This window comes from Cornus florida, unplaced genomic scaffold (genome assembly GCF_030987335.1).
Source record: "Cornus florida cultivar Cherokee Brave unplaced genomic scaffold, ASM3098733v1 CherokeeBrave_3.0.0_Hap2_Chr05, whole genome shotgun sequence".
In the NCBI taxonomy this organism is placed as follows: domain Eukaryota; kingdom Viridiplantae; phylum Streptophyta; class Magnoliopsida; order Cornales; family Cornaceae; genus Cornus; species Cornus florida.
Genome location: NW_026775575.1, coordinates 28,761,588 through 28,905,766, shown reverse-complemented (window position 1 = coordinate 28,905,766; position 144,179 = coordinate 28,761,588). Strand labels below are relative to the sequence as shown.

At 36.4% G+C, this 144,179-nt stretch overlaps 1 protein-coding gene and 1 pseudogene across 1 annotated transcript; one reads left to right on the top strand and one right to left on the bottom strand.

Annotated features, from left to right (window-relative positions):
- Nucleotides 1–43,242: 43,242 nt before the first annotated feature.
- LOC132309112 (zinc finger protein GAI-ASSOCIATED FACTOR 1-like) lies at nt 43,243–118,963 on the bottom strand. The gene is made up of 5 exons (XM_059807462.1): nt 118,853–118,963; nt 118,666–118,768; nt 46,353–46,535; nt 45,165–45,561; nt 43,243–44,728 (listed from the first exon to the last, which is right to left on the bottom strand). The coding sequence occupies exons 1-5, from the start codon at nt 118,961–118,963 to the stop codon at nt 43,612–43,614; spliced, it is 1,911 nt and encodes a 636-aa protein (XP_059663445.1). The 3' UTR covers nt 43,243–43,611.
- Nucleotides 118,964–138,012: 19,049 nt separating this feature from the next.
- Nucleotides 138,013–138,111, top strand: LOC132310586 (small nucleolar RNA R71; annotated as a pseudogene).
- The last annotated feature ends 6,068 nt before the right edge of the window (nt 138,112–144,179 follow it).

Here is a 144,179-nt window from a genome sequence, read left to right as displayed (position 1 = left end):
GTGATTTGGTAAATCTTAGTTTAATGTGGTTAGTGTACTTGCTTATGTATACTTGGATAATATGTGTTTACCGTTTCAACATTTGTATAGGTTGAGATGATCCCTTAGAGCACCATGGGAACATAGACGTTAGGTGGAATGGACCTTTGTGATGTCTATGTTTGGTTCACATTATACTTAAAACTATAGGGTATGCGCATGCACCACATCCTACGAGTAACTTGATTACTCACCCTAGTGGTTTGGGTTGTTTTTTAGGTAAAGAGACTATGTTCTTGGAGGCTCATCATCCTTAGAAGCTTTTGAGCTAAATGAAGCATTTTTGTATATTGACATGCAAGTGTTTAGCATGCCTTTCTTTTGATATCATATTTTGAATGCCATGGGTGTATGGTACTTTTGGAGCTTTAATAACTTTCTTGATATGTAATGACACTCAAACATTTACTTTCGACATTATAAACATGTATGTAAAGAGGCCAAGGGCCAAACATGTATACTTTTGTACTTAGACACTTTTGATATCAACCTTTGCATCAAAAGTGTATTTAAACCAAAGTTTGAGGTTTAACATATGAAAATCTTGTAAATGATGTGTATGAGGCAATGGGCCATTGTTTTATGTTTATTTATTCATATCAAAGTTGTTAACATGTTCAAATTCTCAAAACTCATGAAAAATCAGTTTTATATATTCATTGTGAACCAAAACATCATGGGATTCAAAGTTGAGGTTGAACCTTAACACCTTGTACTCATAGCATCCTTTTTAGCAGCTTTTCGTGGTGTTTCGGTCGACTGAATCCATTTCGGTCGACCGATGGAAAATGGAATTGCCAATGCACAGTATAATCACATTCCAGTAGCCAAATGCACTGTTCATGAGTCATTTCGGTCGACCGAACCTTTATTTCGGTCTACCGAAGCAACACAAACCTTTTCTTCATGATTTTAGGTCTCAGTACTTTCATTTTGGTTGTTCGAAAGTCCATTTCAGTCGACCAAAATAGCTTGATCCCGAGCCTAGTCTCTGTGGAGTTCCAGCATTGATCATCCGACTTCAACGGGTCATAACTTCTTCGTTTCTAATCCAAATGGGGTGATTCTTGAGCCTAAACTTAAGGATTTTGAGTTAGATTTCCAATGATACCAATACCAATTTCAGATTCCAAACACAGTGGGAGTGATGTATATTTTAGTGAAGTTGTGTTAGTTTTCACTTCAACCGGGACGGGGCATTTTGTGGGATTCTTAGCCAATGTTCATGGAACCTCTTGGAATGTTTCAAAATGATTAGATTAGGTTTTATTAACCTTTTTTGACTTGTTTAGAGTCAAGTTTCTCTCTTCGATTGTGAATTGACCTTTTTACCCCTTGGATAGCAAATTTTGTCCCTTTTGACCTTTGTTTCCGTTTTTGTCCTCTTTAAGTTCCGTGACCTTATGGAGGGTCACATTTATGTCTTAGGAGTGACTCATATCTCTAGAGACCTTGGTTTACATTTAGCTTCCGCATTTTAGATCCGTTATCGGATCACTTTCGGTTCATCACTAACGCACCGGGTTGAAAAACTTGGGCCGTCACAAGTGGTATCATAGCTCCTAGGTTTGAATACCTTAGGACGACGGGTTTTGGGTGCATATCATTCTTTTGTTGATGTACCTTGATGCATTCACATGCTTTTAATTACTTGTTTTGGCATTATAACATGTTTAGGTGTTTCTTGATAACATGCTTATTAGTATGACATGTCTTTATGCTTATATGCCTATGTGGTTTAGAGCATCCTTGGTTGACATGTATGCTTAATTGCTTAAGTGCTTAATTGTTTAAAAGCTTTTGTTAATTGCTTTAGCATGACAGTATGTTGCATATCTCGTCTTGCTTCATGTCTTGTGCATTCATAGTGTGAATTGCACTTGGTCATAATAACTTGTGTTATTGTTGAACTCATTTCTTTCGTGCGTTTAGCGTCATGGTTGTCACGCGTGGAGAGTCTTCGCGTCAGGGCACTGAGGAGCAGGTGGCTGACACCAAGTTCACACGGGGTTCGGGGAAGCCCAGGATTCCAGTTCGTGGCGTTGATGCTTATCCGCCGCGGGCACCGACTTACGAGGAGCGGGTTACTCAGGGAATTAATCAGGGGATTGCTGAATCCCTATAGGAGTTGATACGCAGACAGGTGGCAGGGATACAGATTTCGGCACCGGCACCGGCACCAGTAGTCAATGAAGCACTAGGGTACTTTATGCGACTACAGAGGGTCAAGATTGATCCATTTACGGGAAATTCAGATCTGCTAGTCTCGGAAGCTTGGTTGGACTTTATGGTTCGCAAGTTAGACAGTATGGTGGTACCCACGGATAGGTTGAGGATTTCCTTGACTGCTTCTTTGTTCATTGGGGATGCAGATATCTGGTGGAAGTCTATGACCAATGTCCACAATGTTGAGTTGATCACTTGGAATGAGTTCAAGGGTTTGTTCTTCAAGCGCTTCTTTCCTAGGGCTATGAGGCGGGAGATGAGGACACAGTTCACAGGTTTTTATCAATGCACTATGAGTGTCATTGAGTATGAGACACGGTTTACTTCTCTCTCTCGTTATGCCGAGGATATGGTAGCGACAGACGAGGCCAGGGCAATAAAGTTTCAGGATGGGCTACATCTTGACATCAGGTCACGGGTCTCCATTCTTGACTTGAGGACCTACAAGGAAGTAGTCTAGAGGGCTATGTTAGCTAAAGCAGAGGAACGGGATCAGTTACGGATCAGGGGTTCATATAAGCAGCCTCACAGCGACACTCCGTCATCTTCTGGGGGCCAGCGGAAGAAGGCTAAGGCCAGGGACAGTTTACGCACTCAGGGACAGTTACAGCAAGCCTGGTCTGTATCTGCAGTTCCAGTATCTTCGGGGTCGTCCCGAGGAGTGATTTGTCACTATTGTTAGCAGCCAGGGCATATCAAGCCTCACTGCCCACAGCTTCAGCCACAGACCAGTCAGTCATAGGCTAGTAAGCTTACAGCTTCAATGAAGGGGGTTCGCAGAGCTTGTCATTATTGTAAACAACCAGGTCACTTCAGGAGAGAGTGTCCGAAATTACAAGGCGGGACTCAAAGTGGCATAGGTTCACAGGTTGCACCGGCACAGTCAGCAGTTGTGCAGTCAGGTTTTAGGGTGCCTCAGGCACCACAGTCGGTGGCACCACCAGTTGGTTCTTATCTGGTCAAAGGTTCTACACCTACTGCTTCCGAACATCAGTCTGGCCACCAGGGCAGTTCTCAGCAGTCGGGGGCTCAAGGATGGGCTTACGCATTGCTATAGGCCGATGCCTCCGCAGGGACTTCTATAGTTCGAGGTATCTTTCTAGTTTTCAGTTCTTGGGCTAGAGTTCTTATTGACACAGGTGCATCGCATTCTTTCATTTCTGCATCATTTGCACATTCATTGGGTCTGGAGGTCACACTTCGGAACAGCCTTCTTTGTGTTGACACACCAGTTGGGGGTCTAGTGTCTTTAGATCATGTTTATCAGGGTTATGCTATTGAGATAGCTGGGTAGACCTTAGAGTTCAATTTTGTTGTTCTCGACATGACGGGCTTTGACGTCATTCTCAAGATGGATTTAGTTGTCATTCTTTCAGGCTACGATTCATTGCTTCCGCAGGAGGGTGTCCGTTTGCACTCCCAAGGGAGATTGTTTCCATTTTGTGGGAGATTGGAGTGATTCCCACCCGGCTATGGTTTTCAGTATTGGTGACTGGAGTCGCCACAGATTTTACTTGGCTAGTTTGCTAGTTGATGAAGATAGCAATTTGGGCCGTATTCTTCCGGCAGTTGTTGAGGATTTTGTTGATGTCTTTCCAGAGGAGCTAATGGAGTTACCTCCTTTAAGGGAAGTGGTTTTTGCCATTGATGTCATTCCCGGCACGGTACCCATCTCTATGGCACCGTATCGTATGGCACCGGCAGAGCTTGATGAGTTGAAAAGTCAATTGGATGATTTGAAAGCTAAGGGCTTTATTTGTCGTAGTGCTTCACCATGGGGAGCACCAGTTCTTTTTGTAAAGAAGAATGATGGGTCTTTAAGACTTTGCATCGATTATCGCAAGTTGAATCAAGCTACGATCAAGAACATGTATCCTTTGCCTAGGATTGATGACTTGTTTGATTAGTTGAAGGGAGCGACATGCTTTTCGAAGATTGATTTGAGATCAGGTTACTATCAGTTAAGGGTTAAGGATGAGGATATATCCAAGACCGTTTTTCGTACACGGTATGGCCATTATGAGTTTCTGGTGATGCCATTTGGTTAAACCAATGCTCCAGCAGCTTTCATGGACTTGATGATCCGTGTATTCAGTAACTATCTTGACAAGTTTGTGGTGGTGTTCATTGATGACATTCTCATGTACTCAACTTCGAGGGAGGAGCATGAGTGTCACTTGAGAGCAATTATACAGACCTTAGGGATAACTAATTGTATGCCAAATTCGAGAAATGCAAATTTTGGCTACCAAAGGTGAAGTTCCTTGGACACGTCGTGTCAGGGGGCGGTGTTGCAGTGGATCCGTCGAAGATTGAGTCTGTAATGGATTGGGAGCGTCCGAAGATAGTGTTTGAGATTCGGAGCTTTCTTGGCCTAGCTGGCTATTACAGGAGATTTGTTCGGGATTTCTCTCATCTAGCGGCACCTATGACTCGACTAACTCGTAAGGGAGTCAAGTCTATATGGAATGAGGTTGTGATTTTGCTTTTTAGGAGTTGAAGGTCAGGTTGACATCAGCTCCAGTATTGATCATACCTGAATGTGGTTTGGGTTACGTGGTCTATTGTGATGCTTCGTGAGAAGGTTTGGGCTGTGTTCTAATGCAGACTAAACGGGTGGTAGCTTATGGGTCTCAACAGTTGAAGACTCATGAGTTGAACTATCCGACACATGATTTGGAGTTGGCAGCAGTTATCTTTGCCCTTAAAGGGTGGAGACACTATTTGTATGGGGAGAAGTTCGAAGTTTTCTCCGATCACAAGAGTCTCAAATATCTTTTCTCACAGAAGAATTTGAATTTGAAACAGTGTAGATGGGTTGAGTTCATGGAGGACTATGACTTTGTGCTGCAGTATCATCCGGGGAAGGCCAATGTGGTGGCCGACGCATTGAGTAGGAAATCACGGGGTACTCTTGCTAGCATTTCCATTTACAGATGGAAGATGCTAGAAGAGCTTGCAGATCTTGGTTTGCAGTTGTATGAGGATGTTTTACCGACTATTTTGTTTAGCCTTGTGGCTCAACCAGCTCTTGTTAACATAGTTATTGAGGCACAGTAGGAGGATGGGGAGATAAAGTCCATCCACAATCGAATTTCAAGTGGGGAGAATATAGAGGGTTGGACCTTGCATTCGGACGGTGGTCTCAGGTACAGAGGGAAGATGGTTGTTCCTTTATCTTGTCGTGACGTTGTTCTTCGGGATTTTCACCATTCTCGACTTGCAGTTCATCCTGGTGGTACAAAGATTTATCACAATTTGTAAAGACAGTTTTGGTAGAAAGGTATGAAACGGGATGTTTCCCAGTTCATGGCTAAGTGCCTTACTTATCAACAAGTGAAGGCAGAGCATCAGAGACCGGCTGGTTTGTTGCAACCACTACCAGTGGTAGAGTGGAAGTGGGAACACATCACTATGGATTTCGTGACGGGACTTCCGAGATCCAAGGTAGGGAATGATGCCATTTGGGTCATTGTTGACAGATTGACTAAGACGGCTCACTTTTTGCCTATGGCAGTGACAGATGACACAGAGAGGCTTAGTGGATTGTATGTGGGGCAGATTGTCAGGCTTCACGAGGTTCTGGTGTCCATTGTGTCGGATAGGGATCCCAGGTTCACGTCTCACTTTTGGTAGAGTTTTCAGGAGGCTCTTGACACGGGGCTTCATTTTAGCACAGCATTCCATCCTCAGACTGATGGTCAGTCGAAGCATACCATTCAAATATTCGAGGATATGCTACGGGCTTGCATTTTGAATTTTGGGGGTAGTTGGGAAGACTACTTACCTTTGGTTGAGTTTGCCTACAACTACAGTTACCAGACCAGTATTGGCATGGCACCTTTTGAGGCGTTATATGGCAGACCTTGCAGATCTCCAGTTTGTTGGACCGAGGTAGGTGATACAGTCACCTTAGGTCCTGATATTGTCTTTAAGACTACAGAGAAGATCAAGTTGATTTGGCAGCGGTTGGCTACAGCTCAGAGCAGGCAGAAAAGTTACGCTGACAAGAGGAGGAGATCCTTGTCCTTTAAGGTAGGGGACCACATCTTTCTCAAGATTTCTCCATGGAAGGGGATTCTAAGATTTCGGCAAACGGGCAAGTTATCTCCTAGGTTCATTGGACCATTTCAGATTTTGGAGCGTGTTGTGAAGTTGCTTATCGTTTGGCATTACCGCCAGACCTGGATAGGGTTCACGACATTTTCCATATATCTATGTTGAGGAAGTACGAGCCGGATCCATCGCATGTTTTACGGTGGACAGATGTTGTTATTGATAAGGACGTGACCTACGAGGAAGGTCTGATCCAGATTCTTGATTCAAGGGAACAGGTTTTGCGGACCAAGACCATTCCATTGGTTAAGGTCTTGTGGAGACATCATGGCGTTGAGGAGGCTACCTGGGAGCTCGAATTGGAGGTTCACTCTCGGTATCCCAATTTGTTCTCTCTTTCAGGTACGACACAATTTCAGGAACGAAATCCTTTTAAGGAGGGTATGTTGTAATGACCCGGTCTTTTTTCCTCTTTTTCCATTTTCGGCGATTTGCTTTTTTCATCTTTTTCCCGTTTTTTATTTTTCCTTGCATAACCTCACTTGTTGTGCTCGGATTTGATTCTAGTTTTGCATGCATTCATGGTATTTGATTTCCATGACATTGGTATTTTTAATTTTCTTGAAAAGCATGCTAGATTAGTACTTTTCTTGTAAAGGGCATGAATGTGTAATTATTTATAACTTTTGAGATTTTAGTGTAATTATGTAAAATAATTATTTTTCATTTTAGGGACCTTTTTGCAATTTATTTTAGAAGATATTTTTAAAAAGGACCATTTTGTAATTTTTGGAAAGTGTGACAAGTGTCACACTCCCATGGAGCCATTTGTTGGCATTTAAGTGAAAAGACTTGGCACCATGACTTCTTGGCATTTGGTGGGTGGAGATTCATCCATGTGTTGACTTTAAATTAGTGCACATGCAGCCTTTGATTTGTGGCAAGTGTGGGCTTGGGATTTAGTCTTGGAAGAGGCATTGGATTAGTGATAAGTGTTGGATCAAGGTTTAGTCTTGCATTGTGTGTGTGGGAGAGATAGTGCAAAGAGCACATAGTGAGTGGAGGATTTCTAGCCCTTCCACTCATCATTTTACACTTTACCTTCTTCATTTCATTATCTCTCTTGAACCCTAGCAAATCCACCATTGGAGGAAAGCTTAGTTCATAGCTTCTCCCTTCAATTTGGCTCACTTCCTTACACCTTAGAGTAAAAACCTTGGGAGAGAAAAGATTCCTCCCACTCTCCTCTTCAATAACCCTAAACTTGTTTTACATTTAGGGCTTGGTTGCTTGGATTATAGAGATTCAATTCTTTATTGAGGTAGGGGTGGTTGTATGTTTATCCTCTTTGGGTTTTGTATATATTGGAGCTTGATATATATTGATTACATACTTTAAAATTCTTGTATTTGAATATAAATAAAGATTTTGTATGCTTGACTTAGGATTTGTGGATTAAAGCATGTATATGACTATTAAATTGTATAGATAGGTTATTGTTTAATGATTTGCCTAATACCTGTGATTTCATTGAGGGTTTATGATGAACATCTCGAAATTACTCTTGTGTTGTTAAGTAATATAGATTTCATTGAAAGTCTTGTAAGTATTACTTGAAATTACTTGTAGGTAAATTGCTATATTGCATAATTAGTAATTGTGGCCTACATTAACATTAAATCCATGTGGCATAATGTGTAATATCATTAGGTTGCCACTTTAGATATGAAACCTTAGGGCATGGTTTGTGTGGTTTTACCCTACTTGTGCTTGGTAGGTAGTTCATGCATTGAGATTGTATAAATGTCATGAACTTGTTGATTTTTGGAAGCTTGTAAGGATATGAAATGTTTGATGGCTAAAGTTTGGCTCTAATACAGAGGATAGGAATTCTCCTAAGTTATAGTGCGCACTAGGTAGTACCTTGTGGGTCATAATTACCCAAAATAACTTGTATGGTCTCGTGGCCACATATCCTAGTCTTTCCATTACTTGCTTTCACATTACATTCCAAGTTGTAAATCATGGATTTCTTGTAGCTTGTGATTGGGTAAATCTTAGTTTAATGTGGTTAGTGTACTTGCTTATATATACTTGGATGTTATGTGTTTACCGTTTCAACATTTGTATAGGTTGAGATGATCCCTTAGAGCACCATGGGAACATAGACGTTAGGTGGAATGCACCTTTGTGATGGTCTATGTTTGGTTCACATTATACCTAAAACTATAGGGTATGCGCATGCACCACATCCTATGAGTAACTTGATTACTCAATGATAAGCGCCGAATATTGTATATTCAAGCACCCTAAATTACATTAGTTAAGTCCATCGTTTGATTATTTAAGTAGATTATCTTCATTTGTGTGTATGTATATATTTTCAGGTCCATTTGCCAAAAAAGGAGCAAAATCAAGGCTTTGTGGAGTTTTGGCCATCAAAAGGCACAAGGCTGAATTTCTGGCAGCAGTGGATCCTGAACTTTGCTCGCCATTTTGACCTTGAAAACTTGAGAATTGGACTTCCATCATAACATGGAATATTTAGAGATCTGAATCAGCTTTCCAAATCTTCAAGTGGTTTGTCATTCGGAGTTCGTAGCAGAGAGTTATGATCTTCTTATCATAGGTGCTCAGAACTGCCTGGCAGCAATGAATTTCTGTCTTGCTCTTCAATTTCGACCAACCAGCCTTGAGAATTGGATCTCCACCAAAACATAAAGTTTTTATAGCTCTAAATTAGCTTTCCAAATCTTCAAACGGTTCATCATTCGGAGTTCAGAACGCAAAGTTATGGCCATTTTACCAAAGTAGGTCTGGGCTGAGCAAGGCAAGAATGGAGCATTCTGCTCCAATTTCGAGTGCTCGAGCCCTTATTTTGAGTGCTCGAAATTAGGGCAGAATTGCATCCGGAAATGGCCCATTTTCAGCCACTTGCATCTTGGGTTCCTCAATTCTAATTTCCCTCTTTAATGGTTGGTTGCAGATGTTGGTTGGTGGGGGGTTTTTAAAGGCTTATCTCTAGAAGATAAGAAGAGGGAGGCCACTCATTTTGGCATTAAGCTTCATTTTGGGAAGATAGAGGAGAGAGAAGAGAGCAAGAAAGGTGTGTTCTTGAAGCAAAGGAAGGAACACGAAAATGGAGTCTTTCTTCAAGCTTCCTCCTTCCTCTAGTGCATCAATGGGTAACTAAACTCTATCTAGGGAGGTGATGAAGCCTCCCCTTGTTATTCATGTTCTAGATTAGGTTCTATTTTGGGGATTTTAATGTATAGATTTTGGTCTTTTCATAGTTTAGAGCATATTACTTCTTGTAATGAACTCTATTATGTTTAAATGATTGATGTAAGTTATTTAGCTTGACTTAATGATTCTTACATTAATCTTATTGCTTGTATTCTCATGGTGACAATGGGGAGAAAACTATGAAATGTTTTCAAGGCATGTTGATAGAAAAATGGATAGTCCATTGCTTAGGAACTTCCTTTGATAGGTTATGCTAGTTTCCTACTTCATGTGCTTTGTCATTTGCTTGAATGCTTGATGGTCTTTAGCTTAAGATAATATATTTGACTCTACATCCTAGTTTAGGTAGTTCAATGTGTTAGCTTTTGAAGCATTATTCTTGTGCCAATTTAATGGATCTCTTAACAAATATATGGTAACTAAGTGTTGTCATGTATTTCTTGACCATTGCATATATTGTCCATCCCCAATTTAGACTTAATCTAGCATGTACTTAGGGTGTAGTGTGAATTCATCTCCTTAGTCTTCTCTACCTAGATCTCTCTTTCTAAATTTCTTACAATTTTATTGTTAATGTATCTTTTAATTTCCTAGCTTAAGTGACATCCAACAAAACCTCTATAAACCCTTCATCATTCTAAGAATGATTCTAGACATTTAGGTTGTATTAGACTTACAGTGGTTCGACTTACCCGACCAATAGCCCTATTTTACAATGATTCATGCTATTGCGAAGGTTGATGTATAGTTGATCAACCGATCACTCAACCTAGTGGTTTGGGTTGTTTTTCAGGTAAAGAGACTATGTTCTTGGAGGCTCATCATCCTTAGAAGCTTTTGAGCTAAATGAAGCATTTTTGTATATTGACATGCAAGTGTTTAGCATGCCTTTCTTTTGATATCATATTTTGAATGCCATGGGTGTATGGTACTTTTGGAGCTTTAGTAACTTTCTTGATATGTAATGACACTCAAACATTTACTTTTGACATTATAAACATGTATGTAAAGAGGCTAAAGCCAAACATGTATACTTTTGTACTTAGACACTTTTGGTATCAACCTTTGCATCAAAAGTGTATTTAAACTAAAGTTTGAGGTTTAACATATGAAAATCTTGTAAATGATGTGTATGAGGCCATGGGCCATTGTTTTATGTTTATTTATTCATATCAAAGTTGTTGGCATGTTCACATTCTCAAAACTTATGAAAAATCAGTTTTATATATTCATTGTGAACCAAAACATCATGGAATTCAAAGTTGAGGTTGAACCTTAACACCTTGGACTCATAGCAGCCTTTTTAGCAGCTTTTCGTGGTGTTTCAGTCGACTGAAACTCCATTTCGGTCGACCGATGGCAAATGGAATTGCCAATGCACTGTATAATCACATTCCAGTAGCCAAATGCACTGTTCATGAGTCATTTCGGTCGACTGAACCTTTATTTCGGTCTACCGAAGCAACATGAACCTTTTCTTCATGATTTTAGGTCTTAGAACTTTCATTTTGGTCATCTGAAAGCCCATTTTAGTCGAATGAAATAGCTTGATCCAGAGCCTAGTCTCTGTGGAGTTCCAGCACTGATCATCCGACTTCAACGGATCATAACTTCTTCGTTTCTAATCCAAATGGGGTGATTCTTGAGCCTAAACTCAAGGATTTTGAGTCAGATTTCCAATGGTACCAATCACATTTTCAAATTCCAAATACAGTGGGAGTTATATATATTTTAGTGAAGCAGTGTTAGTTTTCACTTCAACCGGGACGGGGCATTTTGTGCGATTCTTAGCCAATGTTCATGGAACCTCTTGGAATGTTTCAAAATGATTAGATTAGGTTGTATTAATCTTTTTTGACTTTTTTAGAGTCAAGTTTCTCTCTTTGATTGTGAATTGACCTTTTTACCCCTTGGATAGCAAATTTTGTCCTTTTTGACCTTTGTTTCCGTTTTTGTCCTCTTTAAGTTCTGTGACCTCATGGAGGGTATCATTTATGTCTTAGGAGTGACTCCTATCTCTAGAGACCTTGGTTTACCTTTAGCTTCCGCATTTTAGATCCGTTATCGGATCACTTTCGGTTCATCACTCACGCACCGGGTTGAAAAACTTGGGCTGTCATACGTAGGAAAAATCTCGTGGACTGTGCAGTCCAAAGTAAACCGATCCACTATGTTTGAAACAAAATACACTGAACTTTGACTCATACTCACACCCTATCATTCCACCAAACATCAATCGCTGACAATCCTCTACCTTTGCTACTCCCCATGTAATGACCCGGTCATTTTCTTTCCTTTCCTTTTCTTAGATTTTCAAGGATATTTTTTTTTCGTTGATCTTTTCCTTTCTGAGTTCGGTTTCTCATCACTTAGTGTCATCTTGAGTACTCGGGGATGGTTTCTGAGACTCTTTTCCTTGGATTGATGACTTCCTTTGAGTACCGAGTCATTTTCACTTTTGTGACACTATTTACTTTCATCTTTCTCGGTTATCACTTGTTGGCATAACCTCACTTTTCATGTTCGGATTTGATTTCAATTTTGCATGCATCCACGATATTTAAATTCCATGCTATGTGTATTTTCACTTTTGTAGAAAAACATACTAAGTGTTTACTTTTTTTGTAAAGGGCATAGATGCATAACCTTTTTGTAATATTCTAAACTTTTTGGGTTTTTGTGTAATTACTGTAAAGTAATTATTTTTCGTCTTAGGGACCATTTTACAATTTAATTCGGAAGATATTTTCAAAAAGGACCTTTTTTCAATTTTCGAAAAGTGTGACAAGTGTCACATTCTCATTGGTCCACTTGTTAGCATTTGTGTGGAAACACTTTGATGCTTTGGATGATGACATGTGGGGTGGAGATTCACCCATTTGTTGGCCTAGGATTGGTGCACTTATTGGCTTGTATGGTTGACAAGTGTAGGCTTGAGATTAAGCCTAGGATGGAACCTTGGATTTGTGATAAGTGTATACTCCAAATTAAGTCTTGCAATTATTTTTGGACCACTTTGGGATTATGGTTTTAAAGAAGGGTTTTTGTGCAATTAACCATAGATGTGTGTGTTGACCATGGTGTAAGAGCACATAGTGAGTGGAGGATTTCTATTTCCTCCACTCACACATTTTCGCATTATCTCATTCCTTCCTCACCAAAAACCCTAGCCTCCATGGATAGAGCTTGAAACCTTAGGCCTTGACCTTGATTTTTGATGGCCTTCCACTCAACTTAGACCATGAAGCTTGGAACACTTTTTGTTCCCCTCATCCTCCTCTACATAACCCTTGAAGGGTTTACCATTTTGTGTTGATTTGTCTTAGATTCTAGAGAGACACTTCTCTAGTGAGGTAGGGGACGTTATAGGGTTATATTTTTGTTTCTTGCATGCTATTGATGCTTATATAAGTTGTATGCATGTCTTTTGTTAATTTGAGAAATTAGTGATTTATCATATCTTGCATATAACCCATTTTAGACTTGGTAAATGGCATGGCCATGAGTTGATCTTTGATATATATTAATTTGGGATGATTTAGATGAGTTTTCAAATCTAGAGATTAAATGGATTTAATTTGATTTAAATTCTAGTAAATTGTATTTTACTTGTATTCCATTTTAGACTTGAGATATGGTATGACCATGATTTGGTGCTTGATATATATTAATTTGGGATCATTTGAATAATTTTTGAAATCTAGAGACTTGATTAATTTAAATTAATTAAATTCTATATGATGCTATCTTGCTTATTTGACACTTTTGATTTGATATATGTAATGAGCATGCTATGTTGTTTAACATATATTAATTTGAGATTATTCGAATTTGATTTGAAATATACAGAATTTGATTATCTTGTTTAATTAAATTCTATCTAATGGCTCCATGGATCTATTGGTATTTTAGAAGTTGTTTCTATATTCAAATCATGGACTTAAACTTGTTATGTATTCACTTTGTTGTGTTTTGAGCATTGGACAACATTGTTATTATATTTATATTCATGAGAACATGTTTTCTTTATGGAATATATTGATGCCATGTGTAATGAATTGCACACTTTGTAATTGACATTATATATGCCATTTTAGAATTTAAACTATAAGGCATGGATTGTGTGGTTTCGACCTACTTGTGCATGGAAGGTGATTTCGTGCATTATATAATTTATGTATAAGTTGTGAACTTATTTGGTTTATTTTGGAGTCTTGAGACATTGTTACTATAATATGGCTAAAGTTTGGCTTTAGTACGGGAGGTATGAGTTCTCCCCAATTGAGATAGTGCGCACTAGGGTGGTCTTCCCAGTGGGTTAATGCCCAGAATAGCCATTTAGTTCTCGGCGGAAATCCGAGACGTGATGTCCAAGTCTTCCACTATTTGATTTCGCATTCAATTCCAAGTTGACAATCATGTTTAATTGTGACTTGTGGTTTTGGCTATTGGCGATTGATGTTGTTAAGTACATCCATACTAAATTGTTATATTTAGTTGCTTTCACACTTTTAGATTTCAAGTTGATAACTTAGAGAATCTAAGTCTTGATGTGTGGTATTAGAAATTCTAATTGTACTAAATTATTATATTTAGTTGTTATTGCATTTTAGATTTCAAGATGGTAACCTTGAGAATCTATATCTTGATACTTATGTAGCATGCTTCTATGTTGGTTAATTGCATAGATATTGTGATTTGTGCTTTGTTGTTCAAATGTGACTTTGGAATGATCCTATGGATTCATTTGGAACATAGACTTTAGGTGGCATGATCCACTATAGTTGTTTTAGCATTTTAGATTTCAAGTTAGTGACCTTGAAAATATACATCTTATAGCTTTGTATAGCATGCTCCCATGTTACTTGAATTGCATGAATGATATGATTTGTGCTAGAAATGATCTTAGGTAGCTTAGGATGTTCCCTGGGTCACACTTTGACATAGACATTAGGTGGCATGAGCCCCTTTAACATGTTTCACCTTAAGGTGATAAAATTGTAAAAAATTAGGTCGATGTATGCTCATCTCCTACGAGTAGCTTTATGTTACTCACCCACGTTATGGGGACATTTTTCAGGTACGAAGACTTAGTTCGTGATGCTCATCATTCCTTAGATGGCTTGTAGTTCTTAAGTTTCCATTTCATGCAAATGTTAGCATAAGATGCCTTTTGTAGCTTTATTTGACAAAATGTGTATATTTGATTTCATATATGTAATGTGTACATGAGTGCACTCCTTACAATGTATTTGACAATGACATGTATTTTATCCTATGTAGTTTTGATTTCATGAAATATTATGAAAATATTAAAAAATGTTAAGTTATTGTCTCACTATGTTTGCATCGGGTGTGGAAATTCCATTTTGATTCTCTTGTAGAATCTCATTAACTATGCATGAAGTGTGGCCAAGGGGCAAATGGTAATTTCCAATCATTTATTAATTTTGGTTTTCAAAATTTTCATTTCAAGTTCATTTTCGCCTTCTTGGCCGTCGGGGGGTCAGATTTTGTATCGGCCATTTCTGGGAGCCGCGGATCATTCCCGCGTGCTCAAAAACACTTATTACATTTGCGTGCATATTCGTTTTAGCCTAGAAGTGCATTTGGGGTCAAATGTATGTTTGGTGCAAATTCACATTTTTGTCGTTTTGAGCCTAAACTGAGCATAAGGGCATTTTGGGGTTTTCACATAAAAAATAAAATTTTCTTTTGGCATGGTTGGCTAGAAATCATGATTTTAAGGGGGGTTACTTTATAACTTTTTTCCAAAAGGGCCCAGAAAGTCCTCAAAATCACATTTCAAACTCAGTTTTCTATTAAGCCTTCAGCAGAACGAGCGCTCGAAGATGTCGCGCGAGTGCTCGAAGTTGGGGCAGAGAGTTTTCACCCTTGGGCATGTGCTGTATGAGCGCTTGAAGCCCTTGCACGAGCGCTCGTGGTACTGTTCATGTGTGTGTGTGTGTGTTTGTTTCTTGGTTCGACACTACACCTCCGACTTCAAACTGTCATATCTTTTTTGTTTTAACCCCGAATTGGTCCATTCTTGAGTCTAAATTGACCGTGTCGAAATAAGCTTTCCAATGGTACTAATTATAGCTTTAGATTCTTCTTTTAGCTCAATATATTCAAGTTTTAGTAAGATAGTGTCTATTTTTGGTTCGAACGGGGATAGGGTTTCCCTTCCTTCGACTTCGAAACTTGATATCTTTATCGTTCGGACTCTGAATCATACGATTCTTGAGTCTATTCTTGTTGATTTTTCATTGTATTTCTAATGGTATGCTTGGTAGCATCTATTTCTCTATTAAATGACCATTTTACCCCTTGGTTCATTTCTCTTCGGATTTGGCATTCTTGCTTCATTGCTTGGCTCATTTGAGTTCCATAGCTTCATATGGAGTCATTTTGGTGCCTTAAGGATGATGTACATCTCTAGAGGTCACCTTCCTTCTTTTGCTTCCGCATTTTGGATCCGTTTCGGGTCATCACAGGGCACACTAGGTTGAAAAATCCAGGGTCATCACACCCCATCCAACAACACTTGACCTCAGGCTTACTCTTGATCTCTGTAGAAGGATTGTTGGTAGATCAAACAACACTCCTTGAATACTTTGACCCTTTCAAAGTGTGATCGTTTTTATTTTTGTTTTTTAATAATTGATTTCGATGTAGAAGTAGAACTGTTTTTCTCTGATCGTTATAGATGCAAGACTTTGATCACTATCAGGATTTGAAAAACACTCTAAACTCACTCTTGTGTTTATGTGTGTGCTCTAGAAAGAATGACAGAAAAATCAACTTCGATTTTTTGCAAAAAAATATCTCTCTAAGGCTTTTATGAAATATGAAGTTGTAATGCAAAAGCTATATAAACCTAGATGAATATTAAGGTTTATATAGAATATTTAAAAATCTAATCATGCATAAGAAAAGGCTATGACACCATGCGGTTATCTGACAGAACGGTCAGCAAGCTGTGGAACAACTGGCGTTGGTTTTAGATCTCACAAGCCCAAGTTCTCATATACCGAGTAAGGAATGAAATTCACACTTGCTCCAAAATCAAGAAGTGCCCGCTCTATCACATGGTTTCCAATGATGCAAGAAATGGTAGGAGCACCAAGATCTTTAACCTTAGGAGGAGTGTTGTGTTGAAATATAGCACTAACTTGCTTGGTGAGACAAATTTTGTTAGAAACTTGGCTTTTTGATTTTCTCTTTTGAGTGCACAAGTCTTTTAGAAGTTTGGAATAAGCTGGGATTTGCTTTACAGCATCAATGAGAGGTAGATTGATTTTAACTTGTTTAAAGACCTCTATCATGTCTTGAATTTTCTCCATTTGTTTGCCAAAGTGGGAGGTTTCCTTGAGACGTTCAGGAAAGACGTTCTTGGCTCATAAGCTGTCTCCAGGTTTGGAGCAGATAAAGAAGTGATTTCACCTTCAACTCCTTTGGAGCTCGATGGAGCAGTATTTGAGGGAACATCCTTAAGATGTGGAATTGGAATGATAGGGTTTAATGGGAATCATACGCCTTTCTTTTTCTTCTCATTGTTTCTCAACTTGGTTATCAACCACTTTACCACTCCTCAATGCAGTGATAGCCTGAACTTGCTCATGATGACCACTTAAAAGATTAGGGTCATCAATTATATAAGTCTGCCCTTTCGGGTTGGCCACTGGCTGACTAGGCAGTTTTCTATCATCTCTTCGAGATAGAGTACTCACTATTTGCCCAACTTGTGCCTCTTGCTTTGCTATGGCTTATGAATGAGAATGAAGAAGTTGGGTATTAGCTTTAAGATCTGTAAGAGCATTGAGTACTTGATCCTCGAAAGTAGAATTTCTAGAAGGGGGTGGAAGATTAAGAGCTTAAGTAGATTGATTCATAACTGAGGTGGACGATATATGGAAGATTGATTAAAAGAATTATTTTATGATTAAGGATTAGATGGATTTTGGTACTGTCCCTGAGATTGTGGAACAATAGTACTTTGGCTCTGATTCTGCCATGATAGATTGGGATGATCTCTCTAGCCTAGATTATAAGTAGCAGAATATGGATTATACCCTGGTTTGGAAAATGCAGCATTTACTTGCTCTTAAGGGATCTCGGATGATTCTCCCATCATAGGGCAAGTATCAACAAGATGCGATGGATTAGCACAAATCAAGCACACCTCCTTTGGTAAAGAAGCATGCTGAGAAGTAACAGGAACATAGCCTTATGATAAGACCTGGTTAAACCTTCAGTTCAATGCTTCTATTTGAGTGGTTAGCTCTCTAGATTTCTCGACTTCATATATATTTTTGACCTTGTGGATACCAAGAGTGGACCTAGACCTAGAGGAAGAAACACGTTGTATAGAGTTTTTACTTAGGGCCTCAAATAGTTCTCAAGCGTCAGCTGCACTCTTATGAGGGAAAACTCCATTACTGGAGGCATCAACCATGTTTCTATATAGATTAGATAATCCATCATAGAAGATCTGCACCAAATGCCATTTAGCAATATCATGGTGTGGACACTTTCTTAGAAGATCATTATATCTTTCCCATGAATTATGGAGTTGTTCACCCAGGATTTAAGAAAGTACCATTATCTCTCTTCTCATTTGTGTGGTTTTACCCATAGTATAGTACTTTCAAGAACTCCTATTGCAACTGGTCCTATGTAGTAATGGAATTAGTTGGTAGGGCATGCAACCAGGTTCTTGCTTTGTCCTTGAGAGAGAATTAGAAAAGTCACATCCTAAATGCATCATCCGAAAGTGTGGACAACTTGGTAGTTGAACACAATTCCATAAGCATATCTAAGTGCTTATAAGGATCCTCAATTGCAAGCCCATGGAATGAAGGAAACATTTGGATCATAGCAGGCTTCATCTCAAAATGGGTTTCATTAAAGTCTGGGAATTAGAAGTATGAAGGGGATGTCTATAAAGTGGGAATTTAATGATCCCTCAGTGGTGTGGGACCAGCTGCAGGTAGTACAGGTTCTCTCGCGGTATTATCACCATTAGTAGCCATATCTGTCGTAGAGGATTCTTCGCCTAAGAGTTTTCTCTAGTTTAGGGTCGTATTCAAGTGTTGGTTCTGACAAGGAACAATGACCTAACATACACTATGTCCAATGGCAAAAGCAGTAACAAAAAGAAAATTTTCATGTAAAGAAAGAAACCAGCAAGAACTCACAGAAGGACCTGAAACCGAAGCCTCTATTCTTTAAGCATCTCATATAGTGTACTTGAACTTGTATGCTTGCTCTGTGAGTTTAGATTTCATTTAGTATGTTTGTGCCGTGTATATTTGTTTTAGGTGTATCTCTCTTAGCTTAGTATAATTGTGTCGGTATACTTGATTTACAAGATTTTCATATAAAATGCATACTTATGTAAATATGCTTAGACATTGCATGACTTGTCTTAATGTAGTTTAGTATACTTGGAAATGTATGCTTGTATATTGTATAACATGTTTAACATTGTTTAGTATACTTGAGCATGTATACATGTATGCCGTTGTTCACTTTAAATTGCATGAGTAGCTTAGGATGCTCCCTGAGTCTCATTTTGATATAGACGTTAGGTGGCATGAGCCCCTTTGACATGTTTCACCTTAAGGTGATATAATTGTAAAATGCTAGGTCGATGCATGCTCATCTCCTATGAGTAGCTTTATGTTACTCACCCATATAATGGGGACATTTTTCAAGTACCGGGATCAAGATTCGGGATTCACATCATACTTGGATGATTTGTAGACATGAAGTTCTCATTTCTTGTAAATGTTGGCTTGAAATGCCATTTATAGCTTTATATGTCAAAATGTGTAAATTTGATTCTATTTTTGTAATGTGTATATAAGTACACTCTTTACAATGTTTTTGACATGTATGAGATGAAGCCATAGGCCAATAACATCTAATTTGTATCCTATGTAACTTTAACTTTATGAAAATATTGAAAAATGCTACGTCATTGCTTCATAACTTTTGCATCGGGTGTGGGAATTCCATTTTTATTCTTTTATAGGGTCTTATAAATCATGTTTGAAGTGTGGCCAAGGTTCAAACGGTAATTTGAAATCATTTGATAATTTTGGTTTTGCAAATTTCTCTTTTCTTGTTCATTTTTGCCTTTTTGCCCGTGGGGGGGTCGGATTTTGTATCGGTGGTATTTTTAAGCCATGGACCATTGTAGCACATCCAAATAGGTAAGTTACGTTTGTGTGCATGGTCGTTTCCGGGCAAACCTTCTTCTTTGGTGAAATGAGCCTCCTATGGACTCATTTTGAAATTTTGTTGCATAATCTGATCTAGGGGCATTCTAGACCTTTCACATCAGTTTTAATTTCTTCTTTCAATATGGTTGAATAGAAAATGTGATTTTAGGGGGGGTTTCTTCTTCGTGTTTTTCCAGAAAATGTCATCTTGGTACCGGAAATCCCTCGTGAAGTTTCAGCTTCCAGTTTGCATTTTAGCAGCTTTTTGGCCTTCATGACCAGATTTCATGGAGGGGCATTTTGGGTATTTTACAATGAGATGTTTTTGAATTCTCTCGAGAGTCACGTAGAAAACTCGATTTTAAGGGGGGTTTCTTCTTCGTGTTTTTCCAGAAAAACTTGTCTTGACCTCCGTTTCAAGCCTCAGTTCTGGAAAACCTGCTTTGGACCCTTGGTGTCAGCATGGGCAAGCCATTGGGCGCTGGCGCGCGTGCCGGCATGGGCGTCGGGCGCACATGGGGCATGTCATGGACTTCATCGGGCCGCCGCGACGTCAAAACTTCAAATACTCGTTTCTCCCTCGTCCGAACACCAAATTGAGTGAAATTTTTTTTGAACTTGATTAATTTTTCGGTGTCTTTCCAATAGTGTGCTCGGTTGCACCTGGATCTTCCTGAATAATTACCAGTTTACCCTTTTAGCCTTAAGTGCTCGTTTTTCTTCGTCATGCCATTTCTCCTTCATCCGGACTCCGAATTATGGGATTCTTGAGTCCATCTTGATTAGTTTTTCGTTGTCCTTCCAGCAGTGTGCTTGGTGGCACCCAAGTCCATAATTTTCATAAATGACTATTTTGCCCCTGAGGGCTTATTTGTCATATTTTTGATCTTTTGCTTCCGCATCAGTTCTTGTTGAGCTCCACGACCTCATGGAAGGTCACTTTGACTTGTTAGAGTCTTGTTTTCTGTTTTTGCTTCCGTAATTCGGATCCGTTATCGGGTCAATCTTCGATTCATCATAGGACGCACTGGCTTGAAAAACCAAGGCCGTCACAAAATGTGCTTGGCTATAAATGTGGGAGTATGTGATACCCCTCGGATCCGAGACACAGTTTGATCAGGCCCAGGCCCAAACCCGAGGGAAATATCGAACAATTAAAATGTAAAACGAACACAGAATACAAGGTGATAAAAAATATATATATAATGAGCTGAAAGATATCTAAAATATAAAATCCTTTAAAATTAAATACTTAAAATCCTAGATAATAATAATCCAACTCCAAAACCTCCAAGGGTACAACTCGGGAATCCATCTTGTGGACCCCTAATAATAAAACCAAACTAAATTGAAAAACTAAAAGAAAACCATATAAATGGAGCTCCTACGTTGTCGAAAGAATGAGTAGTCACCTCTGCTCAGCACGAACAAGCTCAAGCCTGGAACTGACGTACACCTAAAAAATAGGAGTAGGTCAGGCCTACGAATAAGTTCTATCCTACTACAATCCAGGCAGAGACTCGATACGTATATACACTCTAACCAACTCAACAATAACTATATAATCTGTGTCTATATATATATATATATATATATATATATATATATATATCCACACTATGGACTCTCACGGGACTATGAGTGGGCATGACTGCCTAAGCCTAACAGGGTACACCTCAACCAGCATAGCCAGTTACGCATCCTATTGCATTTACGCTCCCTAACCGTTGACTCTGAGACTCAAGCTTAAGTCACGGTACCATAATAATATATTTAAAATCCATTCACATTCATCCATAAGAAATCCAGTAAGTCATTCAGCTTATTCAACCGCACAGACTTAAGTCATTCAGCTTATTCAACTGCACAGACTTATACATAAGGCGGATTCTATTTTTGTGATCCATACCCTTATTCCAAAGTAGGTAGGACTTACCAATTTGAGCTAATCCAAACCTAGTATGTCACCATCCCATACCGGTACATACAATCCAATCCATCCAACAGTTAATAGAATGCATAATCAATGTACATAGCAACTGAACCATAATAAGTATAAATAGAGATATAGACTAACATGCTTACTCCAGTAACTGATAGATCAAAATAATAAGACATATCAATTAATTCCATGATGAACACAAATTAAATAGATAAGCATCATGTTCATCCCATAACTCCATCACAAATTATCTTACTTGAGCATGCAAATAATTTATCCCTCTCGTCCATAAAACCATGACAAGTCTAATAAAAACCATATTTATTATCATGCTTGTCCATTATTAATAATATCATATTAATAAAATTTCCACTCACAGAGAATAAATAAATTAAGGTTCAGTAATTTAAAATTCCTCTGTACTGAAATAAAACAACTTCCGTCGAGACTTACCAATGTTCAAGCTATAAACACCTACTGGTTTATTAAGCATTAATCCACTCTCATAAGTGTTAATTAGACTTAGAACATCTCAAAACAACCAAGTATAGCTTCCTACAGAATCTGAAAATCCCAAAATCCGAGTTCCATAGCCAAACAAGTCGCAGAAAAACAAAAAACTGATAACCGGTTGAAAGAGCCTGCTCTTTCTTGCTTGGAGCCGGCTCTCTTAGTCTTTAAGCTGGCTCCAAGCCCCTTAGAGCCGACTCTTTGGTTTCCAAGAGCCTGCTCTTTGCTTCAATGAGCCAGCTCTTTGAAATCTTGAGCCGTCTCTTCTCTATGCTTCATCTCTTCTCCGCCCGGCGATTTTTCGACGAACTATTCTTCATCCCTAGGGTTCCTAAGTGTTCTAATTAGATTCTAATAAGATTAAAAGCCATGTAAATTCCTTATTCAACCAACGGTACTAATTAATCATGAATTATACCACCAAGAATTTAAACTGGAATATTTTTCCCCTCCATGCATATACTGTTCAGATGAACACCCACACGAACCATAACCAGTTTAATGATGTCCCTAGGGTATTCCAAAGTTGATTAAATCCCATTATTCATTAGTTAACACGAATAGAATTTTATAGTTTACAGGAAAAACATCAAATAACAGTATATAATTTACAAACATCGATAGTTTTAACACAACAGAGCATTGAAAGTTTCAGTTTAAATTTCAATCCTTATATTCCCTGGAGTTATATTAGATGTGCAAAGAAAACGATGCAAAGGGAAAGAGGTAGGATTAGAACTTGCCTATGAGACTCGGTTCAGAAATCTCAGCGTCTTTCTCCTAAGCTGTACCGGTGATCCTTTGGTTTTCCCTCTCTGTTCTATCCCAGACTCCTCCAGACTTCTCTCTGTTCTCTTTATGTCATGAAAAGGGTTCTCAAACCCTAAACTGAACGTAATACTTATATATATAGGTTTACACCAAAACCCTAGTTTAACTAAACCCTAAACTATTTCTTCGTCGGTCCATAGAAAACTTAATTAATATATGCGTCGGCTACATACGTGACTTCTAAAAACAAAAACCCTAATTATAATTTCATAACAAGTAATTAATTAAAATACTTCTTAAATTAAGATATTTAATAATCAATTCAATTAAAGGCAAACAACAAATTCCAATTTAACGTAATACAGAAAATAAAAACAAGTGTATAATTAATACAGAAATAAAATACAATTTAATAATTAATTAAGTCACAAAATCACCATTAAATAACAAGCCATCAATTATTGCAAATAAACACGCCAATCAACAATTTAAACAAATTTAAAATTCAATTAAAACAATAAATTAAATACCAAGACTATCCTTTTGAAATTAGGGGTATTACATTCTTCCCCCCTAACAAAAGGAATTCCGTCCTCGGAATTCGCTCTTACCTTCTTCCCATAATTCAAGAAACTGCGAGCGAATGACATCCTCCCGTTCCCAAGTAGACTCAGCCTCATTGTGATGACTCCACTGAACACGAACCAAAGGGATAACCTTATTACGAAGGATTTAATCCCGCCGGTTGACAATACGACATGGTGGCTCCAAATAAGTCGCATCCGGTTGCAACTCTATCTCCCCAATATCGATATGCTAATACCGATCCTCATCCCGCAGAAATTTCCGCAACATGGAAACATGGAACACACTGTGAACGCGATCCAAAGTATCCGGAAGTGCTAATCTATAAGCAACAGCTCCAACGCGATCCGTGATCATGAATGGATCGACAAACCGCGGTGATAACTTCCTGTTCTTCCCAAAGCGCATAACACCTTTCATAGGCGACACTTTGAGTAAAACCTGATCTCCAACCCTAAATTCCAAAGCACGAGTACGTCGATCAGTATAACTCTTTTGCCTACTTTGAGCAGTACGCATGCGATCCCGAATAAGAGCAACCTTCTAAGAAGTATCCTTAATAAACTCAGGACCTAAGAATCTGCTCTCTCCAACCTCTATCCAACAAAAAGGCAATCGACACGGTCGATCATATAATGCCTCAAATGGTGCCATACCAATAGTCTTCTGGAAACTATTGTTGTAAGCAAACTCCACAAGTGGCAAATAATCCTCCTAGTGGCCCTTGAAATCAAGCACACACGACCGAAACATATCTTCCATAATTTGATTCACCCTCTCAGTCTGTCCATCAGTCTGAGGATGATAAGCAGTGCTAAGATGCAATTCTGTACCCAAAGCCTGCTGAAAGCTCTTCCAAAATCCAGACACAAAGTTCAAATCTCTGTCCGATATAATAGACAACGGAATACCATGTAGCTTTACAATCTCTAAAATGTAAAGCCCCGCCAACTGCTCCGAAGTAAAGTCAGTACGAATAGGTAGAAAATGAGCTGATTTAGTTAACCTATCCATGATGACCCAAATGGAATTGTGACCCTTGAAAGAAGTAGGCAATCCCTCTACAAAGTCCATAGAAATGCTCTCCCATTTCCACTCCGGTATCGGTAGTGGTTGTAGAGCTCCTGGCGGCCTCTAATGATTAATCTTAACCATCTGACAAGTACTATACTGAGAAACAAATAGAGCAATGTCCCTCTTCATACCTGCCCACCAAAACTACCACTTCATATCCTAATACATCTTGTCTCCGCCTGGATGAACAGAGAACTCAGAGTGATGAGTCTCCATCATCACGTCCTTCCTCAAATCATCAGCAGAAGGTATCACTAAGCGTCCCTTGTACCTCAAGACTCTGTTAGCCCCAACATGGTAAAATGGAACCACCCCAAAAGCTATCTCTGCAACTTTGTCGATACACTGTTGATCGGTGAGTTGTGCTTGCAAAACCTTACGAATGATGGAAGGTGTAACCTCCATGCAAGCCATAAAAGCGTCCGATAACTCATCTACATTCTTCAAAGCATTCCACTCAGTGGTGAATAAGGCAGAAAGACTACCAACAGGTCAACGACTGAGTGCATCCACCACCACATTCGCTTTCCCTGGATGGTACTATATAAAAAAGTGATATTCTTTCATAAACTCCAACCACCTGCGCTGTCTCATATTCAGCTCCCATTGAGTGAACAAATACTACAAACTCTTGTGATTGCTGAATAATCTGAAAGACTCACCCAACAGATAATGCCTCCAAATACGTAAGGCAAAGACCACAGTTGCCAACTCCAAATCATGTGTTAGATAATTAAGCTCGTGAGGCTTAAGCTTCCGAGATCCATACGAAATCGGTCACTCCTCCTACATCAAAACACATCTAAGACCCTGCAATAAAGCATCCGTGTAAACCAGATACTCTATCCTGCTCTGTGGGGTAGAAAAAACTGGTACAGAAGTCAACTTAGTCTTCAGCTCATCAAAAGCTTTCTGACAATGTTCATCCCACACTAACCGTACACCCTTCTTAGTCAGATGAATGAGTGGTCCCGCTATCTTAGAGAATCCCTAGATGAACCTCCTGTAATATCCTGCTAAACCGAGAAAACTCTAAATCTCGGTAGGTGAAGTAGGCTGTCCCCACTCAACAACCGCTGAAACCTTGGCTGAATCCACCGCTATTCCCCTTTCTGACACCACGTGACCCAAAAATTTCACTTCCCACTGCCAAAATTCACATTTCTGGAACTTGGCATACAACTGGTGTTTACGAAGCGTCTGTAATACTATATGAAGATGTCTCGCATGATCGTCCTCTGACCGAGAATAGATCAAGATATCATCAATAAAGACAATAACAAACTGATCCAAATAAGCCCTAAAGACTCTGTTCATTAAGTCTATGAACACTACTGGGGCGTTAGTTGTCCCAAACGGCATGACACGGAACTCATAAGACCCATATCTTATGAGAAACGCTGTCTTAGGAATATCCTGCTCCCTAACCCTCAGTTGATGATACCCAGAATGCAGATCAATCTTAGAGAAATATGTGGCTCCCCTTAACTGATCAAATAAATCATCGATCCTGGGTAGCGGATACTTGTTACGAATAGTAACCTTGTTCAACTCCTTGTAATCAATACACAGGCGAAGCGAACAATCCTTCTTTTTCACAAACAAAACTGGTGTTCCCCAGGGTGAAGAACTCCTACGAATGAAACCCTGGCTAAGTAATTGCTGAATCTGATCCCTCAGCTCTCTCATCTCTACTGGTGCCATCCTATACGATGCCCTAGCAATAGGCGTAGTGCCTGGAGCTAAGTCAATCACAAAGTCAATCTCGCAACTAGGTGGTAACCCTGGAATCTCCTGAAATATATCTGGAAAGTCCTGTACAATTGGTATACGATCCAATGATACAGTAACCTCCTCCTCTGTTTCCTCCTCCACATGGAACAAATGCGTGTTACCGCCCCCATTAGAACGTGGAATAACTACAACATACATATCTTGACCAGGTATGGTGAACACAATAGACCTATCAAAATAATTAACTTGGGCATAGTAGTGAGATAACCAATCCATCCCAAGTATCACGTCATAAGTGTGCCTGTCCAGGACCAGTAGATTGGCTAGAAACCTGAGTCTGCCAATATCTAGTGTCACAGGCCCATCACTCTCATGTAAAATGGCTGTATCCCCCAATGGTATAGAAATACCCTGAGGTCTAGTGCATACCCTCATTCTCATCCCAGATAAAACAACAAAAGTCCTAACTACAAATGAGTGTGTATCACCCGTACCAAATAAAACACATCCATGCAAACCATGAATAGGAAACTTACCCTCAACAGTCTGAGGTGCCTGAACATCCTGCGGCATGGGGTTATACACCCTGCCATAGTGCAACTGCTGTTGTGCCTGTCCTTGAGTCTATAGCGATGCCGGTAAAGCCAGATGTGTTTGTCCCTGAATCCGTGGAACCTGTGGAGCTGGTAGAGGCACTGGTGCCCTCTGCCCCTGCTGCACATGTTATCCCTATCCTACTTTAGGACACTACCTGGTAGTATGACCATACTCTCCACAAGTGTAACAACTACCCTGGAAAGTACCAAATGGCCTCCTCTATCAGTTAGCCGGTGGCTGACCCTGTCCTGTCCGTGGTCCCCTATTCGGCTGCTTCTGAATAGGTGCCCCATTCCCGTGAGCATCTAAACCACCCTTATGCTTCTTCCAAGGCTGTTATCCCCAGAACTTGCCCTTGTCATCTATTGGTGACCATTGCTGTTCCCCTTCTCAGCTGACTAATTAACAGAGTCTCTATCACCCTGCTTCTCACCCTTGGCCTGTTTGATATCCACGGTCAACTGATACTACTGTAGCACGATGTCTACCACCTGAGCATATATAGTATAAGCTGGACTACCTGTAATAGCTCTCTTGATAGACCACATCAGTCCCTTAATGAAACTGTTACGCTTCTTCTCCTCTGTATCCACCTCCTCTAGTGCAAAAAGAGATAAGCTCGTGAACTGCTACTCATACTCCGCCACTGTCATGTTCCCTTACTGCAGATTAAGAAACTCAGTCTTCATAGCTGCCCTGACTACATAAGGGAAGTACTTCTCATCAAAGCGTGCACTGAACTAATCATAAGTCAATGACATCCTCTCCTTTGCGGTGGTAACTGACTCCCACCACTGTAGTGTATCTCCAACTAGCTTGAAGGTAGCAAGCATCTGCTTCTGAACCTCCGTACACTGAACCAAACGAAGATATCGCTTAATGTCCTGTTTCCACTGGTGAGCTGCTCTCGCATCGGTGGAGCCTGAGAACACAGGTGGACTCCCTTTTGTGAAAGAACTCCTAGCCTTTTCCCATGAGTCATTCTGAACAACCGGTGCTAGTACAGGTGCCTGCTGAACCGGTGGTTGATTCTGAAGTGCAGCTATTACCCCAGCTTCTATAGCCCGAGCAACAAAGTCATTGAGGTGAGGAGGAAACTTTGGATCTCTAACCTGACCCGGAGTCTGCTGAACTTCCTCCTGCTCATTACAAAACTGACCATTGTCATCCTCAAATCCAGGCAATTGCTATTCCTCTTCCATTAGCTGACATTGTAGGCGTTCTTGTTACATATGTGCCGCTCTCCTCTACCTCTTATTTCCTTGCATGTTTTGTCCTCTTCTCCTACCGTTAACCATCTATTAACACGGAAAAACAGACATCAGTACGTTCTAAGCGAACCATAAAAGAATTCAACGAATCCTACACTTAAGCTCTAATCAAGAGAAAACGTTACGCGGAAGACTTAATACTAAACACCCTAGAGACACTTGAACCTGGAGTGATCTGATACCAACTGTGATAACCCTCAGATCTATGACACGGGTTGATCAGGCCCAGGCCCAAACCCAAGGGAAATATCAAACAATTAATATGTAAAACGAACACGGAATATAAGGTGATAAAAAAAAAAATTAATGAGCTGAAAGATATCTAAAATATAAAATCCTTTAAAATTAAATACTTAAAATCCCAAATAATAATAATCCAACTCCAAAACCTCCAAGGGTACAACTCGGGAATCCATCCTGTGAACCCCTAATAAGAAAACCAAACTGAACTGAAAAACTAAAAGAAAACCATATAAATGGAGCTCCTACGTTGTCGGAAGAATGAGTGGTCGCCTCTGCTCTGCACGAACAAGCTCAAGCCTAGAACTGACGTACACCTAAAAAATAGGAGTGGGTTAGGCCCACGAACAATTTCTATCCTACTACAATCCAAGCAAAGACTCGATACGCATATACACTCTAACCAACTCAACAATAACTATATAATCCGTGTCTATATATATATATATATTTCCACACTATGGACTCTCACTGGACTATGATACAGGTCTCAACCTGAGTAGAAGGTAACATACAAAATGCACCTAAGTGGGCATGACTACCTAAGCCTAACAGGGTACACCTCAACTAGCATAGCCAGTTACGCGTCCTATTGCATATACGCTCCCTAACCGTTGACTCTGAGACTCAATCTCAAGTCATGGTACCACAATAATATATTTAAAATCCGTTCACATTCATCCATAAGAAATCCAGTAAGTCGTTCAGCTTATTCAACCGTATAGACTTAAGTCGTTCAGCTTATTCAACCGCACAGACTTATACATAAGGAGGATTCTATTTTTGTGATCCATACCCTTATTCCAAAGTAGGTAGGACTTAGTAATTTGAGCTAATCCAAACCTAGTATGTCACCGTCCCATACCGATACATACAATACAATCCATCCAACAGTTGATAGAATACATAATCAATGTACATAGCAACTGAACCATAATAAGCATAAATAGAGATATCGACTAACATGCTTACTCCAGTAACTGATAGATCAAAATAATAAGACATATCAATTAATTCCATGATGAACACAAATTAAATAGATAAGCATCATGTTCATCCCATAACTCCGTTACAAATTATCTTACTTGAGCATGTAGATAATTTGTTCCTCTCGTCCATAAAACCATGACAAGTATAATAAAAACCATATTTATTATTATGCTTGTCCATTATTAATAATATTATATTAATAAAATTTCCACTCGCAGAGAATAAATAAATTAAGGTTCAGTAATTTAAAATTCCTCTGTACTGAAATAAAACAACTTCCGTCGAGACTTACCAATGTTCAAGCTATAAACACCTACTGGTTTATTAAGCATTAATCCACTCTCACAAGTGTTAATTAGACTTAGAACATCTCAAAACACCCAAGTATAGCTTCCTACAGAATCTGAAAATTCCAAAATCCGAGTTCCGTAGCCAAATAGGTCGCAGAAAAACCAAAAATTGATAACCGGTTGAAAAAGCCTGCTCTTGCAAAGAAAGAGCCTGCTCTTTCTTGGTTCGATCTGGCTCTCCTACTCTTGGAGCCAGATCCAAGTCCCCTAAAGGCGGCTCTTTGGTTTCCAAGAGCCTGCTCTTTAATTCAATGAGTCGGCTCTTTGAAATCTTGAGCCGTCTCTTCGCTGTGCTTCATCTCTTCTACATCTGGTGATTTTCCGATGAACTATTCTTCATCCCTAGGGTTCCTAAGTTTTTCAATTAGATTCCAATAAGATCAAAAGCCATGTAAATTCCTTATTCGACCAACGATACTAATTAATCATGAATTATACCACCAAGAATTTAAACTAGAATGTTTTTCCCCTCCATGCATATACTATTCAGATGTATACCCACACAAACCATAACCAGTTTAATGATGTCCCCAGGGTATTCCAAAGTTGATTAAATCCCATTATTCATTAGTTAACATGAATGAAATTTTATAGTTTACAGGAAAAACATCAAACAATAGTATATAATTTACAAACATCGACAGTTTTAACACACCAGAGCATGGAAAGTTTTAGTTTAAATTTCAATCCTTATATTCCCTGGAGTTGTATTAGATGTGCAAAGAACACGACGCAAAGGGAAAGAGTTAGGATTAGAACTTGCTTGTGAGACTCGGTTCAGAAATCTCAGCGTCTTTCTCTTAAACTGTCCCCGTGATCCTTTAGTTTTCCCTCTCTGTTCTCTCCCAGACTCCTCCAGACTTCTCTCTATTCTCTTTATGTCGTGAATAAGGTTCTCAAACCCTAAACTGAACGTAAAACTTATATTTATAGGTTTACACCAAAACCCTAGTTTAACTAAACCCTAAACTATCTTAGTCGGTCTATAGAAAACCTAATTAATACCTGCGTCGGCTACATACGTGACTTCTAAAAACAAAAACCCTAATTATAATTTCATAATGAATAATTAATTAAAATACTTCTTAAATTAAAACATTTAATAATCAATTCAATTAAAGGCAAACAATAAATTCCAATTTAATGTAATACAGAAAATAAAAACAAGTGTATAATTAATACAGAAATAAAATACAATTTAATAATTAATTAAGTCACAAAATCACCATTAAATAACAAGCCATCAATTATTGCAAATAAACACGCCAATCAACAATTTAAACAAATTTAAAATTCAATTAAAACAATAAATTAAAGACCAGGACTATCCTTTTGAAATTAGGGGTACAGAGTATTTCAGAAGATGGTAATGTGTTTTGTTGGTGCATTAAGGGATGTGTGTTGACACTCTAAGGGATGCGTGCTAACACATCGTCGTATTAGGATGCGTGTTGACACCTCGTATTGATTGGCGGTATGCGTGTTGACGTATCAAAGTATCATGATGCTTCTTGACGTATCATAATGGTTGTTGGAGTAATCAAAGCATTAGGATGCATGTTGACGCATTGTATCATTGTTGGAGTATATGGAGTATCATGTTAACGCATCGTATCATATGCATGTTGTTGCATATGGGTGTTACTGTTATTGGCGCAATAGTGCTGGTAGAGGTGTGTGTTATTGGCATATGCAGGGACGAACCCAATGTACACTCGGTGGGGGCAATTGCTTCCATTGATTTTTTCTTTTACTATTATTTACCACTAAGTTTTTATTTTTTCAATTTTACCCTTTTTGGGTTCTATTTTATTAATTAACCACGTAAAATGACTATTATACCCTTATAAACAATAGGAGCATTAGAATGACATGGGACGACCATGAGGGCCCCAGATCTCATTTAAATAATTGGATGACTTTAATAAATGATAGTTTTACCCTTAGTGAACCTTAAAGTATTAAATTAATGTGAAATGACCATAGTACCCTTGTGTGACCTCGGGTTCGAGTAAAGACTCGAATCCCCGGGTTTGGGTCATTATAAACTCCTTGCTAAGTTTGGGTATGATTTTTCAAATCTTACATGTCTAAAAAAACTTAACGCTGAAGTTACTGGCGATAAAATGTATGGTCTCAACGAGACAAAGAAAGTTGAAAGAACAAAGGCATACAATCAGTCCACCTAAGATTGGTCATGGCTTCATATCAACCAAGACCATTTGAATCCAAATTGTTATCCAATAATTAAGTCTAATTAGAAGGGGGGGTTTATAGAGTCTTTGGCAAACAATAATTGATTTTTTTATTAAAATATTTATGCAAGTCTAAGTAAATATCTCTCAAGTGTAGTGTATATTCTTTATAAACGCATAACCCATATATATATAGAGAAATTTTCAAAAAATGGTTGTTCAAGGTTGTTAGGAGAGCATTAAATGTTAAACTAGCTGTTTGAATTCAAACTCATCAGGTTTAAGTCAGCTGATAGAAGTATCGACTGGCTAACACGACTGAAACGGTCGGTTGAGACTAAGTTTCAGCTTAGCAAGCATACTGTCAAAAAATGATGCAATACAAGTCTGGTGCTTGACTTTTTCAGTTGATCGGAAGCCCTCAGATATGCATATAGACCCCTCTTTAAGGTGTCTATGGCCTTATACTTCATTTAGGTTAATTGTGAATATATCAATGATGTTCATGACTTACTTCTAGGTTGTTTAAAAATTAAAGATAAAGATATAAGTGATTTTTGCATGATCAATAGAGATGAGCTTCAAATTCATAAATACATTAACAAATGAATTCTAAGCACTCACCAACTTATTTACGCCGTTCTTCAAGCTTTGGCATTATTCATTGAGCTTTAGGGTTTCTTCCTTGATTTTTGAGTTGTATTCTTGACCTTTACGATCCAAGTCAACTTTAAATGCTCATTTCTTTGACTTTTTGGATCTTTAATTCATTTCCATGTCCATAAATTCACCATTGATGTCTTTATGTGTAATGGAATGCTTGAAATTAATGTAACTTTGATCTTCTTTACTTCATTGAGGTCAATCTTGAAAATATGAAAAATCTAGCACAACACTTAATGTAAATATTAGTGCCTAAACACTATTAATGGATAGTAATCATCAAAATTACTAGATTGCCCTTACGTCAAAACCTTTTAGTCAACATAAATCTCAAAGAAGGATAAAAAGTTAAATGCTTCATACATTGGTATTAACGAGAATGATGATAATCAAGGCCAACAGTCTGTTTATCGAAATTCATTTTTTGATCACATAGGGGCTCCATGCACTCGATGTCAATATTCGATAGGTTGTGTTCGTTAAGTCAAACACTAAATATGTTGGATCATCATGTCATCAGTCCGCCATGTACTTCTATTTTTAGTAAAATAAACTAATCATCCTAAGGGAGAAAATCATTGCAGCATCAACCTCAAAGTTTTTCTTTTCTTGAATTGAGGCTACCAATAAGGTATTAATAAGAAGTAATAAGTGAAAAGAATGATGACAATGTACTGAATGATAATGAAGTTCAGAGTTCGATCCCCTTATGAATGAAGCGTTAGACGGAGGTGGATATTGCAAATAACATTGCACTAAAAGTTAAAAGACGAACCATTTTGTTCAACAATTAATTTGAAGAATGTAATAGAAAAGAAGGTAAGGAATAATTTTTTTATGCGTATAGCAACGAAAATGAGTTTGGTTCGACAGAGAATGTGTTTGGGTGGTCTATTGGATGTGGCATTCAAGTTGATGTTTCTTCTGGGTCACGTGATTTGACTGAATGTGTTTGGCTATAAATGTGGGTGTATTTCAAAAAACGGTATGTGTTTTGTTGGTGTATTAAGGGATGTGTGTTGACACTTTAAGGGATACGGATTAACCTCGTACTATCATGATGCGTGTTGACGCATTGTATCGATTGGCGGTATGCATGTCGACGTATCAAAGTATCAGGATGCTTCTTGATGCGTCATATCGGTTGTTGGAGTAATCAAGAGTATTAGGATGCATGTTGATGCATCGTATCGATGTTGAAGTATAGGGAGTATCTGTTGGGCTATGTGTGCCCTAGCATAGCAAATTCTTACTTTGGATTGTAAAAGTCATGGTTCCTTATCGGAAGATTATTATTAAAGCATTATACAATTGGTAAATGGAATGTATTATTTTTTGATTCATTATGGAATTGATTGTGTCCACTTAATTACAAGATATATTTATATATGTATGTAATGGCAATTAATACTAAGTTGTAAATTAGTAATCATAAATGGTTCAAAGTCGATAATTATGGATGGACATTTAATTAGTCAAGACTTGAACTGAGCCCATGATAGATTGAGATATATTGCGAGAGCTGTTGTATGCAATTGTTCTCTATCACAGTCATGGCTTTTGACTCTCAAGCATGAGAGAAGTATAGACTCTTTTATTAATTAATAATTACTTTGATTTGTTCGACGGATACCTCGGGATCCTTAAATCGGCACTTTAGGTAGTTATGTAATTAATAGTTAGAGGTTTATATTCTCAATATTTGCATCAGTGCTATTTGTATTTATTTTGTTTTGATTATGGTTGATCACAAATTAAATTCGAAGGCCTTCGTATGTTTTAGACAAATGTTTTATATATATATTTATTTAGTAAATTATTATTTTTGTGAAATAAATATGTTATTGTGATCGAGCCAGAAATAATCAAAGGTAACAAAATAATTATATTAATTATGTTATCAGATTGATGGCTTTAATTATCCAATAAATAATTATGCATAGAGGGGTCAAAGTGCAACATTGACTTAGAGGTTATTAACTATTTAATTGGAGTGCAATTAATTTCTTTTAGTGGAGTAGAAATTAATTTATAAATTAATTGAATTGGGTCCATGGTTTAATGGACCAGACCAATTATTAATTTATAGAAGCCAAGAAAATAGTAAGCCCAAAGGATTCTCACCAATAGCCCAAGTTGATATTGGAGTCTTATTCGAATTGAGAAATTTGATTTAGAGTTGGAGAATGATTTCTTGTTTCCTTTTTCTTATTTTTATTTTGCCTATATATACATGGGTCCATGTATATTTTAGGTGTGACTTTTAGAACAAGAAAAAGGAATATACTTTCTCTCTCTAGTTTTTAGGGTTTGTTTTCTCTTCTAAAGAAGGCTACCACAAGCCTTGATTCCAAGGTCATTCATCAAGGCATATTGATGATTCCTAAAGGGAAGATCATAATCAAGAAGAAGGAGAAATGATCTTGCTAAGGGATCTATAATAAGTGAGAACATTCACTTTAGAGGAAAGATTAAAAGGTTTACTCAGACCTTTGATGTAAGTATTCAATCTGTTTATTGAATGATACATCATCTTTTATTTATTTTTGCATAAAACTTATCTCTATGTGATGAATCAAGATCTATGTTTGCAAATCCCTCAAAAAAATTTAAAAACTTGCACGTTTCCCAATAGTGGTATCAGAGCATGGTTTGATTCATTACTAGAGATATACATATATATATTGATTGATGTATGTTGATGTATGATTTATTATATTGATAGATATTGATACATGATGATGTATGTATAATTCTGAATGGATGATGATATGTGTTTGGGCCATGGATGAAGCTTATAGGTATATTGAATGTAATTTTATCTTTGGATGAATGTAATTAAGGCTTTAATTTAGCCGTTTGAAAATTCAATGATGTAATTTAATTTTTTCCATTGTATTTCAAATTATAAATATTTATTAAAGCCATGTAATCTTCATCAACGGATACTATGAAGTTGTAAAAAGGTTTGAAAGGGTTAAATTAGGCTTCAGTAATTTTCTAGAATTTTTTCGAAATTTTTCAGAATTTTTCTAGAATTTTTTTAGGCTTAATTTAATTTTCTGGGAATTTTTCCTATTTTTCTGGAATTTTTTGGCCTTTTTCCAGTGGCCGGAGCATCGTCGGCGGTGAGAAGAGGCGTCGAAGGAGGTTGGGATTAGGTGCTATGCACCAAGGGTGTGCCTGGCTCGTGAGGAGCACGTGCTAGGAGAAAGAACATTGAAGACATGCTGGCGCGTGAGATGCACGCGCTAGCCAAAGCTAAATTCCTTCCACGCACGTGCAGGCGCGTCCCACGCGCCCCAAGCGCGTGCCAGCACGTGGGGGTGCATGCCCTGTCCTGCTGCATGCCCCAGGCATTTGCGAGCGCGTGTGGGGCCCTCCAGGCACATTCTAAGTGGCGTTTTGCTTCTCCGAACTCGTACCAGCTTCCTATAAGTGTTTACAAACTGTTGAAGGACGCCCGTACAATAAGAATAGTATTTAAATGTTAAAATCTAAATCCATTGGCCATTTAATTTGCTTCTGTCTGTAGTTTAATTATTTATGTGATGCATTGAATAATTTAATTTGCATTATTATTATTCATGCATTACATCCATAATTTTTTATCTAAATGGCTTGATTTATATTAATTAAATTATGAACATAAATTGGATTTGATTGCTAATTAATTTGAGGGCATTTATTGGGAAACGAAAAATTATTTTTGTAAATTTATTTTGAAAGAATGCCTCAAATTAAATATTAGTGAATCAATTAAAATCCATATATTTTCTAAATTTAATTGGATTAAAATCAAGGCGTTTTGCATGCATTAAATCATGAATAGAAAACCCTAGTTATATATAATTAAAAATTGAGTGGGAGCCGGGATTTTTATACATTACCCCATGACCTTCGTAATTATAACCATTGTGATTAGATCTTTAAAAATAAGGCCCTACGCATGATTTAAAGAGTCAAGATTACAAGAATGGTTGTCTCACGAAAATATATTTATTAAATGACCATTATAGTTAGATCTTTAAAAATAAGACCCTACACATGATTTAAAGAGTCTAACCTAATAATGGCAATATATTTAATATTTGATTTTTCATTAGAGCATTAATTACGTTATACACTCAATCTAAAATCAATAGTATTAGCTCCCCAACGGAGTGGTCTATACTAGGTGATTTTAGAAAGGCTAAACTTAATCGGGAATTATTTCATATATAGATAAGGTATTATCTAAAGATATATGGAAATAATGAGTCATTCTCGTCAATAAGCAATAACGAATTCCGCCAACCAGATAAGTTATTGGCATATTGATTATCCGATTTTTCATGCAATGCGGTTAAGGGACCCATAATTAATTAATTATTTTATTCTTGCATGATTATTTTTATTCACTTTATTTATTGTATGAATGCTTTTATTTTTCAGATTTATCATGACTAGTCTATTCAGTCCACTTGCAAACATACTAAAAGAAAATCGATTAATTTGACCTAATTATATCGATTAGAAAAGGCAACTAGATATTGTACTCACATATGAGGGGTTCAGTTATGTACTTACTACTCCCCGACCTTCTCCACCTTTGCCTGAGGATCCTCCTGAGGAGCATGGAGTTTTTAAGAAATGGAATAAAGCAGATGAGATGACTAGGTGCTACATTCTTGCTTCACTCTCGAATGTACTCCAAAGTCAACATCTTCATTATCTCACTTCTGCAGACATCATGCTCAACCTCAAGGAAATGTTTAGGCAAGTTGGTAAGAGTGCACGCCAAACTGCTATGACAAACTTGATGACCACTAAGATGGTCCAAGGTACTCCAGTTCAGGAACATGCTTTAAAAATGATTGGTTTTCTAAATGAACTTGAGATCCTTGGATGCAACTTGGATGGTGAACTTCAGGTTGACATAATTATAGATTCATTGCTAGACTCATTTAAATCTTTTAGGGTTAATTATTCTATAAATAAGCTTGGGTACTCACTCGCTAAACTTCTGAATGAGTTGGTAACCTTTGAAGGGATAATCAAAAGTAAGGGTGCATCTATCAACTACACTCAATCTGCTGGACCATCCACTTCTAGGCCCAAGAGGAGGGGTAAGAAAAAGAAGAAAGATGGTGCCCAAACTGTGCTTGTGCCAAACAAAGTGATCCAAAAGGATAAGGGGAAGAAGAAAGTACGGGTTGAAGGCAAAGGAAACTGTTTCCATTGCGGTCAACCGGGTCACTGAAAACCTAACTGCCCAACACTTCACATGCAAAGCAAAGGAAAAGGCATATTCATTGTTGAGGAATGTAATGTGGTTGAATCTATAGATTCCTGGTGCATAGATTCTGGAGCCACTAATCATGTTTGCAATTCATTGCAGGGATTCCAGCAGTCCAGAAGCCTCAATGAATGAGAGATATACTTGCATATGGGATCTAATGCCAAGGTGGAAGCTAAAGCAGTGGGAGTGGTTCATATGCAGTTTGATAGTGGGAGGAGTCTTATTTTAAAAGATTGTCTTTATGTGCCAAATGTTAGGCACAATTTAATTTCAGTTTCTTCGTTGGTTTGTAAAAACTATATTTTTACTTTTGGAAAAAATGTTTTAATTAAATTAAATGGTTGTGTTATAACTTCTGGTGCATTGAAAGATAGTCTATATATTTTAACTCCTAACTCATATCAAATGCAAAATTATGAATTAAATGCAACTTCATCTAGATTGAATGTTAAAAGAGAAGCAGTTTCTCCAAACTCATTGTATCATTGGCATCTACGATTGGGTCACATCAATCAAAATATGATTCAAAGGTTGGTTAAAGAAGGTTTATTACCATGTGAGGCAGAGGAGCCTATGCCAACTTGTGAATCCTGTATTGAAGGAAATATGACTCGAAGGGCTTACTCAGTCAAAGGATATAAAGCCAAAGACCAATTAGAGTTGGTGCACACAGACGTGTGTGGTCCCATGAACACCCAAGCGAGATGAGGGTTTAAGTACTTCATCACTTTCATTGATGATTATTCACGTTTTGGATATATTTACCTAATGCGACGTAAGTCAGAAGCTTATAGAAAATTTCGTGAGTTTCAAGTGGAAGTGGAGCGTAGATTAGGTAAACTTATCAAAACACTTCGATCTGATCAAGGAGATGAATACCTCTTGGGGGAGTTCAAGGATTATATGGTCAATAAGGGTATTGTGCGCCAGTTATCCGCACCTGACTGCCCCCAACAGAATGGAGTGGCAGAAAGGAGAAATAAAACTTTGCTTAGCATGGTTAGATCTATGATGAGTTTTGCGTCATTACCTCTATCATTTTGGGGATTAGCCTTAGAATCAGCGATATACATCTTAAATTGTGTTCCATCTAAGTCTGTTTTGGGAATGCCATATGAGCTGTGGTTTGGACATAAACCTAGTTTAAATCATATGCATATATAGGGGTGTCCAGTACACGTGCGTAAGAAACAGGCAAACAAGTTGGAAGCAAGATCAGATGCATGCTTATTTCTTGGCTGTCCTAAGGGCACTAGAGGTGGATTATTTTATGATCCCAGGGACAATAAGGTTATTGTCAGCACTCATGCTGTTTACCTGGAGGAGGATTATATTATGAACCACAGACCTAGTAGCCAGATAATGTTAGAGGTGATGGTTGGCATATCAGATATATCCCCTATGGACACACCTAATATAAATACTGAGAATGATGAGACACAAGAAGTCCCTGTTGAATTACCATGATCTAGTACATCAATTCCTGCACCGGTCCTTCGGCACAATGGGATGACCATCCGACCCGACAAACTCATGTTTTTGGGTGAGGTCTATGAGGCTGTCCCCGATAAGCATAAGTCAAACCTAGTGAGCTATGCGGAAGTGTTAACCGATATAGATGCGAATCATTGGAAAGATGCCATGAATTCAGAGTTGGAATCTATGTATTCTAACAAGGTCTGGGAAATTGTAGAACTTCCTAGTGGGGTTCAGCCCATTGGTTGTAAGTGGATCTACAAATGAAAGAGAGGAATGCATGGGAATGTTGAGACATTCAAAGCTAGATTGGTAGCCAAAGGCTTCACTTAACGTGAAGGTATTGATTATGAGGACATATTCTCACCAGTTGCAATGCTTAAATCTATTCGCATTCTTTTGGCCATTAGTGCTTATTATGACTATGAGATATGGTAGATGGATGTTAAGACGGCATTTTTCAATGGCCATCTTGAACAAGACATATACATGAGGCAACCAGACAGTTTCGTGGTTAAAGGTCGTGAGCATTGTGTGTGTAAGTTGAATAGGTCCATTTATGGACTTAAGCAAGCTTTAAGCACATGGAACATTTGTTTTGATCAGGCAGTCAAATTATTTGGCTTTGAACAAAACGTGTTTGAACCTTGCGTTTACAAGAAAAAACAGGGTAATGTCATCATGATTCTTGTTTTATATGTTGATGACATCTTACTCATTGGTAATGATGTAGAGGCTTTGTCATCAGTTAAAAGGTGGTTGTTCAATAAATTTGAGATGAAAGATGTTGGAAAAGCAAGCTATATTCTTGGGATCAAGCTTTTGCGAGATCGGGTTAAAAAGAAAATAGGCTTGTCTCAAGAGTCTTACATTGACAAAGTTCTAACCAGGTTTGGAATGGAAAACTCTAAGAAAGGGTTTTTACCATTTAGACATGGATTGACTCTTTCTAATGACCAGTCTCCCAAGACTGATATGGAAATTGAGCAAATGAGGCGGATACCATATGCTTCGGCTGTTGGTAGTCTCATGTATGCCATAGTCTATACCAGACCAGACATCTACTACTTAGTAGGGATTATCAGTAGATATCAGTCCAATCCTGGACTTGATCATTGGTCAGCTGTGAAGAATATCTTAAAATACCTTAGAAGAACTAAGAGTCTCATGCTCATTTATGGAGGTGATGATCTGGTTCTAGTTTGGTATACGGATTCTGATTTTCAATCAGATCCAGATGCCAGGAGATTTACATCTGGATATGTGTTCAAGTTCAATGGAGGGGCAGTTAGTTGGAAGAGTGTCAAGTAGGGTTGTACTGCTGACTCAACCATGGAAGTAGAATACATTGCAGCCTCTGAGGCAGTAAAAGAAGCTATTTGGTTGAGAAACTTTCTAATTGAACTGGAGGTTGTGGAGCATATAGATCGGCCTATGACGCTTCATTGCGATAATAGTGCGGCTATAGCCCAAACCAAGGACCCAAAATTTCATAAAGGAATAAGACACATTCAGAGGAAACATCATGTGGTTCGTGATATAGTAAAGCGAGCAGATATACTTGTGGCCAAGATTGTATCGGAACATAACCTTGCTGATCCATTCACAAACGCTTTACTGATCAAGATGTTTGATTGTCATATGGAGAACATGGGAGTTCGATGTGATTCGAATTGGCTATAAGTGCAAGTGGGAGTTGTTGGGATATGTGTGCCCTAGCATAGCAAATTCTTATTTTGGATTGTAAAAGTCATAGTTCCTTATCTGAATATTATTATTGAAGCATTATACAATTGGTAAATGGAATGTATTATTTTTCGATTCATTGTGGAATTGATTGTGTCTACTTGATTACAAGATATATTTATATATGTATGTAATGGCAATTAATACTAAGTTATAAATTAGTAATCATAAATGGTTCAAAGTCAGTAATTATGGATAGACATTTAATTAGTTAAGACTTCAACCGAGTCCACGATAGATTGAGATATATTGCGAGAGTTGTCGTATGCAATTGCTCTCTATCACAGTCATAGCTTTTGACTGTCAAACATGAGAGAAGTATAGACTCTTTTATTACTTAATAATTACTTTGATTTGTTCGGCGGATACCTCGGGATCCTTAGATCAGCACTTTGGGTAGTTATGTAATTAATAGTTAGAGGTTTATAGTCTCAATATTTGCATCAATACTATTTGTATTTATTTTGTTTTGATTATGATTGATCACAAATTAAATTCGAAGGCCTTCGTATGTTTTAGACAAATGTTTTCTATATATATTTATTTAATAAATTATTATTTTTGTCAAATAAATATTTTATTGTGATCGAGCCAAAAATAATCAAAGGTAACAAAATAATTATATTAATTATGTTGTCGGATTGATGGCTTTAATTATCCGATAAATAATTATGCATAGAGGGGTCAAAGTGCAACATTGACTTAGAGGTTATTTACTATTTAATTGGAGTGCAATTAATTTCTTTTAGTGGCGTAGAAATTAATTTATGAATTAATTGAATTGGGTCCATGGTTTAATGAACCAGACCAATTATTAATTTATAGGAGCCAAGAAAATAGTAAGCCCAAAGAATTCTCACCAATAACCCAAGTTGATATTGGAGTCCTATTAGAATTGAGAAATTTGATTTAGAGATGGAAAATGTTTTCTTGTTTCCTTTTTCTTATTTTTATTTTGCCTATATATACATGGGTCTATGTATATTTTAGGTGTGACTTTTAGAACAACAAAAAGGAATATACTTTATCTCTCTAGTTTTTAAAGTTTGTTTTCTCTTCTAAAGGAGGCTACCACAAGCCTTGATTCCAAGGTCATTCATCAAGGCATATTGGTGATTCCTAAAGAGAAGATCATAATCAAGAAGAAGGAGAAAGGATCTTGCTAAGAGATATACAATAAGTGAAAACATTCACTTTAGAGGAAAGATTAAAAGGTTTACTCAGACCTTTGATGTAAGTATTCAATCTGTTTATTGAATGATACATCATCTTTTATTTGTTTTTGCATAAAACTTATATCTATGTGATGAATCAAGATCTATATTTGCAAATCCCTCAAAAAAATTAAAAAAACTTGCACGTTTCCCAACAGTATCATGTTAACACATCGTTTCATATGCCTATTGTTATGTATGGGTGTTGCTGTTGTTGGCTCAATAGTGCTGGTCGAGGTGTGTGTTATTGGCATATATATGCAGGACGGACCCAATGTACACTGGGTGGGGGAAATTGCTCCCATTGATTTTTTTCTTTTACTATTATATCACTAAGTTTTTATTTTTTCAATTTTATACTCCCAACCCAAAATTACAAAATAAAAAATTTTAAAAAAAAAAAAAGAAAAAAAAAAACTTTTGCCCCCCTCACACAAATTTCTGGATCCGTTCTTGGTTACATGCATGTTGTTGGCGTATGCTATTGTTGACACCTCCAAAGTATAGGTTGAGTAGGGTATTTGGTTGAGTGGTGTTTTGTGAGCGTTGTTCGGGTATTGGGCTTCGTGTGTTTGGGCCGGGAGAGAAAAAATAGAGGGCGGTGAGAGAGAGATACAGTGTGTGGTGAGAGGTGAGTATTTGGGATGTTATTGTAGGCAAAATTAGGGCTTGACAGTGCTGGGCATGAGAATCATAACTCCATGGAGGGCAACTTAAGGAGTTGAAAATGAAGTAGAGATAGGCAGTTAAATAATTATTATAAGACATATTTTGGGTCGTTTTTGAGGCAAATAGAAGCCACTTCTTTGTATTGCTTCCATAATAGACTAATAAACATACAACTTCGCAGTACTAGTTCCCGAGTACACTTTTCTTGACAAATGTATAGTAAAAGTCTCTGAGAAGTTGAAAGAGAAAAGGTCTCAAAACAGGCTTATTCAAGGACTAGAGACACCTACCCACTGGATCATGAACAAGGGTCAGTTCGACTGATCAGTCAGGCCCATGTAAGGTGATGCTTTGCAGGGCCTAAGCCTATGTAACAATTTCATTGACAGCGGTCATGCCATAAACCATTGTCTAGCTTCTCACTCTCTCATATTGTAGTAAGAAACTTGGTTCCCCTCATGGCTTGCTTTGTAGCTTTAAGGAAGAAACGTCAAACATATACTACTCTCAAACATCCCACATGGATTTTTCCATGGCTGTTTCACCACGTGAGAGCTGTTGATGGAAAGGATTTATTACTTGCATTCTCTGTTGACTCATTACTTCTAAGTCCAATCTTTGTTGTTGTTGCTGCTGCTGCTGCTCATGCAAATTCGGGGGCCTTGATCCTCCGATCCCCAAAAAATCGACAGTCATCATATCATCCCCGCCGCCTCCACCACCACCACCACCACCACCTCCTCCAAACCGCGACGGGCCTGTTGGGCCCCGGCCCATCACACTTCTTCCCTGCAGTATCATACTAGAACCATTACCATCCACATGTTCCATGTTCTTCATGAACCCAGGGTTTTGATCACTACCCACTAACAATCCACTGAACATTCCTATATCATTCATGGCCGAGCTAGAGGTCCCAGAGTCGAACAAGGACGACATTTCTTGGGAACCCTTTTGCAGGAGCTGGTTTGTGAATCCTCCACCATTGATCCCTACCAAAGTTGACTGATCAGGATGTGTTTGGAAGTGTTCATACGAGTTGTTATGTTGCTGAATTGCACCATAAGATGGTGATCTCATGCCAGAGAGCTGATCAGGACCTGCCATACTACTCACAAAACTTTTCTGCATCATAGGGGAGTTGATACTGTTGCTTGCAGTTGCACCCATCTGTGCCGCTTTCTGCAACAATGCAGTGGCAGACATGTGAGCCGAACCGGGAAGTTGGGCGCCATTTTTGCTATCTTGAAGGTAGTTGAAGCCTGATGAGCTATTTGAGCTTAGTTGAAGGCTAGAGGAAGATGAAGCAATGTTTTTTGGACCACCAAAGAGGCTACCTGAACTGCTTGAGAACATGCCTCCACTTGCCATGTTCATGGGCTTAAAGGGCATCGGCACAAGCTCTTGGGGTAGAGATTTGAGCGGGTTTTTTGGATCATAGTTGCCGAATTCCGACATTCCCATAGATGTATTGGTGCTGCTGTTTATGGGCATAGTGGACATGAGCTCAGGCATTTGGCTTTGTAAGTTAGGTCCCATGTTGGTCATTAGTCCTTGGTTTACTTTGTTGTTTTCTTCAGCTAATGCATCACAGAAAGCTCTGTGTGTAATAAAGCTATCTCTCCTGCAAAAAGACCAATAAGTGTGGCTAAATCAGTTCATTATGGGGTTACATATCTTGAGAGAGAGAGAGAGAGAGATTTGAATCTTAAAAGTTTCAATTAAGGTCATCCAAAAGAAGAAAATATAGAAAAGTTCATTAAATTTTCATCCACCAATATTAACAATAATGCAGGCCTTGATCATACCAAGAGAAACGATTCATATAAAAAAGTAGGGCTAATTAAAAAAGTTTTTCAAACTAGCATTAGTTGTTAAGAGGTTAAAATGCAGAAACTTGCTTGAACATAGAATTTGCCCCAACCCTTATCCTAACAATTTTTGAAGCTAGATACAATTTATTCAATTTTTTAAAGATTTTGTTACAGATAAAATTCAAGATTAAGTAAAAAAAAAAAAAAAAAAAAAAAAAAAAAAAAAAAAAAAAAAAAGCAGCAGACCTAGAGAAGATGGTTCCACAATCACATTTGTATTCCCTAGTGCCACAGGTCTTCTGATGAGCCTTCCAATCGGATTGCACTGCATACTTCTTCGAGCACTTGTCACATTTCCATTTCTTTTCTCCGTGTTTCCGGCTATAGTGTTTCTTGATGCCTGTAAGGTCTCCTAAAGCGCGAGCCGGGTTGTGGTGGACACATGATGGCTCGGGGCATATGTACACTCTCTTCCTTACTTCGGTGCTTGTTCGTTGCCTGAGCTTCCATGGAAGATTGTGACCTCTCCGATGTAGCTGCAGGTTTTGGTCCCTTTGGAACCCCTTGTTACAAATCTCACACACAAACCGGTTTGTTGCCATTAGTGTTGTAGGTGATAGAGCAATAACTTCCGCACTTGGATCTAAAATTTTGTAATGTTGAGATAAAATCATGTAAGCAATACATTTCAATAGTTTAGCGAACAAGAAGATAAATGAATTTGATTGAAACAAGGAATATATATATGTGTGGGTGTGTGTATGTGTGTGTCTGTGTGTGTCCATGAGATTTAATATTGACTTATCCAAATAAAAAGGAAACTGAATTTTTTTATAAATTGTATAGCCATGAATCTAGTCCAAATTAAACAGCTGGAAGTCAAAAAGAGAGAAGAAAATTTAAGTCCTATACGTGAACCACAGTTCAAAGCAATTATTGTAGTCACCAAGCAATAATTGAACCCTTGGATTAAAAAATTGTTTTTCCTCCAAGAACCAAATATATATAAAAATAAAAAAATAAATAAAAAAAATCCTCTTATGCTGCTTATGAACAGATTAAAACCACATTGACATATACCATATATGCTTATATACTGTATCATACTCAACTGTGATTATTTACTTCTATAGTTTGAGTTTATAATTAAAACCCTCTATAATTATCTATTTCATGATTCACCCCATTGATTACTGAATCAGGTAAGAAGTTAGAATTCTTACCTGTTTATTTTCTCTTTTCCCATTTATGGGCCTGTAAATTTACTTATATATATATATATATGAAATTGACCTTTTTTTAAAATAAAAAAAAAAAAAGGTTCAATTATCAGTACTCAAATCAGAAAACCATTAAATTTCATGCTTCATTAAAGATTGCAATGAAAAAAAAAAAAAAAAAGTGAGCATCATGGGTGAGGTTAAAATTGCATGCCTGGCGTGCCTGGAAGATTTCTTTTCTTCTTAGGTGGCTGTTGCTGGGAGGTGGAACCATTGCTGTTTGTTGCAGTGATGGAAGGTACTGAATTCGGGCCGTTGAAGTGGTTTTGATTCTGCTTTTCTTGAAGCTGGTGGACTTCTTCCCCAGTATTTCCTGAAGAGAAGCTTCCATCATCACCTGTAATATTTGACATTAGAAAGAGAGGTTTGTGGAGATAGTTATAGGGAGAGTTTTGTCTTTCTGTCTTTTCTTTGCTATCAAACTTGTAATATTGTTTCTTCCCCCTTCCTTTTCTTGTTGTTGGTGCAGCAGGTGCATGCAGTCTAAAAGGGGGGACTTGTTTTTTGGTGAACACAAAATCAGGAATTAGCCTTCACTAGAGGAAGACAAAAACCAGGGAATTCTCCTTTTTTTCTGGTGGAGAGGTCTCTTACTGGCATAGCAACAACATTACAACAACTTGGTCTTCTTGGCTTTATATATTATATCTATATGCATATATATAAGTACTGTGCATAAGAGACAAGGATAAGTAAATAAATGCTTCTAACATTGTTACTAGGAAATCACTTTTTTTTATCTCTAAAGAAAAGTTCCCAATAAATATGGAAGAGTGAATTTATCATGACAAACACAACAAAATTAAAAACACAATAAAAAAAATAAAAAAAATAAGAAGAAGAAGAAAAAGAAAAAGAAATGCAAATTATATATAATACAATACATAAAGATTTACGTGGCGTATAACCTACCACCATAATGAATATTGGCGAAGACATTTCAGCTATGTGAAGAAAAATGATAATTACAAGTTCTCATGCTCCAAATCTAGCTACGTCTCTCTCTCACTTTTTGTTTTGCTTCCAATGTTCTCTGGTACCCACACTACAAATTGTAGCATCCTTATATATTGAGTTACAAATAGAGACTAGATCTATTTCTACAACCTGCAATACAAAATTGATCTTAAAGTTACAATTCAAGCCTGAATAAATTTATATTGCTTAATCAACTTAGTTTTTTTCTGGTCGAGTAATTAACATTAGGGTAAGTTGTTGCTATTTCCTTCGTTTAAGAATATTTCATTTAAAAATGTCAACCAACAAAATTTAAATTAGTAAGGGTGTTCAAATAATCCGCTAATCCGTCGTACCAATCCGTGCGGTTTGGTTCGATTTTTTAATCTTATGGTTCGGTGGTGGTTCTAAAAATTAGCAAGCCGCAATGAGTGATTCGGTTAACGGATTGAACCCTAAAAAAATCGAACCGAACCGAACCGAACCGGTCCGTGAATTATATTATATAATATATATAATTATATGTATACTGGAATATATTATTTCTATTTATTTATTTTTTATTCATTATTTGTTTTTAAAATTCAACCCTACATAAACGTATTTAAGTTTCTAACCCTAAGTTTTCTAACATAAGGTCTGTGACACCTCCCATTCTCTGTTTCGACTCTCTCTTCCTCAATTCCTCATCTCCAAAGGACTAATCTGAGTAAACTCCTTCACAGTCTTTACCTACAACACATATACATGTATGCACATGATGCTTACCTTGAGTTATTTTATACTCTTTGGATGTTACTAAACCATTTAATTGAAGTCCAAAATGATGGGTTAAGGTTGCCCACTCGGTTGACTAAGACATGATGATGTTGTTGTTGTTGTTGTTGTTGTTGTTGCTATTGTTGCTGCTGAGTTTGGTTGGTGCCGAAGTGATGAAATGCCTGCCAGTGGGGTGAAAACTGGGGACGCAAACCTCTACTAAAAGGATTTCCATTGGCGGTTGGGACTTCCCCAGTAGCTATCTTAAGACACTGTACTACAATATAATCATATTGGGCTATTTAAAAAAGCTTAATCCGTGGAAACCGAACGAACCAATCCATTATTTTACGGATCGGTTCGTTTTCAAATTTAGTCAATCCATGAGGACCGAATTAGTTTGAATTTTATCCAAAATCGAACTGATCCGATCTGTAATTAGCCCTAAAAATTAGTATAACTTTCCTTGAAGATTCAAGAATTTGAAAAGTTCTTCAAATTAACAATATAAATCTTTGCAATTTGGCGGGATTGGTTTTACAATTTTTTCTTTTTTATTTTTAAAAGGCTTGCATTAAAATTATGTTCCCTAAAAAGGTTTAAATTTTCAAAAGGAAATTTTAATTTGGAAAGGAGGAAGCAAATTATTGCCCTACATAATCACCCTTCCCAACCTACCCTAAGGGGATAAAAAGAACTAAACTTTGTTGGATGCAACTCTGTATTTGATTGGTGAGAAAAACTGAGGGAAAAACAGGACTAAAATTAAATTCTAAATTTGTGTTTGTGTTTGTATTCGTGCCAGAAAAATAACACGCAAGTCAATCAAAATCCATGTAGGGACCACCATGATGTGACTCACAATTGATATGATGAAATAAATCAATACAAACGTGGCCCACCTTTGAAATATAACCTTAATGTTCACATCAATAAGTACTTTTTTTCCCCCACACATCATTAAGTACTTCACTACACAATAATGAACTAATCGAAGTGTTTTTATTTTTATTTTTGTTTTTATTTTTCTTCAGTTAAAGATGTTGCTCTCCTGGTCCATTTTTCTATTTAAATCCACATTGGTATGAAAACTTCGTCATGAAGGTTGCTGAAATTAATTTTGCTGAAAAATGATAAAGTTGAACTTGTGCAGGTTGACTCTAAGCCACACAGCATCAACACAAACTACATAAAAGTGTCTTAACTGTGGTTTTGGAAATTGGATCATACTCAGTAATCACACAAACATATATATATATATATATATATATATATATATATCAACAAATTTAAAGAGTGAAAAACACCGACACTCAGTAACTTTGAATCACAGAGTTGAAGAAAAATCGCAGACAACTTTGATACATTTTTTATAATGGAATGAATAGTCTCCTCAGTATTATATGTATTTATAATAAATAAAAAAAACACAACCTAAAATATAAAGAAACTAATAGTATAAGTTAACACCTCAAAATTAAACTTTCTCCAAAAATCCTGTAAAACTAAGATAAGCCTAATTATTAAAAATTACTAAATATCAAAAATCAAAATAATTCAAATCGGTCTAGACTTCTAACAAAAATTATGAGTTATTCAAAATTGAGAAAATGCAATTTTTTTTTTTTTTTCTTAGTTGGTATTCTTTTTAGAAATAAGGATTTAGTACCGCTAGACCACTTGTCTGTTGAAAAAAAATGCAATTTTAGAGACTTAAACAATAGAATTTGGAAGAAAAACACCTTACATCAGCAGTGAAGTTGCTGTCTTTTTCGAGTTAGGCCGTTTCCAACTAGATTAGGGTCTTCTCGAATCAAAACGGACTAGTCAAAAACCAAAAACTCTATTAATTTGAGCGTTTGACTTTGTGATGGTCTAAACGGACTCCAAAATGATTAAACAATATGTTATACATCCAATATATATCGGAAAAGCAATGCTTTCTCTCTCTTTATTTTTTTTTTCTTTCCAAAAAGTGTCAATTTCTACTTTTCACCTATCATTTTAAAGAAGCCCTTAACTTGATAGAAAACACCTCTGCTCCGTTTCATTCTTATTAACACGTCCCTGTGTCCATTTACACTTTTTACAGTCCGTACTCTGCTTCCCTCCAAAAATTAATCTTACATATTCCAAACCTATATATGTTTTCTAGGAAAATTGATGTTCAACTAATTAAAGAAGCCTCTCACATCATAAGATGTGGCTGTTGTTAGTTAATTGCCGAACCCTTTTGTCTCAGTTGATACAAACGATTGAAAACAACCAAACGAGTTGGTTTTCTTGTTTTTGACAACAACATTTTAATTTCACTGATGTGTGTGTGTGTGTGTCTGTAAGATGCTACTACATTGTTAATAAGTTCCAATTATATATTAGTGATCGATGTGAGGTTAGTGCAATTTGAAATTTTAAAATAGAAAATTGTAACTAGAAACATGTACATTCTGTCCTGAAATTTTATGCCCTGCCTAAAATTGTAACCATTTATGAGAGCTTGTCATGCTCAAAATCAAGTATTCTAAAGAAGTTTAGGTTAAAAAAATTTCCAAGATAAATTAAATGAATAACGCCATATGATCGGGCCGAATTTGGCTTTTGTATTGTATAATTAAGCTGGATTGATTGAATTTAGTGATGGTTTTTTCCTCTTTGAACTGCCTACCTGCCACACACGTTCAATCACAACCTAGCGACCATGTTTTTGGTCAATTAGAGAAAAATATCAGCGGGTATTTGTTTTTCGACTTTCCAGAATGTGCTCGCTTTTAGCTCCTTCGGATTAGAGAGTTCGCTTTTAACTCTCCAGGATCAGAAACTTTTCAGGAGGTCACCCATCTTAATACTATTCCAAAATAAGCACACTTAATATTAGAATTTTGATAAGTTAATAACCATCACAGTTTAAAGACGCGTTGAACCTACATATAGTATTTTATCTTTCTCACGTGATGTGAGATCATGACATCCGTGTCAGTGTGGTAACTCGTTTGGTGTCTCCGACCTGCGTACAAAAGTCGTCATATTTTAACTGTCTTCATAAAGCCACTCCAACAGTGCTCCAGTCATAGCTTATCCATGGTCTGTACTTCTCTAATTTGTTCTTTCTTCTACAACAAAAATATATGCCACTGATCTTATTAATGACAAAAGTTGTGAATGACAAGTCACAATTCGAGCAAAAGCCATATCTATTCTATAACATATCAAATAATCTTTATTGTGTTTTCTTACTTATAAACGCAATGGAACCGGACTTTAGTAAGTTAATCACATGTACTTGTACCTATTGTTTAAGAAATAGTGAAAAGTTCAAAATGGTATTGTAAAGGACACGTCTCACACTATGTAAATGTAATTGACTTTTCGTGTTTTGAAAACTATAAGCACGAAGAGGGTATAAAATGGACGATATTATACAACGCGAGATGGAGCAATAGTGGTAGCTGAAAGCTGAATCGTTCACATGGAACAAGAATTACTTTGAATTCACAAAGCATGGTAATTTGAATCTATAAAGTTGAAGAAAATTTGCTAGTACATGTATTTATAAATAAAAAACCTAACAACATAAGTGACCCTAAAAACATAAGGAAATGGTTCAAAATCAATTTTTCTCCAAAAATTCTGTAAAAAAAATAAGGTAAGAAATCTTATTACTAAAAAACTACTAAATACCAAAAATGAAAGTAATTTGAGTCCGTTTAGACTTCGAACGAAAATCTTGAAATATTCAAAATTAGGAAAATGTAATTCTCAACCCTAAACGATTGAATTCGGTGGAAAGACGCTCAACCGAAGCTACTAATTTTTGCGAGTTTAGCCATTTCTAATCAGACTAAGGTCTTTTCAGGTCAAAACGGACTCGTCAAAATTATCACAAAATAAAAACTGTACCCGTTTGACTTTCTAACTATCCAAACGGGTTCCAAAATCATCAGCAATAAATTCTACATCATATGTCATTAATTATACATTTGTGTATCATTTTCTTAGCTTCTGCAAGCTTACAGAACAGAAACATGCAGTCCGGCTAAAAATTAGAAACAAGAAGAAGACAGAAACTAGAATATCAGACATTAGCTAAGTTATAAAATTCCAGTCAAGATGATTAAAGACCATTATGCATAATTCTAGTACTCCAAATGATCCTATCTCCATCAAAATTTGCTTTCTGGACAAAGAATTTACCTGGGTTTTATCGATAAATATGGACCTATCTGATTCCACAAAGCACAAACAATGTAGTGACAGACATATTCCAACATAATTTCCCCATAATTTTCTCAATTATATTATGATAAAACCGATTAAAATATGCCCTGAAAAGGCATTTGGATGGTGGTAGGGTCTCAAGAACTTCAAAAGCAAGGCCCAGCCACCAGCTAATTGACATAAGCATAGAGACCTTAGGGATACAACCAACATAAAAGACGGCCATGCCTCATATTCTTTTTTATATATGGACATATTTTATGACTATGTCTTATGAAAATGATGTTTTATTAAATTAAAAAAAAAAAAAAAAAGAGAGAGATTAAATTAAGGAAAACAATGGGTAATCTAGTTTCCTTGATGTAGATGTTTTTTTAACTTCTTATTGAAAATTCTTAGAAAACTAAATGAAAAAGAATTGATATTTATACATTATATTAGTGATACAAGCAAGAACTTTGCCAATCTGATATAGTCTGGTTTCAGTGTGTGTGTGTGTGTGTGTATATATATATATATTATGCCTTCAATTTTATAACTTATTCAAGTACAATGCCATTGGAAGTCTTTTCTTTACTAGTTTAAGCTTTTAGGACAATTGGTTGTCCATGATATACTTATATCATGTTGTGGAAGGTCTTAGATTCAAAATCTCTCCTTTTACATTTGTTTCTCGTTTGCAGATCCAATGTACTTGTTAGGATTTTTTAATAATGGGTCATGTATTTGAGAGAAATTAGTTATCTAGAAACATTGATGTGTATTTAAACTCAAAGAGTAAGTACATGTTTAAAATAAACAAATAAATAAATTCTTTTTTGTTTTTATTAATTGAAGGGTAAGTGCAGATACATATAAATAAATAAAATTTTAAATCAGAGGGGGTCAAAATTTTAGATTCATTTTGATAGCAATACCTTTAGGCATGGTAGCATCCGCAGAAAGATGATAGTTTAGAATTCATACATTTTTTTTTATGAAAATAAATGTTTAGAATTTAAATGCTTGGAAATTGGATCATTTAAATAATACGGTCGATATTAAAATCTCAACAACGTCTCAAGTGAAAGATCAGACTGTCATATGGCTGGTTGGTTTACCCAAATATTGAGCCGGAATTAACTTAAATTAGGACAGCATTTAGAGATTACACAATGTGTGGAGTTGTGGCTCGAAATCCACACAGTATTGACGATTTTTTTTTTCTTTCTTTTTACATAAGGGTGCTAGGGTTTGTATTATTCAGCAAATAAAAAGCGAGAGAATTGAGACTGAGAGAGAGGCGAAGGGTTAAGGGCCTGATAACTTGTAGTCTTTGTTTATTCTTCTTCCTCCTCTTCATCAGATTTCAAACCCCTTTGTCATTTCTCTCATATTGACTTCATTCGATTCACGGTTGAATCTAGAGTTCCTACAAATTTTGTAAAACTATGGAGATTTTATGTTGGTGATGAAGATTCATTCGCGTTCGACTGTGATTCCTTCAATGGAACAATTCGGTGTGTATATGTATATATATATATATATATATATATACATGATATATATATGCACGATTATATGTATATGCAATATCTTATTGTATAGCTTGAGCCTATTTATACGAGCTTGGTTGAGCTGAGCTCGAGCTCGAGCTCGCTTAAACAATAGCGAGCCAAACTCGACCATGCTTAGGCTAGTCTCATGTCAAACACGAGTGTAGAAACCCTATTTTTGCTTCCCTTCCTCACAAATAGAAGTCACATGGTCATAGGGAATGCACGACATTGCCATCTGCTGAGCCAAATTATCAGCAGGGCCTGCATTTGGCAAAAAATTGAAAATTGAGAATCTGACCGTCTGATTGAAAATTGGACTTCACCATTACACACTAAACACCCCAAAACCTTAGGAGACACTTAGGATCAAGCCTAACACACATTTTCTAAAGCCCGATCAACAGTCCTTCGAAAAGGGAAAAATTGGGATTTTACACTACAACTATTCAATTTGATTCTTAGAGCGACAAACCATTGCGTTTGGAATACTAAAAAAACCCTAGGGTATACCCCTCCTTGGGGACTCCACCCTTATCCTGCACCTTGATTAGCCAGACCCTAAGACAATGACAAAATGGTCAACTCCAAGTTTTATTTTTCAAACCAATAATTAAACTCACGAACGTACATCACCATCATGCTTAGGAGGTACAAAAACCCTAAAAAGCACTGTAATACCGCCTACCTTCTCTTTCGCCCCCACCTTTGACCAAAACCCTTCGATAGGGGTCAAACGGTCCACTCAAACTTTGATGTTCCAAACCATCGATAAAATGAACAAACGGATATCGCCATTGCGTTTAGAAGGCTTAATACTTAGAAACTACTTATTATATTGGCAATGTTTTAGTCCGGACACTCATTTGACCAAAATTCCAATCTGAAGAGTAAAACAGTCGATTCACTTATGTGTTGAGTTATCCAGACCTCATTAGGGGACAAAATAGATGACATCACATCTATGGATGTCAAAAATGCTCAGAAATTTGAAAATGGAAAGAATTGCAATTTCTGAAAACTTGGGGGCAATTTTGTAATTTAGCCACAAATTAAAAAACAAAAGTGGCACGTGTAAACAGGTTCCACCCCCTACTTTATGTAATCTCGAAATCTGTTCCCTTCGCCTCATTTTGCTTTCCAATATTCATTTTCAGCCCTTGATCATTGCTTGGCCTCCAAGAATTTTATATAAATAAAGCTTGATCTCCTCTTCACATTTCATACACACACAACCTCCAATAAGGTGATATATTCATACTAAAAAAGCCTCTCCTCCTCTCTTTCTCTACTTATATACTCACATATACAAACTCATACATTCTCTGTACCATTTTCTTCTTCTTTTTATCTCTCTACACTTGTAATCACTACAAGGAAGGCGGTGCATTAAAGAAGAGAAGAAGAAAATCATTGAAAAGAACGAATCAAAGCAAAAAAAATGTAGAAAATAAGATATTCTAAACTTTATCTTTTTCATTTATCTTATACAAGGCTGTAACTCGGACGGGTTGCATGGGTTGGAGGTATAGCTTGAGCCTAACCTAACATATGAAATGTTTAACCTAAACTCAAACCTAACCCTACCTTCAACCCTAATTACTCAACCCGAGCCTAACCCATCCTTCTAGTTTTAAACCTGGGTTTGTAACTCAGGCTTAGATTTCGGGTTAGAAAGTCAAGTTTATTGGGTTATCCATATGGCTAATTTTATTGAATTACGCTTAAACTAAAAAAGTTTTAATTTTTTTTTTTAATTTTTTTTAATAAATTACTAACAAATGCTTATAAAATTAATTATCCTAAATGCTAATATACAATAAAATAAGATTTAACAAAGGAAGTTGAAAAGAAAAGGTGATCATAATTTGAAGAGTATATATAATGAATTTAAAGTTAAATATATATATATATATATATATATATATATATATATATATATAATATTATAATTCGGGTTCGGGTTTGCTTGGGTTGGTAGAATCTCTATCCAAGCCCAACCCTAATTAATTTTGGGCTGAGATTTTTCAACCCAGACCCGACCCTAATTATAAAAATGATTGCCCAAGCCCGCAAAAAAATCGGGCAGGACTCAGGTTGGGTTCGGGTTGCCAAACCCAAGTTGCAACCCTAATCTTATATTATTTTATTTTATTTACTTTTTTTTTTATTTTTTTATTTTTTTGCATAGCCTATGTTAATCTGTGTGTTGAAACCCTCATCTCTATGGAGGTAGTAAACGGGATAAACTCAATTTACATGTCTAACACTTAATTTATTCCTAAGTATGCTTAAAATGCCTAATTGGTCAGTTTCAAGAATCAATTGGGAGAGATTGGATGCCTCTTTGTCTACTGAACTCATAGGAGCAGGAATCTCTCCATCCTTCCCGAGCCTTTTAAATGATAGTACGAGGCCACCGTGTGTGATGGAACGGGTTCAGAAAGCTGCACACTTAAAAAAATGGAGACCGTAGAGATGAACATCCTTGGCATACCCATGTGAAAAATCTTATAGTAATCCGTTAGGTTTAATTTCTATGCAAAACCCTTTCATTTTGCTTCTTGTGCGCTCATTCGTCAATATTTACATTGAAATCGAACACATTTTCGCACAAGCATGTTTATTGTAGTAGAATGACATTCTTTTCAGACTGTTACAATAATTAACTTTTTACATGCAAAAGGCAATTCTTGTGGGATATCTACAACCATTTGAATGCCAACCAATTCAATTTCCTTCACGCGATGTGCCGGTAGCTTATCCATCTTCAGAACTGTCAGCTTTCAATGTGTACATTAAACACACCATTTAAAATTGTAAATATCAACATTCCAGTCACTTTCGACCATTTCCTCGTCTAAAATCGTAATTATCATCTACAAGATACCAAATGGTCGTTTCCTTTTAAAGTAGTCATTTTCGTCATTTTTCAATACCCTAAAGCCCATTTTCACTGAAACGATTATTTTCGTAATTTTTGTCAATCAAAAAATCGATTTCACTAAAACGATTATTTTCATAGCGTGCATTTTTTACAATAAAGAACCGTTTTTTGACAAAATGGTCATTTTCGACATCCAAAAACTCATTTTTAAAATAGATGACCATTTTCATTGCATTTTTTACGGAACAACCAATTCTTGTGAAATGTGTATTTTTTAACCCCTAAAAAATCACTTTTAGGAAATGACCATTTCAATCATGAAAATCCATTTTATCTTTCTCTAATTCAAAACATTAATCCCAAGAACATATTTTCAATTAAATTTTCAGATCATCAATCATTTCATTATAATTTCTGAAAAATATCAATTAATCTTAGATGCATGTAACTATATTTGGAGTGATACTTTATACAAATTTTTTTTTTTTTTTTTTCGGCCTGTTCTTGCTGTATGTTAGAAATATTATTGTTTAAGAAGTATGTGACGTACAACAGATTGCTGATGATTTTGGAGCCCGTTTGGACCATTAAAAGGTCAAACGGGCAGGCTGAACCATTTTTTTGGGTATAATTTCGACAAGCCTGTTTTGACTTGAAAAAAATTATAGTCTGATCAAAAATGGCTTAACTCGCAAAACTCAGCAACGTAGTTGTGGTACGGCGTCTTTCGGCCATATTTAATCGTTTAAGGCTCGGGAATTGCATTTTTCTAATTTTGAATATTTCAGAATTTCATTATAAGTCTAAATGGATTCGGATTACTTTCCTTTTTGTTATTTAGTATTTTCTAGAAATTAGGTTTCTTACATTATGTTTACATAATATTCCGAGAATGTTTGATTTTGAGCAGTTTCCACTACTAGTTTACTTGTGTTTTTAGGGTTTTTACGATGTTATGGTTGTGTGTGTGTGTGTGTGTGTGTGTGTGTGTACTATAGAACAGATCACTCATTCAATTATCAATAATATTGAAGAATTCACTACGAATTTTCTCTACTTTGTATATTCAAAATATAACCCATGTTCCTTGTAAACGTTTTCCAACTTTTTTGTTGGACCTAGAAGGGGGGGTTGAATTGGTCTTAGGTACTTTTTTCCTTTTTCACTGAGTGCAAACATGCTTAACATAGCAGATATAAACCATTGCAATCAATCAAATCACATGGACACAAGATATACAAGGAAACCCTATTAATAAGGAAAATCCTTGGTTCTTGGCCTCAGCCAATAAATGCGTCCACTAGTAATGTGAACCTTGTTACACATTTAGTTATCTCACTCACTGCATACACCCTTGTACAAGAATAGATACTATCTTTCACAACCAATCCATACACATTAGCTCACCATCTTCACTTGCTGTATGCAAGTACTTACTCACTCAGCTGCCCCACTTTCCAACCACCTTGTACTCACTAGGACACTAACTTTCCCAGCCTCTACACACACACAAGATCAAACAATATGCACATAGGCACTCCCCCAGTCCATAACCTCTTTGCTTAGACAGTTAAAGCTCTCAATAGCTTAATCAACAATGAAATAGAGGTGTCAACACACTAGGTACAATATACTTAAGCTGCAACATAAGATAAGATTGAATACTCAGCTCTAAGTACGAAATGCAAGAAACCCTATCTTCAATTCTCTGCAACAAGGTGGATAGAATAGTCAAATCACAGTGCAGCTTCACTTGATGAGCAAACTAGGTTCCCACAGCCTTGAATAAGTCAAATACACTTGCTTGTATGGAATACACAATTAGATAAGCAAAGTAGAATAATAATAGCTCCCAATAGGCTAAAACCCTAAAATCAAGGGTAAAGAAGTAACTTCACAATGCAGCTCCAAGAATGGCCTGTAATGGTCTTCCACAGCTGTATGCAGCTAAGATACACTTGCTTGTATGTTAACTTCAATTGTTTAAGTAAGGTAGGACAAATATTGCACACAATAGGCTTAAACCCTAATTCAAGTGTAAACCTGTAACTTCACAATATAGCTTCAAAACAAAACTCCATTTGTTTCTCCCAGCCTTGATATCTTCATAAGAACATGCTCAAAGGAATAACACAATGATAAGAGCAAGATAAAACTGTTTCACTTCACAAAGGCTTAAAACCCCAAAATTGAGGTTAGACAAGTCTTTTCACAATGCAGCTTCTGTTCAAATCTTTAATTGACTCCCACAGCCTTTTATCAACAAAATATATTTGCTTGATTGTTTAGAACAATTTAAATAGTAAGTTACAGCAATAAACACACACAAGTAGGCTTAATCTCACCAAACCTTAGCTTTCAATGGTACAATTGTAATTCAGCTTCAGAAACACCCCAAACTATACTCCCCCAGTCTTAAATAGGCCAAATACACTTGCTCAAATGATTGATAACACTAGAACTATAAGATACAACAATAAAAGCTTACTACAACCACTTTAAGGTTTAAAACCTGATTTTCAATTTTGGCCAAACACCTCCTTAAGATAGTCAAAATCCCTTCAACCAAATGCTCCCTCAGCTTGAAAAATGATAGTTTGCACTTGTTTTATAGCTAGGACAATTTATATCTACAAGGATTCAACTTTGTAGCGCAAATAGCTTCAATATGTCAACTCACAGTATGTGCATTTTGTTGCACCTGTAGCTTTCTATTTTGAGGGTAAAACTGTCAAACTCTCTTCATCCAAAGGTTCCCTCAGCTTGATATAATTGTATTTCACTTTGTTTAAAGCTTGGACATGATATACCAACTATTACACAGCCATTTTGTTCATAAGGCAACAAAACAAATACTCAGATCAGGTGGATTTTTGCTACTTTGTAACTTTCTGGTTTAGAAGGGTAAAACTATAAATTCGTGACTGAACCACCTTGAATCTAGTTCCCACAACTGTATTTCATCATTTTAAACATGCCCCAATTATCACTTCACAGTTTATAGCAAGGAAATAACAAATCACAGTCCAAAGTAGGCTTCATAAGACAAATTCTACAGTAGCATTGTTTTGAGAATAATCTTGGTATTTCAACACTTCAAAATTCTGGATATTGGTTATGACAAGTGTATGTTCACAGAATAAACATGCTCAGTTGAATAGCACATCAATCTCAGCATTATATTGCATTTTTAGTACTCAAACCAACCTTGTAAAACTACTACAAGCTGAAACTAGTGTGGTTCAAGGTACTAAACTAGTACAGGTCACTCCTAAGTCCAAACCTCAACTTAAACAGCCTCAAATCAACAAACTAGGCATGCTCAGATGATAAAAAATCATGATATAGCATGGTTATAACATATTAAGTTTAGTTTCAAAGGCTTAAACCAGAAAATAAACTAAACTAGAGGTTTGAGATATGAAATTCAATACCAACTTCAAGATGTGGTTTTAGGCACCTTCAGCAACTGTAAATCACCAAGTTAAGTGTGTCCAGACCTTATTCAAGCTTCAAAAATGACCACAGCAATTTTGAGCCACCTCAACCTTTCTTTGCATTAGAAATTCAACTCCAATCAGCCTCATTGATCGTTACTGCAACTGTGTTGTGTTTTAACAATTTTCTATGAATCATTGAAGCTCAAATATCATATAATATCATAGAAAACGATCTTCATTCTCAGCTCTCGAATAACCCCTCTCATAGCTGTTGCAAACTTGCTTTTTACACACATAGAGGCACCTCAGTTGGGAGCTATAACATCAATGAAAACCCTAGTGTGCATAAGAATTGCTCACCATCAACCAATCAATTCAGTGTATACCATTCTCTCTGCAGGACCACAATACCACATGGCAGAATAGTGCTCACAACACTGAATAGACAATAATGCCCTTGCATTGAATATACAAATAAACCTTTACTATAGCTTGTATAAAACTGGTTCACACTTAAATATACTCATAACACAGTGATGTAACACTCTAGGAATGTGTAACAATGTTATATACACATGTAGAAAGACAATAATGCCCCTGTGACTAATTAGAACAAAAACAAAGTGTGCTTGTGATGAACCATGAGCTTCATTACCATGTAATTAGCCTTGACAGCTCATTGTAACTCTGAATTGATAATGCTGTACTTTCTCATCAACAAGACACAGTGAGGTAATGACTGAAATACCCTCAAGGTTATAACACATTTAAAGTGCAAAACACTTGATCAAGCATGAATCAACATTTTCCACTACGTCAGTTTGTATTATTTTTCAACTAGTTTGGCAGAATCTTACTATTCTCCAAGGACCCTCTGTAGAATCCCAATCCTACCAACTTGCAAAAAAATCTACAAAATGACATTCCAAATTCTTGATAGTTCAGTTCTAGCTTGGACATTTTGTAAATGAGCCATAGTACTCAATCTTCCTCGAATTAGATTGGGAAAACTACACTTATTTAAACTGAGGAACTTTAAATAACAAATCAGTCTATTTTTAAAGTTGATATTTTAATTTGGTTGAGTTAAGCAAACTAATTACAGATGTATTGAAAACTATTGTTTAGGTTCAAAATACCCTTCAAACTCTTATTTCAAAATTCTAAAGTATCCTTCGTAAATTAATAGTTCTTTCATTCAAGAAATTTAGAAAAACAAGATTTTCGAGTTGACATTCAATTGGAGGGCATTTTGCATGTGATGTATATATTACAAAAATAAAAATAAAAAAATAAAAAACATATATATTTATATAGAAAAAAAATTTGTGCACTGAACTTTAACCGTATCTCCCAATCTATATCGGTTCAAACCTACAAATGTCAATTTAGAAATATACAAATAATTTAGTGAAAACTTAATTTTATATGCGCATAACTTTAACCATATCTCCTAATTCATACCAATATAAACCTTCCTGTGCAAAGAAAATATATATATATATATGCACACACACACACACACACATACATACAGTATACACACACGGGAGAGGGAGATTATGAAACTAAATGGTTGCTTCAGTAAATGGACACCAACAACATTTTTATTTATTTATAAAAAAGGTGTAAATTGAGCCAAAATGCCAAATGATGCATGATCATCTCAAGTCATGCATCACATCAAAGAAGATTTATTCTTCGCATAGAAGAGTTTAATTATATTTTTCTTTTTTGGGACTACTCTTTAATTGCCCGAATTTTTACATACATATATATATATACATACATATATATATATATACACACATATATATGATTCAAAGTTAACAGAAGGATCTTATTTTCCTAATTTTTTTAAGTAAAGAAATTATATCAAGAAAATACTTGATTTAAGGGGAATAATTAAGTATTTTGGAATAAAAGTTTGGAGGGTATTTTGGACTTAAACAATAATTATTAATGCATATGTAAATATTTTACCTAATTCAATTATAGTGAAAAATAAAATTTTAAAATAGACAATTTTGTTATCTAGGACAATTTTAAATGTAGTTTTTCCTATCAGATTCTCCACCGAGTACAGCGTCTATTCACTGATTGGGCCTGGGACTGGACAAACCCAGGAAGGTCGATGCTAACCCAACAAAATATAAAAGGCTGAACCAAAGTACTTTTCCTGTCATGGACTATACTAAATTGTGTATTGGACCCAGACTATACAGAAATTTGGCCCAATCCAAACTAACTCGGGCACAAGTTTATTACAGACAGACAAACAGTCTTCCCAAACTAATTTTGCATTGGGCCTAGAAGTACCTGTCCAAATAGAAATTTAATCAGTTACTTCCCAAAGGTGATTTATATATTTCCTATGTATTCAATTTTCTCTTTTCTATGTATTCAATTAATATTATATATGTTAAAAAAGTCTCTAAACTAATTAATGCATCACCTCATATTTTATTATACTATAACTACCCATTGTACTGTAAATTTTTTTTTATTTTATAACATCTTTCTTTACTCGGAAAATGATAATTTAACGTATCAATAAACCAATTGTCCTTCTAAATCTTACGTAACAATATTAAATACACTAACTAATTTTAGACAAAACTACCATTTCATCCTCACATTATTCACCCATTTTCTTTCTATATCAGTTATTCCTCTATGTAATATCGTTTTTGTTGAAAATTCTTCTTTCTATAAAATACTTTTATTGAAGAACTTAGTTGTAGTGAATGATTTTTTTTTTTTTTTTTTTTTCACTTTTCTATGTATTCAATTAATATTATATATATTGTTAATCTTTTAAAAAATATAGATTATACCCCAAGGAAAAAAAAAAAAAAGAAGAAGAAATTTGGAAGGTGAATTTTATAATAGGTTTTAACAGAGTTAAATTTAGAATTATGTTTCAATTGAATTTAAGAGAAGTAGAGACAAAAAATGAGGATACAATTTTTTATTTTATTTTTTTTTTTTTTGTCTTTTCACAAAATTCATGTTCTTGAAATTTTATGTCAAAACAAATAGGGTTTTTCTCATCAACAAGAAAAACTTCAAGATTTAAAGACATTCCAAAATTCAAAATAAACTCAAAGCACACAATACCAAAAGAAAAATTACCATCACCATTTCTTCATATGTTAGATCTTCCATTGCTACATCCAAAGATCAATATTAAACCCTAAGGAGAGGCAGCAAATATTTAATAAAAAGTAAAGAAAGAAGAGGCTGAAGTGACCCAAAAGTTAATTCCGGAGAGATGAAGACAAAGAAAGGGTAATTGTGATATCTGAGAAAAAAATAATTATTTATTTATAAAATTAGGGATAGAAGTGTCATTTCTATTAAGAGTGTAATGCAATAGTATAAAAGTAAAATGCTTCCCATATATTAAACATATAGTATATAACTACATGTTCCTATATCTCTAATTAAGATATTTCAAATAACTAAATTATGAATCCTACCTTTCATCAAAAAAAAAAAAAAAAAAAAAAAAAAAAAAAAAAAAATCCTCTATGAATATCAATCACTAATCCTAATATGGGTTGTGCGGGGGAGGTTATCGGAAAGAGAGTCACAGAAGTAGATGATCTATATATATATATATACACATACACACAAACTCATTCATTCACTTCTTTATACACTTCTTTATACAGAGATTTCAATCTTCCACGTTCTACTTTGAAAAATAAGAATTTGAACTCTCAATGATCTATTTTGAAAATAAAGAATGTATGACGAAATATAACTTTTGATGGTGATCTATAATATGATTCCCCAATTCCTGAATTGTTTTATTTAATTCCTGAAGATCATATAAAGTGATGGGAATACGAATTCTCTCTAGCTAATGGGCCCAATTTGCAACATTAATATGGTTAAAAAAGAAATTGAACTAAAAAGTTGGAAATTTTTTAATAGAAATATTATATTATAGCACTAACAAAAGTACTTTAGTACTCTAATTTTTTTACTTTTTTTTTTCTTCTTTGTTTTATTTTTTATTTTTTATTTTTTGGTGGAAATGAAACAAAAGAGTTGTGCTTCAATAGTACCATCACACTATACAATTGAATCAACCTTAGGCCTACTTGGGAAAATAATAATAATAATAATACTAATGCTAGGCCTCATTTGTGTGGGCTAAACTATGTAAACTCAATTATTAGATCACACTTTTGAGGGGGACAAAATAAAATTCATAGGAACAATTCTATTATGACCTATATGTAAAATAATAATAATAAAAATAGTCACAAGGTGGGTTCGTTACTTTTTAAAGTTGGAATATCTTCAAGTTATTTACTTGTTTATTGACTAATTTACGCTTTATACTAGTTATAGTAGCACCTTTTTTTTTTGGTCAACTAATTCAACCAGCAATAATTGAGTTTTCTAATGTTCTTTTTTCCCTACTCTTTTTCCTTAACAAATAACACACACTTTATTGTCTTCAGGAGCAATGGAACTCATTTCAACCTACCACTTTTGTAATGTAGAGGAGATATTAATTGTTTAAATAATACTAATTATGTTATATGAAATGATGGGAATATATATACCACTTTGGAATGTTGAGGGGATATTAATTATTTAAATAATACTATTTATGTTATATGAAGTGATGGGAATGTGTGTGTGTGGGGGGGGGGGGGTTTATAATTGTTGTGCATGAAATGAAGCTTCGAAGTATAGATTTGAAAAATCTAAAATGGGCAAGATGAGCCCAAAGCCCTAATTTGTCTGATTTCTTAAAATTGGCCCAATCAGCTTAGTAAATTTGAAAGAAAATGGTACAATGGTATGAATTATGAACCAAAATGATGTTTTTAACCCTTGAATTGAGTTCAATAAAGCATTATCACCCACCGATGTTAATCAAGATTGAAATTAGGGTTGTGAAAACCCTAATCATGGCTTGATTTTAAGTTTGCTCCACGATATGACGTTGTAAGAGATTCAAAATGATGATATTTTACATTTGGGGTGGATTTGGAGTCTTTGAGACACATTGATGTATATTGGAATCGAAACTAGGGTGCAGAAACCCTAATCGGAGCCTAATTTGAAGTGATAAAATTTTACATTTGGAGTGGATGTGGAGTCTTTGAGACTCTGCGGTCGTGGTATTGATAGATTCTATGAAACCCGAGTGGAGAAACTATTTGCGCTAAATTTGGCTCACACGGCTGATGGAGTTTGCGGGCGTTCTAGAGTATATGTATAACTCAAAATTGTGAACACCATCCCTTTTAATTTGTGGCTAACTTCAGGCAATTGTGTGGGAGAGAGAATAGCAAGAACTCCCAGCTAAGTTCTTTTTCTGTCTTTGATGCAAGGACTTGCAAGGTGTTAAAAGAAAATTGCAATGCTTAAATGAAACGGCTGAATTGAAATTGCATGGAAAAGATAAAGTGTGCAATGAAATTAATTTGCAGAATTTAAATAAGTGGAATCTAAATAAAGATGGTCATTGAATTTAATTGAATAGAATAAGAATTTTAAACGGAAATAGCATGATTAAACACTACAAGAAAATAAAGTTGCTGGAACTCAAAATCCCTTTAATGGATATTGCCATTAGACAAAAGAATTGATGAATGAAAGTAACGTAGAGTTAATTTGATGTGCTTGTTTTGGGGTGGTGCTAGATGGTTTGAATAGAATTACAACTCTTCTAATTATAGAAATTTCCCTTACTAAATTGTCCTTTTTTATGCTATAAAATCTCCTTCCTTTATTTTCTCTTGACTTATTTGGATTAGATTAGACTTCTGGTAAGCCAATATCCTTTGCATGGCATATGCAACTTCCTTCAAATATGTCTCATTTTATTTAGGACTTCAGTTGTAGTTAGTAAAACTGTCTTTTGAATCTTCTTTATACGTTGGCAAGTTTCTTTGATTTAGTCAACTTTAGTTGCTAAATTTCAGTAACTACCTTTTATAAAATTGGTAGACATGTTCCATCTCATAATAATCCCACATTACTTCCCAAGTGGCCTATCCATTGGCGCCATGTCAATGCCACTTGTCACAATTTGATTCGTCTGCGCCATCACTCAGATGGCTAGCAAGTTTTGGAACCAACAAATGCCCCCTAAATTTTAAATGTTTTATCGGCCACCCAAGTAGATAAGATTTTTGGAATTTTAAAGTATATATATTGAGATGAGATTTTTGAAATCATGATTGACCCAATCACATGGCATAAAATGGCGATCCAATGAATTCCAAAACTTTATTTCTTCTAGACTACCACTAATGTAATACCTCTAATTTCTGGAGATTTGTTTAAGTGTTTTAATTGCATTTTTATTTAATTATGTGCCTATTTGTTTATTTGCTTTTATATTTAATTATGTGATTATTTGATTTTAGTTGTTTGATTTATTTTTATTTTGTTTATTTTTAAATTTATTGATGTGGCTAATTGTGTATGTGCATTTTTTTAATTGATTTCATCTGTGATGTGTTATTTAATTAGATGGCTTTTAAATGCTTAATTGTTTAGATTAATGGTTTGTTTATTATATTTTATTTTAAAAGGTTATGGATTTGTGTTGTAGTCCTTCAACTAACTAGATGGTTCTTGGACTATTTGGAAGGGATCCTAAATGGATTGGATATGACCCATGAGGATTAGTATATCTATAATGTTGTGTGTGTGTGTATATATATATATATATTATGTTTTATTATAACAATTATTTATTATTATAATTAGTTTATTTAATGTTTTGTCAGACGTTTGTTAGGACTAGGGTTATATGTAGTGTGTGTATATATATATATACATATATGTAGTTTGGGAAAACAAAAGAGAGAAAAAGAGAGAGAAAGAGGCGAGAGAAAGAGAGGGTTGAGAGAGAGAGAGAGAGAGAGAGAGAGAGAGAAAGAGAGAGAAAGCTAGAGGAAGAAGAAGAAGAAGAGGAGATCAGTTCGTGGGTAGATCGGATTAATGGAGTGGACGGTGGTAACCCGAAGGCTATCGACGTTAGAGAAGAAGAACAAGGAAGAAGGAGTTTAGCGTTTAATCCGAATTCTTAAGGCAAATTCTCTGTTCTACACTTCTCCCTTAGATCTATGTTTTGTATATCTCTAGTATAACTTTAGGGATTGTTAAAGGAGTAATAAAATATGTGTTCATGTTTAAATTGATCTAGAATATAGGTTTTGTGAATATATGTTTATATTTGTTCATGTTGAATGATTTGGTAAATTAAAGGCTTAAATCTACTTTAAACTAATTTTTACATATTAAATTGATGTAAATTCATTCATGAATGGTTATGGGACTTAATAACATGCTTTAAGACCCTTAACAATAGGGAACAGGGCTGGAAGTTGGGTTTCTTGAGCTGTTTCCCGAAACAGCGCTCAAGCGTGACACGATTTGCTAGTCGCTTCACAATTGTCAAATTAGGAGTGTGGTTTAAGAAGCCTTGAGTCAAATTTAAATTTACAAAACCACTACTACTACTACTACTACTAATGTAGCATAAAGAGTAGGGATCGTCCTAAGAAACCGCAAACGTATTTTGGAATCAAATTCGGATTAGTAGGTCGAATGATCAAAAGAGATGGTTGGTTGGCTTAATTAAACTACAATTAGATTGAAAACATGCAATGTAAACAGGCTAAAATATAATTAAGGTGAGAGAATAGGAGAGAGGTCTTAGGGCATTGGAATCACAGCTAAGCTCTTTCTCTAAACCACTGGTCTTTGATAAATTTGAGGAAATTCAATGTTATAAACCAAGTGTGTTCTAACAATTAAAATAATGAGCATAGATGACTAAACAAGTGTGAATTGTTTATTTAGGCTAGTGTGTAGCACAACCCATCAAGTGAATACATTAACCATTCAATAAACCCACAATTGTAGCACACATTAATCTAGAGAAATGTACGTCTTGTAACAATAAGCATGGATCATCAAATACAAGCATGGATTGTCTACCTATATAGGAATTTAAATGTAAATACACTACAATTACACTAATGACAAGAAAATTAAACTAAGTAATTAAGGTTGTAGAACAATCCATCAAGCACAAGCATAACCCATCAAATCAATCATAAGTGTAACCAATAAGCACTATGCATGACCATCACTAGATTCACAATTCTAACACAAATAGACATGCATCAAATTTATAGAATCTAATGTAGAGACATAACCATCCATTTCATTACACATAGACATGTAAATAAAATTGGAAGAATTGAATCATGTAAATCGCAAGATTTATTGAATCACAAGTTCAATACATTATTTACAACAAAAATCCCCAAAAATATCAAAGAGCTAGAGATTTAGAAGGCAAGCCTAGGAGCTTTTCCAAGCCCTAAAAGGAGGATCTAGCCACTCATGGATATTGTCTTACAAACCTCAAGGGTTATCTTCATGGTTGATTCATCTTCTTGCTCATTTCTTGCTTCTTCTCTTGCTCAAGAATCCTAATCTCTAGAGAGAGAAACTATGTCTAATCTATATGAAAAAGTAACAAAAATTAGAACAAAACTTGGAACCCTATCAAAATGGTTCAATTTCATTTAAATATAAGCCCCTTTGTGTAGGAAACAAGTCAGAAAATAGCCATTTCATTGGTCTAATCCCGTAACCAAAAGTGAGGTGGAATTCGGGCGCACTCGGGAATTAAACAGCTCACTGCCAGCAGGATTTCGATCAATCAAAAGGGTCTTCAATGGACCATAAAGTACTTCGATCGATCGTGAATGACGTGGCAAGCTTATCTTGACAACTGTCAACCTTATCTACTTAGCTGGCACTGATGTGGCACTGTGATCGATAGCCAAAAGTTTCGATCGATCGCCAATTTGGTCAAACGATGAGGTGGCAATCTTATCCCTTTGCTAACATGGCTTCGAAGGATCGCCAACTTTCGATCGATTGTGGATGAATCTTTGATCGATCGAGACTGCTCTAGGGCAAATTTTTAGACTTTTTTGGATTTTCTTCTTGACTTCAAAGAGGGCTTAATAGGTTGCTTTTAGCCCGTTTGAACCTTATTGACCTAAAATAGACAAAAACAAGAATTAGAATTAAAACGAGAAAGTAAGATATATGAATGGACTAAAATACCCTAACTTAGGTGCTAAAATGTACAACATTTGAGCACTTATCACACCTCAAAACTTAGATATTGTTAGTCCCTAGCAATGAACTACAAAGCAAAGAAAGGAAAGAACAACTAAACAATTATGAACTAGAAATCAATAAAAGGATAACGCCACTTTCGTAGGGAATAGAGTTGCATTTAGCATATGTAGCAAGCCTTTTAAACAAGGTTACCCCTAGTGGACGAGTGACGTTTCGTTAGGGTTTCCAGAAATGATACCCACAAACATTAAGCTCTTTTTCACTTAAGAGCATTCTAAATAAGCATTGAAAGAAAACTACCTCAAGTATGCAATTTTTCAATCATCTCTAAACAATCTCCCAAAATTTCAACAACAAGCAAACAAATATGGTCCTCTACACATCAAGTAAGATGATCATGCAAATCAAAACAACTCTATCATCCTTTTTGAGTGAACAGGCATTAAATATGTTGCTATCCTATTTGATCGATCAAAGAAACTACTAGCAGTGTGCTGTCTAATTCCCCGAACGCGCCCGGACTCTACCAACTTTTTTAGCTGCGAGTTTTCACCAATCAAAAAGCCTTATTTCTGACTTGTTTCCTACTCAAAGAGCATTGTATTTAAATTAAATGAACCAATTTGTAAAAAGTTCCTCTAGTTAATATTTTACCAAATGTAAAAATTGTTTCTCTCTAGAACAAGGTTTTTGGAGCAAAGCAAAGAGGAAGAAGATGGTGCCAACCTTGAAGACAACCCTTGAGGGTTCCATGGCCACTACCATGAGTGGCTAAATCCTTCTCTTGGGGCTAGAGATAGCCCCTAGACTTGCTTCCTAAACCTAGTATTTTGAGATTTTTGGGGATTTTAGTTGTAAATGATGTTTTGACCATGAATAAATATAAATCTTGTGTTTTTACATGATTTGTATGAATTTATGCTTTCAATTAATCATTTAATTCTATTCATAGGTCTATATATGCTAGAATGAATGGTCATGTGTTTATCACTAATATTTATGAGTTTGATGCATGTTTATGTGTGTTGAAATTATAAATCTAGTAATGGTTAAGGCATGGTGCTTAATTGTAATGACCCGGTCATTTTTCTTCCTTTCTTTTTCCTCAACTTTCACGGATATTTTTTTTTTCCGTTGATCTTTTCTTTTCTGAGTTCGGTTTCTCGTCACTTAGTGTCATCTTGAGTGCTCGGGAATGGTTTCTAAGACTTTTTCCTTTAGATTGATAACTTCCTTAAAGGACCCTGTCATTTCCCCATTTTCACTTTTCTTCTTTTCCCTGTTTGACACTTTGTTGGCATAGCCTCACTTTTTGTGCTCGGAGTTGATTTCCGATGATGAGCCCCTTTCTATGTGTTTCGAAAACAGACTTTTTAATGCGAGAGGTTGCTTCGTAAGGTCAAAATATGATTGTAGTTTAAGAAACCTTTCTAATCAAATTTACATTTATAAAACCACTACTACAACTAATGAAGTATAGTGAGTAGGGATTGTCCACAGAGATTATACGTGTTGAAATTTAACTTCGACTCTAGTGTATAAAAAGATTACAAAAGAGGGTTGATTGACTAATTACTCTAGAAAACAATTAAATTAAAATGCAAGTAAAGTAAACTAGTGAGAGATAGGGATTTAAGAGATATAAAGAGAGGACTTAGGTTGTTGGAATCACCACTAAGCTCATGTAATTAACCACTTGCTTTCCATTAATAGGGAATACATTATTGTAATCAAGATGTGGCCACAAACATAAACACAATTTGCATGTAAAAGTATGAACTATCTAATGCAAGAGTGAAATGTCTACCTAACCAACGAGTAAACTAAGTGTAGAACAACCCACCAAGACAAATGCATAATCCATCAATTAGTTAACAAATGGGTCTAATGAGAGCACACATCAATATAGGGAATCACGTAATTTGCAATAATAAGTGTGGAGTATCAAACCAAGCAAAGAATATCTACCTACCTACAAACATGAATTAAATTGTAGAACAACCCATCAAGTGTAAGTATAATCCATTAAATTACTTTACAAACCCATCCAATGAAAACAATGCTTAGCCATCACTAAATCCTTAATTAATCACACATAAACATGCAACCAACATAGAGAATCTAGTGTAAAAATCAATTTCCAAATAATCACACATAAGATAACATGTAATTAAAATAGAGAATCATAAGGAAGAATTAAATCAACAATCACAAGGCTAACCACTAATCAAAACAATATATATATATATATATATATATATATAAATCCCCAAAAATAAAAATACAAGGGTTTAGATTGCACAAGACTTAGGGCTCATCCAAGCCCTAAGTGTAGATCTAGTCAATCATGGAGGAGGTGGATGTGGTCATGAAACCCTCAAGGGCAAGCTCCAAACATAGTTCCATCTTCTTTTTCTTCTTCTTTGAAGCTTTAGAAAAGAGAGTGTGTGGATCTAGGGATGGGTTCTTGAAATGTGCCTCCACTTCCCTCTTTTCTTCTAACCCTAATTTCTAACTTTCTAGAGAGAGAAAGTAATGAAAATATAGAAATTACAATGAAATATATGAATCTCGCTACAAAAATGGTTTAATCTCTCATATATACAAGGCTTTTAGAGCCCAAAAATGTGAGAACTCGGCCCTAGGATCTCCCCTTTCAAGCACAGCCCGAGTTGGGTCGAAATGAGCTTTAGATATGCTTTTTAATAACTTTCGCGAATAGTTCGATTGATCCAAAAAAAGTTTGATCAATCAAAAATAAGTTTGATCGATCAGAGTTTGATCGATCTCACTTTTCTCAGATCGATCTCACTTTTCTATGATAGATCTCACTTTGCAGTTTGCTCTAGATCAGCCTCCTTTTTGCTCCAGATTCTCACCAAGACTTAATTTGACTCCAAAAAGGCCTTAAGAAACCATTTTTAGCCCGTTTTAACATTATTGACCTGAAATAGACAAAAACACAAATAAGTACTAAAACGGAAAAATAAGACAGAATAAGGTCCTAGAATACTCAAACTTAATGGGTTTAAATGCGCATTTTTCAGTGCTCATCACACCCCCAAACTTCAATATTGCTAGTCCCTAGCAATGAACTACAAAGTAAATGAATAAAATGAGCATCTATATAACTATGATCTAGAAAGCAATAAAAGGATAACGCCACTTTCGTTAGGAACACGATTGCATTTAGCATATGTAACAAGCCTTTTAAACCCCTAGGTTACCCCTAGTGGACGAGTGAAGTCTCGTGAGGGTTTCCAGAAATGATACCCACAAACATTAAGCTCATTTTCATAAAAGAGGCACCAATGTTTCAAACAAGCATTGAGAGAAACTACCTCAAGTATGCAATTTTACAACCATTTTCAAGCAATCTCCCAAAATCTCAACACCAAGCAAGCAAAAATGGTCCTCCACACATCAAGAAAATGATCATGCAAATCAAACACAACTCTAGAATTCTTTTTGAGTGTCTAAGCCAACTAAAGAAATGATCACATTTTTAACCTCAAACTAGCACACAAATCTAGTCCCGGTCATCAAAACAAAGATGGAAGCATGGTGCAATGTAGTGATCTATTAAGCTTTCTAGCGATCCATGAGGTCGAGCGTTAGGTCAATGACTCCTAAACCAAACGGCTTTAGGGCACTAGGTGTTAAAACACCCCTAAGGACTTACAAGCTTAAATCAACAAGGTTATAAATCAACACAACCTCCATCTAATCATTTCCCACTTCTCACCTTTTGGGAGAAGTCCTCACTTTTTTTATTGCTTTTGCAACTTCTTCTTCTTCTTCTTTTTTTTTTTTTTTTTTTTTTTTTTTTTGTAATAGCATTCAATTATTAACCTAGAGTTTGGCCCCTCCACTTTTCGGCGTGAGAAATTTAGTGCTTGATGAGGCTAGAGTCCCGGCTACTCAATAAAAAAGGTTTATTATCCACCTTTACCAAGAATGAAAGCTTTCAATGCACTACTAGCCCAATTGGGATATAACCAATTCAATAATTAATAAAGCATGTACCCCACAAATGAATGCTAGTGTGCGCCTATGCTAGTGTAGAATCTTAGAGTAAATCTCAAAACAACCACAAAATCAGGATGATGTGGACCACAAGTGCAAGCAAAATATCAATCTTTCGGAAAATTTAATCTTAAATGATATCCACAAGGCATACAAGGACTATTGGACTCTAAAGTCAAGCAATTTTTAAATTTTAAGCAATATAGTCCTCAAAAGATCAAAATCATCGCAAACATCGATCTCAAATCTCAATTATGCAATTAAGGCTCCAACTTAAGTATAATGCAACAAAGTCACCTTACCCCCAAACTTAAACCGCACATTGTCCTCAATGTGTAATGAGAACAATGGAAAAGATGGAAAGAGTATACCGTAGTGGCGAAAGTATGAAGTTCGACAATAATCCAATATGAAAAGGATCTCTCCCAAAACTTGGAATCAACAACCTATTTGAATAACCATACTAGCAAACTCACATCGAATATCAAATGGGATAAGATAAGTAAATCAAACATTCTAAAACAATATAGCACAAGATGGAAGAGATAAGAGAGCAAGCCCTACACCAAGCATGGAAGCATGAATACACACAAGGGCACAATGGTGAAAAGTTTTTTTTATTTTATATATTTTTCATTTAATGAAAGCAAGTATATACAAAATGCAAGAAAATCAAAGAATAAAATAAAAAAAGAAAAATAAAGAAGGCAAAATGCAATGAAAGAATATGTACAATGCAATAAATGACAAACAAAAAATAAGAAATGATGCAAGAACAAAAAAAATGAAAACGAAAAAAAAAACTCTTTTTATTTTTATTTTTTTTTATGAAAGTATGTACAATGAAACAAAATGCAAGAAAAATAAATAAATAAGAATGAACATGAACATGTATGATACAAGAGATAAAAGACACAATGTGTCATGTGGGTGCTATGTTTAATGTCTCTAGCAAGACGGAATATAACTTTGAAAATTTGTTTTATTTATTTATTTATTTTTTTAGACAAAATAAGTATGTACACAAACAAAAATAAAAAAAGCAAGTAAATAAAAAATGTAAAAAGTAAAAATGTAAGGAAATAAATAATGCAAAGAAATAATTTTTTTTTTTTTTAAAGAGAAAAGAAACTAAATAAAATAATAGAAAATGACAAAAGTAAAAGAAAATGAAAAATAAAATAAAATGAAAATAGAAATATGAAAAAGTCAAAAAGTCAAAGGGGCAAAGTAGTGATCGATCCTGACTTGGATCGTTCATACCATGATCGATCTCTATACTTGCACGATGGGACGGAGGGCATGAAATTTACAGAGCTTTGAAAATTTTTCTAAGTATGGAAGTGAGATCGATCACAGGGGTATCCAGATCGATCGAAGAGTAGTTGGATCGATCGGAGCAAAAGTTCGAACGATACACAGAGACCTAAAATATGTAGAGAATCTTCAAACGATGGAACAGAGAGATGAGAATATGCAGAGATGATGTACGATCGATAGAATATCTCTTGTGATCGATCGAATAGGCACTGGATGCCTCATTTTGAGTTGAAAGTGCAGAAAATTCTATGCTAAGCCCCAATGATGGTAACAAGAATGGAAATTGAAAAATGGATGGAAGAATGTAAACAAGGACGAAAAATAAAAAGAAATGAGGGAGGAATAGAGTTTTGAAACTCTACGAATACTAGTGTTTAACGTCTCTAGCAAGACGTTGGGTCGACTCACTAGTCAAACGAATAAAAAACCGGATATGAAACATCCTTATTGATCCTCTTTTCACTTTTCTCATTTGATGCCTCACTTACAACAATATACACATCCTCCAAAAGAATGACTTGAAAAGAAATTATGGAAGATGCAATTTGTTTCCTTTCATCCACAATCTTGAAAATAAAATCAATGATGAGCGGCCTTGCACTTGGCAAGGCAAAGTCTTTCAAAGACTCAATTGGATTAATAGGAATTGCACTCTCTTCATCCCTTTCCTCTTCCTCAATAATCATCATCTCCTCACTTTCCAAGTTAGCTAAGGAGTCCATTAGAGAGTTTTTTTTTTTTTTTTTTTTTTTTTCATTTTTGGAGCTTTCAAGGTTAAAACCACAATTTTTATACATTTCAAAAAGGCATGTCTCAAGAGGGTCTTTGGAGATAATAGAAGGAATGCCCTCTTTAACAAGTTTCTCCTCCTCTTTTCTTACCTCTATAGTGGTCAACATCTCCTCACTCTCTAAAGTAGCAATGGCCGGAATTAAATCATGATCAAAATAAGGAAAGTCCTCATTAATCATATTATGCTCTATTGGATTAGCCATTGGTGGACTCATTAACTCCTCAAATTGCTCACTTGTTACCTCTTCCTCTTCACTCTCATCATTCTCATCTATATAAATTGAAGTTCTTGCCATTTTTTCATTTGCTTCTTCCTCTTCATCTTGACGAGAAAGAGTACTTGAAATTTGCTCAACTTGAGCTTCAAGCTTGGCTAAAATTTGAGAATGTGAATTAATAAGTGGAGTTTGTGAAATATGCACATAAAGTAAAGCTAACACTTTTTCTTCAAATCCGGGTGAGTACCTAGAAGGTGGTGGATTTGGTTCTTCATAAAATGGTGAGGGAGGGTAATAGTCACAAGGAGGATAATGAGAATAGTCAAGTCCATAATAAGATAATGCATGTTGAAATGAATTGAACTTAACCTCATAAGGATTAAAATATGGTCGAGGGATATAAGGTAATGGCCTCCACATGGGCCGATGCTTGGACAAAAATTTAAGCAATATAATAAGCCTCGGCAAGGGCTATCACAAGCATGCAAAGAAGTGCACAATTAAAATACAAGAGTTCCAAGAATTACTCACAATGGTCCATAAGCAACTTTAAATTTTAATGCTAGCTTTAAGCTTCAACGATTGCTTCAAGTTCCAAAGTTTGCCTTTCTTGTTGTCAAGTACCTAATTGAAAAATAATATCAAAAATGAGAAATGAATATACAATTGGAAAATAAAATAAAAATAGAAGCAACCAAATGAACACTATTGTCTAGTTTAATTCCAACAAAACCGTTAATCCCTGGCAACGGCGGTAGAAAACGGACTTTTTAATGCGAGAGGTTGCTTCGTAAGGTCAAAATATGATTGTAGTTTAAGAAACCTTTCTAATCAAATTTACATTTATAAAACCACTACTACAACTAATGAAGTATAGTGAGTAGGGGTTGTCCACAGAGATTATATGTGTTGAAATTTAACTTCGACTCTAGTGTATCAAAAGGTTACAAAAGAGGGTTGATTGACTAATTACTCTAGAAAACAATTAAATTAAAATGCAAGTAAAGTAAACTAGTGAGAGATAGGGATTTAAGAGATATAAAGAGAGGGAATCACCACTAAGCTCATGTAATTAACCACTTGCTTTCCATTAATAGGGAATACATTATTGTAATCAAGATGTGGCCACAAACATAAACACAATTTGCATGTAAAAGTTTAAACTATCTAATGCAAGAGTGAAATGTCTACCTAACCAACGAGTAAACTAAGTGTAGAACAACCCACCAAGACAAATGCATAATCCATCAATTAGTTAACAAATGGGTCTAATGAGAGCACACATCAATATAGGGAATCATGTAATTTGCAATAATAAGTGTGGAGTATCAAACCAAGCAAAGAATGTCTACCTACCTACAAACATGAATTAAATTGTAGAACAACCCATCAAGTGTAAGTATAATCCATCAAATTAGTTGACAAACCCATCCAATGAAAACCATGCTTAGCCATCACTAAATCCTTAATTAATCACACATAGACATGCAACCAACATAGAGAATCTAGTGTAAAGATCAATTCTCAAATAATCACACATAAGACAACATGTAATTAAAATAGAGAATCATAAGGAAGAATTAAATCAACAATCACAAGGCTAACCAATAATCACAACAATATATATATAAATCCCTAAAAATAAAAATACAAGGGTTTAGATTACACAAGACTTAGGGGTCATCCAAGCCTTAAGTGTAGATCTAACCAATTATAGAGGAGGTGGATGTGGTCATGAAACCCTCAAGGGCAAGCTCCAAACATGGCTCCATCTTCTTCTTTCTCTTCTTCTTCTTCTTCTTCTTTGAAGCTCTAGAGAAAGAGAGTGTGTGGATCTAGAGACGGGTACTTGTGATGTGCCTCCACTTCCCTCTTTTCTTCTAACCCTTATCTCTAACTTTTTAGAGAGAGAAAGTAATGAAAATATATAAATTATAATGAAATATATGAATCTCCCTACAAAAATGTTTTAATATCTCATATATACAAGGCTTTTAGAGCCCAAAAATGTGAGAACTCGGCCCTAGGATCTCCCCTTTCAAGCACAGCCCGAGTTGGGTCGAAATGGGCTTTAGATTTGCTTTTTAATAACTTTCGCGAACAATTCGATTGATCCAAAATAAGTTCAATTGATCAGAAATAATTTCAATCTATCAGAATAAGTTCGATCGATCAGAGTTTGATCGATCTCACTTTTTGCAGATCGATCTCACTTTTCTACGATATTTCTCACTTGGCAGTTTTCAGCATCAGCCTCCTTTTTGCTCCAGATCAGCCTCCTTTTTGCTCCAGATTCTCACCAAGACTTAGTTTGACTCCAAAAAGGCCTTAAGAAACCATTTTAAACCCGTTTTAACATTATTGACTTGAAATAGACAAAAACACAAATAAGTACTAAAACGGGAAAATAAGATAAAATAAGGTCCTAGAATACTCAAGCTTAAGGGGTTTAAATGCTCAAGCTTAAGGGGTTTAAATGCGCACTTTTTAGTGCTCATCATCTAACTTCATGTAGCTTTATTCTAAGTGGTTTCCACAAAATAAGTATCTTTGCTTTTGTAGAAAAGTACTCTGGTTGCTCTGGTGTCCATAGGGGCGTGAATGCATAGCTCTTCAGAAAAATTTTCTTTTCTTAGGGTATTTTTCATAAATATCTTTTAGAGATATTTTATTTTAGGGGTTTTTAAGAAAATATTTTTGGAAGATATTTTCATTTTGGGTCATTAGTGTAGTTATCACTTTTTATAGGAGCCATTGTGCAATTAATGAAAGTTTTTGCAAAAATGCCTCGTTTTGAGCCTGGATCCTCGCACAAGATTCATTTTCACTATTCGTCGAGTCATGTAATCTTAGAATTTCCTTCTGGTCGTTTTTCCCCAGTTTTTAGGTTTCTAGCATCGGTTGCCGCCGAACTTGTTCGGGGCATATCTTTCTGCTCGGGACTCAGTTTTTGACGCCATTTCTTTCGTTGTTTATATTTTCTCATTTTGGTTCTTTTTTAGTGGCAGTGTTTCATCATTTGAGTGTGTCTGTGTGAATTCTACTTTTCCAGACCCTACGAGACCCGTTCGGGACACTTTTAGGGGTTTTCTATAAATAGGGTGACTTAAGATAAAAAATTAGATTTTCTTATCTTTTTCCCCTCTCTTGGCCGGCAGTCATGGCAGCCAAGGGGTTGCCACCCTTCTTCTTCTTTTTTCGGCCTCTTCCCTCGTGTACAATGTCGTAGGGCCTTAGCGTTTATTGTTGGCCTTGGTGAGATCTTCCTTTCCCCTTTATTGGAATTCCGTTTTGGCCATTTTTTGAGTTTGGGTTTGAAGCCAAGTTAGGATTTTGGTAGGACTTCCTTGGGGTTTAATGATCACCGTGTTGTCCCCGATAAAACCCCGAAGTATCGTTAGGTTTAGAGCGGTTTCATTTTGGTGACTTTTGAGATTTTCATCTCAAATTGAGGTAGGGTATGTCTTAGGTTTATATTAATGTTGTATTGATTGTTTTATAAGCTTATACAACTTTTATGCATGCTTTAGTTCAAGTTCTAGAAATTAATTTAATCATTTTCTATGTTTAAGATTTAATTCTCATGATGGTATACAACTTAGAATTAAATTGTGGCATGCTAGTAAATTAGGCTTTGGTATGTTTGTTAACATATATTAAATTGGGATTGTTTGATAAGAGCTGCAACATTTATTTAATAATTTTATTTTATGAAAGTTTAATTCACGTGGTTGTAACTTGCATGAAATCAACTTATAATGTGATATTAGAATAGGCCTTGATATGTTCTTTAACCTATGTTAAATTGAGAGCATTTGGATAATTTTAAAAATCTTGAGATTTTAATTATAAGAATTAATTAAAATCTATTTAATGGTTCCATTGGCTTAATTAAGATTTTGAATAAATGTATGTAATGACCATACTGTGTTGTTTAACATATATTAATTAGGGATCATTTGATTGAGATTTGAAACCTAGAGGAATTAATTAGTTTATTTAATTAGTTTTCGTTTCTATTGCATTACTGATTTAATCATGTGTTTGACATTGGTAGTATGTTTAAATCATGATTTTTGACTTGTAATGGATACATGAGTTTATGTTGTCAATATTGAATTATATTGTTATAGCGTGTAACGAATCGCACACTGAAGATTTGACATGTGATGTTATTATAGCGTGTAACGAATCGCACTATGAAGATTTGACATTTGTCATGCTATAGTAGTTGTGGATTTAGAGCATGTGTTGTGTGGTTTCAACCTACTTGTGTATGAAGGTAGTTTCATGCATTATTTGAATTCGTATATAAGTTGTTAACTTATTTATTTTGGAGTCACTTGGGACTTTATTACAAATTTTGTGGCTAGAGTTTGGCTCTAGTGCAGGAGGTACGAGTTCTCCCCATTTGAGATAATGCGCACTAAGGTGGTATTCCCAGCGGGTTAGTGCTCGGAATAACCGTATAGGTCTCGGCAGTACTTCGGGATTTGATGTCCAAATCTTCCACTATTTGTTTTCGCATTCAAATTCAAGTTGACAACCAATGTTTAATTGTGACTTGTGATTTTAGTTATTGGTGATTTAATGTTGTTAAGTACTTCTATGCATTATGATTTTAATGAATCATTGCAGTTGTAATGCTGTTAAGTACATATATGCATTATGATTTTAATGAATCATCGCAGTTGTAATGTTGTTAAGTATATTTAGGCATTATGACTTTTAATAGATCATTGCAGACTTTGATGTTGTTAAGTACATTTATGTTAAAATGTTTCAATGTAGCTTAGGAATGATCCTATAGATTCATTTGGAACATAAACATTAGGTGGTATGACCCACTTTAGTTGTTTTCGTATTTTAGATTTCAAGTTGATGGCTTTGAGAATCTATGTTTTGTTACCTTGTATAACATGCGTCTATGTTGTTTGTATTGCATGAATAATGTGATTTATACTAGAAATGATATAAGGTAGATTAGGATGCTCCTTGAGTTTCACCTTCATCATAGAAGTTAGGTGGCATATCCTTTTAAATTGTTTCACATTAATGAGATAATCTTGTAAAACGTTAGGTCTTTGCATGCTCATCTTCTATGAGTAGCTTTATGTTACTGACCCTAAAGTTACCGAGGACATTTTTCAGGTACAAGAATCAAGGTTGAGATTCTCGTTATGCTTGGATGATTTGTGGATTTGAAGGTTTTCATTCTTGTAAAGGTTGGCTTGGAAAGCCACTTGTAGCCTTATATGTCAAAATGTGTATATTTGATTTTAAACATGTAATGTGTGCATAAGCACACCTTTTGACATTTATTTTATGTGTATGTATAACATGATGCTAAGGGCCATTAATTTTAAAGTTCACAAGAATGTTTTAAACTTGTTTCGGATTATTTGGAATGAATTTATAGTCTTAAGGTTAGCCTTAAAATTGTTTCTGTTCCGTCGTTCGGCTGTTTTCTGTTGTCTGTTACTTCAATCGGCTGTTATCTAGTTTCTGTTTCGTCATTTGGCTAATTGTTGCTTTTTGTTTCGTCGTTCGACAGTTAGAACGCCTGAATATGAAGGTGAGAATGCCTGAATATATAGGTCAGAACGCCTGACCATGTAAGTTCGAACGTTTGATCATGTAGGTAAGAATGCTTGATTATGTAAGTCCGAACGCTTGACCCTTCCGTTAGAATGCCTGACCATGTAGGTCAAAATGCCTGACCATGTAAGGCCGAATACTTGACCCTTCCGTCAGAACGCTTAACCATGTAGGTCAAGACGCCTGACCAAGTAAGTCCGAACGCTTGACCCTTCCATTAGGATGCTTGACCATGTAGGTCAGAACGCCTGACCATATATGTCCGAACGCCTGACCATGTAAGTCAGAACGACTGACCTTGTAAGTCAGAACGATCGACCTTGTATGAGTGCCGAACGGGTGCTCAGTACTAATGAGTGCCGAACGAGCACTCAGTGCTTTGGCATTGGACAAACGCTCGTCCATACCTCAGAACCTTTTCTTTTCTCTTGGTTTGAACATCTTTCATTTTCGTATTTCGGATCCATTATCGGGTCATCTTTTGGTCATCACTGACGCACCAGGTTATAAAACTTGGGCCGTTACAAGTGGTATCAGAGCTCCTTGGTTTGAATACCTTAGGACAATGGGTTTTGGGTGCATATCATGCTTTTGTTAATCTACTTTGATATATTTATATGCTTTTTGATAACATGTTCTGGTGTTGTAACATGTTTATGTGTTTCTTGATAACACGCTCGGTATTATGACATGTCTTTATGCTTACATGCTTCTGTGTTTAAAAGCATCCTTGTTTGATATGTATGCTTCTTTCCTTAAATGCTTAATTGTTTAAAGGGTTTTCTTTGGTTGCTTTAACGTGACCGTATGTTGCATACATTAACGTGCTATTTATTTGATGCATTCATAGTGTGAGTTGCATTCGATAATAACAACTTCTGTTATTATTGATCTTGTTTCCTTTTCACGCATATAGCGTCACAGTCTTGACTCACGGAGAGTCTTCTCGTTAGGGCTCAGGTGAGCGTAGGGTTGTAGTCTCCGTCTGGCTAGATGAGACGTAGGCCACGGAGGTACCTTTTTGTCTCATTTTCTTTTGTCTCTTCGTGATGTAGTCATAGTGGTGTTAGAGGTGTCGGTATCATCTCTTAGGACTTCATAGTGGTCTTGATGTCATGACGCCATTGAGGTTTTTGTTTCTAATGTCATGAGACGATGAGTCAAGACTGACTCGAGTCTTTCCCTTAGGAGCCTGGAGTTACTTTGTAAGCCTGAGGGCGAGGTTCTCGTGTCTTGTTTTCTTAAGATGATAGTTTCAGGATTTGGATAGGTGTGTTGACCTAGGATCCTTTTTTTGTTGCCTTGGATAGCTCTTACGAGCTACGGTTGGAATGTGAGCGGTTTCATGTAATTAATTGCGTTGGTGCAATTAATTACTCTTCCATATCCTTGGAGACTTGGGGCATTGTGTTAGGGTTCTGGTAGAATCCTGTAGAGTTCCTATCGAATTCGTTGGCATCTTGGATTGGGGGTTTTCTTATTGGTGTCTCGTAACGGTTAGCATTGGGGCTATCTATTTCGTTGTTGTCTTGTTTCATGTGGTGTTAGGATTCCATCGTGGAACGAGCTGGTCTTGAGATAGACTTGCTGACCCTAAGTCTCGAGGACTTTAATGGTCATTGGGGGGATGATTCCTTTCCTCATAGTGAGAGATTGAACTCATCCAGGTTTTGTGTTACATTTTCTGAGAGGTTGTCCTTTTGAGAGGCATTCCATTCATTTCTTCTTACTTTGTGAAAATTCTATTTGTAAGATCACTTTCACATGTTTATGAGCCCCATTGTTTTCGGGCATGTCGTAGAAACATGTTTAGGATATATGACTATGTGGTAGTCCGTGTGACGATATAGATGATACGTTTTCATATACTGTATCTGTTTAACATGCTGGTGCCATTAGTGGTGAATAGTGTGTCATCGTTTGTTTAACCCCTATGTGATAGGTGGTTTATTTGGTTTACCTTATGTGTACTGTGTGTTTAGTACTAAGGTATTATTTGATTTATGTCATTTAAATTTGTGAGTGTCTGCTATGCGAGTATTTGGTTTATACTGTTTCATCTTCCTACATTTATGTTGGGGTATTGTGACCTTGGTTGTTGGGATTGTCATGTGTAAGCTGTGCAGTAGACTTGTGTTTTGAGATTTTAGTTGTTCATGATAGGGATTTTGACCTAACATTTTGTCTTATGTATGTAGCCTTACGGCAGGTCTACTTCAAATCTGTGTTTAGGTTTTCGGTTTTGTGGGTCCAATCCATTGGCTTAAGGGCACAGATTTGTCAAGCTGTGGATTCGTGACTGGTGTTGTTGTAGTGGCGTTTTCAGATGTGGGAGTCGTTGTTACACCAACATTAGGGATTTAAGGCCTTAAGCATAATGGTGTCAATGACATTGCTGTTAGAGTTTTGGGAGTAGCTATCCTAACTCTCGTAGATGCCTGGTTTCCGTAGTGCTTTTCGTAATGATCAATTTCGACATTGATGTCATTTTTTTCAAAAAGTTTCTTTCTGGGTTGACCTGTTGGGGGCATGTTATGAACTAGTGTAATGACCCGGTCATTTCCTCCCTTTCCTTTTTTCTGAAATTTTACGGATGAATTTTCTCCGTTTAATTCTCTTTTCTAGAGATCTGTTTCTCATTGTTTAATGTCATCTCGAGTGCTTAGAATTGGCTTCTGATACTCTTTCGTGTGGATTGACAACTTCCTTTGAGAACCGAGTCATTTCCGCATTTTCACTTTTCGGGACACTATTCACTTTTGTCCTTTTCCCTATTTCGTCCTTTTCCCTATTATGTCTTTTCCCCATTTACCAATTTTTGGCACAACCTCACTTTTCATGCTCGGAGTTGGTTTTTGACTTCACGTGTCTTCATCTTCAGTGGTTTTCTCGAAATACGTATCTTTACTTTTGCAAGAAAGTACTCTGGTTGCTCTCGGTGTCCATAAGGGCATGGATGCACAATTCTTTGGAATTATTTTCTTTTCTTGGGGTGTTTTTCATAAATATCTTTTGAAGATATTTTATTTTAGGGGTATCTAAGAAAATATCTTTTGGAAGATATTTTCATCCTGGGGCAGTTTCGCAATTAACCCTTTTTGTAAGGGCCATTGTGCAATTAATGAAAGTTATTGCAAAATATCTCGTCTGGGGCCTGGATCCTCGTACAGGATTTATTTTCACTTTTCGTTGACTCGTAAATTCATAGAATTTACTTCTGGTCATTTTTCTCCAGTTTCAGAGTTTTTGGACCTAGTTGCCGCCGAACTTGTTCGGGGCATAACTCTCTGCTCGGAACTCGGTTTTCCACGCTGTTTTTTCCTTTATTCATATTTTATCATTTTGAATCTTTTTTGTTCACAGAGTTTTGCCATTTGAGAGCGTTTGCTCAAAATGCACTTTTTTGGACCTGGCGGGGCTCTTTCGGGGCACTTTTTGGATTTTTCTATAAAAGGGGAGGAGATATTTTATTTTTCATCTTCCCCACTCACCTTGCACGACCAGAGCTCCCATGGCAGCCCAAGGGAGGCTGCCACCACCTCTATCCTCTTTTGAACATCATTCATTTGTTAAAAAGTTGAAGTGCCTTTACGTTTTGTGTTCGTGTTGACTACGCGCTTCTTTCACCCTTATTGGAATCCATTTTTGGCCAAATTTTGAGTTTGGGTTTGAGGTCAAGTTGTGATTTTCATGGGGCTTCCTTCGGATTCATGTAGATCGTGTTGTCCCCGACAAAACCCTTCGGTTTCGGTGGATTCGGAACACTTTTCTTCTGGTGGGGATTTGGGATTTTCATCTCAAATTGAGGTAGGGGGTGTTATAACTTAAATTCTTGCTATACTACATGGTTGTGATGCTTATACAACTTGATTACATGCTTGGATTCAAAATCTAGAGATTTTATTATTTATTTTTCTTGTGAAGGATTTAATTTTCCCGGTTATCCATAGCTTTGTTTAATCATGTGGTATGATAGAATATTACCTCTTGATATGTAGATTGACATATATTAAACCTAGATTATTTGGACAAGAAATGAAGATTTTATTTAATACTTATCTTGAATAAAATATTAAATCATGTGGCCTTATCTAGCTTTAAATCAACATGTGATAGCATATTATATTAAGCCCTAGCATGCTCTTTAACATAGATTAAATTGAGAGTAATCGGAGAAGTTTTGAAATCTAGAAATATTTAAATTATTAGATTAATTAATTTACTCCAAGTGTACTATTCATCCCGTTGGATTTCCGACTTGAAATTCTTGATGTGCATGCAATATAGTTTCACATATATTAAATCTAGAATATTTGATTTGGTTTTAAAGCCTTTCATTTATTATTTTTCTTGTATTAAAGTTTAATACACATGGTCGTAACTTGTATAAAATGCACTTGTATCATATTCTTAAATCAAGTTTTGACATGTTTAATAACATATATTAATTTGAGATCATTTGGATGAGTTTCAAAATCGAGAGATTTTAATTTAATGAATTAATTAAAATCCATTCAATGGTTCCATGAGCTAGATTAAGTTTCTAACCTTGTATTCATGATTTCCTTGGCAAGTTCCCTCACGTGTATCAAATCAAGAATAATCGGATAAGTCTTCAAACTTATATTTAATTAATTCCCTCACATGATTGCATCTTGTATGTAATGGACTTGTAACTTGACAATGAACTTGGCCTTGACATGACCTTTGAAATAACTTGTTCGTAGAACATTTGGACTTGCCATGTACCCTTGATAGTTTAATTCCTTAAGTAGATTAAATTTCCTTTTATGTCTCCCTCGAGTTAATCAAGCCTTGATATCATGTATCTAGACTTCTTGTATCTTGGTTTCATAAATGTGCTTAATGAACATGCTCATTTGTTTTGGAATGGTTTATTCACACATATGTTGTTTAGTATACAACTGAATCATGTATCTTATACTTATGGTATATTTGCTTTGATGGATTCCATGTGCTATTTATCTTGGTTGTGGTCTATATAAATGCACACATTGATTTCTTGACATTTCACATACCATCATAGTTGAGAACTTAGGGCATGACTTATGTGTTCCAAAATCTTGGTTGTGCATGATATGTGGTTAATTCATTTCTTGTATTTTGATACAATCTTAACTTGCACAACTTGTTGATTTTGGGACTTGGGATATCAATCAAGAATTGTCATGGCTAGGACTTGGTTCTAGTACGGGGGATTGTCCTCCTACACTATAGTGCGCACTAGGGGAAAGGTACCCATGGGTTAGTAGCCCTAAAGTGATCTCAAGAGTACGGTTTTATTTCGGGCGATCTCCGAGTTTCCACATTGGTTGATTTCTCTCTTTAAATTTCAAGTTGCTATTCCTTGAAGATTTAAACTTGTCGTGTTATGTGAAATGCACCAATCTTGTTAAATAGTATAGATTTTATGCTTTGTTCTTGATTCTATGTGTAATTCATATCTTGTAAGTTAGAATGCTCCAATTTTGTTTAATCACATAGATATTATGTCTTGTTCTTGACTTCATGTATTATTCCTATCGTGTTAATAGGAATGCTCCAATCATGTTAAGTTGCATAGATTTTATGCCTTACTCTTGGCTTCATGTGTTATTTCTGTCGTGTTGATTGGTATGTACTAATCATGTTAATTGCATCGATAATGTAGTTCTTGTTAACTTGTATTTAAGTATCCTCCTTATCATGTTATACAGATTATAGTAAATCTTGCTTAATTGTATTGATAATGCAATTCATGTTAATCTATGTTCTAGTACCCTTCCTATCGTGTCTTTGGATTATCCCAATCTTGACTTGTTTCTTATATGTATATATATCATGATTCTTGTTGCTTATACTCCATGGTAGCTTAGGATGATCCCTGAGTCTAATATTTGACATAGACGTTAGGTGGCATGATCCCTTTTGAACTATATCATGTTAGTCCTAAAAATCTGTAAAGAAATTGAGTCGATGCATGCTCATTCTCTATGAGTAAACTTGTTAGTCTTATTTACTCACCCCGAAGTCACTAGGGGTTTTGACAGGTACGAAGACTTGGTTCGTGATGGTCATTGCTCATTGGGATGGCTTATAGCTTTTATGTTTCCATTTCACGCAAGTGTTAGCATGAAATACAATTTCATAGCCTAATGTATGTAACTTGTATTCTTTGATTCTAAATATGTAAAGTGTGCATAAGTACACTCTTTTCATTGTATTCAACATGTATAAGATTAGGCCGGAGGCCAATAACATGTATTATGTATTCTATGCACCTTACTTTCAAAGTTATTATGAAAACATTGAAAATTCCCAAGTCATTTCTTCATAACTTTTGCATGGGGCATGGGAATTCCATTCTTTCTTTTTCATAGGGATTCTCTAATCATGTATGAGGTATGACCAATGGCCAAACACCATTTAGTGTTCATTTTTGCATTTTAGTTCACATATTGCATTTGGGGTTAAAATAGTAGAATCCGAGCCTTTAAGGGTTCATTTTCAAATCGGGTGGTGCAAAGTGTGTTCCGGCACCTCCACTAGGTCTCATTTATCTTGTATGAAGTGTGGCCAAGGACCAAATGGTCATTTGAAATCATTTCCTAATTTTGGTTTCCGTATTTTCCATTTCAAGTCCATTTTTGCCTTTTTGGCCGTTGGGGGGTCGGATTTTGCATCGGCGGTATTTTTAAGTTGTGGACTATTGTCGTGCATCCAAATACGTAAGTTATGTTTGCGTCCATGGTCGTTTCCGGGCAAACCCTCTTCCTCGGTGAAATGAGCCTCCTATGGACTCATTTTGCATTATTATTGCATAATCTGTTCTAGGGACATTCTAGACCTTTCACATCAGTTTTATTTTATTATTTCAAAATGGTCACATAGAAAACGTGATTTTAGGGGGGGTTTCTTTTTTGTGTTTTTCTATAAAACATCGTCTTGGTATCGGAAATCCATCACAAAGTTCAGCTTTCTGTTTTTTTTTATTTAGCAGCTTTTTGGACCTCCATGACCAGATTTCATGGAGGGGCGTTTTGGGCATTCTACATTGTGTTTTTTTTAATTCTTTGGAGAGTCACGTAGAAAACTTAATTTTGAAGGGGGTTTCTTCTTTGTGTTTTTCTAGAAAAATTCATCTTCTTGCCCCTTTTTGATCTCAAATGTAGACAGATCCTGTAGCAGCTTTTTGCCCTCTTATCCAGTTCTGATCTAGGGGCATTTTGGGGATTCTTAGTGAGTTTTTCTCGATTCTGCTCATGATGTTGGGTAGAAAACTCAATTTTAGGGGGGGTTTCTTTTTCGTGTTTTTCCAGAAAAACTCGTCTTGACCTCTTTTTCAAGCCTCAGTTATGGTAGCTCATTTTTTTTTTCTCTTGCTGTCAGCATGTGCATGCCATCGGGCGCCGGCATGGGCGCCGGTGGGCTCGTGCATGGGCGCTGTGTGCGCTATGGCCTTCGTTGGGCCGCCGCGACGTCTCAACTTTAAACCCTCGCTTCTCCCTCGTCCGGACTCCAAATCGAGTGAACTTTTTTTTGTACTTGACTAATTTTTTGCTGTCTTTCCAATGGTGTGCTCGGTTGCACCCGGATTTTCCTGGATAATTACCAGTTTACCCTTTTAGCCTTAAGTGCTCATTTTTCTTCGTCAGGCCGTTTCTCCTTCGTCCGGACTCTGAATCATGTGATTCTTGAGTCCATCCCAATTTTATTTTTTTATTGTCTTTTCAACGGTGTGCTTGGTGGCACCCGAATCCACATTTTTCAGAAATAACCATTTTGCCCTTGAGGCTATTTTTGTCTGGTTTTTGTGTAATTCGATTCCGCTACTTTCTTTTGAGTTCCGTGACTTCACGGGAAGTCATGGATGTGTCTCGAGAACAATTTACATTCTAGGGACGTCATTTCTATGCAAGATGACTATTTTGCCCGTGGGCACTTAATTGTTATATTTTTGATCTTTTGCTTCCGCATCAGTTCTCGTTGAGTTCCACGACCTCATGGAAGGTTAATTTGACTTCTTAGAGTCTTGTTTTCTGTTTTCGCTTCCGCATATCGGATCCGTTATCGGGTCAATCTTTGGTTCATCACAGGACATGTTGGCCTAAAAACCAGGGTCGTCACAGGTGGTATCAGAGCGTCCGGGTTTGAATACCTTGGACGATAGGTTTTGGGTGCATATCATGCTCATGTTGTTTAGCTTTGATATGTCATTTGTATATTAATAACATGTCTTGTATGATAACATGTTCACATCCTTAGGTGTCTTGAGGCATCTATTATTTGTTAAGCATGCTTTATGTGTATATATGCTCTTGATAACATGATCTGGGTTTCTATCATGTCTGCGTGCTTATGCTAGCATGACCGTATGCGACGTATGTTGGCATACCTTACGCTTTTCATTCACGTGTATTGTCGTACCATGTACTTACGTGCTTCTTGATAACATGTTTGATTTGATAACATGCCTATTTGCTTATATGGCAACTTATTTACTACTTATGTGAGTAAATAGTTATGCTATGTTGTATGCTACTTGTTTACTTTATGTCAGGTTTTCGCATTGTATCTTAGGATCTGTCGTATCCCTTGGATGCGTTCTTGTTTCATGAGTTTCTTCCTTGGATAGGAGAAATTCATTCTGTGAGGACCCATGTAGGGAACCTTCTTGTCTGTTCTATTGGTTGATGCGAGTAAGGCTTATGTGAGCGTAGACGACTGCGATTCATTTCCTTTTCCTTGTCTGGTGGAGTGAGACGTGGGCCAGGGAGGCACCATTTCATTTCCTTTTCCTTCATGGCTTCTGGATCTAAGGCCTTAAGTGTAGCGGTGCTATAACATTATTGTTAGAGTTTTGGGATTAGCTACCCTAGCTCTTGCAAATGCTTAGTTCCCGTGGTGCTTTTGGTAACGATCATTTTCGACATTGATGTCATTGGTATCGATAGGCTCTTCAGAGTTGACCTGGTTGGGGCATATTATAAACTAGTGCCTTATACTGTCATGTTATCTTACTGACGAGTAAGTGTGGGCGGGTTCTGGTCACTATCTGTACTACCTTGTCACTCTCTTCGTGCATCGCATTTCTACGTTTCATTGTCTTGGGATTCTCTCGGTAGTTGATGTTCAGTTGACGTGCCGATTCGTATGAGGTGTTGTTTCAGTTCATGGTTTCGCGTTCCTTCAGTTGATATTGAGACTTCTGGAGTTGTCCTTCAGTGCTCTATGAGCTATCCTTCTGTTTGACTTTTGCTCAGTCCTTGTTCTGTTCTCTTCCGGTATGTTCAGAATTTCGGGGACGAAATTTCTTTAAGAAGGGTAGGTTGTAATGACCCGGTCATTTTCCTCCCTTTCCTTTTTCCTGAAATTTTACGAATAAATATTTTCCGTTTAATTCTCTTTTCTGAGATCTGTTTCTCGTCGTTTAGTGTCATCTCGAGTGCTCAGAATTGGCTTCTGATACTCTTTCGTGTGGATTGACAATTTCCTTTGAGGACCGAGTCATTTCCGCATTTTCACTTTTCGGGACACTATTCACTTTTGTCCTTTTCCCTATTTCGTCCTTTTCCCTATTTTGTCTTTTCCCTGTTTACCAGTTTTTGGCATAACCTCACTCTTCGTGCTTGGAGTTGATTTTTGACTTCACGTGTCTTCATCTTCAGTGGTTTCCTCGAAATACGTAACTTTACTTTTGCAAGAAAGTACTCTGGTTGCTCCCGATGTCCATAGGGGCATGGATGCACAATTCTTTAGAATTATTTTCTTTTCTTGGGGTGTTTTTCATAAATATCTTATGAAGATATTTTATTTTAGGGGTATCTAAGAAAATATCTTTTGGAAGATATTTTCATTCTGGGGCAGTTTTGCAGTTAACCCTTTTTGTAGGGGCCATTGTGCAATTAACGAAAGTTATTGCAAAATATCTCGTCTGGGGCCTGGATCCTCGTACGGGATTCATTTTCACTTTTCGTTGACTCATAAATTCATAGAATTTCCTTCTTGTCATTTTTCTCCAGTTTTAGAGTTTTTAGACCTAGTTGCCGCCGAACTTGTTCGACGCATAACTCTTTGCTCGAAACTTGGTTTTCCACGTTGTTTCTTCCGTTATTCATATTTTCTCATTTTGAATCTTTTTCGTTCACGAAGTTTTGCCGTTTGAGCGCGTTTGCTCAAAATGCACTTTTCAGGACCCGGCGGGGCCCTTCGGGGCACTTTTTGGATTTTTCTATAAAAGGGGGAGGACATGTTTTATTTTTCATCTTCCCCACTCACCTTGCACGACCAAAGCTCCCATGGAAGCCCAAGGGAGGCTGCCACCACCTCTCTCCTCTTTTGAACATCATTCCTTTGTTAAAAAGTTGAAATGCCTTTACGTTTTGTGTTCGTGTTGACTACGCGCTTCTTTCACCCATATTGGAATCCATTTTTGGCCAAATTTTGAGTTTGTGTTTGAGGTCAAGTTGTGCTTTTCATGGGGCTTCCTTTGGATTCATGTAGATCGTGTTGTCCCCGATAAAACCCTTCGGTTTCGGCGGATTCGGAACACTTTTCTTCAGGTGGGGATTTGGGATTTTCATCTCAAATTGAGGTAGGGGGTGTTATAATTTAAATTCTTACTATACTGCATGCTTGTGATGCTTATACAACTTGATTACATGCTTGGATTCAAAATCTAGAGATTTTATTATTTATTTTTCTTGTGAAGGATTTAATTTTCCCAATTATCCATAGCTTTGTTTAATCATGTGGCATGATAGAATATTACCTCTTGATATGTAGATTGACATATATTAAACCTAGATTATTTGGACAAGAAATGAAGATTTTATTTAATATTTATCTTGAATAAAATATTAAATCATGTGGCCTTATCTAGCTTTCAATCAACATGTGATAGCATATTATATTAGGCCCTAGCATGCTCTTCAACATAGATTAAATTGAGAGTAATCGGAGAAGTTTTGAAATCTAGAAATATTTAAATTATTAGATTAATTAATTTGCTCCAAGTGTACAATTCATCCTGTTGGATTTCTGACTTGAAATTATTGATGTGCATGTAATATAGTTTCACATATATTAAATCCAGAATATTTGATTTGGTTTTGAAGCCTTTCATTTATTATTTTTCTTGTATTAAAGTTTAATACACATGGCTGTAACTTGTATAGAATGTACTTGTGTCATGCTCTTAAATCAAGTCTTGACATGTTTAATAACATATATTAATTTGAGATCATTTGGACGAGTTTCAAAATCTAGAGATTTTTATTTAATGAATTAATTAAAATCCATTCAATGGTTCCAAGAGCTAGATTAAGTTTCTAACCTTGTATTCATGATTTGCTTGTCAAGTTCCCTCACGTGTATAAAATAAAGAATAATCGGATAAGTCTTCAAACTTATATTTAATTAATTCCCTCACATGGTTGCATCTTGTATGTAATGGACTTGTAACTTGACAATGAACTTAGCCTAGACATGATCCTTGAAATAACTTATTCGTAGAACATTTGGACTTGCCATGTAACCTTGATAATTTAATCCCTTAAGTAGATTAAATTTCCTTTTATGTCTCCCTCGAGTTAATCATGCCTTGATATCATGTATCTAGAGTTCTTGTATTTTGGTTTCATTAATGTGCTTAACGAACATGCTCATTTGTTTCCGAATGGTTTATTCACACATGTGTTGTTTAGTATACAATTGAATCATGTATCTTATACTTATGGTATATTTACTTTGTTGGATTCCATGTGCTATTTATCTTGGTTGTGGTCTATACAAATGCACACATTGATTTCTTGACATTTCACATGCCATCATAGTTAAGAACTTAGGGCATGACTTGTGTGTTCCAAAATCTTGGTTGTGCATGATATGTGGTTAATGCATTTCATGTATTTTGATACAATCTTGACTTGCACAACTTATTGATTTTGGAACTTGGGATATCAATCAAGAATTGTCATGGCTAGGACTTGGTTCTAGTACGAGGGATTGTCCTCCTACACTATAGTGCGCACTAGGTGAATGCTACCTATGGGTTAGTAGCCCTAAAGTGATCTCAAGAGTACGGTTTTAATCCGGGCGATGTCCGAGTTTCCACATTGGTTGATTTCTCTCTTTAAATTTGAAGATGCTATTCCTTGAAGATTTAAACTTGTCGTGTTATATGAAATGCACCAATGTTGTTAAATAGCATAGATTTTATGCTTTGTTCTTGATTCTATGTGTAATTCATATCTTGTAAGTTAGAATGCTCCAATTTTATTTAATCACATAGATATTATGTCTTATTCTTGACTTCATGTATTATTCTTATCGTGTTAATTGGAATGCTCCAATCATGTTAAGTTGCATAGATTTTATGCCTTGCTCTTGGTTTCGTGTGTTATTTCTGTCGTGTTGATTGGTATGTACTAATCATGTTAATTGCATCGATAATGTAGTTCTTGTTAACTTGTATTTAAGTATCCTCCTTATCATGTTATACAGATTATAGTAAATCTTGCTTAATTGTATTGATAATGCAATTCATGTTAATCTATGTTCTAGTATGCTTCCTAGCATGTCTTTGGATTAACCCAATCTTGATTTGTTTCATATATGTATATATATCTTGTTTCTTATTGCTTATACTCCTTGGTAGCTTAGGATGATCCCTGAGTCTAATCTTTGACATAGACGTTAGGTGGTATGATCCCTTTTGAACTATATCATGTTAGTCCTAAAAATCTCTAAAGAAATCGAGTCAATGCATGCTCATTCTCTACGAGTAAACTTGTTAGTCTCGTTTACTCACCCCAAAGTTACTGGAGGTTTTGATAGGTACGAAGACTTGGTTCATGATGGTCATTGTTCATTGGGATGGCTTATAGCTTTTATGTTTCCATTTCACGCAAGTGTTAGCATGAAATACCATTTCATAGCCTAATGTATGTAACTTGTATTCTTTGATTCTAAATATGTAAAGTGTGCATAAGTACACTCGTTTCATTGTATTCAACATGTATAAGATGAGGCTGGAGGCCAATAACATGTATTATGTATTCTATGCACTTTACTTTCAAAGTTATTATGAAAACATTGAAAATTCAAAAGTATTTTCTTCATAACTTTTGCATTTGGCATGGGAATTCCATTCTTTCTTTTTCATAGGGATTGTATAATCATGTGTGAGGTGTGGCCAATGGCCAAACACCATTTAGTGTTCATTTTTGCATTTTTGTTCACATATTGCATTTTGGGCTAAAATAGTAGAATCCGAGCCTTTAAGGGTTCATTTTCAAATCGAGCGGTGCAAAGTGTGTTCCGGCACCTCCACTAGGTGTCATTTATCTTGTATGAAGTGTTGCCAAGGACCAACCGGTCATTTGAAATCATTTCCTAATTTTGGTTCCCGTATTTTCCATTTCAAGGCCATTTTTGCCTTTTTGGTCGTTGGGGGGTCGGATTTTGCAACGACGGTATTTTTAAGTTGTGGACCATTGTAATGCATCCAAATAGGTAAGTTATGTTTGCGTGCATAGTCGTTTCCGGGCAAACCCTCTTCCTTGGTGAAATGAGCCTCCTATGGACTCATTTTGCATTATTGTTGCATAATCTGTTCTAAGGGTATTCTAGACCTTTCACATTAGTTTTATTTTATTCTTTCAACATGGTCGCATAGAAAATGTGATTTTAGGAGGGGTTTCTTTTTCGTGTTTTTCCAGAAAACATCGTCTTGGCATCGGAAATCCATCATAAAGTTCAGTTTTCTATTTTTTTTATTTAGCAGCTTTTTGGACCTCCATGACCAGATTTCATGGAGGGGCATTTCGGGCATTCTACATTGCATTTTTTTTTAATTCTCTTAAGGGTCACATAGAAAACTCAATTTTGAAGGGGGTTTCTTCTTTGTGTTTTTCCAGAAAAATTCATCTTCTTGCCCGTTTTTTATCTCAGATGTAGACAGATCCTGTAGTAGCTTTTTGCCCTCTTGTCTAGTTCTAATCTAGGGGCGTTTTGGGGATTTCATAATGAGTTTTTCTCGATTCTGTCCATGATGTCGGGTAGAAAACTCGATTTTTGGGGGGGTTTCTTCTTCGTGTTTTTCCAGAAAAACTCGTCTTGACTTCCTTTTCAAGCCTCAGTTCTGGTAGCTTATTTTTTTTTCTCTTGCTGTCAGCATGTGCATGCCATCGGGCGCCGGTGGGCTCGTGCATGGGCGCCGTGTGCGCCATGGCCTTCGTCGGGCCGCCGCGACGTCTCAACTTCAAACCCTCGCTTCTCCCTCGTCCGGACTCCAAATCGAGTGAACTTTTTTTTGTACTTGACTAATTTTTCTCTGTCTTTCCAATGGTGTACTCGGTTGCACCCGGATTTTTCTGGATAATTACCAGTTTACCCTTTTAGCCTTAAGTGCTCGTTTTTCTTCTTCAGGTCGTTTCTCCTTCGTTCGGACTCCGAATCATGCGATTCTTGAGTCCATCCCTATTATTATTTTTTTGTTATCTTTTCAGTGGTGTGCTCGGTGGCACTCGAATCCACATTTTTTAGAAATGACCCTTTTGCCCTTAAGGCTATTTTTGTCCGGTTTTCGTGTAATTCGTTTCCGCTACTTTCTTTTGAGTTCTGTGACTTCATGGGAAGTCATGGATGTGTCTCAAGAACAATTTACATTCTATGGATGTCATTTTTATGCAAGATGACTATTTTGCCCCTGGGGGCTTAATTGTCATATTTTTGATCTTTTGCTTCCGCATCAGTTCTCATTGAGTTCCACGACCTCATGGAAGGTCACTTTGACTTCTTAGAGTCTTGTTTTCTATTTTCACTTCCTCATATCTGATCCGTTATCGGGTCAATCTTAAGTTCATCATAGGACACGCTGGCCTAAAAACCAGGGTCGTTACAACTAGTGCCTTATACTGTCATGCTACCTTACAGACGAGTAAGTGTGGGCGGCTTCTGGTCATTGTTTCTTGCTGCCATATCATTCTTGGCCATCTATTTTAATTCAATTAATCGTTATCTTGGGATTCTCTCGGTGATTGACATTGGGTTAATATGCCGATTCGTTTGGGGAGTGTCACTCAGTTCTTGGGTTTTGTGATCCTTCAGAAAATCTTCAGGCTTTTAGAGTTCTCCTTTAGCACCTTATGATCTGTCCTTTGGTTTGACCTTATTTCGATCTTGTTCGGTTCTCTTTGTGTGTTCTGGATTTTGAGGACGAAATCCCTTTAAGGAGGGTAGGTTGTAATGACTCAGTCATTTTCCTTCCTTTCTGTTTCCTCAAATTTCACAGATATTTTTTTTCCGTTGATCTTTTCTATTCTGAGTTCAGTTTCTCATCACTTAGTGTCGTCTTGAGTGCTCGAGAATGGTTTTCGAGACTCTTTCCTTTGGATTGATAACATCCTTAAAGGACCGCGTCATTTCTACATTTTCACTTTTTCGACACTATTCACTTTTCGTCTTTTCCCCGTTTGTCACTTTGCTGGCATTGCCTCACTTTTTATGCTTGGAGTTGATTTCCGACTTCACATACCTTCATTCTAAGTGGTTCCACGAAATACGTATCTTAACTTTTGTAGAAAAGTACTCTGGTTGCTCCCAGTGTCCAAAGGGGCATAAGAAAATATTTTTGGAAGATATTTTCATTCTGGGTCATTAGTACAGTTATCACTTTTTGTAGGGGCCATTATGCAATTAATAAAAGTTATTGAAAAAATGCCTCGTTTTGAGCCTGGAACCTCGCACGGGATTTATTTTCACTTTTTGTCGAGTCATGTACTCTTAAAATTTCCTTCTGGGTGTTTTTCCCCAATTTTAGGGTTTCTGGCACAGGTTACCGCCGAACTTGTTCGAAGCATATCTTTTTACTCGGAACTCAGTTTTTCGTGTCGTTTCTTCCGTTGTTCATCTTTTCTCATTTCGGTTCTTTTTCTATCACAGTGTTTCATCGTTTGAGCACGTCTACGTGAATTTACTTTTCCAGACCTGGCGGGACCCGTTCGGGACACTTTTAGGGTTTTTCTATAAATAGGGTGACTTAAGATGAAAAATTAGATTTTCTCATCTCTTTCCCCTTTCTTGGCCGACAGTCATGGCAGCCAAGGGGCTGCAACCTTTCTTCTTCTTTTTCTGGCCTCTTCTCTCGTGGTAAATGCCGTAGGGCTTAAACATTTATTGTAGGCCTTGGTGAGATTTTCCTTTCCCCCTTATTGGAATTTCATTTTGGCCATTTTTTGAGTTCAAGTTTGAAGCCAAGTTAGAATTTTGGTAGGACTTCCTTGGGGTTTAATGATCACCGTGTTGTCCACGACAAAACCCCAAAGTATCGTCCGATTTGGAGCGATTTCATTTTGGTGGCTTTTGAGATTTTCATCTCAAAATGAGGTAGGGGATGTCTTAGTTTTATATTAATTTTGTATTGATTATTTCAGAAGCTTATACAACTTTTATGCACGCTTTAGTTCAAGTTCTAGAAATTAATTTAATTATTTTCTATGTTTAAGATTTAATTCTCATGATGGTATACAACTTAGAATTCAATTGTGGCATGCTAGTAAATTAGGCTTTGGTATGTTTGTTAACATATATTAAATTGTGGTTATTTGAATAAGAGTTGCAACATTTATTTAATAATTTTCTTTTATGAAAGTTTAATTCACATGGTTGTAACTTGCATGAAATCAACTTGTAATGTGATATTAGAATAGGCCTTGGTATGTTCTTTAACCTACGTTAAATTGAGAGCATTTGGATGATTTTAAAAATCTTAAGATTTTAATTATAAGAATTAATTAAAATCTATTTAATGGTTCTATTGGCCTAATTAAGATTTTGAATAAATGTATGTAATGACCATGCTATGTTGTTTAACATATATTAATTAGGGATCATTTGATTGAGATTTGAAATCTAGAAGAATTAATTAGTTTATTTAATTAATTTCTGTTTCTATTGCATTATTGATTTAATCATGTGTTTGACATTGGTAGTATGTTTAAATCATGATTTTTGACTTATAATGGATACATGAGTTTACGTTTTCAATATTTAATTATATTGTTATAATGTGTAACGAATTGCATATTAAAGATTCGACATGTGATGTTATTATAGCGTATAATGAATCACACTTTGAAGATTCGACATTTGTCATGCTATAGTAGTTGTGGATTTAGAGCATGTGTTCTGTGGTTTCAACCTACTTGTGCATGAAGGTAGTTTCGTGCATTATTTAAATTCGTATATAAGTTGTTAACTTATTTATTTTGGAGTCACATGGGACATTGTTACAATTTTTATGGCTAGAGTTTGACTCTAGTGCGGGAGGTACGAGTTCTCCCCATTTGGGATAGTGCACACTAGGGTGGTATTGCTAGTGGGTTAGTGCCCGAAATAACCATTTAGGTTTCGGCAGTACTCTAGATTTGATGTCTAAGTCTTCTACTATTTGTTTTCTTATTCAAATTCAAGTTGACAACCAATGTTTAATTGTGACTTGTGATTTTGGTTATTGGCGATTTAATATTGTTAAGTACATCTACGCATTATGATTTTAATGAATCATCGCAGTTATAATGTTGTTAAGTAATTTTATGCATCATGATTTTAATGAATCATCGCAATTATAATGTTATTAAGTACATTTATGCATTATGATTTTAATGAATCATCTCAGTTGTAATGTTGTTAAGTACATTTATGCATTATGATTTTAATGAATCATCTCAGTTGTAATGCTGTTAAGTACATTTATGCGTTATGATTTTAATGAATCATCGCAGTTTTAATGTTGTTAAGTACATTTAGGCATTATGATTTTTAATGAATCATTACAGACTGTTAAGTACATTTATATTAAAATGTTCAAATGTATCTTAGGAATGATCCTATAGATTTATTTAGAACATAGACGTTAGGTAGCATGACCCACTTTAGTTGTTTTCATATTTTAGATTTCAAGTTGATGGCTTTGAGAATCTATGTCTTGTTACCTTGTATAACATGCCTCTATGTTGTTTGAATTGCATGAATGATGTGATTTATGCTAGAAATGATCTAAGGTAGCTTAGGATGCTCCCTGAGTCTCACCTTTGACATAGACGTTAAGTGGCATATCCTTTTGAATTGTTTTACATTAATAAGATAATCTTGTAAAACATTAGGTCATTGCATGCTCATCTCCCATGAGTAGCTTTATGTTACTCACCCCAAAGTTACCGGAGACATTTTTAAGGTACAGGAATCAAGGTTGAGATTCTCGTTATGCTTGGATGATTTGTGGACTTGAAGGTTTCCATTCTTGTAAAGGTTGGTTTGGAAAGCCACTTGTAGCCTTATATGTCAAAATGTGTATTTTTGATTTTAAACATGTAATGTGTGTATAAGCACACCTTTTGACATTTATTTTGTGTGTATGTATAACATGAGGCCAAGGGCTATTAATTTTAAAGTTCATAAGTATGTTTTAAACTTGTTTCGGATCATTTGGAATGCATGTACAGTCTTATGGTTAGACTCAAAATTGTTTCTGTTCCGTCGTTCGGCTGTTTTCTATTGTCTGTTATGTCGTTCGACTGCTTTCTTGTTTTTGTTTCGTCGTTCGGCTGATTGTTACTTTCTGTTTCGTCGTTCGGCAGTTAAAACGCCCGATTATGAAGGTCAGAACGCCTAACCATGTAGGTTAGAATGCCTGACCATATAAGTCTGAACACTTAACCCTTCCGTTAGAATGCCTGACCATGTAGGTTAGAACGCTTGACCCTTCCGTCAGAACACCTGACCATGTAGGTCAGAATGCCTGACCATATAAGTCCGGATGCTTGACCCTTCTGTCAGAACACTTGACCATGTAGGTCGAGACGCCTGACCATGTAAGTCCGAACACTTGACCCTTCCGTCAAGATGCTTGACCATGTAGGTCAGAACGCCTGACCATGTAAGTCCGAACACCTAACCATGTAAGTCCGAACGCCTGACCATATAAGTTAGAACAACAGACCTTATAAGTCAGAACGACTGACTTTGTATGAGTGCCGAACGGGTGCTCAGCGTTGATGAGTGCTGAACAGGTGCTCAATGCTGATGAGTGTCGAATGAGCGCTCGGCATTGATGAGTGCCGAACGAGCGTTCGGTGCTTTGGCATTGGACAAGCGCTTGTCCATGACTCAAAATCTGTTCTTTTCTCTTGCTTTGAACATCTTTCACTTCCGCATTTCGGATCCGTTATCGGGTTATCTTTTGGTCAACACTGACGCACCGGGTTACAAAAGTTGGGTCGTCACATTAATTGATTACTCTTATGGTTTGTTTGATGGATTATGCTTATTTCTTGATAGATTATGCTACCTCCTTAGCTTAATTAGTTTAATTTTCATGTCATTAGCATAGTTGTAGTGTAATTGCTTTTATTTCCTAGATTGGAAGACAATTCACTCTTGTTATTTGATGATCTATGCTTATGAGTGCAAGTAGTACATTTTTCTAGATTTATGTGTGTGCATTAATTGGGGTTTCATTGAATGGTTAATAGCCTTATTTGATAGGTTGTGCTACTCACTTGATTGACTTTCTGGTCAACCATGTCATAACCAACATATATTTTTCAAGTGAAATACCCAAAATGCCCTTTAAATCAGATTGGCAAAAAAACCAACTTTCATGAGGTTCAAGGTGTTTATTTTGTGCAAAACCATGTTGTGTGCAAAAATAAACATCCACACAAACGTAAAAAGTGTTTTTAAGCGCACGTGAAAGGTCTATGGCCTTAAAATAACCCCGATGCAAAATATGAATTACCCAAACCTCCAAAGTGAGAAAATACTCTTTAAAAGAAAAACACAACAACCATTTCATGCAAATGTAATGTTGTGCGCAAAGTGAACATACATGTAATTGTAATATACATATTTACGTGTGTTCTAATGGACTATGGCCTCAATACAAGTCATTTGCAAAATTTCAGATGTCAAACCTTAAAATTTGCATTATTTGCCTTTAGAAGGTAAAATTTGAAACCAATGTGCATAGTCATAATTCAAACGGTGTTTGGCCCTTGGCCATACCTCATACATATTAAATGAATGCCAAAAAGTAAATGTCAATACACAATGCATGCTCTGGTGCAAAAATAACATGTTAAAACCCTTTGCTTTCATATTATTCTCATTTAAGGCAAATTTCCACATTCATTACATTCATGTGATTTCAAATAAAGTTTAGCCCTTGGCCACATATCATATACATAAAATGAATGTCAAAAAGTGTGTTTAGGCACACATTACAAGTTTCAAGGCAAAAATGACATTTTTACTTAACTGTACATTACAACATAAAATGACAAAACGATGCATACTAACGCTTACATACTCGTTAAATTACATGAAGGTACTCCAAAATATACAAGGTGACCTAAGGATGTTGTGTATCCCAAAATAAGGTATCCGTACTTAAAAATATCCCAACAACTAGGGTGAGTAAACAAGTTACTCGTAGGAAGAAGTGCATGCGTATACCCTAAAGTTTCAAATGCCATGCAAGTTCAACATAGATCATCACAAAGGATCATTCCTCCTAACGTCTATATTCCAAGGTGAACTAAGAGATCATCTCAAGCTACTCAAGCAATTGAAATGAAAGACAACATACAAGTACACATGCTCAAGCATACTAAACAATGTTAAAACACAATGCATAACATATAAGTATACACTTATAAGTATACTAAACCATATTAAAACAAGATATGCAATATCTAAGCATACTTACACATACATAATTAATACGAAGAACCTTGTAAATCAAGTATACAAGCACAAGTATACTAAGATAAATGAAATATGCACAAGACAAGTACACACAGTACAAGTACACATACTAGGTACATTAAACAATATTGAAAACTAAATACTCAATATAACCAAGTATACATCTACAAGTACACTAAACAATATTAAAACAGAACGCAATATATATACAAGTATATATTCACAAGTGTACTAAGAAATATTGATATTCATGGCATTCAAGTATACAAGTTCAAGTGTACTAAACTATGATGAAATGAAATATACAACTCACAAGCATACTAGGTACAAGTATACTAAATGTAAGTGAAACTTCATGCACCAAATCACAAGCTACAAGTAATCCATGATTAACAACTTGAAAATTGAATGCGAAATCAAATAGTGGAAGGACTAGGACATGTGGTCATAGACCAAACAAGTTATTCTAGGTAATTGTGACCCACAAGGTACTATCTAGTGCGCACTTATGACATAGGGAGACTCTTGTCCCTGTATTAGAGCTGAACCCTAGCTGACGAGGCCACTTGGGAATGCCAAAATAATGTAGTGAATGTGCGGTTCAAGAAAAGCCTTTAAGTCAAGTTTAAATTTATAAAAACCACTACCACCACTACTACTAACGTAGCAAGAGTGAGTAGGGATCGTCCCAAGGGATTATACGTGTTGGAATTTAACTTTGACTCTAGTATATCAAAAGATTGCAAAGAGAGATATTGGTTTGATTAAACTAAGGTGCAATGAAATTAAAATGCAATTAAAATAAACTAGTGAGAGATAGGGATTTAAGAGATATGAATAGAGGTCTTAGGGTGTTGGAATCACCACTAAGCTCATGTAATTAACCACTTGCTTTCCATTAATGGGGAATACATTGTTGTGAGCAAAATGCGACTACCAATTGCAATATTAAGCATGGACCATCAAATTAAAGAGTGAATTGTCTACTTAAACTAAGTGTAGAACAACCCATCAAATCTAAGCATGACCCATCAAATTAGTAACAATTATAGCACACATCAATCTAGAGAATCATGAAATTTGCAATAATAAGCCATGGAATATCAAACTAAGTATAGATTGTCTACCTACCTATAAGCATGAATTAAATTGTAGAACAACCCATCAAGCATAAGTATAATCCATCAAATTAATTGACAAACCCATTTAATAAAACCCATGTGTAGCCATCACTAAATCTTTAATTAATCACACATAGACATGCAACCAACATAGAGAATCTAGTGTAGAGATCAATTCCCCAAATAATCACACATAAGACAACATGTAATTAAAATAGCAAATCAATAGGAAGAATTAAACCATATGAATCATATGAGAAATAATTCCTAATTTAATCATACATAGACATGTAAATAAACTAGAAAATTAATAGGAAGAATTAAACCATAGAAAATCATAGAAATATACCAAGATTCATTAAATTCACAAGGCTAGAACACTAATCACAACAATATATATAAATCCCCAAAAATAGAAATACAAGGGTTTAGATTACACATGACTTAGGGCTCATCTAAGCCCTAAGTGTAGATCTAGCCAATCATAGAGGAGGTGGATGTGGTCATCAAACCCTCAAGGGTAAGGTCCAAACATGGCTCCATCTTCTTCTTCCTATTCTTCTTCTTTTTCTTTAAAGCTCTAGAGATGGAGAGAGAGTGGATCTAGAGATGGGTCTTGAGATGTGCCTCCACTTCCCTCTTTTCTTCTAACCCTAATCTCTAACTGTACTAGAGAGAGAAATATAAATTACAATGTAAAAAATAAAATGATAAAAGCTTCTTTACAAAATGGGTCACTTCGCTTTATATAGAAGGTCTTTTTCTTAGTCACTAAGTTAGGAATATAGCTCCAAAAATATCTAATCCCGTACTATGTGGAAGGTGGGAGTTTTGGGCGCACGCGGGAATAAGACAGCTTGCTGCCAGCAAAAGTTCGATCTATCAGACTTTTTCTTCGATCGATCCAACTTTTATTTTCGATCGATCCAACTTCGATCGATCTCAGAAAAAGCGATCGATCTTAGAAAAAGTTAGATCGATCCAACTTGGCAGTTTTTTAGCATTAGCCTCATTTTGCTCCAAATCAGCTTCCTTTTGCTCCGGATCCTCATTAAGACTTAGTTTGACTCCAAAAAGGCCTTAACATTATTGACTTGAAATAGACAAAAAAACAAATAAGTACTAAAACAGGAAAATAAGATAGATAAAGGTCCTAGAACACTCAAGCTTAAGGGGTTTAAAAGCGCACTTTTCAGCGCTCATCACTAGCCATCACATATATTATGTCCTTATAAGCTTTCCAAAATCAACAAGTTCAAAACTATACAAATCAACAATGCAAGTAACCATGTTCTATACATAAGTAAGGTTAAATCCACACAAACCATGTCTTAAAATTCAAGTCTAAATGGCATATGACATGTCAAGTCTCCGATATGCGATTTATACATAAAACAAGAATATATTACAACAATTGAGCCAACTTACCATCCTAAGCCACAAGTACCAAATAAGCTACAATTTAGTAACAAGCTTCCAAGGAAATCAATTATGATATTCTAAACAAGCTATATACCTATGTAAGATATATTTAAATAAACTTTTCAAGACAATGATATCCTATATCATGCTAAGTCCAATTACCATTTTAAGAGGCTACAAGTACTAATTCTGCGCAAGTCTAGTAACATGCTCACAAGGTAATTAATGCACTACATTTCAAGAGATTATCATTCTAACATGAAAAGTCTCTAAAATCAAATAATTTAGTAAATGAAACAATTTACCTATGGCAAGATATACATGCTTCCAAGGCTTTGAATTATCAAACAAGCTATATCATACACTTAAGCTATAATTCTGCAAGTCTCTATTTTCATGTTATCTCTACACATTATATATATAAGCTAAGCATGCCTTTAAATCATGGATTTAGCTACACAATACATATATCGACTACAATTTGGCAAGCTAAACATATATACACACCAAACATGCTATTAAATCACTAAACCCTAAGTCATTCAAAAATTTTCAATCTATACACAATACTATGGTTTATCAAGCATGTTAACAATATATATTAAGCTCCAAAAACACCTAAACACTTAGAAAATAAACATACAATAACCCCTACCTCAATTTGAGATGAAATCTCAAATCCTACCAAAATGAAACCTTTTCGAATGCGACGCCACTTCGGGGTTTTGTCGCGAACAACAAGGTGAAACATAAACCCTCAAGCAGCAACACCTAAATCTAAACTTGACTTCAAACATAAACTCAAAAAATGGCCAAAATGAGATTGCAATCGGTTAGAATCGAAAGCCTCGTCAAGGCCGACATTAAAGCCTTAGTCGTCGACGGAAAAATCAAAGAAGGAAGAGTCCAAAAGAAAGGAAGAAGGGTGGAAGCCCTAGGTTGCCATGGCTGTCAGCCATGGAGAAGACGAGAGAGCTTTTAAAAATTTTGTCTCTCACCCCCTATTTATAAAAATCTCAAAAAGTGCCCGGAACGGGTCCCACTCGGCCCTAAAAAGTGGAATTTGCTCAAACGCACTCAAACGGCAAAACACCATGAATGAAAAAGAACCGAAATGATAAAAAAAAAAAAAAAAGAACAATGGAAGAAATGGTATCGAAAACCAAGTCCCGAGCAGAGAGATATGCCCGAACAAGTTCGACGACAACTGGGGTCAAAAACCTTAAAACTACAAGGAATGACCGGAAAACATTCCTAAGAGTACACGACTCGATGAAATTTGAAAATGAATCCCGTTCAAGGATCCAAACTCAAAAGAGACACTTTGCAATTAACTTTCATTAATTGCACAAAGGCCCCTACGCAAAAGGATAACTATGCAAGTTACCTAAATGAAAATATCTTGCAAAAGATATTTTCTTAAAAATACCCAAATCAAAATATTTTTAAAAGATATTTATGAAAAATACTCCAAAAAATGAAAATGTTTCTGAAGAATCTTTTCATCCTCGCCCCTGTGGGAAAAAGAAACAATCAGTGAGGTTTTTACCAAAAGTAAAGCTATGCCTTTCAGGGAAACCAACAGGAATGAAAGCACGTGAGGTCAAAAATCAACTTCGAACACAAAAAATGAGGTTACGCGAAAAAAAATATCAACGAAAAAAAATTAATCCCTAAAAATGGAAAAAAAGGAAAGGAAGGAAAATGACCAGGAAGGAAAAAAAATGTACAAATCCGATGTTCATAGCGAAGAAGCCTCTATTTCCTCAGACCCTATCTCTGTGATCCGGTGGCTTTGCAGGTGGGCGGACGACAGACTCATGGTGCTCCTATTCACCTGCAATTCTTCTAGCATTGAGGGAGTCAGAGATTAAGGATGATAGTAATTTGGTTTTGACAGATTCTAAGGTGAGATTCATGATTGAATTTACAGAGCGTCTCTTCTTTTTAAAGATTCGACGATTCCTTTCAGTCTAGATGTTGTATACCAGAGATGTGAGACTCATTTTAGACATTGAGTTGCTATGAAATCTAGAAATACCTGTGATGGCCCTAGTTTTATAAGCAGTACATCCTATGATGACCCGAAGGTTAATTTGATCACGGATCCCGAATACGGAAGTCAAAGACAAAATAAAGATCTCTAGAGATATAACATATCCCAAAGACGCCAAAATGACCTTCCATGAGGTCACGGAACTCAATGAAAAGAAAGTGCGGAAGCGACGTTTTAAAAACGGATAAGTACTACCCTAGGGGTAAAATGATCTTTTCAAAAAAAAAAGGTGGGTGCTATCGAGCACACCATTGGATAGATAATGAACAATCAACGAAGTTAGACTAAAAAATCGTTTGATTCGGAGTCCGAACGAAGAAGTTATGATAGTTTCAAAATCAGGTTAAGAAGCTGCCAAGGAGGACACCATGGGCACCGGCGGGCGCACTCCGCACGTGTGATGGTGCACAACGCGCGCGCGCGCTGGTGCACATGGCAACACCCTGACAACAACCCAAGTTACATCAGATTTTTGAGATTGAAATGGGATTTTGAGGGTTTAAATGACATTTTTTTACAAAAAAAGTTATAAAGTGACCCCCCCCCCCCTAAAATCATGTTTTCCATATGACTATGTCAAAAGAAGTTCTTATTTTTCAAAAAAATGACTAAAATACCCTTAAGATCAGATTTTGCAAAAAATGCAAAAATGCATGTAGCTCTAAGTGTTCATTTCACCAAGTTTGGTGTTGTGTGCGGAAATGATCATGCACGCAAACGTAAAATATATATTTAAGCATGTTACAATGGCCTATGGCCTTAATACATGTCATTTGCGAATTTTCACATACCAAACCTCCGAATTTCATAATTTTCATAAGTAAACTAACAAACCAAAGAGCATAAAAGAAAACTTAAAGGTAAATGGCCCTTGGCCTCATTACATACATGTCAAATAAGCCTCAAAAGGTGCGCACTTAAGTACACAATACATATTTCAAATGAAAGATAAAAGTTTTGGCATATAAAACCAAAATAAAGACGAACATGCTAACACGTGCATGTATACAAAATATTCTAAGGTACTCCAAGCTACCAAACAAACCTAGGGATGTTGTGCATCCCAAAACAAAGTTTTCTTTCCTAAAAATATCCCAAACAACTAGGGTGAGTAAACAAGTTACTCGTAGGAAATGAACGTACGTGTAACCTAAAGTTTTAATGGTTTTGCAAGTTTAGTATAAACCGATCAATGTGGTTCATGCCACCAAAAGTCTGTGTCCAAAGTGAGATTATGTGATCATCCTAAGCTACCTTAGAATATTTCCAGCATAAACCACAATATTGATGTAATTTAACAAAATTGGAGAACTGAATATATAACAACAAGTTACAACTTCATAATGTTATCAACTTGAAATCAAAACACGAAATCAAATAAATGAAACAACAAGTTGCAAGATTTAATGTCATCAACTTGAAATGAAATGCGAAATCAAACAAAGTGGATATACTTGGACATCCTGCCGGAATAAAACCAACGAAATTGGTTAATTTTGGGTTACTAGCCCGTGGGTAACCTCCCTAAGTGCGCACTAAATTTGGGGAGAACTCTTACCTCCCGCCCTAGAGCCATACTCTAGTCATAGTCACAACAACGATACCCCAAGAATCTAAAATCAACAAATTATACAACAACGTATATATATTATATATATACGCAATGCAATAAGGCACCTTCCATGCACAAACAAATTGGATTACACACAAATCATGCCCTAAGTCCTCATGTGATATATCAAATTCACAATGTGAACTGCTACAAGTTACAACTATGTTATCAATACATAAGGTCTAATTGTGTAAGTATAAAACAAGTTCTAATTTAATAATTTAAAGTTTAAAACATTATCAAATACACAATATATGTATATATATATATATATATATATATATATATATAGATAGATAGATAGATAAAGGTAAACCACCACTATACTATTAATATAGTAATTTCATTCCATGTAAATATATACAATAAGCTTCTAAATCATAATGTAAACATAAATGCAACATCAAATACGCAATTAAATAAAAGAAAACAATTACATAGAATTTAATAAAGCCTCACAAATAAATCTCTAGATTTTAAAACATATCCAATTGAAACAAGCTTAATATATAATAAAGATCAAGTCTAGGCCTTACACAATATCAAGTCCTACGTTAATTTCATGCTAGTTACAAAATCCCTAGATTTCAAAACATATCCAAATGAAACAAGTTTAATATATGTTAAAGATAAAGTCTAGGACTTGCACAATATCAAGTCTAAGGTTAATTTCACACATATTACAACTATATACAATTTTTAAAGTGTAAAGAAGACATGAATACAATTTATATAAACTCAAAAACTTACAAAACACTAAAGTTATAAACATGAAAACACCTCCTACCTCACTAGAGAATTGAATCTCTAGAATCCAAAGAAAGCAAACGCAAGATGGAAAACCCTTCAAGGGTTTGGTAGAGGAGGATGAGGGGAAACTTTTGTTTCCCAAAGGTTAAGCCAAAAGGTGAGAGGAAAGGGTTCAAAATTAAGGGGGTAGGTCTAGGGTTTCAAGGTTTCTTCAATGGTGGAGAGAGAGAAAGTGAGGAAGAAAAAGAGATAGTGGAATAATATGCATCCCTCCACTCACTATGTACACTAGCACTACCTCTCTCACACACACTTTCCAAAATTGCAAAAAAAAGTCCATCCCCAAAACATAAATTGCAAAAAGGTCCATCTTCCAAAATATCTCAAAAATTATTTACAAAATGGTCCCTCCCCTAAATATCTCACAAATTAAATTACAAAATAGTCCCTAAGACGAAAAATAATTACACAATTACCCCTAAAAGCAAAAATTTCTGAAGAAACTAGCATTTATACCCTTTTCAGAAAAGTAAACAAATAATATGCTTTTCTGAAAAAGTAAAACTACACATTTTATAGAAATCAAATATAATGGATGCATGCAAATTTGGGATCAATCCGAGCACAAACCTTGAGGTTATGTGAAAGGAAACAATAAAAGGGAAAAAGACAAAAAGAAAAAAAAAATGTCGGAAAAGAGAGAAGATACAGTCTTCACAAGGACAATACAATAACCAAAGGAAGGAATGTCGAGGGCTACTTCCCGAGCACTCAAGATGACCCTAAGGGACAAAACCCAAACTCAAAAAAGAAAACATCAATGGAAAAAGAAAATTCGTAAAAATAGGAAAAAGAAAGGAAGAAAAATGACAAGGTCATTACAACCTACTCTCCTTAAAGAGATTTCGTCCCTGAAATTAGGAACGTCTCGACGAGAACCAAACACAAGGTCATACTAAGGAATAGATCGTGAAGTGCTAAAGGATAACTCCAAAAGCCTTAAGATCAAAGGAAAAGACACGAAACCATGAACCATGAGACAACTCTTTGAAGGAATTGACTTGGCAACCTTATGTCACTCACCAAAGGAATCCAACACAACCGCACACAGGTATCTAACTAAAAGTAACATGGCAGTATGAATAGTGACTAGAACCCGCCCACAACGTACTCAAATGTGTGAAAGCATTAACAGCGTCTAGTGCCCGCCCACACTCACTCGTCAGTAAGGTAGCATCGACGGCAACTAACACTCACCCACAACACATAATTTTGTACAGTAGTATGATAGTACAATGCACTAGTTCATAACATGCCTCCACTAAGTTTACCTGTGAAACCTTTCGATACAAATGATATTAATGTCGAAAATAATCATTACCCAAAGCACTACGGAAGCCAGGCATTTTGTGAGACTTGGGGTATGGTCCAAAGATGTCCAGCCAGACCATCTTGGCTAATCCCAGAACTCTAACAATGATGTCATAGGCACCACTACACTTAAGGCCTCAAATCCTTAATATAAGAAAAATCAATAAATCTTACGTCTCAAAACACCGTTGTCAACAACACCAGTCACGAATTCAAAGCCTGACAAGTCTGTGCCCTCAAGCCAATGGATCGAACTTTACAAAATCGAACAACATCATCACCTCCCTGGTCACAACGACTCTCACTAAAGGATATTACATCAAAAATCCCACACACCATCCTAAAGTAGACCTACCACAAGGCTACACATAGGAATCCAAACACTAGATCAAACTCACTATTAAGAACAACCAAATCCTCAAGGACTCGAGTTAATTACGTAGCTTACACATCACAATCCCGACAACCAAGACCACTATGCATCAGCGCAGGAAAGAAAAAATAGTCAGAACCAGATAAAATATACAGTCAGAAAACAAACATATATATAATGACCATGTCAAAATCACAAAATGTATATACATACTCGCAACAGCAAATCACATAAGCTAGATAACACCATATAACCAAGCACATAGTATACATAAGGAAATCAAATAAGCTAGCTATCACATAGGGATCAAGTAAGCAATGACAAGCTACACCTTACTAGTGACACTAGCATGTTAAACAAATATAGCATATGAAAAACGTATTATCTCTACCGTCATACTAACCAATACATAGTCAAATAACCTAAACATGTTCCTAAGGCACGCTCAAAATGACAAGGCACATAAACACGTGAGAGTGACTATACAAATAGCAATTTTACAAAATTAAAAGTAAAATGAAATGCCTCTCAAAAGGAAAATCTCACTGAAAACGTACCCCTAAAACTCGGATAAGTCCAATCTCTCATTGCGAGGAAAGGAATCTTCCCCTAAAATGACTATTAAACAACAAAATGACAATGTAATGGATAGTTCCAACACTATTAATCACAAGACATCCACATGAAGGACTTCTCTCAAGATGCCGAAGAGTCCGATAAGAACTCTATAGAATTCTAAGTTTCCAATGACAAGGGAGAGTAATTAATTGCGCCAATGTAAATAATCACACAAAACCATTCGCATCCCAACCATAGCTTATAAGAGTTGTCCAAGGTAATGTAAGAAGGATCCTAGGTTAACACACCTATCAAATCCCTAAACTATTACTCTAAGAAGATCAGACACGAGAACCTCACCGTTGAGGCTCACAAGGCAAACCTCCCAACTCCCAAAAGAAGGACTCAAGTTTATCTTGACTCTTCATCCTAAGACACTAGAAACAAAACCCTAAATGATGTCACCACATCAAGATCACCGCGAAGCCCTAAGAGATGACACCAACACCTCTAACATAACCATGACTACGGCATGAAGAAACAAAAGAAAATGAGATGAAACGGTGCCTCCATGGCCAATGTCTCATCCTATTAAATGAAGACTACAATTATACGCTCATATGAGCCTTACTTGAATCAACCACCAACCTAAAATCTTAAAACTCTCAAACTGACAAAACAAACAAGAAGGTTCCCGTCGTGGAGACTTTATAAAAGAATCCCTCCTATACAAGGAAGAAACCCCAGAAGACAAAGACGCGTCTAAGAATACCATGGACTCCAAGAGACAATGCCCTAGCATTAATCTCGCCTAACCGAGCATGAACAATGCATAAATTCAAACGGAATATGAAATAAAAAGAAAGCCACCAAAATTATATGCATCATATGATAGAATCTTAAAATAAAATACCTTACTAAACTACATCTTATTCTGTCACTACAAACAGATTAAGCACGTAGTATATATTCACTTATACTCATAGACATACCAAACACATAGCATAAGACATGGCGACAAGACAACATACTTATGTAAGTAACAAACAATCTATGTATAACATGCTCTGTCACATAACAAGTAGATATAATCAAAACAAAGAACACGAGTAGAACTACTATGCTTATTACCTAACACAGGGTCAACATCAACACTTAACACTAAGTCATGCTCAACAACTAGTATATAAAAGTCCAACCTAGCATACATCACACGTCATTCTCAGTACCTTTAAAATTATATCATGTTAGGCAAATAGCATACACACATAGTACACACAATATAATAACTAACCAACATGATCCAACAAAAATGCATTTAACAACGTAGGAATCTCGAATGAGAAGCTCCATGCTCCTCGTACATCCTATTAACCGTTTAAACCCAACACACGATGAGTGATGAGGAAGCATAATCAATTATCTCCAAGTACTCGTGACCACATGAGACTCATCGAATAAATGTGCAAAGCAAAGCACATAGAGGATGTAATAACACATGTGTCATATAAGAGATGCGCGTAACACAGAAACACTTAAGCACCTGAGCATACAAGCACGTAAGCATACAGGTGCTTAGTAAACATGAAACATACTATCATAAACACACATAAGCCATGCTATGACAATCAAGGAATGCTTTTAAACACTTCATATACTTAAGTACATATATAAAACAGTCGCCAAGTAAATATGAAGCACAAAGATAACCCCAAAACCCGTCGTCCTAACCATGATGCTATATACACGAAGGACAAGTCAAAAACAACAACATAAGTCATTATGACCAAAAATAATTCACTCAGTTAATGCATGGAATAAGTAGCACATCAATGCATGTATCATATAGTCGTGATAAAATAGTTAAAGTAAAGCTTCTAAACAGATGGCCACATAAGCACCTAAACATGGAAACATGTCAAACATGTTAACAAGAAGCATATAACCACATAGCATGACAAAATATGTGAAAGAAAACATAAGGTATGAAGACGTATGTCGTATACAATCATGTTAAAGCAACTAAGGAAAGCTTCTAAACACTTAAGCATATAAAGCACGTATACATGTTATCATACCAAAACATATTAACAAGAAGCATGCGAACATATCAAAGTAAGTCAACAAAAGCATGATATGCACCCAAAACCCGTCGTCCAAGGTTTTCGAACCTAAGAGCTCTGAAACCACTTGTGATGGCCCTGGTTTTAAAAGCCAGTGCGTCTTGTGATGACCTAAAGGTTGATCCGATAACGGATCCTGAATGTTGAAGTGAAAGACAAAATTAAGGTCTCTAGAGATATAACACATCCTAAATATACCAAAATGACCTTTCATGAGGTCATGGAACTCAAAGAAAATAAAGTGCGGAAGCGATGTTTTAAAAATAGATAAGTACTATCCTAGGGTTAAAATGGCCTTTTTAAAACAAAATTGGTTGCTACTAAGCATACCATTGGATATACAACTAAAAATTAACTAAGTTAGACTCAAGAATTGCCTGATTCAGAGTCTGGACAAAGAAGTTATGATAATTTCAAAATCGGGTTAAGAAGCTACCAAGGAGGACACCATGGGCACCCGCAGGCGCATGCCGCATGCGCAATGGGGCACACCACGCCCTCGCATTGATGCACTCGGTAGCACCCTAATAGCAACCCAAGTTACACCAAATTTTTGAGATCAAAATGGGATTATGAGGGTTTAAATGACATTTTTTGAAAAAAAGTTGTGAAGTGACCCCCCCCCCCCCCCGAAAATCATGTCTTCCATACGATCATATTGAAAGAAGTTCTTATTTTTCAAGGAAATGACCAAAATACCCTTAAGATCAGATTTTTCAAAAAATACAAAAATGCATGTAGCTCCAAGTGTTCATTTCACCAAGTTTGGTGTTGTGTACAAAAATAATCATGCACACAAACGTAAAATATATATTTAAGCGTGTTACAATGGCCTATAGCTTTAAGACATGTCATTTACAAATTTTCACATACCAAACCTCCAAATTTCATAATTTTCATAAGTAAACTAAGAAAACAAAGCGCATAAAAGTAAACTTAAAGGTAAATGGACCTTGGCCTCATTATATACATGTCAAATAAGTCTCAAAAAGTGCACTTAAGTACACATTACATATTTCAAATGAAAGATACAAGTTTCGGCATATCAAACCAAAATAAAGACAAATATATACAAAATTACAAGGGCCACTTGTATATGCCAAAATGTGTGTGTGATAGTGAGTGTGATTCAAGAAAGCCTTTTTGGTCAAGTTTAAATTTATAAAAGCCATAACCACTTCTACTACTAACGTAGCAAGAGTGAGTAGGGATCGTCCTAGAGAATTTGCAAGATACTATGGAATAAATATTGGATTAGTAGGTCGAATGATCAAATAAAGGTTTTGGTTGGTTGAATCAACTAATAATTTAATTAAAAACATGCAAATGAAGATCAATCTAGAGATTAAGGTAAAGAGAATGAGAGAAAGGTCTTGGGGCATAGAGTTCACCACTAAGTTTTACTTCACTAAACATTAGCAATTGTCAATTTAAGGGGAGTTTCATGTTGTAAAACAAATGTGTGTGTGCCATTAATTGAAATACAAAGCATGGATGACAAATTAAACATAAATTGTCCAATCAATCTAGTAAGTAGCACAACCTATCAAACTAAGCCATTAATCATTCAATAAACCCACAATTAATGCACACACATAAATATAGAGAAATGTACTACTTGCACTCATAAGCATGGATCATCAAACAACAAGAATAGATTGTCAACCTATCTAGGAAATTAAAGCAACTACACTACAATTATACTAATGACTTGGAAATTAAACTAATTAAGCTAAGGAGGTAGCACAATCCATAAAGAAATAAGCATGATCCATCAAACAAAGCACAAGAGTAATCAATTAAGTACCATGCCTTGACCATCACTAGATTTATAATTCCAACACACATAGACATGCATCAAACTCATAAAACCTAGTGTAAGCACATGACCATTCATTCTAGCAAACATAGACATATTGATAGAAATAAAAGATCAATTAGAAGAATTAATCCATACAAATCATGTAGAAACTCAAGATCTATATAAATTCATGGTCAAAACATCATTTACAACTAAAATCCATAAAAATTACAAAATACTAAGTTTAGGAAACAAGCCTATGGGGTATCTCTAGCCCCAAGAGAAGGATTTAGCCACTCATGGTAATGGTCATGAAACCCTTAAGGGTTTTTTTCAATGTAGGCACCATCTTCTTCCTCCTTGCTTTTCTCCAAAACCCTAGTTCTAGAGAGAGAAATATCTAAGAGTTATTTCTATAATTGGTAATAAAATTGTCAACCTTATACAAATTAGTTCATTTAACTTTAATACAAGCCTCTTTGAGTAGGTAACAAGTCAGAAATAAGGCCTTTGATTGGTGCAAACTCGCAGGTACAAAAGTTGGTGGAGTTCGAACGCGATTGGGAATTAGACAGCCCACTGCCAGCACTTGCTTCGATCGATCAAAGCTTTCTTCGATCGATCGGACACTTACTTTGATCGAATTGAAGCTGACATGGCAAGATATTTTGGATAACTGGCAACCTTATCTATTGAGCTGGCACCGCCTTCATCTCGATCAATTGTAAATATCTTTGATCGATCAGGACTTCCTTCAATCGATCGAACCTTGAACAGTATAGTTTTTCTGACTTTTTCTGGATCTTCCTCTTAATTCCAAAATTGAGCTAAAAGGCACTTTTTAGCCTGTTTGAACCTTATTGACCTGAAATAGACAAAAACACAAATTAAAACTAAAATGGGAAAGTAAGATAGATGAATGGATTAAAATACCCTCGTTTAGGTGCTAAAATGCATCACATTTGAGCACTTATCGCACCCCCAAACTTTGATATTGCTAGTCCCTAGCAATGAACAACAAAGAAAAGAAAGAAATTAACAACTAAGTAACTATGAACTAGAAGGCAATGAAAGAATAACGCCATTTTCATAGGGAACACGATTGAATTTAGCATATGCAATAAGCCTTTTAAACCCCTAGGTGACCCCTAGTGGACAAGTGAAGTCTCGTGAGGGTTTATAGAAATGATACCCACAAATATTAAGCTCTTTCTTATTAAAGAGGCACCAACATACAAAGCAAGTATTGGGAGAAAATAACCTCAAGTATGCAATTTTTCAACCATCTCTAAGCAATTCTATAAAATTTCAATACCAAGCAAACAAGTATGGTCCTCCACATATCAAGAGAATGATCATGCAAATCAAAACAACTCTAGAATCCTTTCTAAGTGAACCAGCATCAAATATGTTACTATCTAAGCCAACTAAAGAAATGATCACATCCGGCCTCAAGCTAGCCCATAAATCTAGTACCGATCATTAAGACAAAGAGTGAACATTTTATTAAACCTTTATTCAAATAGGTGCACTTATTCTTTTTACTCAATTTTTTTTAATTTTTTTTTATTTTTAGGATCAAAGATGGAAGCATGGTGCAATGTAGTGATCTCTTAAGCTTTCTAGAAGATTCACGAGGCGAGCATTAGGTCAATCTCCCAAACCGGACAGCTTTAGGGCATTAGGTGTAGAGACACCCCTAAAGACTTATAAGCTCAAATCAACTAGACTACAAATCAAAACTACCTCCATCTAATCATTTCCCACTCCTCACCTTTGGTAAGAAGTCCTCACTTATTTGCTTTTGTAAATATCTTCTTTATTTATTTTTTTTCTTTATTTTTTTTAATCTAGAGTTTGGGCCCTCCACCTTCCGGTGTGAGAATTCAATGCTTGATGAGGCTAGAATCCTGGATACTTAGTGAAAAGACTTTGCTATCCACCTTTGTCAAGAATGAAAACTTTCAAAGCACAACTAGCTCTATTAGGATATAACCAAATCAATAATAAACAAAACATGTACCCTACAAATGAATGCTAATATGCGCCTGTGTTAGTCTAGAATCCTAGACTGAATCTCAAAACAATCATAAAATCAAGATGATGTGGACCACAAATGCAAGCAAGATAGCAATCTTTTAAAAAAATTACTCCTAAATGGCATCCATAAGGCATGCAAGGACTATTGGACTCTCAAGTCAAGCAATTTTTAAATTCTTAGTATCATGGTCCTCAAATGATTAAAATCATAGCTAAAAACTCTCAAGTCATACCACATACATAGAAACTAAGTGCGACATGTAAAATATGCTAACACACCACCAAACTTAATCTGTGCATTGTCCTCAATGTACAAAGAAGTAACAGATAATGGAAATAGTATACCAAATGGGTGTAACAAATAGGACTCGGCAATGAAAGGTTAGCATTGGAAGGCGCACCCCCAAACTTAGATTCTAAAAACCTGTCTGAAAATGGTCACACTAGCAACTATCAAAGCATATGCATCAATGATATAAATGAGAGGTGAAACTGAGAACTGGGCAAAAATCATAGCATATAGCAGTGTAAAACTCAGAATATCCAAAATCGAAATCAATAATATGATACATTCAAAAATCCAGAGATGCTGATAAATCTAAAACCAACATCCAAAAACCATATGTATCAAGTGTAATGCAAAATATCCAGTGCAAAGTATCAAAACGGTGCAAAAATATCCCAGAATAGCAGTGTATCAAAATATATCATAGCATGGAAAAGTAATAGAGAGAGAATGGTGGAATTAGGGTGCAACATCCGGTGCCATTATATCGGCAATGACATGGAGCATATCGGACATCTCTCGGCTATGTCGAGTGAGCGATGTCTGAATGTCCATCCACAATGTGGAAATATCTTACCTCGCCTTAGAAATGTCGGTCCTCAAATCGTCAGATCGCTGGACTAAATCATCATGCCTCCTCACCAAATCATTATGATGCCTCGTGATGTCATCGTGCCACCCTGTCATGTCAGCTCTAAACAAAATAAAATCTTTATGTAGCTAAAATAGATTAGCTCTATAGCTAGAGTCTGAACTGGCATGATGGGATCGAGTGTCGGCCTGGGGCATCGGCTCTGTAGGAGGGACATGTGAGGGGCTGGCCTGCTGAGATGAATGGGTAGGGAGAGGTAGATTTGGCTGCGAGGTAGATGTGGAAGTATCAATGCGATGCTGTTGTCTAGGTCTGGAAGAAGGTGATCCCGGGAATCCCTCGTCTGCATCCTCTGCGGCTCTCTGTTGGGCTTTCTCCCTTTTCTGCTCTCTATTTTTCTTATTCTTGGTACAGTCATTGAGGTCTTGGTCCACTTCGTCATGTCATATGCCTTTCTTGCTCTCTGCGCGACAGTCTTTGGAATCTCAGTTGGGTCAAAGGAATAACCCTGGTCAATTAGTAGCTGTGTAATCAGGTGGCCATATAATAAAGGCCAAACATCAGCTCTAGAATTGTGCTTGAAGATCAGATTTTCCTAGAACTTGTGAATAATCTCCCAGATAAGAGCAGGAACTGAAATCCAGCAACCCTGGCTCAAATAGTATAGGGCCTGTAGAATCTCATCCCATCTATGTGTACCATGTCCTGAAGGGAAGGCATTGAGATGTAACACAAAATCTAAGAACCAATATCGGGGATCAATATCAACCCGGTCTGAAAATGTATTGCCTTCAAAGGCAGCCTATGGAGATAGTGTTGCAACCATGGTCATCATTAAGGAATAAGTAGGAATAATAGGGTACAGTAGATCCTTAGAGTTAGTGACCAATGGAGAAATATGGAGGCATCGGCAGGCAGTAGCAATGGCAGGGATATAAACGTCAATGACCTGACCATCAATGGTCATATGCATCAACTGCTGGTCATCCTTATCCATCTAGATATGCTTAAAAAACAAAACAACCTACCGGGGATAGACTATAGTGTCTGCCAGAGTCATAATAGCATCGATGCCCCTATGGGTGAGCTTATCACAAGACCATTGTGTCTGCTCCAACCCAACAAATAAATCTCAGTCAAATCTAAACTCCGGCTTTAATTTCCTACCGGAGTAAGAGAGAGAGGGCACCGCTCTGATAATAGGACTTTGTGCCTCCATGAAAGATGGCTTGAAAGAAGCAGAAGCAGATGTGGTAGGCTCAGACAAAGGTGATAACTCCTCCTCAGGAGATGGAGGAGGCTGTATAGCTCTGACCACACACTTTCTGGTAAGAGTCTTCTGCCTACACTGCATCTGCAAAAGCAACAAGTATAAATCAGTGCACAAGTATAAAAGTAGGCAAACACCTGATAAGAAAACATAAAGCATGCCGAAATCAAGTATAAATAAAAAATCGAAATATAGAATCATGCTCGTGTAGGAAGTGATCAAGAAAGCTTCAAGAATATCATTCAACAAGCTTTGACAAGATAGAATAGATCATGGCACAATAAGTAATCTTAGGTGTGCAAAACAATGCAATGATAGTATAGAGGGTAGAAAAGTCACTTTTAGAAATATTTGAGCAAAAATGGGATCAAAAGGACAAGTATAGGATGTGATGTGCATAAAGGATGCAACGTGCATTTATAAACCTAAAACTCAACAAGATTCTGCAATTTCATGGCAAGTAGACCCTAGGATGACATCGTATCAATTCCTAAGCAAGAATGTCTTCAAATTTAACATTTAAGACAGATGAAGTAAGCATGATAATATGGAGAATACAATCATAGCAACTGTCTACCTAGAACTCAAGAATCGTGTATATCACAAAATAAAGACTAAGTGAATTGCATGGTTGCAAAACACTTTAATCCTAGGCATGTTATGATACACAAGTTCATAAATGAATCCTAAGCATGGTATGCAACTACATGGCATATATCTGAATGATGCACAAATATCAAAGTTAAACTCTAGTTAAAGAAATATCCCACACTCCATTTCAACAAAATCAACATCCTATGATCACTCATGGCTCGTGTCCCCATCTAAGCAATAAATAAGCAGAAAATTGATTGCTTATGGCTCGCAACCCCTTTTAAAGCTTAAATGAAGCAAAGAATGGTCAAAGATTGAGAATAACAAGAGACTTACCATTTTTGAATCAAAATCATGACCGGCAAAGAACCTCGGTCTCAAGCTCTTACTAGCTTTCAAGAAATGGATCACAAGTATATAATCAAGTAGATGGCAATTTAACAGACATTTTCCAAGACAAAGCAACATATTCCTAAACTTACTTCAAATGCCAGTTTAAAAGTTTAAGTTAAGCTCAAGAATAGATACTAAGGCCAAAGAACAACAATGACATCCCAAACATGCATTTTTAACTCCAAAAATTCATATCCTTCCCCCAAACTTATTCAAAGATCAATGTCAAAAATATTTGTTCAAAATATGCACACAAGCTTTCAAAACCATCAATGTGACAAAAGTGTGTGCAAAACGTTTATATACAAGCAACAAGCTTCAATTTATTCCAAAATGTACATAATTATTCAAAGAAGATCACATTTAACAAGTTTCAAGCTTATCAAGCAACATTGGAACATTTGACTTCAAAAAATTTGGTTTGGAATCGTAATTCAACACATTTTCCAACAAAAGTTCAGATCATGACAAGTGGGGTCAAAAGATATCACACTTGTGCCCTAGCATGGCAAGAATCAGATATTAAGTACAAACAAGTTCAATAGCACTTAGCACATGCAATTGGACAGAAAGAAAACAAATGGAACAAGTTTCATCTCATTCAAGGGCATTTTGGTCAACTTCTGGAATTTTAACACTTTTGGGGCAAAATTGGAATTTTTGAAAACTTTGGGGTCTAAACATTCAAATGCATTGTAGATAAGATTGATAACAAGAATCATGCATTGAATAGTCAACAAATGAAGGAATTAAGCAACTCGATTTCTCATTTTCAAAACAAAGTTCAAAAATTCCTTTTTAACATTTTAAAATCGACAAGTATGATCACAAAGGCATTTCAGCATTCAAGAATCACTTTGCCAAAACAATGCACCTTAACCATGAGCAAGAGTCAATTTATGATAAAAAAACTTTCAAAAGTTGCCATTTGAAATCCATTTAAGCAATTTATCATCACTTTGCATTTTCAAGTTCAAAAGCACAAGTTTTAATTCAAGTCATGCTTGCATGCATTTAAAACAATTTGGAATCAAATAACATCCATGCATTTCATATTCAACACAAACAAATGAAACAAGTTGGGAATCATGCTTATTAATAATCAACTTCATATGCCATTGCAATTTCAAAATTTCCAAGAATTTTTCAAGTTCAAAAATTTTCCATTTTCAATTCAAATCTCAAGAACTTCAAAACAATTTCTTTTTATTAATCATGCTTCCATTCCAAATGACATGATAAGTGCCAAATATTACATATTCAAGCACCCTTTCTTGCATTAATTAAGTCCATTATTAGAGGATAATGTACAGTTTTAATTCAGTTGTGTATTTCTTTCTGCTTTCAGGTATTTTTCCCGAGAATGACCAAAGAAGCAGTTTTGACATCATTTGTGTTGAAACACGTGCGCCGTGTCAGGGAGTCATCTTTTGGACCGAACCTCTTATGTTACAGTTTTTATGAAGCCATGGCTTAGTGTTTATTGTGCTTCTAAGATAGAAGCATGTCCACGATCCGGTTTGATGAAGCTTGCAAGTAGCATGGTCAAAGTTGCAAAGGCAAGCTCCCGCGGGCGCCCGCCAAACCCCTCTACTCTCTGCCAGCTTTCGCGGGCCCTTGCTCAGCTCCCGCAGAAGCCCCCGCAAGCCACCCCGGGTGCCCGCCGTGCCATCACGGGCACCCACCAAACACACCAGCATAGCCCTCGCGAACCCAAGCCCCCGCCGGCGCCTCGCGGGCACCCGCGAAACTGCAGTAGGCAGTTCAACTGCCCCTGATTTTTAGTTTTTTGGTCCCCCTATCTTTCTTTTGTGTGGTCTAGCTTCATGCAGAGGGGAGAGCTCGGGATTATGAGTATGGGGAGTAGGTTTTGGATGGATAAAGAGGGGAAGGTGATCTCATATCTCATATCACATTTTTGGAGAAACTAGAGAGAAGGTGGAAAGGTTTTTGTGTTCTTGGAGTTAAGGTGCAGCAATAGAGTGTTCTTCTTCATTCTCTTCCTTCTTAGCATTAATGGGTAACTAAACCTCCATTTAGGGAGGTGATGAAACCCTTCTTTGTAAGCATGTTTAATTTTTGATTTATTTTGGGGAATGAAATGTATGTATGGCCAAGTTCCATAATCTGGAGCATATTACAATTTGTAATGAATATTTTTAATTATAAATGATCATGTTGAATCAAATGTTCTTGTCTTAGATTATTTATTCTCATGGTTGTATAGCTAGTATTTTCATAGTGACAATGGAAACAAGATTTTGGAATGGTTCTAATGGCATGGTTTTTGAGGAACTTGTTAATCCATAGCTTAAGACTTTCTTTTGATGGGTTAATCTTGCATCTTGATTCCATATGCTTTCACCATTTAATTAAGGGTTTGATAATCTCTAGCTTAGCAAGCATGTCTAAGGTTACACCATAGTCTAGGTAGCTCAAGCATGTGAAGTTTTGATAGGTTATTCTTACCTTGTGATTAAATGAATTTCTTGAAGATATTGTAGTAACTATGTGTTGCTATGTATCATGGTCATGTATGTACATTAATTCCCCAAATCAATTATTTATTTAGCATGTGTAAAGGGTAAGAGTGGATTCACTTCCCTAGACCTCTCTATCTAGATCTTTTCTTTCTAAACTCCTTGCAATTTAATGTTTTATGCATTTTTCAATTCATAATCTTAAGTGACAATCCAACAAATCCTCTATAACCCCCTTTATCATTTAAAAAATGACTCTAGACACCTAAGTTGCCATAAACTAGCAGTTCCAGTGGTTCGACTTACCCGACCAATAGCCCTATTTTACAATGATTTGTGCTATTGCAAAATGGGTTGGTTTATAATTGTAATCGATTCGTCGATCAATTTTTTGGCGCCGTTGCCGGGGACTGCACACGATTTAGCAACTAAAGTTCTAAGGTTAATTTTGGTTTGATTGTCAATATTGTGATTTGTGAATATTTCTTATGCGGTTTTGACCATCTTGGTGTTGAAAGTTGTTTGTGAGATTCTAGGGACTTGATGCTCGCCAAGGGAACGCTAGCAAATTTGTAAGTCTAGAGGACTTCGAGTAAGTCTCTTGGCCTTCTAGTTTCGAAATTGTTAATATTATGCATGTGTAAATTTGGTGATAGTTAAGTTATGAAGCCCTTGTCGAGGCTATTGTCTTGTTTATTTTCAATTGCAAAGCATCGGTCCTTATTGTGGCCATTTAATTTCTGTCTAAATAATTGAGGAGAAAGGGAACATCATATGTGGAGTTGATGGTGATGAATTATTGTATTGATTATGGGGTGTGTTGTTGATGTTTGGCCGTATATCACTCTCCCTACCAACTCTAGAATTGCCAGTTGACATAAATTCTCTTGAAAGAACTCTTAGATGAACCCTTAGGGAATCTTCTCATATAAGAGAGCTTGAAACTGAATTTAACACAATGGATGAAAATGTAGGAAATGTTGGGAATGAATGGATTAATAATGATAGGGTCGAAATTCCAAATGTGGTTCCCATGACTCTTAGGGACCACTTCATCCCTACCACGTACACTTCTCCCTCTTGCATAGTGATGCCAAATATTGAGGCCGCTCAATTTGAAATCAAATCTAGCACCATCCAAATGTTTCCATCTTTTCATGACTTTGAAAATGAGGACCCTTATAAGCACCTTGATGAATTCCTTGAAATATGCTCTACCATCAAGCTGAGGGGCTTTCCTGATAATGCTCTCCAATTGCATCTCTTCCCATTCTCATTAAAAGAATGGGCAGAGTATTGGTTGAACTCCCTTGCTGCAAATTCCATCACCACATGGGCTCAACTGCAGCAAGAATTCTTAAAGAAATAGTATCCAGTGAGTAAAACCAATTTAATGAGGCGTTCCATTCTTTTCACAAAGCGAGGGGGAACAACTCCATGAGACTTGGGAGAGATTTCAAGACCTCTTAAGGAAATGTCCGCACCACTTAATTCCAAAATGGCAATTGGTGCAAGCCTTCAATGCTGGGTTAACTGACCCACATAGATTCATGGTTGACTCATCTTGTGGAGGGATGTTCATGTCTAAAAGTGCGGATGAGGCATGAACCTAACTTGAGAATTTGAGTGAAAACTCATTGCAGCATAATTCTCGTAGTGGTCCAACCTCAACCAATATAAAAAACACCAACCCTTGTCAACCAAAAACACTGAGGGAGGAATCCTCCTAGGTGGATGCCATAGCTCATAAATTCTATCAATTGATTACACCACATCTCTCCCCCTCTTTGTCTCAAAATTCAGCAAGTGCGGTTTGTGCATCATGTACTAGTCCATTCCATCTCTCGGAAGATTGTCCCACACTGGAACAATTTCCAAATTCCAATCAAAAGCAAGAAAATGCAATGTTCTCAAGGCCCGGAAATAATCTATATTCCAATAGTTACAATCCGGGATGGAGAGATCATCCGAATTTTTCGTGGAGGCAACAAGCCCCACAAAATTCAAGTTTTCAAAATCAAGGGCAACAAAATCAGCCCTCTTCTCAATTTCAGAATAGGAAATTTCAGGCCTCATCAAGCTTCCGTCTTCCATACAATCCAAATGTCTCCAATCAACCCCATGTGTTCCCAACTGATGAAATCGTGGCTATAAACAAGCAAATGATGGAATCATTCAATAAGCAAATGATGGATTCCAACAAGCAACTCTTATCATCTTTTCAACCCACTCTCCAAATGGTTCATTCTCATACTCAGTCCATAGCTAAGCTTGAGAATTAAGTGGGTCAAATAGCTAACTCCATGAACCAATTGCTCCAAAAGGACAAGGGTAAGCTTCCCACTCAACCATTTGAAAATCCTAGAGGGATACATGTGATTGACGAAAACCCTCCTCCGAGTGGGCCAATTCATGAACAAGTCCAAGCAATCACCACCCTTAGGAGTGGTCGTGTTGTTGACAACAAGGTTGATGGAAACAAGGATAAGAAAAATTCTCCTTCGAAAAATCCAAATCCAAGTACCAGCTCTTCTAATCCAAATCTTACTCATGAAAATCCCAAGCTTGTCACCCCAAATGTGGAAACTTCTTATGAGTCTAAAGCTCCATTTCCTCAACGTCTCCAAGAGTTGACACATATTGGGAACAAGAATTGCAAAATTCAAGACATGTGGGAAGTTTTCAAGCAAGTAAAGATCAACTTGCCTCTCTTGGATGCTATAAAGCAAATCCCTCCCTATGCAAAATTTCTCAAGGACTTGTGCACTCAAAAGCGCACTTCCAAAAATCATTTGTCAAAGAAGGTGAGATTAACTAAAAATGTGAGTGCAATCATTCAACACAGTGCTCCTCCAAAGTATAAGGATCCGGGCGCCCCAACTATCTCGTGTGTCATTGGCGACAACAAGATAGAAAGGGCCCTCATTGACTTAGGAGCTAGTGTAAATTTGATTCCATATTCAGTTTACTTATAGCTTAGGTTAGGAGATCTAAAGCCAACCTCCGTGGTCTTGCAGCTTGCTGATAGATCGGTCAAGCACCCATAAGGCATTCTTGAGGATGTTATTATCAAAGTGGACAAATTCTACTTCCTGATAGACTTTGTGGTTCTTGACACAGTACCGGTGCATGACCCAAAGAAGCATATTCTCGTGATCCTCGGTAGGCCATTTTTAGCTACGGCTAACGCTTCAATTAATTGCCAAACTGGGGTGATGGATATCGCCTTTGGAAATATTCAAGTCAAACTCCACATCTTCCATGCAACTCAACATCCTTCCGATGAGGATGATTATTTCCTTATCGATGTGGTAGATGCAGTGGTCGAAGAATCTATCCCCTTCATTCTAAGCAAAGATCCTTTGGAAACTTACATGTCTCATTTTGACTTCTCAAACTTTAATATTAACCAATCAATCTAAGAAGTAAACTCCTTGCTTGACATTAATGCTGTCATGGATACTCCTCCTTGGAAAATTCTAAAAGAACCGCTTCCTCAACTTTGTTTTACTCCTTCGGTCCCTTCCTTAAAGTCTCCTCCACAACTTAAGCTAAAGCCGTTCCCGGCTCACCTCAAGTATGTGTTTCTTGGTGCAAATCAAACTCTTCCGGTCATCATTGCTTCTAACCTTTTAAAGGATCAAGAAACTAGCCTTTTAGCGGTGCTACAAGAGCACAAAGAAGCTATTGGCTGGGAAGTGGCTGATTTGAAAGGAATCGACCTTTCTATTTGCATGCATCGCATCCATATGGAGGAGGATGCTAAATCTTCTAGAGAGGTGCAGCGCCGGTTGAATCCCAACATAAAGGAAGTGGTCATGAAAGAAGTGATCAAGTTATTAGATACAGGAATCATCTACCCCATCTCTGATAGCAAGTGGGTAAGTCCCACTCAAGTTGTTCCTAAGAAATCCGGCCTCACTGTCATTGAAAATTCCGCGGGAGAGCTCGTGCCGCAACGCACCACCACCGGGTGGCGTGTGCATTGACTACTACAAACTTAACTCTACCACTAGGAAATATCATTTTCCACTCCCGTTCATTGATCAAATCCTAGAGCGGTTAGCCGACCAAAGCTTCTATTGTTTCCTTGATGGTTATTCCAGCTATAACCAAGTGGCAATTGATCCACAAGATCAAGAGAAGACCATATTCACATGCCCCTTCGGAACCTTTGCTTATAAACGCATGCCTTTTGGGCTATGTAATGCATCGGCCACGTTCCAAAGATGCATGATGTCCATATTTTTGGATATGGTTGAAAAATTCTTAGAGGTATTCATGGATGATTTTTCTGTCTTTGGATCCTCTTTTGACTTATGTCTCCAAAATCTGTCTCTTGTACTTCAAAGGTGTAAGGAAACAAATCTCATTCTAAGTTGGGAGAAAAGTCACTTTATGGTCCAAGAAGGCATTGTTTTAGGACATGTCGTTTTAAAAAGGGGAATTGAGGTTGACAAAGCCAAAGTGGAGTTAATCTCTAATCTCTCTCTTCTAAATTCGGTCCGTCAAATCCGTTCCTTCCTTGGACATGCCGGTTTCTATCGTTGCTTCATCAAAGATTTTAGCAAAATCTCTCGGCCCTTGTGTAATCTTCTTGCCAAGGACGTTCCATTCAATTTTGATGAAGCTTGTATGGAAGCTTTCGTGAAACTACGCACACTTCTCTCATCCGCCCCAATCATGAAACCGCCTAATTGGTCTCTTCCATTTGAGATCATGTGTGATGCATCCGATTATGCATTAGGTGCGGTTTTGGGCCAACGTGTAGAAAAACTTCCATATGTCATCTATTATGCTAGCAAGACTCTCTCCGATGCTCAGTTAAATTACACCACCACTAAAAAAGAATTGCTAGCTGCGGTGTATGCCATGGATAAATTCCGTTCCTATCTTCTTGGATCCAAGGTCATTGTCTTCTCGGATCATGCTGCTCTTAGGCATTTGCTAGCTAAACAAGAGACCAAAACCCTTCTAATTTGATGGATACTCTTACTTCAAGAGTTTAACATTGAAATCCGAGACAAAAAAGGGACCGACAATGTTGTCGCAGACCATCTCTCTCGTTTACTCATTGAAAAATCTTCTGAATTTGCTGCAGTCCGTGATTCCTTTCCGGATGAGTAACTTTTTCAGATTTCCCATTCCAGTCTCCCTTGGTATGCGGATATTGTTAACTATCTGTTGATAGGTAAAATTCCATCCAACTGGTCCAAACAAGAGAAAGACAGGTTCTTCTCCCAAGTTAAGCATTTCTTTTGGGAAGATCCGGAGTTGTTCAAATATTGCCCGGATCAAATCATCCGGAGATGCATTCCCAACAATGAAACCACAAGTGTCCTAAATTTCTGCCACACTCTTGCTTGTGGGGGACACTTTAATGCCAAAAAGACCGCCGACAAAGTCCTTTAAAGCAGATTTTATTGGCCATCCTTGTTTCGGGATGCATACAATTTCTGTAAATCTTATGAGCGATGTCAACAGCTCAGATCCATGTCCTGGAGGGACATGATGCCCCTCACTCCCATCTTAATCATAGAAATTTTTGATGTGTGGGGGATCGACTTCATGGGACCATTTTCATCTTCTTATTGTTATGAGTACATCCTTGTAGCGGTGGATTATATTTCCAAGTGGGTTGAAGGCGAAGCTACCAAAACCAATGATCATAAATTAGTTATCAACTTCATTCAGTCCAATATTTTTAGTCGTTTTAGTACGCCCCGAGCAATCATTAGTGACGGTGGATCTCATTTCTGAAATTGTTACCTTAAATCCGTCCTCTCCAAGTACTTCGTCCTTCACAAGGTTGCCACACCTTACCATCCTCAAACGAGTGGTCAAGTGGAAGTATATAATCAAGAGATTAAGCACATCTTGGAAAAAATGATTCGACCGGACCGTAAAGATTGGTCATTAAAACTAAACGATGCGTTTTGGGCTTACCGGATAGCTTATAAGACACCCATTGGCATGTCGTCATATTAACTTGTCTTTGGCAAGGCGTGTCATCTCCTCGTTGAACTAGAGCACCGTGCTTATTGGGCCATAAAAGGCTCAACTTTGATCTCAAATAAGCCAGCTCTACTCGTAAATTGCAACTCAATGAACTTGAGGAACTTCAAAATGATGTGTATGAAAGCGCTAAAATGTATAAGACAAAGACTAAAGCTTTTCATGACAAGCACATTGTCAAAAAGTCTTTTGCACCTGGACAAAAAGTTTAGCTTTTCAATTCTAGATTGAGACTCTTTCCCGGTAAACTCCGTTCACGGTGGGATGGTCCATATGTCATCACCGCCGTATTTCCTCATGGTGCCATCGAACTCCAAGATCCTACCAATGGATCTCTCTTCGAGGTTAACAGTCAACGGCTTAAGCCTTATGTTGATGGCGTAGTCCCTATCCACAAAGTAGAGAAAGTCCTATTAACGGACCCAATTTACGAGGATTAATGTGCCATGCAACACCTAGTTCAGTGCCAAGCATAACCTCGCGGGTGCCCGCGGATTGTGCCAGTAGCCTCAGCCAACCACGGGGCCCCGCTGAGACTCCGCGGGCCCCCACGAAACCACCCAGTGCTCTGCGTGGCATCGTGGGCGCCCACGGATGCCCCTCCGCTGTTTTAAAATGGGCTGTTAAGCCCATTTTTCCCTCTTTTTATTTTCCCTTCAACCCTTCCTTCTCTCCACTCTTGCCCTCAACCCTTTCAAACACCTTCAATCACCTTCCAATCTCTCTCTAATCCTCTCACTCATCCATCCCATCATCATCTTGCATCTTCCATCCTCATCGTTCATCATCCTAGAGCAAAAAGCAACTTTGTTCACCAACTTTGGGTAAGTTATTCTCCTTTCTATTTTCTTTTAATTTGTGTATCAAGGAGGATGGGATTGTTGTTGTTGAAGTTTGGTGATTGTTGGGTGGTGATTTTTTGTTGATGGCAGGTTAGAATTTTGGGATTTTCATATCTATAACCTCATTTTGTTCTCCTCTCAATTCTGCTGAATGCCAAGTGTTTATTAAAAGTCCTGAACCAATTTTCTTCCTTCCAATGGCTCCTAGGGTTGTTTCCAAGCATGCTCGTTCATCTGAGGGCCCTTCTAATGTGCCTCCGATCCCAAATTGGGCTGAATGGCCAATTGAAACCGAAGCCAGATTCGACATTACATATACTTTCGAGAACAATTCGGAGACCGCATGGTCCGTTCGCAAATTGAGGGCCCGTGGCCTCGCCTCTCTTTTCAAACCGCGTGCTCATTCTTACCGCTCACGTGAGGTCCATCTGTTCTACACCAACATGTTCCACTCATGTGCAGAACTGGACAAACTCAAAACCACCATTGATGGCTATGATTATGAATTCGACCTGGATAACCATGCTATGGCTATAGATTGCCCCTTGGTTTCGCTGGTGGATGAGGCGGGCCTCCCCCTTTATGTTGAAGGTCCTGATCAGCTTACCTTAGCAGACATTGTGGGAGAAATTTGTCATGGTCTATTCACCGACAACAAAACCACAAGCACCAATAAATCTTTCTTACCATGCCGGCTGTGGTTTCTCGATTCGGTCCTGGCCAAGAACGTCCTACCCGTGCCAGGCCATTCTGAGCGTAAGGGGGCTTTTCTGAAAACCCTCTACTATGCTGAAAAGGAGAGTTGGTTTTGTGCCCCACAGCTTGTCTAGGACTAATTGCTAAAAATCTACAATGAATTAATCTTGGTTCGGTCGCGTACCACCACCACCTGAGCATTCCCATTTCCATACCTTATTACAAGGTTGCTAAAAAATGTGGGGTTCCGAACTCCCCGTGGTGAGTAGAAAGAGAAAGATGTGCTGAACTTCAACCTTGGGGTCTGGAAGTCCAGTACAGCTCAGCTTTAGACGTCCAGTCAGGCCCGCATTGGTGGCAAGTTGGATTAGGGTGCTCCGGCTCCCCCTGTGGCTCCTGTCCCTCCTGCTCATGATGCCCCCGCTGCTCCAGCTGCCCCTTTTGTACCACCGCCGGATGTCATGACTCATGCCGACTATCTCGCCTTGAATGCTCGGCTCGATGCCTTTTCCTTGCGCTTTGACACCATAGAGGGTGCCGTCCAGAAGACTCAGGAGAATCAAGAGATTCTGCAGGCTATGCTCTAGTCATTGATTGACCGTGCACCTGGCCCACCTGGTGCTTCCTCCTCCACTCCAATGGTGGAGTGATTTTATGTTTTTCGTTTTATTTTCCTTTTCAGTAGTACTTTTTAGACTTATTTTGGGCCGCGTTTGGCATTTGCTTTTCAGTTTTTCTTTTGCTCTTATAACTACATCACTTTTGCTACTTTGCATGGATTATAGTTTTTTGTCGAATAAATTGCAGTTATTTTCATTGAATTTGGATTCATATGATTCTTGCTTTGTATAGATATCTTTTGACAGGTTTTTGAAACCAAGTTTGGGGGCATGCTCATGGAATTCACGAGCTGACCTATTTTTGCACCGCTACTCCAATCCTTTCAACTTGGTACTATTGTTCCTTTCCCCCTTTGTTCATTCTCTTTGCTTGTCCCTTGTCTTCTCACATTGGGGACAATGTGACATTCAAGTTTGGGGGTGCATGTGCATGCTATTACATTTTTGGTGCATTTGCATGTTATTGCAGTTTTGATGATTTTTTCTCATTTTTTATGCTCGTAAGTTAATAAAATCATATTATTTAAAGCAATGATAATGTAATCATGGAACTTTTTGAAGGTTAAAGCATGTGCTTAATACTTTGTGTATAGAAGGTAAGACATTTTTTTTTTTTTTTTTTGAAAATAAAGAAACTTTAAAATAAGCATGTTGATTCATAATCGGTTTGTATAAAAATTTCAATTAAATTTTTATCAGATTTCATACTCTGTTATGCTTCACATTGCACATTTGCACACCAAAAACCTAATTGTGAGGCACGCAACCCAAATTGACCTTGATCGGGACTCAGTGATCTGAATTAATGACCCTAATGAATGGATATCCTTGGCATTTGTCTTAAATCTTATTAAAAAAACATATATATATCAAATCAATGACCAGTTGAAGTTCGTAGCCTTTTCCAACTCGAGTTATTAAGCCCTAGGAGTGTTTCTACACTTAGCACCCTAAAGCCATCTGGCTTGGGAGTTGTTGGCCGAAAAATTGTTACATGGGTTGGTTAGAAAGTTTAAAGAACTTAGACATTGCACAGTTGTTCAAAAATAAATAAAGATGGTTCGTCAAAATTCATAGTCTTTCCACTTCAAGTTATTAAGCCCTAAGAGTGTCTTTACACTTCGCACCCTAAAGCCATCTGGCTTGGGAGTTGTTGGCCCAACACTTGCTACATGGGTTGGTTAGAAAGCTTAATGGATTTTCGACATTGCACGACCATAGTAAGTGATCTTTTGAGTTGATCAATAAAATTGTCAATAAGAAACAAAAGTTGTTTAGTGAATAAAGTTATGCCTTGGAGACCTCATTTAGAAGGAGATTTAAGGATTTGAAAATGTGTTCTTGAGATTGGAAAAAGAGGATAAAAGCCACATATTGGGAATCCAGCTCACTTTCACTGAAGTTAGAGTTTATGTTATTCAAGAGATGACAATTGAAGTGTTTATATAGACCTTGATGATTGATGCATTTAAGTTGAATGTGTTTTGCCATTTTGTGTGTTAAGGCTACATATATACAAGGTAGTCTGCTCAATATCTATCTTCGAATTTTCTGTGTTACAAATCATAGTTGAGCTTCGTCGATACTTTTGTTTGATGATTGATGCATGTGTCAGCATTTCATTGGTCGTCATTTTCATTAAGCTCTTTGTCTTGTTTTGCTAAGGGACTAGCAAAATGTAAGTTTGGGGGTGTGATAAGCGCCGAATATTATATATTCAAGCGCCCTTTCTTACATTAGCTAAGTCCATTATTAGAGGATAATGTACAGTTTTAATTCAGTTGTGTATTTCTTTCTAATTTCAGGTATTTTTCCCGAGAATAATCAAAGAAGCGATTTTGACATCATTTGTGTTAAAACACGTGCGCCGTGCCGGGGAGTCATCTTTTGGACCGAACCTCTTATGTTGCAGTTTTTGTGAAGCCATGGCTTAGTGTTCATTGTGCTTCTGAGATGGAAGCATGTCCACGAATCGGTTTGATGAAGCTTGCAAGAAGCATGGTTAAAGCTGCAAAGGCAAGCTCCCGCGGGCGCCCGCCGCGCCACCGCAGGCGCCCACCAAACCCCTCTACTCTCTGCTAGCTTTTGCGGGCCCTTGCTCAGCTCCCACAAAAGCCCCCGCGAGCCACCGCGGGCGCCCGCCAAACACACCAGCATAGCCCTCGCTAACCCAAGCCCCAGCGGGCGCCTGCGGAACTGCAGTAGGCAGTTCAATTGCCCTTGATTTTTAGCTTTTTGGTCCCCTTATCTTTCTTTTGTGTGGTCTAGCTTCATGCAGAGGGGGGAGCTCGGGATTGTTAGTATAGGGAGTAGGTTTTGGATAGATAAAGAGGGGAAGGTGATCTCATATCTAATCTCACATTTTTGGAGAAGCTAGAGAGAAGGTGGAGAGGTTTTTGTGTTCTTGGAGTTAAGGTGCAGCAATGGAGTGTTCTTCTTCATTCTCTTCCTTCCTAGCATTAATGGGTAACTAAACCTCCATCTAGGGAGGTGATGAAACCCTTCCTTGTAAGCATGTTTAATTTATGATTTATTTTGGGGAATGAAATGTATGTATGGCCAAGTTCCATAATCTAGAGCATATTACAATTTGTAATGAATGTTTTTAATTATAAATGATTATGTTGAATTAAATGTTCTTGTCTTAGATTATTTATTCTCATGGTTGTATGGCTAGTATTTTCATAGTGACAATGGAAATAGGATTATGGAATGGTTCTAATGGCATGGTTTTTGAGGAACTTGTTAATCCATAGCTTAAGACTTTCTTTTGATGGTTAATCTTGCATCTTGATTCCATGTGCTTTCACCATTTAATTAAGGGTTTGATAATCTCTAGCTTAGCAAGCATGTCTAAGGTTACACCATAGTCTAGGTAGCTCAAGCATGTGAAGTTTTGATAGGTTATTCTTACCTTGTGATTAAATGAATTTCTTAAAGATATTGTAGTAACTATGTGTTGCTATGTATCATGGTCATGTATGTACATTAATTCTCCAAATCAATCATTTATTTAGCATGTGTAAAGGGTAGGAGTGGATTCACTTCCCTAGACCTCATTATCTAGATCTTTGCTTTCTAAACTCCTTGCAATTTAATGTTTTATGCATTTTTCAATTCATAATCTTAAGTGACAATCCAACAATCCTCTATAACCCCCTTTATCATTCGAAAAATGACTCTAGACACCTAAGTTGCTATAAACTAGCAGTCCCAGTGGTTTGACTTACCCGACCAATAGCCCTATTTTACAATGATTTATGCTATTGCAAAATGGGTTGATTTATAATTGTAATCGATCCGTCGATCATGACAAAGCAAACACCCCAAGTTCATGACATTCAAATTCCAAATTCTATTAAGAAACTTCAAATTCCATTTACAAATTGAAATTTCAATACAACTTCCCAAACACTTGCTATTTTTCTCTTTTAATTCAATTCAATCCTAACATCTAACTTTAAAGCTCTTTTCCAAATTCCTTTTCAATTTAAGTCCACAAAAATAAATCAAGTGCCATTTAGAGAATTTAAAACCAATAATATTTTTCAATTTTTACAAAAATCCGGCATGGGTTCCCCTTAAAAATGTGCCTTCCATAAATTTTCAACAAACAGTCAATAGCATACACATATATGTATTCAATCAAAATCAAACATTCATACGGCTCAATCAAGTCAAACTTTAAAATTCATTCAACACGGCAAAAGGGACACCGCCCACAAGCACAAATCCACATTAAATTTTTGCCCATTCTCCTTTTATATTACAAATCAAAGCTATATCCATCCTTCATTTCAACAAAGTTTCCTATCTGCCTCAACACAACGGTTACATCCAGTTCATTGGTCCATTTTCATTCCATTCGTCTTTAACAATTTTTAATTTTTTATCTATTTTCTGATTTTTCAAATTTTTTTTATTTTTCAATTATTTTTTTGATTTTTTATTTTTCCATAATGAACACAAAAATATATATAACATATACAACATATATTGAAAGCAAAAATAATAAAACTAAAAATTGAAAAATGAAAAAATAAAAGAAAAATTAAAATAAATTAAAAGAAAATGAATAAACACATACCCATCCCGAAAATGGGAAAAGGAAATGAAAAGAGAGAGATTTTGGGAAGAATCCATGAATTCCGGCCTAACCGTGGCCGGAAGTGACGACCGGAGTCTCGCCGGAAGTTGCAGAGCTCGCTGGAGAATGGATCGACATCTCCTTGGCCTAAATCGGCTGAAGAAAGTGATAGTAGAGACCTCTGATAGAGATTAGAGCTAGGAGAGGAAGGGAGCTTGGCCATTGCCGGCTTTTATAGAGATCAACAGCGATGATGGGTTCACCTTGGTGTTTGCCAGAAACAAGAGATAGAGATGGTGGTTGGGGGGGGTCTTCTTAGTCGGAGTGAGAGAGATGGAGAAGTGAATGATAAGAGATTGAGAGCGTTAGAGAGGTTTGGAGAGGAGAGGAGATGAGAGGGTTTCGGGGAGAAAGGGAGCCGAAAATTGCGAGAGGTAGAAATAGAAAAGAAAGAGAAAAAGAAGAAAAAAAAAAGATGAGAGAGAAAAATAAAAATGAATAAAAAATTAGGGTTAGGGGGGAGGCCAACGGCCAAAGCCATTTTCTCGGAATTTGAAAAGACATAATTTCGATCGATCAAAGGAGTCTTCAATTGATCGACCACTTACTTCGATCAATCTAAATGAATTTCAATCGATCTAAATGAATTTCGATCGATCCAAATGAGCTTTGATGAATTGAATTGGAAGATTAAATTAAAGTTGTGATTTCAATGGGTTCAATCGATCGAAGTTGGGCTTCGATCGATCGAAGACTCCTTCAATCGATTGAAATGACACTGAAAGTGCAGGAAATGATTCAAATTGCCCGAAAACTGGAATGATCAACTCAAAACATTTCTAAACGATGCAAGAAAGAATAAAACAAGAAATGAGGGAGGAATAGGGTTGGAAAACCCTTCAAAGCACTAGTCTTTAACGTCTCTAACAAGATGTTGGGCTCTTTTAGTTTGGATCAAAGATCTTGTTAGACATCCCCTTCTCAATGGGGTGAATTGAACTTTGAATCCCAACCAAAAAATCATTCCCTAAGGAAATTGTTGGATTTGATTCAAGTGCATTCAATGGCTTTTGATCAACAAAAATTTTGGGCTTCCATGCCCGTTCAACATTAGGATTCAAGTCATCTTTTGAAAACTCTTTAACAGGCAAACTATTTGATTTTTTAACACAAAGAGACGACTTATTTTTGTGAACTTCATTTTCAAAACATTTTTCCACAACACAAATGTCTTCAAGTTTGTCAACAGCATTGGGGGTTGGATTAAAAATATTCAACATCACCTTTATGTGGCCAAAAGAGATCTTCATCATCCCTATCCTACAATTGATGTTGGCATTAGCGGTAGCCAAGAAGGGACAGCCAAGGATAACGGGTATGGGTCTTAAAATTTGGAACTAGTTCCATGTCAATGACAACAAAGTCAACCGAGAAAAAGAACTTGTCAATCTTAATCAAAACATCTTCAATGATACCCTTAGGCTTTTTAATGGATCGGTCGGCTAGTTGCAAAACTACCGACGTTGGTTTCAATTCACCTAAGCCTAATTGGACATATACCGAATATGGAAGAAGATATACGCTTGCTCCCAAATCCAAAAGAGCCTGATTGATAAGATGGTCACCCATAGTGCATGATGTGGTGGGTGAACCGAGGTCTTTGAATTTAGGAAGAGTGTTGTGTTGCAAGATAAAGTTCACTTCTTGGTAAAGATAACCTTCCTAGGTGCTTGGCTTTTGTTTTTCCTCTTTAGAGTACATAGATCTTTCAAGAACTTGGCATAAGCCAGAATTTATCGAATTGCATCCAAGAGAGGAAAATAGATTTTAACTTGCCTAAACACATCAATGATTTCATTCATTTTACCTTGTTGCTTTTCAAAAGATGTGGATGCTTTTAAAGCATCCGGGAATGGAGCCTTTGGCTCAAAAGATTAGTCAAGCTCATTTGATGATGGCTTTTCAACAATAGGGTCCTTTACACTAAATGAAAGAGGAGTGGGATGTAAAACGGGGAGGGGGGGCAGAGGTGTCAACACTAGGTTGCACCGATTCGCTCTCTTCATTAGACTCACCAACTTTGTTATCAATATCCTTTCCATTTCTTAAAGTGGTTACCGTATCAACATGTTCAAGTGTATGACCTTCCGAAGGGGAAGTGATCTCCATAACAAATTATTGCTTCAGTGGGGGATTGAGAGGCATTTTTCCTTTCTCTCTTGCATTCAAAGTGCTAGATATTTTCCTTACTTGGGTTTCTAGATTGGCAATTGATTGGGAATGAGAATGAAGCAATTGAGTGTTTGCCTCTAAAGTACCCAAAGCCGACAAAACTTTTTCCTCAAATGCGGGACTTCTTGAATGGCCTTGAGAATATGATGGTTGATTGGGAAAATGAGAATTTGAGAATTGATTTCCATTGGGAGCTTGGTAGGATGAACAATAGCCTTGGGAACTTTGGCTTTGCATGGGGGGTGGAACATACATCCCTTGAAAACCACCTTGGGGAGGGTTTGAGCCTTCCCCTTGGCTTTTCCAAGAAAAAATAGAATGATTCCTCCACCTGGGATTATAATGATTTCCATAGGGATTATTCCCTTGATTCACAAAAGTGGCATTGACTTGTTGTTGATGCTCATTATGCACATGTCCATAAGGACAATTTGAAATAGTATGCAACACACTTGAACAAGTCACGCAAGATTCATTGGAAGAATGATGGTGAGGATTAGGGGAGGAAGACACTTGATGTGCCGAATTTTGATTGATCAAAAATTAATCAAACCTTTGAGTTAAGGACTTCACCACGGCAACTATGTCATTAGAATTGTCCACTTGATATAAGCTTGAATTCTTCCTTCCTCCTACATTTATACCATTTTTAGAAAACAAAGATCAGTGCATTGAGTTTTCACTCATGCTTTCATATAAACGCCACACATTATCTTCAAGTTTGTCCAAATATGAACCTCCCATTGAGGCATCAACTATGCCCTTATGGTTATCCGACAAACTTTCATAAAAATATTGAATTATTTGCCACTTAGGAATGTCGTGATGAGGACATTTCCTAAGTAAATCATTCAACCGTTCCCATGCCTCATGCAACATCTCCCCATCCCCTTGTGAAAATTCAGTAATTGAAGTTCTCATGGCATTGGTTTTGGACAAGAGATAATACTTTCTCAAGAACTCTTGTTGCTTTTCTGTCTAAAAAGTTATAGAAAGAGGTCTTGTCAGACCAATATTTTGCCTTATCTTTTAAGGTGAATGGGAAGAATTTCAACCTCAAAACTTCTTCCGGCATGTTTGTATTTTTTTTACTGTGGAACAAACTTCAAAAAATCATCCAAATGTTTATATGGTTCTTCATTAGGTAGCCTAAAATAATTGGGAAGCATTTGAATGGTTTGTGGCTTGATTTCATAATGATGTGCTCTAAATTGGGGAAGACGAATGCATGTTGGTGTATTGTATTCATTAGGCACATAGTGATCTCTTAAAGCAATGGGAGGATTCACAATTGGTGGCTTTAAGTGAGCTCCATTGTTAGCTTGGACATTAGGAGGTGGAGGTGGTGGTGTATAGTATGTCCTTGGCATTCCAATTGGAACTTGGCCTTGTGGTTGTGGAGTAAAAGGTCTAGGTATGCCTAATGGAACTTGCATATTATCATATTGTTGCACATTAGGGTGAAGAATGCCTTATTGGTCTATATAAACAAGGTCTTCAATATGGTCATCCATCGATGCAATGGACTCACTTGAATTGCCCTTTCCCTGTGGATTACACACAATTGACTCAAGATTAAGATTCAATGGAACAAGAGGAGTATTTAAAGCCCTACGACCATGCATGCACAATGCAAATCAACACAATCCACAAACACAACAAAAAACAATTACTTCTCCTCCATATCACAAATCAATCAACAACAAGCCTTCACATACAATGATCCCATACTCTTATGCTTTTCAACAAATGCAAGAAATAAAATATGCCTCCACGCGGGCCGATGATAAACAATGAAAAAAAAAATCCTTCCACACGGGCCAATGATTTAACTAAGCAAGAGAAGTTAGAATAGCTCACAAAGGGTCCATAAGCAACTTCAAGAAATTTTTAAGCATTTTGCTTTGCTTTACTTTTGCATTTTTTTTTCTAGCCATTTATGCTTTTCTTTGCTTGCTTGCTTGCTTTGAAGTTCCTTTGTTTTGCTTCCCTTGCTCCAAATACCTAGCCAATCAAAAGTAAACATAATAAGAAAACAAAATAAAATAAAGTAAAGCAAGGATCAAAGGAGTACTAATTCCTCATCAATTCCGAATACGGCATTGTTAATCCCTAGGAACGGTGCCAAAATTTGACTAAAGCCGCTTGCATATGCCAAAATGTGTGTGTGATAGCAAGTGCGATTCAAGAAAGCCTTTTTGGTCAAGTTTAAATTTATAAAAGCCACTCCACTACTTCTACTAACGTAGCAGGAGTGAGTAGGGATCATCTCAAGGGATTTGCAAGGTACTACGGAATCAATATTAGATTAGTAGGTCGAATGATCAGATAGGGGTTTTGGTTGGTTGAATCAACTAATAATTTAATTAAAAACAAGTAAATGAAGATCAATCTAGAGATTAAGGTAAAGAGAATGAGAGAAAAGTCTTGGGGCATAGAGTTCACCACTAAGTTTTACTTCACTAAACATTAGCAATTGTCTATTTAAGGGGAGTTTCATGTTGTAAAACAAACGTGTGTGTGCCATTAATTGAAATACAAAGCATGGATGACAAATTAAACATAAATTGTCTAATCAATCTAGTGAGTAGCACAGCCTATCAAACTAAGCCATTAACCATTCAATAAACCCACAATTAATGCACACACATAAATATAGAGAAATGTACTACTTGCACTCATAAGCATGGATCATCAAACAACAAGAATGGATTGTCAACCTATCTAGGTAATTAAAGCAACCACACTACAATTACACTAATGACATGGAAATTAAACTAATAAAGCTAAAGAGGTAGCACAACCCATCAAGAAATAAGCATGATCCATCAAACAAACCACAAAAGTAAACAATTAAGCACCATGCCTTGACCATCACTAGATTTATAATTCCAACACACATAGACATGCATTAAACTCATAAAACCTAGTGTAAGCACATGATCATTCATTCTATCATACATAGACATATGGATAGAAATAAAGATCAATTGGAAGAATTAATCCATATAAATCATGTAGAAACTCAAGATCTGTATAAATTCATGGTCAAAACATCATTTAAAACTAAAATCCCCCAAAATTACAAAGTACTAAGTTTAGGAAGCAAGCCTAGGGGCTACCTCTAGCCCCAAGAGAAGGATCTAGCCACTCATGGTAGTGTTCATGAAACCCTCAAGGGTTTTCTTTAATGTAGGCACCATCTTCTTCCTCATTGTTTTGCTCCATAACCCTAGTTCTAGAGAGCGAAATATCAAAGAACTATTTCTATAATTGGTAATAAAACTGTCAACCCTATACAAATTAGTTCATTTAATTTTAATACAAGCCTCTTTGAGTAGGCAATAAGTTAGAAATAAGGTCTTTGATTGGTGAAAACTCACAGTTACAAAAGTTGGTGAAGTTCGGGCGTGCTCAAGAATTAGACAGCTTCCTGCCAGCATTTGCTTCGATTGATCGAAGCTGTCTTCAATCGATCGGACACTTACTTTAATCGACTGAAGCTGACATGGCAAGATATTTTAGACAACTGGTAACCTTATCCATTGAGCTGGCACCGCCTTCATCTTGATCGATTGTAGATATCTTCAACCGATCGGGACTTCCTTCGATCGATCGAACCTTGAACATTGCAGTTTTTCTGAGTTTTTCTGGATCTTCCTCTAAATTCCAAAATTGAGCTAAAAGGCTTTTTTTAGCCTGTTTATACCTTATTGACCTGAAACAGATGAAAACACAAATTAGAACTAAAATGGGAAAGGAAGATAGATGAATGGACTAAAATACCTTAGCTTAGGTACTAAAATGCATCACATTTGAGCACTTATCACAAAATATTCCAAGGTACTCCAAGCTACCAAACAAACCTAGGGATGTTGTGCATCCCAAATCAAATTTTACTTTCCTGAAAATATCCCAAACAACTAGGGTGAGTAAACAAGTTACTTGTAGGAAATGAACATGTGTATAACCTAAAGTTTTAATGGTTTTGCAAGTTTAATATAAACCGATCCATGTGATTCTTGCCACCTAACGTCTATATCCAAAGTGAGATTATTGGATTATCCTAAGGTACCTTAGAACATTTCTATAATAAACCACAATATTGACATAATTTAACAAAATTGGAGAACCGAATATACAACAACAAGTTACAACTTCATAATGTTATCAACTTGAAATTAAAACACGAAATCAAATAAATAAAACATCGAGTTGCAAGATTTAATATCATCAACTTGAAATGAAATGCAAAATCAAGCAAAGTGGATATACTTAGACATCACGCTGGAATAGAACAAACGAAATTGGTTACTTTTGGGTTACTAGCCCGTGGTTAACCTCCCTAAGTGCGCACTAAATTTGCGGAGAACTCTTACCTCCGTCCTAGAGCCGTACTCTAGTCATAGTCACAACAACAATGCCCCAAGAATCCAAAATCAACAAATTGTGTAACAACGTATATATTATATATATACACAATGCAATAAGCCACATTCCATGCCCAATTGGATAACACATAAATCATGCCCTAAGTCCTCAAACTACAATGGCATGTGATATATCAAATTCACAATGTGAATTGCTACAACTATGTTATCAATAAATAAGGTCTAATTATGTAAGTATACAACAAGTTCTAATTCAATAATTTAAACTTTGAAACATTATCAAATACACAATATATATACATATATATATATATATATATATATATATATATAAAAAGTTAAACCACCATTATACTATTAACATAGTAATTTCATTTCATAAAATATATACAATAAGCTTTTAAATCATGATCTAAACATAAATCCAACATCAAATACACAATTAAATAAATGGAAACAATTACCTAGATTTTAATAAAGCCTCGCAAATAAATCTCTAGATTTTAAAACATATCTAATTAAAACAAGCTTAATATATAATAAAGATCAAGTCTAGGACTTACACAATATCAAGTCCTATGTTAATTTCATGCTAGTTACAAAATCCCTAGATTTCAAAACATATCTAATACAATTTTTAAAGTGTAAAGAAGACATGCATACAATTTATATAAACTCCAAAAACTCAGAAAACACTAAAGTTATAAACATGAAAACACCCCTACCTCACTAGAGAATTGAATCTCTAGAATCCAATGAAAGTAAAGGCAAAATAGAAAACCCTTCAAGGGTTTTATAGAGGAGGATGAGGGGAAACTTTTGTTTCCCAAAGGTTAAGCCAAAAGGTGAAAAGAAAGGGTTCAAAATCAAGGTGGTAGGTCTTGGGTTTTAAGGTTTCTTCAATGGTGGAAAGGGAGAAAGTGAGGAAGAAAGAGAGATAGTGGAATAATATGTATCCCTCCACTCACTATGTGCGCTAGCACTACCTCTTTCACACATACACTTTCCAAAATTGCAAAAAAAAAGTCCTCCCTAAAACATAAATTGAAAAAAGGTCCCTCTTCCAGAATATCTTAAAAATTATTCGTAAAAAGGTCCCTCCTTTAAATATCTCACAAATTAAATTGCAAAATGGTCCCTAAAATGAAAAATAATTACAAAATTTAATTACACAATTACCCCTAAAAGCGAAAATGTTTCCGAAGAAACTACGCATTCTTATCCTTTTCAGAAAAGTAAACAAATAGCATCCTTTTCTAAAAATGTAAAACTACGTGATGAGCCCCTTTCTTTATGTTTAGAAAATGAACTTTTTAATGCGAGAGGTCACTTCGCAAGGTCAAAATATGAATATGGTTTCGGAAGCCTTTCTAGTCAAATTTACATTTATAAAAACCACTACTACAACTAATGAAGTATAGTGAGTAGGGATCGTCTGCAGGGATTATTCGTGTTGGAATTTAACTTCGACTCTAGTGTATCAAAAGATTATAAAGGAGGGTTGGTTGTTTGATTACACTAAGATGCAATTAATTAAAATGCAATTAAAGTAAACTAGTGAGAGATAGGGATTTGAGGGATATGAAGAAAGGTCTTACGGTGTTGGAATAACTAGTAAGCTCGTGTAATTAACCACTTGCTTTCCATTAATGGGGAATACATTCTTGCAATCTAGATATGGCCACAAACATAAACACAATTTGCCTGTAAAAGTGTGAACAATCTAATGCAAGAGTGAATTGTCTATCTAACCAACAAGTAAACAAGTAACCTACCAAGACAAAGGCATAATCCATCAATTAATTAACAAATGTATCTAATGAGAGCACACATTAATCTAGAGAATCATGGAATTTGTAATAATAAGTGTGGAGTATCAAACCAAGCAAAGATTATCTACCTACCTACAAACATGAATTAAATTGTAGAACAACCTATCAAGTGTAAGCATAATCCATCAAATTAATTTACAAACACATTCAATGAAAACCATGCTTAGCCATCACTAAATACTTAATTAATCACATATAGACATGTAACCAATATAGAGAATCTAGTGTAGAGATCAATTCCCAAATAATCACATATAAGACAACATGTAATTAAAATAAAGAATCACTAGGAAGAATTAAATCAACAATCACTAGGTTAACCACTAATCACAACAATATATATATAAATTCCCAAAAATAGAAATACAAGGGTTTAGATTACACAAGACTTAGGGCTCATCCAAGCCCTAAGTGAAGAGCTTAGCCAATCATAGAGGAAGTGGATGTGGTCATGAATCCCTCAAGGGCAAGCTCCAAATATGGCTCCATCTTCTTTTTCTTCTTCTTCTTCTTTGAAGTTCTAGAGATAGGAAATATATGGATCTAGAGATGTGTTCTTGAGATATGCCTCCACTTCCCTCTTTTATTCTAACTCTAATCTCTAACTTTCTAAATAGAGAAAACTAATGAAAATATAGAAATTACAATGTGAAATATGAATCTCCTACAAAAATGGTTCAATCCCTCTTATATACAAGGCTTTTAGAACCTAAAAATGTGAAAAACTCGGCCTTAGGATCTCCCTTTTCAAGCACAGCCCG

Bases quoted from the DNA above. Each gene is read 5' to 3' on its own strand.
- LOC132309112 (XM_059807462.1), bottom strand. From the start codon at position 118,963: ATGGATAAGGATGACCAGCAGTTGATGCATATGACCATTGATGGTCAG. The intron at 45,562-46,352 runs GCATGCAATTTT...ACAAAATTTTAG, and splicing joins AAATCTTCCAGGCACGCCAG to ATCCAAGTGCGGAAGTTATT. The intron at 44,729-45,164 runs GTCTGCTGCTTT...GTCTTTTTGCAG, and splicing joins TGTGGAACCATCTTCTCTAG to GAGAGATAGCTTTATTACAC.